The sequence below is a fragment of the Pelecanus crispus genome, chromosome 1, assembly GCF_030463565.1.
Source record: "Pelecanus crispus isolate bPelCri1 chromosome 1, bPelCri1.pri, whole genome shotgun sequence".
Taxonomy (NCBI): Eukaryota; Metazoa; Chordata; class Aves; order Pelecaniformes; family Pelecanidae; genus Pelecanus; species Pelecanus crispus.
In genome coordinates, this window is record NC_134643.1 from 76897377 (window position 1) to 77040751 (window position 143375).

The 143375-nt window shown below is 41.2% G+C and overlaps 4 protein-coding genes across 15 annotated transcripts; 2 read left to right on the forward strand and 2 right to left on the reverse strand.

The window, feature by feature from the left end:
- Positions 1 to 4451: 4451 nt before the first annotated feature.
- On the forward strand, positions 4452 to 43423 carry IRAG2 (inositol 1,4,5-triphosphate receptor associated 2). 4 transcript variants are annotated; one of them, XM_075706088.1, is made up of 39 exons: positions 4452 to 5046; positions 5849 to 5959; positions 6707 to 6887; positions 7108 to 7184; positions 7264 to 7342; positions 8314 to 8472; positions 9656 to 9773; positions 11203 to 11253; positions 12270 to 12347; positions 12896 to 12952; positions 15025 to 15084; positions 15194 to 15258; positions 15348 to 15447; positions 17079 to 17210; positions 17471 to 17572; positions 21006 to 21169; positions 22792 to 22906; positions 23325 to 23487; positions 25789 to 25850; positions 26781 to 26846; positions 27815 to 27920; positions 29070 to 29217; positions 30032 to 30113; positions 33601 to 33647; positions 33731 to 33795; positions 33917 to 34033; positions 36195 to 36277; positions 36417 to 36489; positions 37291 to 37345; positions 37432 to 37459; positions 38028 to 38168; positions 38612 to 38746; positions 39584 to 39731; positions 40616 to 40659; positions 41322 to 41399; positions 41504 to 41568; positions 42071 to 42172; positions 42347 to 42451; positions 43134 to 43423. In XM_075706088.1, the coding sequence occupies exons 1-39, from the start codon at positions 4452 to 4454 to the stop codon at positions 43375 to 43377; spliced, it is 4401 nt and encodes a 1466-aa protein (XP_075562203.1). In that variant the 3' UTR covers positions 43378 to 43423. The 4 variants fall into 4 exon arrangements, with proteins under 4 accessions (XP_075562203.1, XP_075562213.1, XP_075562217.1 ...); XM_075706098.1 differs by lacking the exons at positions 4452 to 5046; positions 5849 to 5959; positions 6707 to 6887; ... (13 more) ...; positions 22792 to 22906; positions 25789 to 25850 and having other exon boundaries at positions 23458 to 23487; positions 29070 to 29202; XM_075706102.1 differs by lacking the exons at positions 4452 to 5046; positions 5849 to 5959; positions 6707 to 6887; ... (13 more) ...; positions 22792 to 22906; positions 25789 to 25850 and having other exon boundaries at positions 23458 to 23487; positions 27818 to 27920; positions 29070 to 29202.
- Positions 43424 to 43554: 131 nt separating this feature from the next.
- On the reverse strand, positions 43555 to 69482 carry DNAI7 (dynein axonemal intermediate chain 7). The gene is made up of 16 exons (XM_075706118.1): positions 69461 to 69482; positions 67185 to 67205; positions 63681 to 63762; positions 62071 to 62162; positions 60723 to 60824; positions 57678 to 57815; positions 55617 to 55763; positions 54339 to 54442; positions 52595 to 52874; positions 50611 to 50713; positions 48148 to 48314; positions 47052 to 47196; positions 46056 to 46270; positions 45207 to 45374; positions 44858 to 44971; positions 43555 to 44128 (listed from the first exon to the last, which is right to left on the reverse strand). Exons 1-16 carry the CDS (start codon positions 69461 to 69463, stop codon positions 43847 to 43849), a joined length of 2163 nt encoding a protein of 720 aa, XP_075562233.1. The 5' UTR covers positions 69464 to 69482; the 3' UTR covers positions 43555 to 43846.
- Positions 69483 to 70524: 1042 nt separating this feature from the next.
- Positions 70525 to 88423, forward strand: ETFRF1 (electron transfer flavoprotein regulatory factor 1). Of its 8 annotated transcripts, XR_012832007.1 has the most exons (6): positions 70525 to 70609; positions 70709 to 71038; positions 71410 to 71777; positions 74460 to 74524; positions 76114 to 76201; positions 88275 to 88423. XR_012832007.1 is itself a non-coding variant. In XM_009493291.2 (2 exons), exons 1-2 carry the CDS (start codon positions 70565 to 70567, stop codon positions 70922 to 70924), a joined length of 261 nt encoding a protein of 86 aa, XP_009491566.1. In that variant the 5' UTR covers positions 70525 to 70564; the 3' UTR covers positions 70925 to 71086. The 8 variants fall into 8 exon arrangements, 1 of the variants encoding a protein (XP_009491566.1); XR_012832006.1 differs by lacking the exon at positions 88275 to 88423 and having other exon boundaries at positions 76114 to 76312; XR_012832009.1 differs by lacking the exon at positions 88275 to 88423 and having other exon boundaries at positions 71563 to 71777; positions 76114 to 76312.
- On the reverse strand, positions 76312 to 99768 carry KRAS (KRAS proto-oncogene, GTPase). Of its 2 annotated transcripts, XM_009493292.2 has the most exons (6): positions 99658 to 99768; positions 93302 to 93480; positions 90818 to 90977; positions 83333 to 83448; position 82723; positions 76312 to 76435 (listed from the first exon to the last, which is right to left on the reverse strand). In XM_009493292.2, the coding sequence occupies exons 1-6, from the start codon at positions 99766 to 99768 to the stop codon at positions 76319 to 76321; spliced, it is 684 nt and encodes a 227-aa protein (XP_009491567.1). In that variant the 3' UTR covers positions 76312 to 76318. The 2 variants fall into 2 exon arrangements, with proteins under 2 accessions (XP_009491567.1, XP_009491568.1); XM_009493293.2 differs by lacking the exons at position 82723; positions 83333 to 83448.
- Between the last annotated feature and the right edge of the window lie 43607 nt (positions 99769 to 143375).

Genomic DNA, 143375 nt, shown 5'->3' on the forward strand with positions numbered 1-143375 from the left:
ACTGAGAAACTCAGATAATAGATAGCCAACCCCTTCTTAGGACTCATTGGTAAACTGATCCTGCCCAGTAACATGGTGATGAACCGTATAACCTCTTAACATCTTCTTTTGGGCTTGTTTTTTGTGTTTCTGTGACCTTTCAAAGACTCTGAACTTTAACCCCATACATCCCACTCAAACTAGAGGGAACTTTGTGTCCAAGTTCCTCAGGGCTGCTCTCAATCTATTCTCCACCAAGCCTGTATTTGTGCTTGGGATTGCCCTGACCCCTGTGCAGGACCTTGCATTTGGCCTTGTTGAACTCACAGGCCCACCTCTCAAGCCTGTCAAGGTCCCTCTAGTTGGCATCCCTTCCCTCCAGTGTGTTCACCGCACCACACAGCTTAGTGTTGTCAGCAGACCTGCTGAGGATGCACTCAATCCCACTGTCCGTGTTGCCAACAAAGATGTTAAACAGCACCAGTCCCAATACTGACCCCTGAGGATTGGTCAGGTCTCCACTTGGACATCGAGCTGTTGACCACAACTCTTTGAGTGCAACCATCCAGCCAATTCCTTATCCACCAAGTGGTCCATCCATCAAATCCCTGTCTCTCCAATTTAGGGACAAAGATGTCATGCAGGACAGTGTCAAATGCTTTGCACAAGTCAGCAATGTCAGCTCACTTCCACATTTTGGGTTTTAATCACAAAGCACCTGTGAGAGCACTTCTTACTGTTTTTTCCAGGAGTGCTGAAATTGCCTGTGATAGATAGATTGGGAGGTATCATTTCTCCAAGTGTTTGGAGAAGTCTGATGGGCTGTGCAGTTAGTAGGTACCAGGCAGGCAGTAGTATTCCCTCCACAACATTATTCTATTTCCAGTTATTTGTACAGCATATACCTAAAGAGCCACAGTGTTAAAATGCAAACCTTGTTTGAGAATTTAATGTTAAAAAGAGGACTTGGTTAACAGTCTTGTTCAGTATGCACAGGCAAATACTGAGGAGAAATGTTTTCTAAGTTTAACAAATGTGTCCTAATGACAAAACTCTTTTTTTTTTTTTTGCTCACAGAACCAAGTGCAGAGCAGACAGTAACATAGAGAGTCTTTAATACACCATCAGCCCAAGACATTTCAACTTTTGTCTTCCTTTAAAAAGTGGTAAGACCTATGAAATTTATACAGTTTCTGGATTCTCTGCTCAAACTGTCACAGGAGAAACTAGGAGAGATCTGCTCCTGCCTGAAAGTTTGCAGTAGGTGGGAAAACTAAGAAAGAACTGCTAATAGAAGTGAGAAACAGTCTAAGTACCTGAGTTCAGACAACAGCAGTGAGCTACATCATTATTTTCCTCACTGTTTTAAAAATAAGGGTAGCAGGGAGACTTCAGGATGCCTTGAACTTCTAGGCAATTCGTTTAACAGCTGCAGGAGAGGTGTGAGAAAACAAATAGAAGGGCTAGAAAGCTGGAGACTGATGGTTGATTTGCACCTCATTGCAGCTCATTGCCACTCTCGAGCTGAGAGGCAGGCAGCAACAGGTGTACCTTGTAAAGCTGATTTTCCAGCAAATGAGTGCTCTGCTAATCCGAGTACCAAAGTTCTTTCAGCTACTCCTCCTCAGAGGAACAGCTAAAATAGCTTTTGTCATCCTGTGCTATCTCTACCAGAGAGGAATAGAAGGTATTTTTCCATATGCTATTGTAAGTATGAGGTCTTGGACTGGTTTGGGGTTTTGTTTTTTTTTTTAATGGGGAATTATGAGCCATATTTAAAAACACATTCTAGTTAAAAAAACTAATATTCTTTAATGGAGGGTTACTTATATCTGCTTGAAGGCTTTTGTGCACTTAGAGAACACACCTAAATCTAACTGCAGTGTTTTTAAGTTTTTCTTTTAAAAGCTTCAGCTTTCTGACACTTATTTTTAAAGGGGGAATCTTTTTTATCAGCCACAGTAATAAAAAGCAGTCTCTTCTCAAAGATTATTCTGAGATTCTTACTACTGGTGGTGGTTTTGGGTTTTTTTTTTTTGTTTGGGTTTTTTTTTTTAAGTATTCCTGTGGCTAAGGACATATCCATTAAGGTAAGTATTACTGTTTACAGGAACAAGGGTGGAAAAATAAACTTTGAGATCTTCACTCTGCATATATAAAACCAAGCTGCTGGCATGCAGGAAGCTTGTATTAAACCAATTTAAATAAAACATTGAGTATTTATGTCTATTGCAATCTAGAATAGTAAATACTTGCATGTGATTTTCCTCTTTGCTTCACAAGATTATACAAGTGGCAACTCTTGTGTTAAATGCTAGTGAAGTGTGTTGCTGTTTTTGAGAAAAGAACTATTTTTTCTACCTGTAAGAAAAGCAGGGAGCTAACTTCTTGGGGAGGGGAAGGTTGCTTCATCTTGTTTCTTGATGCACAGTTTAAGTACAAAGACACAGTTCAGTGAAGTCTATATCCTTCTGGGGGCAAGTTGGTGTTTGTACTCTGCAGGGGGAAATCCCTTCAGGGTCAAGAAGTCTGGTGTTCTGCCCCTGCAGGCAACCCTGTCAGTCCCCCTCGCACGCACACACCACCTTGTGAGCTCTAGTTATAAATCTGCTGTTTAATTCTCATTTTCCTCTCCCTCTGCCCCTAACAGAAGTCTGGTCTGTAGCGGTACTATTCTGATAGGCTGGCTACAAGTAAAACCCAGTCTTGGAGGATCTGAGAACTGTTGTTGCTGATCATGTAGGTTATGCAGTTAACATGCACCAGACTCTTGACTGCTTCCCTGCTTCTTACTTTAAAGCAAGTGACGTTTTTTGTGTGTGTTTTGCTTTTTGCTTTTTAATGTTGTATATAATCTTCTGGAGGGAAGGAATACAGTATACTTTCAGAGCTGAGGAGTTGGAAGTGATAGAGTGGTGGAAGGCAGGTATATAGCTGCAATACTGGGCACAAAATATCACTTAAAATGTGACTCTTGGGAGCTTCAGCTAGCTTTATCTGGTGTGTTTTTTGGGTTTTGGGTTTTTTTGGGTTTTTTTTTTTTAAAATAATGTCTCTCTTACAATGATCTAAATGTCATAGCTAACTTCCAATAGTATTACTTGTTTCCCTCTTGTTTCTTTCTAAATGACAAAGATTCAGTCAAGCTGCTGATGGCTGTTACAGAGCTCTGTTCAAGTCTGATCATGTTCATTGGATTACACTGGCTGGTGGATGGTGTTTCTCAGTGCTCATGTTTCAGCAGAAGCTCTTTTTTGGGGTGAGGAACTGTGACTGAAGTCCACAGTGGGGCAGTATCAGATGAAAGCTCCCAACTACTCTGTTCAGAGAAGGTGGCAAATTGCAAGGTAGAGACGGATATCTCACTTGAAACGTGGCTTTATGCCTGCAAAATGCACCTTCCATACCTTGGTCACACACACACACTTATCTTATTGGAAATATCTTTTTAAATATTGTCTGGGAGAATAAATAATAAAAATACAAATAGAACTGAAGTGCCTCTGTAGGGTATGTTTCTTGGGTAATTCCCTGTGTGGTAGCGTGACAGCTGTAGTTGTGGCTAATTAGTATAAGAAACAATTGGATTTTGTTTTTTTGTTCTTGTAGGCTCATTGAAATGCTGAAACTCTTGTTGCACTCACTTTTCCCACATTCCCCAAGCCAGGACCCACAAACAGCAAACCCAGAAAGACAGCCTAATGTTTTCCTGAACGTAACTTCATTTAAATCTTGGCTTCTGAAACCTGTCACAAGATGGGATCGAGAAAGCTGCAGGCTCAGACTACTTCAACTGATTTGCGTAGCTGCAGCTGTATGGTTTGATTGGGAGGCCACTGAAACAGATCAGAAACTGGTAATGTCTATAGCTGTAGGAGATACCTTCAGTAAATATCTGGCCAGTTGTTGCTGTTAGACCTGAGCAAAAAGCCATGGAACCAGAGAAGGACGTACATGCTACAAATGTGAACAGAAGTAACAGTTACAAAAGTTGTGTGATGTTTTTACTTCTTTTTAATGAACACTTTTTATATAAAAAGAAATGCCCATTTTGGGATAAATTGGTCTGAGTGACATTGCTTAGCGCTTCCTTTAATCTAAAAAGATAGTCAACCGCTAGGTTGCAGGAAGTTCTGCACTTCTTATTTTTGTTTTCCCCCCCTCCCTGTCCCCGACATGGTTATTGTATTTAAGAATAAGCAGTGAAATTTCAGAAAGTATTTCTTTCTTTCTTCCCCACCTTTTCCAAATCCACATCACTTCCAGTTCCCTGGAGAACTAAACATAGTGACTGGAGGTTCCTGTCACAGCTGGTATGCGGACCAAGGATTTTCAAATCACTTGATACCAAAGCTCCAAGTTGTCTGCTGAACAGAAAAATCAGTGCAAAGAGTATGTGTATGTTGATCATCCTGACTCTTATGTCTTGTCCATATTCTTTCCAGATACTTTGCAAGAGAGGGGAATTGGTAATGTCTTCAGAATATGGAGCTAATAAACGGCATCATAACCCAGTGGACAGTATATGCAGAAAGATCAAATCTATCCAAATGATGGACGAAGTCTCTAACCCTGCTTTGCAGATACCAAAATTGCAGTCCCGGAACTTTGACAGTCCACAGTGCAATATCAAAAAAAATCTAGAAGAAATACTGAAGAAAAGAACTTTTAGGAGCCATGATAGTACTGGTCCACACTTAATTGGTCCGAGCAGTGACAATGTTTTCTCTGCAGACTTGCATTTGCTGTCGCCTTGTCTCAGGCATATCTCTGACTCCTGTTCTGCGAGTGCTACCTATTCAACGATTAAAAGTGAAGAGAGATCCAGCAACTCATGGATGCCAGTATGCCCCATGGAGAAGCATTCTCCATCCTACTTCAGATCCAGAGAGGCTAATACCCAGAACAAACTGTGTGCTTTATCAAATACTGAATCTAAAGATGTGCCTCGTGAGCAGAAGTATCTTACATCAAGTCCAAACTTATATTTCTTCACACCTGATAAAAAGTCAGAAAGTGCTGTGATCCAATCTCCCATGCCAAAGAGATTACCTTTGAGTGAAAGAGGTAAAAAGCCTGGGAAAAATCCCTCCCAATCCAAAATCCTAGACCTCTGAACATTCAGGCTACACAGATGACATTTATTTACTACTTAAATTAGTAACAATGTTTTAGAATCACTCAAATCTAATAAGACTGCAAAAAGAGCTAAGTAAAATCTTAAATTTTCTCTAAAAAATTTAATGTGAGTGTAAAGAGTAAGGAAGTAATGAGTCAAGTCAAAAACTTTTTCAAATTTGCCAATTCCTTTTTGTTGATAAGAGATTTGGCTATTAATTTAGTCTGCCTTTAATATATAAAAAAAAAAAAGAGTTTGGGTGTGGGTTTTTTGTTTGGGTTTTTTGGGTTTGTTTCTGTTGTTTTTTTGGGTTTTTTTTTAAGGACTGTTTTCTTAAAGAAAACTTAATCTGATCATGATGATCTCTCTACAGTATATCTGGAGGGGGAGGGAAGAAATAGCTGGCCTCTTAAAATGTTTGCTTATATGTTTACTTCATGCGAAAGAATAGCCCGAGTTGCCAAACATGCATGTGTAGAAGTAGACACATAAATCAGCTCCTGACTTGGAGGCTCCAGCTATGAACAGTTCCTTGTGTTATTCAGCAGTAAAAGCTCTGTCTTTATTTGGCAGGAGGAAGGAGAGGTTCAGTTTTTTAAATCACCTTAAAAAAAAAAAAAGTGTGCCATTCAAGCTGTGGTATGGTATGTGGGCTCGTGCTATTACAATCACAATATTGTAGTTAGAACCTGTGGTGCACGAAAGTTACGAGCAAACAAAGATGGACAATAACAAAATTATTCTTTGTAGGATGGAAGCAGTCACTGGGGTACAAAGCTGACAACATGTATGATGTGAGCTTGATCTGTGAAGAAGACTTACTGACTACTATCTTCTGTGCATGTGACATAGAGCATACAGGTTTGCCAGTGGCTTTTCATTGCTCTGTTTTATTCTCCTCTCAGTGCATTTTCAAGGTTGAGATTGTGTTACAGTTCCTGAGACATGGCAATCTGTGATGATGCTTGGACTGACTGACTACCTTGGCTAGGTGGCTGTATGCATGGCGGATGCAGAATAAATGTGCCTCTCTTGCATGGTGCCTGTCTCTTCCCTTTCCATTCCTGTCCCCAGCTGATCTTTGCTGTATTTTAGTGCAGTGGAAGTAGAGGAGCAACACGGTTCTAGCAATCAACCTTGTTGGAAATAACTGTTTATTTCTTTTAAGCTTTTTCCTGTTAGAAAAGAGAACTTTGAGAAACTTCAGAGCAAGAGATAATTCTTCTGAATTCCACCTCAAACATGACTAAAAGTGGTAGAAAAAGGAGTTCAGCAGAGTAAGATAATGTCAGTCACAAGGTTTGCCCAATTTGATGAGAGATCTGAAAGTAATAGCGTAACAAACGAGGCAAGCTTGTTTTTCTTAAACTGAAGTTGACAAAACTAGTAAACTGGACTTTCACGCTTCTGTATTAGAAGAAACAAAAGCTCTAAACTGTTCCTTTCCAGGTCATACTATAACTGCAGGAATCAGTTGCTTGTCTACAGTTCTTGAGGGCAATTGAATACATACTAGTGCAGATCAGTAGCACACCCTTTTACAGCTTTTTTTTACAATGGCCTACTGGACTTCAGAGTCTGGTGCATGGAAACCTGTATCTGTTTTAGGAAAAGTAGCAGTTTCCAAGATAGTTGATTATTTGAGACATACAACTAGTCGGGGATTGGAAGACAGTGGTCTTGAAGAGCTGTGCAACATGCTTGACCCAGATCAGAAAGACATCTCCATGGACCTGGAAACATATCATGCCATCATGAAAGAGTGGATTGAAGACTGTAAGAGAAAATGGTAATAGCTTTTTATCAATCTATCTTGTAAAAGCTTCTGTGAAAACAGGAGAGTAGAAAGTTCTTCCATGGCTTGCGCCTTCTGTACTCTGCAACAAATATGGTATCAGGACACTGTGACCACAGTGTGGGTTTTGGCTGAAGGCTTTTAAATGTTACAAAGTTGGTAAGCAATCCAGTGTCATCCTGATTTTGTGACTCCTGATGCTTCCTGGTTTCAGGGAAGATGGTGCAACTGAGGAATCAACAGCAAGCATGGAAGACCTGGAATTTAAAGTGCATAGAAACACCTCTGAAGGTGCAGACCATTTTATTCTGTTTTTATTCAGGCAAACTTGACTTTCTTACTCTATAACCAAAAACTCCACCTCTTTCAGCAAAAAAGACACATGTCCAGATGAATGTTACAGCAGGAAGCTTGGAGGCCTTTGGGGGTGAAGTATCTAAAGGAGACATGTAAGTCCACTTAAGCAATTCTTTCTCAGAATTTAGTACTCCTAGCTTTGAATTACTTGAAAGCAATTCCTAGAACCACTGTTTCAGAAAACTGTCTTGGCAGACTTTCTAATGCTGACCTCAGTCTGCACTAGCTCTAGATGCTATCATGTTCTTCCTTACAGCTTCTGCTCAGACTCAGAAACACGCTAGTAATTTTTTCTACTGGTATCTTAGTCCTTCTGTGTCCATTTGCCTTATTGATTCCCAGTGGTCAGAGTTTTGCTGTGTTTCTTTCCCTTTTTAAACTGGTTCCTTCTTTCCCCCAAGTTCTTAGGTGTATGACAATAGAAGACATTTTCTCCTGAAAATCTGGTCCTTGGTTTTGTTTGGGTTGTTTTATTTTTTGTAGTCATGACTCTGACTTGGATTCTTTTAATAGCAAAGCACTTAACAAACACCGGAAGTTTCAAAGATAACTTTTGCATTTTATGCATAGTCAAAAATGTTAAAATTTGCTTTCTGATGCTTCCCTATCATTTTTCAGGATCTCAAAATGGTGATCCTTGTTCAAGTTTCAGTTGAAAGCATAAGTGGGGGATGGTTTAGCGGAAAAGAAAGGATCCAGAAATTGTGGAGTTAATACAAAAGTGTTAGTGGTGGCTAAGAGGTGATTAACAAAGGCTTAAGGTACTGTCGTGCAGATATCCAGATGTGGCACTTGTCTGGTGGCATACTTTAACTTCAGGGAGCATAAAAAAAAAGAAGTGCTTAAAACTGAAACAGTTCCTGGTGCCGTAGAACTAGAGAACTGATCCGAAGATGATCTGATATCTCTGTGCAGAGCAAATGCGTGTACACTGTAGCATCACAAGTCCTCTGTGTCCTCTCCTCTCACCTCTCTAATCAGTGCAGCACAGCATCAGGATTTTCAAAAAGTCTAAATTAGATCCACCTTTCTCAATCTTTTCCTGGTTTTGTTACTGGAACAGGGAGACTTCTGACTTGATAACCTGTGTTGCGGACCTGCAGTACAACAACCGGAAGCTTCAGGAAGAGAACAACAAGCTGAAGGTCACACTGGAAGCTGTGGATGAGACCAACAATAAGCTATTGGCAGATAATGAGGATCTACGGCAACAAATAAAAAGGTGGGAGACCCTGATGGCACCAGGTCTCTAGTGTAATGGCCATGGGCAGACCTATCTTCTCCAAAGTGGTCTGCCCTTGCTTTATGCTTTTAGCCTCACCAGTGCTTCATGGCAGCAACTTTCTTGACTTAATGTATTATCTGTAAGGTTTAACCCTCTTGCCTGATTTTTCTGCTCTGTACCTCCTGGTTCTTTATAAAATCAGTCATTCATCTTATAGCCTGGCTCTTGCAGCATGAGGTGCTGTGGGTGCACACAGGCAAAATCTTAGCGTAAAGCAAATTCAAACAAACAAAACAAATTACAACAACAAAAAAAGGCTTAATATTACCAAGAGAACGGCCAAGCACTGGAAGGCTTCCAGTCCTAGACCACACACTTGTGCCAAGCAGAGGGGAAATAAGCATGTAAGAGTTATTTTGCTAGTCCCTTGAGGAACTAAAGTGAGTTGTCTCACTGGCTTAGTATTGCTGCAGCCTGGGGACCCATCAATGCCATGAATATGAGCCTATTTTTACAGTGAGTTCATAATGCTCATCTGACCCAAGTCATTCAAATGTGATATAGTTATGTCAACTGCCAAACCATTCCCAGTATCTTCTGGAGAGATTAAGGCAAGAGTCCTGCAGCGTAGCTGGGATGGGATGTGTGCCCTCTTGTTGGACCACATGCTTTGGGGTGCTCTGCAGCCTATAGCTAACCAGGAAAGGGCCCTGCCCCATTAGTTAAATACACATTGTTTGAGGTATCAGATCAAGATAAGAAAATGATGCAGAGCTTATCCTTGAAAACCAAACTGAAATGGTTTCCATAACTGCTAACAATGAAGTATTGTAAAGATGAGTTTATGTGCTCAGGGAACCCGGTATGTTTGACTGTAGCAAGCTAGATTTTTAGGTGGATGCAAACAAAAGCATGCTATCTTGGATGCTATGTTTGCCTGGAGTTTCACCCCTTACTGTGAGAACGGAAGGGGTTGATAAATAGAGTGTAAGTCCATGAGCCTTTACTTACTGGATAAAAATGATGGGCTTAAACTTGATTGTTATTCTTCTGTTAAGTATCTGTGCCAAAGAATAAGTCTCTGGTGGCTTCTAAAAATACTGTTCTTGGTATTTCAAGCCTATCTAATGACCAACAGTAACTCGCTAAAGTTTCTTTGGATTTAATTCCCCCCACGCAGCATCCAGCATTCTGTGCTGAAAGCCAAATCACTGGAAGAAGATCTAGAAGAAGCAAAAAACAACCTGAACCTGTCAGAAGAGAAGAGACAGCTGATTCTCTGCCAGAAAAAACAGCTAGTAGGTGCTCTTGTTTCTTAGCTTACATTGTACAGCATCTCGTACCTTGCTGTAACAATGGCATGACTGCTCAGACTGTAAAAAATCAGCAGTATGACCTCCTCTGTACCAGTAGGTACTGAGGCTTTTTGAGGATGTTTGAAAGGTGATTTATTAGTGTTATGAAAACATTGTGAAGTTTTTGCATGGAAGTTTCTATAAAGTATTGTCAGTTATAATGAAGAAAACAATTTAAAGGGCCAGTCTCACATACAACTGTGCTTAAAGACAACAGCTCTCATGCTGCCATCATTGAGCCCTGTCTGCTTTGAAGTTGGTGATGTTCTGCCAGCAATTCACATGACTTTTCTAGAACCAGCAGGGACAGGAGACTTAGTTCAGATGTCCACACAAAAGAGTCGTTTTCCAAAACACCCCTGGGTTATTGTCAGTGTCCATATGGGCTGAAAGATATGACAAGGACCTATCAGAAACCTGTCCGTTCTGGACTGGCAGCTGGAAGCCAAGGCAGCACACCTTGGCATGTCTCAAAGGGCACAAGCTGCCTACATGGGAGCATCTGAATTGCACCCCAGGTGTCTGAGTAGCAAAACCAGTGTGGCTGTAAGAGGTGTAAAGCAGCCTGGTGACAAGGCTGATGTGGCTGCAGCTTTAGCAGGTGTTGCCAGACACCAGAGCGTAGGCTCTCCGGAGAACATATGTTTGCATCGCTGCCACGTGTGTTGTTCACACTACAGTGGCATCTCTGCATCTTTCAGTGTGGGAGTAGCTGTAAATTGGTGTTCCATAGCTCTGTGCACTGCTGATGGTGGGTACTTAGAATTCAAGAAGTTTTTCACGCCAAGCAAGAACACAAGATTTTTTGGTGCTATCCTGCTGCAGTGTGTGTATATTTTTGTTTTGTTTTAATTTCAGATTGCATGTGTAATTCACCTTGTGAGAAGGAGATGGGGTGGGAAGAAGTATTATTAGAAGTTTTGTAGTTGTGCTTATAAGCCCCTTAATTACCATTCCCTGTGCAGTGGAGGCACCGAGTGGGATACCACTACCTTTCTTCATGTCTGATATGAAAAGTGTGTAGTGTGGCACATAGACTTTCCAGATTTGCCTTAACTCAAGCATGAACACAACTAGACTTGCTCACTCTGACCTTGAATACCTCCTTCCAATCATCTAGTGGTCTGACTTTTAGTCTTATCTGAAATGCCTGTGTCAAACCCTTCATGAGCTGGACTAGCCTTGGCACTCCCCTTTTTGCTGTGCTCTCTGAAGCAAAGGAATGAAAGACCACAGCTTCATATTGGGCCCTGGATGTGTTTGTAGTCTGTTGCTTTTTGGCTTAGTTTGGCTTTGAATGTTGAACTTGACATGCTAAAACCAACTATTTTGTTGTTCTCTCTCTTCCCCTCCCTCCCCCCAACCTGATCAGGAAAAGGAAAATCAGTCTCTCATCATCAAAATTTCTTCTCTCCAGGAAGAGGTAAAATAAATCATGACTTTGCAAGTACATGTTCTTGCCTAGCTAAAAGCTCACCATTAAGAAATGAAATGTTTGTGAGACTTTGAAGCCTGACATGCTAATTAGGTTATCAAAATATCTTACATTTTACAAGGATGACTTATCATAAAACTTCATATCTTGAAGTTGCACTGTGCTTCAGATTTTCTGTTTCCTGGATAAGTAAGGATACAAAGTTGACGAAACATGGGGGACAGGGACAAACAGCTTTTTTCCCCTCTTTTTCAACGTTTTTATAGACAAATTCCAAATATTTCTAGTTAACACAGCTACAAATATACTAACTTTTTATTGAAACAATCTCCATCTAACACTTTTTCATTTCATATTCACTTCTGTTTCCCTCTTTAAAATCCAAAGGAGGTGCCCTGTATAGAGCTGTAACTCCAAAAAAAAAAAAAAAAAGCAGTAGCTGGAGGCTCCACTCGCAGATGGATCCATTGACACTGGCCAAGGACCTACAGGAGGCTCATAGGGAATATAGTTGCTTACAGCCTGTATTTTAGACTGTTTAGGATGAAATGGAGAAACAGGCTAAATCATACGTAGTAATGAAAAGAAACACCTCATGGCAGGAATCTATTATAACAACACGATAGTCATTGTTCTTCGTGTTTTTACCATGCTCAAGATTAGTCTTTCCAAAAAGCTCTTCAGTCCAAATAGTTATTAAACTGCATCTTTCAAAAAATAATTCTCGTGCTGCAGGCCTGAATGCTTTTCTTTAGCTCTCTAGGTCTGGTAGTTCTCATAAATCACATTTTGAAGTTTTGTCTTTTAACAGTGCTCTGAAGAAATGGGGGGAAAAGGAGCAGAAACAGTTTCAGTGGGGCAAGCACATACTATGTATGTGCATAAATGCTGGCAGTGCTTTAGAGTAGGCAGTAGCTTGGGGGTGGAGATGTCATTTTGCCTAGTTTCTTCAAGAGGAAGCTGTCAAACCATTCAGCTGTGCCTAAAAACTCTGTCCTTTTCAGAATATTAGGAATAGCATGGACACCGATGGACTTCAAAAGAAGATTTTGGAGCTGTCTAAAAACACAGCAGAGCTTCAAGTAAGCATTTCAACTCTAGGAGGAACAAAAAGACAGCCTATAGTTTACTCAGGCCTAGTGAGGGAAATGTCTACCTCTGGAAGGTAGACAGCCCTGAACCTGTCTGTAGTAAGGAACTACAGTGCAATTATAGCTTGGACAGTGCGACAGGTTTGACTAAGAAAGTTGCTGCCTGGAGGTTAAAAACTGGGCTAATATAAATGATCCACAGTTTCATTCTTTCCTCTAACTTAAACTTTTAGGAAACCTTGTCCCCACTATTTGAGAAAATATATTAGAAAATCATGCTTTGGCTGATGTTGCTGAAACTATTAGCCTGGACAGACAAGAGGAAATAAAGGTGCTGTGAAAGCTGAGAATGTTTTCACTTTTAACTGGGTGCAAGATTTGAACTTTGAAGCATGCCATGCAAGGTATTCAAAGAAGAATTTGATTTTTTTAAAGCAAGGAATCTTGATGCCCTTTTCGCCTTCCAAATAGGAAATAGGAACAGACTGGTATTACAGTACGTACTGATGACTGGAATTATTTTCAATCTTTTCATTTAGATCCAAGCACATATCTATGAGAGCGCTGTGGTGAGTAAAGAGGCCAGCTTGATCCAGGTTAGTTGTTTTTACTTCATTACGGTCTTGACTGAAAATACTGACTATACAATGATTTGTAAAAAAGCAAGGCAATAGCCCTCACTGTGGCACTCTTTATTTCTACTGTTCTCGCACTACAGAACCTGATCCTATAAATGGCTTCAAAGTAGGCGAGATCTGCTTTAGGACCTGATTATGAGTCAGCATAATTAAAGGTTTCAGGATTTTGCTTTTATTTAAAAAAAGAAAAAAACATCACAGCCTATTAAAACAAAACAAACTTGCATACTTCAGAAAAATGTACAGAAACTTCTAAAGGCTACTTCCTTCAACAGATGGTAAATGAATGTACCTGAAGAAGATCCTTCCCTTCATTTCTTTTACTTAAATTGCTTAATTTTTGTGTCAAACTAGAAATGGTGATTCAGAGCCCAATGAAAAAGCAAATTTGTCCTTTCTCATTATTGAGGTGTAATCACCTAGGCTTTGCTGAAGAGTGAACGTTTCTGATGTTGTTTTAAACTTGTATTTTTGTATTTTAGAAAACAAAGACATAAGACTATATGAGGGTGTTGGCATTCTCTGGATTCCTGGATTATGCAGATAGCCTTCTTGGCTAATGGAGTTTCTGTTCTAAATCAGCTAATGAAGTATTTGACTATTAGACTGTCTGCAAAAATGAGTGCAGCTGAATTCAAACACTGACAAGAGAGAACCTAACTTCAATGTGATCCAGCTGATAATTTTGTAGCTGAGTTTTTTAATAGGTTTTTTTTTGCCAGAAGCAGCTTAAGGGTACAAATGAATTAATTGTTTGTTTGTTTAAAAATAGCTTTCACTTTCTCTTCTTTGAATGATTCAAAGCTTTTGTTGGCCTCTGCAGTATCCTTTTATTTTAAAAAGGCTTTTTTAGTCTATTGACTGAATGGGAATTTTGAAAGCAGATTGCTAGATTGCATGTTCTTGTAGATAAAGCTGACTGGTCTGTATAATCTTGAAGAAACTGGTGTGGAAAACTGACTTTGCTTGTTGATATTAGGATCTGTGGGAAAAGAGTTTACCTGTAAGCTAAAAAACACCTCTCAGCTCTTTATCCAAAGGTAGATTGGATAGGATTTGCTGGTCACTGAAAATTGTTATGGCAACCTTTCTTTTCCAGGCCTGCAGAAGGTATGTGAAGATAGAAAATGCTTTAATTTTTTTTTCCTTTTAAACCTTCAGCATGATACATCAGTTGTCTTTGCCAGGGCTGGAAACCTGGTTCTATAACCTCACTTTTCGTGCTTAGCTTTCTGTGTATTTCATCTCTTTCAAAAACCTCAACTATTTTTAAAGAGGAAGAGTAGGAAGAAGTCATAAAAGGGGTGAGAGGACCAGAACTCCTACTTGAAGTTCCTGTTTTCTCTAAGAAATGCTGTGCTTGTCTGTGCAGTGTCTTCTATTGTAATGGCATAACGTGACTGAAGCCATTGCTAGTTTGTGAGGCTAAGCAAGCAACTACTTCTACTAACTCCTCAGTTGTACCATGAGGGTTGTATGTTCTCCATCAGCCCTTCCATTAGGTGGTGTTTAATCTGCAGAGCCCTACACTCTATGCCTTTAATCATGAAAAATAATGAAAGTAAACTCGGAATGTTGCACCTTGTTTTAAGGGTCAGATGGGATTAAAACTTGTGCCAGGCATAATATAGCCCAGGTTTTCAGCAAAAAATAGAGTGCTTATGTCTAGTTTAATCTGCTACTGCTAGTATGGAAACCAGGTAAGTAATAAATTAGAAAAAACTCTTTCCAGATGCTCTGTTTTGTCTCCTTAATTTCAGGAGTTACATAGGAAAGGTCTTCTGAGTGCTTTCTGTTAGCCAATATGTAAGGTAATTGACTGTATTCTTTTAAGTTTGCAACTATTTTTATGTTATGTAATTAGGTTGCTGCTCAAACCTAAATCATACAGCTTACTGCTGTGATGTAGGATTGAGTATAGTGTTACTTTGGTTACAAAGCATCATAGCCATAAGTATTACAAATGTGCTTCAATGTGATAGTTGTTGGGTTGTGTGCTTAAAAGGTTCTTTTCTCCACAATCTCTGCAGAAGGAGCAGGACATCAAAGAACTGAAGTTAACTGTTGTGGAATGTTCCTCAATAATAGAGGTATGGCACCAAGTTTAGTATTTGACTATGTGAGGGGAAAGCATGCAGATCCTATTCTTATTCTGCATGACAAACTAGCATTCTAACCAGGTCTGATATTATGTTTTAGACTTTGCGAGCAGAAAAAAATAAGCTATTGGAGAACATGCAACACATGCAGCAAGAGCTGATCTCGTGAGTATTGTGAACACGTCCCAGGAAATGCAGTTCATCAAAAGTCAAAAAGGGCTGATACATAGTTTCTTTTTTTCTGCTTCTTTTAGAAATGGGTTGAGTTTCCCATTGTTGTGTAAATTTAACAGTAATATTCCTGAAGGGATGAATTCACTGCACTGTGAGCTGGAACTTGCTCAGTCTTCTGAGGTATGACTCAAATCTTTATTGAATCTCATCCCAGTTGTCTTGCATCAGTAAAGGAAGAACAAAGCTCATTCCCTGTAGATCATTAGATAACTGTGGAATTCGAAGCCATTAATTCTAGCATGCAAGTGTAGAATGTGAAGATTATGATACTGTCCCAAGTACATTGGAGAAAGTCCAAAGAAAAGCAAACAAAACACTCTCAGATCTAAAAAAAAATGAGACCTAGAAAGTAAATCTGGAAGAGCTAGGGTCATGCATTTAGCTGGCAGAAGAACAGACTGATAGGAGAAGATACAAGTTTTCAAATATATAAAGGCTATTATGCTGAAGAAAGTAACAGTCTTTTTCTTCTTGTACTGCCTACGCTGGAGACAAACAAGGGTTTTCAATTGCAGGAGGGGAGACCTCTTTTTCCTTGAGGTCTAACGTAGTGAAAAATAAAATTAAGCATTAGAGTAAGCATCTTGACAAGATTGTAGAGTCTTCCTCTATTTTTTTTTTTCTTTAGAAACTCTGATAAGCATCTGTCTGTAGGTACCATTCCCTTGCCCCTCAGCAGGTACAATGGAGACTAATCTTTAGAAATCCTGTCCAGCTCTTTTATTCTGAGATCTTTGGATAGTGACTCAGAGGAGGACAGGAGAGGCATCCTTCTGACGAGTCTGGGTCTGGCACAGGCTGGCAAAATTTTAGTACTGTAATTAAGCCTGTTGGTTTGGAGTTGTAATGTCCCCTGTGTCCTCTGCAGAACACCCAGCAGGTGGTTTGGTGACTTTTAGGAACTACACTTTTGATCAGACACGCTTCACATAACGTTGGAATTTTGGTCTCTAATTTACTGCTCTCGTAGCTTCCCAGCAGTCCAATAAAGAATGACTGGAAAAAAACAATCTACGTGTATATTATGGTTTTGGTTCAGATTTCTATCTGAGCTATTCTGTGCCTGTTTCCCTAAAGACATTCCATGGAGTCCCATCCTTCCTTACAGTGCTGTCTTCCTTTCAGATGCAAGCTGTGCAGCAGAGCTGGTAACAAATATATGCTATTGTAGTGATTTTTTTCTTGTAAGGCTTCACTGTGCTGCTACTTGCTTTTCTATGGGGCGCATTTGCAAAGAGTTAGCATTTGCAACAGAAAAGAAATCTACTAATGGACTAAAACTACAGGCCCAGAATGAGAGGTGTACTTGGCTAGGTAGCTCTGTTTCAAAAGTAACGTATTGTCCCCTGCTGCAGCTCCCCACAGCCACAGTAAGTCACTGTGTTTACCTCTCAAATTCTGTAATGAGACACAATTCCACCAAATCACCTGTAAAGCAAGGAAGGGCTCTGCTTATGCATCACTTGGTAAAGCCTTTTTTGAATAAAGGTAACTAACTATTGACTTCCTCTTGCCTACTCCTGACATGAAAATTTACATTGGATCACTCAGCAGCTTGGCTGGCCTGCTTTTTTTTAAATCCCCGTGACATGATGGTTTTGAAGAGCTTTTACAAGCTTCAAGTTTCAGTAGCTCTGACCTTCTGGTAAATATGATGCAGAGATACTTCAGAAAAGTCTAAATGTCACTGATGCTGTTTTGTAATAAGGAGATGTCAAAATAAGCTAGCTGGCTCTTCCATGTCTTCAAAGATTACCAAGACTGAATGGACGTCCATGGATGAAACACTGGACCGTGAAGTGCTGTTTTTACTTCAGGGACCTGAATATGCGGGAGAAAAATTTAAGACTATCATGCAAAACCTGGTCAGTGGCAGAGCTTATGTGAATAAGGATGTGGTCTTCTATCAGCCTTTTAATTAACATTTCTCCAAGCATTGATAATCAGATCTTGTTTACTCCTTTTGAAAAAATAAGAATAACTTGTTTGGGGGTAGAGATGGGGGCATACTTACTCTAACAATATCACTTGTCTCCAACTCTAACACTGTAACTTATAACCTGGCTATATTCTGGGCAGCATTGTGTCAGACGAGTACTAGAAATGCCAGGGTTTGATTTCCCCCCCTCCTTCTCCTCCCCAGCAAGATGAAGCCTCTGAAGCAGAGGAGCTTGTCATGACTTCTTTACAATGGGTAAAAGATCCCGATGTGAATATGCAACAGGCTTGGGAAAGAAAACTTGTGGTAAGTGACTGTTCCTCTGAAGCTATTTGGTAAAATAGTGGGGCTGTGCAAAAACTTAAGGTGGGTATCTTACTGCTGCATGCTATGTATATTAATTACTTGAGATCATGGCAGCCCATTTGGGGGTCAGAGATGGCTGTATGGAGAGAAATATCTTTTGTAACTTTTTTCTTTTGAGGAGGAAGGGGATGATTGCTTTTCACTTAAACATTGTGCTTTTCCTGACTTGTCTGGTGTGAGATTTGACTTTGTTAAAAGTATGATTGAAGGAAAGGGTAGGTAAAGCAAGTCGATTTGAAGAGGAAAATGAGGTCGGATGAAAACACTCTATTGTGTGAGCTATGAAGACTTTCTGCCCACTGCATGTTTCTGTGTGCCTCAAGCACCTATTCCCCAGGTGCTCTGAATCTGACTCACCACCAAGAGGAGGGGGGAGGTGGCTTTATAAGCAGATTTCCAAATCAAAACCTTCATAAGGTTTGCTTTCTTTTGAAAGGCAAAGTGTTCTGCTTTTGCTGGACACAATCCACAGGAAAAGTTTCTACCAAAATGTATTTTACAACTTAATCTTGCATAATGTATTTTTACTATTCCTCATACCTCTTGTGAGGCTTGAAAGTAAAGACTTTTGCTCAAGGTAACTGGCAAAAATAACTTCCCCATGTGGTAGCAGCAGTCTGTGGGCACAGCTCAACTCTCTTGCTCTTGTTCCCTCCTCTCTTCCCATGTAACAGCATGGTTTCTGAAATTTTCATCTTGCTGCATGTAGCTTTTTCTCTATCCTGCTCTGTCTTACTAATCTGTTGATAGGAACAGTGCCACAGAAAACTCCACCAAACTGTATACTAATGCTGTCTTTCAGCTCCTTAATAGATACAAAAACCTCAATTCATCCCACTTGGGTAACAGCAAGTGGCACCACAGTACATGCTGCTTTAATCTGTTAACTTCTAAGGAGAAAGCTACACTTCTTTTCCTCTAGTGCTACAAAATGTTGTAGCTGGCCCTCTTCATCTTTCCTGGCCAGGCAGGAGCAATCATTAGAGCCATCCAGTCCTGCAGCCAGCTTTTTTATTTTTTTTTTCTTTTTATGTAAATCCTGAAAGCTTCCCCTTGGAGAAGGTGCAGGCATCTCAGTCCCTTCACCCTGGTGTGACTTTGGGTAGACTCTAGGAAACTGACTTGTGCGTTGCTGTAACTTTTTGATCTTGACTAAAAATTTCTTCCTCCAAAGCTGTCACAGCTGAAAAATGCTTGTTAACTTACCATTCATGTTGGGATCATATTCCTGTTAAACATGTGAAGCTAAAAACTTTCGGTGTGGGTGTTGGAGTTGATCATGGCAAATGAATCCTATTCTGGCTCCTAGAGAGCAATGCATTTGGAAACTAAGCTAACAGAGGATGAAGAAAGAACAAGTTTCTGTAAAAATAAAAGGTCCCGTCCTTCTGGGACCCATGGGGATGGGAAGTGACTTCATGTCAAACGCATTGTCTTCACCTAGCTAAAACAAGCCAGATATGCGGGAAATACGGTAGATGGAGCTGAACAACAGTAAATCCAAAAAAAGAAAGATTCAAAGTAGCTTCTTCCACCCTTAGAGAAAGCTTTTGTAGAAAAATGAATTAAATCTTGGATCATGCACTATCGCTTGAAGCCTAAACACTTCCCCACCATTTTCTGTGAAATATATGTTTTGCTGGGTTTTAGTATCTGTCAGTAAGTTTTAAAGTATAATATACGTAAAGTAAATTTTAAGTGTGCCTGTGTGTTTGTGTGCATATACATATATTTAAGCATATATAGATGGTGACAGTAAAAACTTTTTCACCCTTCTCCTGCTGGAAGATAAGACTGTGAAACACATGCCCTGATAAGCCTATACCGCTTATGTGTCAAAACCATGCTATTTCTAAGAGCAAGTGCTGCCTGTTCCTTGTCTGAGAAGTTGATCTGAAGATCCTGAAGGATGCGTGGGCATTTACACATGGTCACGCCCCGTGTCATCCCAGTAAACCTATCCAGCAAAATTGTTCAGGCTCTCTTTTTTACCTACTTGCAAGTTAGAGTCTAAAGTTGTTCATGAGCTTCAAACAAAAAAGGGTAGCACATCAAGTACCATGCTACCAAAAAAAAAAGGTAATGTGGCTTATATTTGTAGGATTAATGTTTTCCCCTTGGAACTAATATAAAATCCCAGAAATATGAACCTCATTCTTACCTGACCTCTGTTTGACTCTCATTAAGCATTCTTTAAAAGATGAGGACTCTATTCTGTATGTTCAGTTGAACAAGGTCAGAGAAAGAGGACTGGATTCTTCTTTCTCAGTAGTTTATACTGCAAGTCACTGTTCAGAGAAATACAGAGGATGTAATGTTACTTAACACTTCATTTTTACCATCTTCCCCTTTTGCTTCCTACAAATCAGAGGTAAAACTGAAGGCCTTTGCCACAGGGGTCATCCATTGGATTATTTCATCTGCTAGGCATGTGACAAACTGAAATATGGATTTATTGGTGGTGGGTGGTTTGGTGTTGTTTTTTTTTATTTTATTTTGCTGTAATACAAACTCAAATTGGTGCCAGTGGACTTAGTTGTACTTTGAGGAAAGGGTCATAGAAGTCTAAATCGCCAATTTTAGGGCTTCTAGTGAGATGGTCATTATTAAAACTTCCCCTTATGAAATATGTTTTTTGTTGCTGTATCTGGGCATCTTGTGATGGAGGCTTTCTAGGGTAAGTTGTAAAGACTCCGTCATGCACCATATAACCTTCTGCTATACCTACCATAAATACTTGCTAACCATATATGTGTTTTACAAGGGATAAAGAGGAAGAGGACTATCTGTGTACTCTAGATCTGCCCAGAAAGAAAGGCTGAGCAGTGGCTTTTGACTTAGAAGTAACCTTTTGAAAAAAGTGGGAGCCATTTGTCAAATTAAACTACCATATGGAAGGCTTATGTTTTCTTGTGCAAACCGTTATGCATTGCTCCATCTTAAAAAAAGTCTTAAAGTATTAGCATGCGGCAGGAGTCTAGCCTGTCTGTCCCCACATCCTGTCAGATTCAGGAGTTAGAAGGCACAGGTTTGAAGTTTAGATAACTTTGTTAACCTATTAGACTGCACAAAAAGCTGTTTTGTACAAAACAAATACCTATTTCTCCTTTAGAATCTCTTCCTTATTAAACTGTATTTTTCCCCATGTGTGTCTCTCTCTCCCCCCTCTTCCCCAACTAGATGCTGTGTGAGTAGACTACAGCATATTGTCAATCATCCACCTTCTTTATTGCTGATAATGTTGGATGTAGGTGATGATACTAAATGGTGGAGCAGGGAAATCAATTCCCATCATGTAAATTGGGTCTCTGGTTTACTCTCTGGCTCTGCTCCTCATCTAACCACATGGCAACTCAGTTTCAAAACTCCCCAGGTTCTCAAGCAAGAACTAGGAGAAAAAAGACACCTTTGGATCCAGAAACTTCATCTCTTGGAAAAGTACAAAGAATGTCTAGATAAGGATTTTATTCAAATGGCAAGCAACCTGAGGAGAACCAAGACAGAGCAACTTCACCTAAGGAAAGAGCTCTCTGCCAGGTACCCCTTCAGAAAGTGTGTGTCTCTTTTGGGTTTTTTTTTTTGTTGGTTGCTAAGCTGTTTGGTGGGGTTTTTTTTGGTTTTGGGTTGGGTTTTTTGGCTTGTGGAACAAAGTTTACTGAATTCCGAAGACTTTTTTCACAGAAGAAATTATCTGCTGTTTTAGAGAATGGATCTGGTTTTAGCATAACGTTACACTATGTGGGAGTTAAGGTTTGTGTATGAAGTAACATATGATCTTGGAGATGTCTTTGAAAACACCAGGGAGACCACAGACTGAGCAGTTAAAGAAAGAGGGCACTGCCTATCTAGCAGGTGCAACCATTAAATAAACTGCTGGTTTTTTGTGAAGCAGAAGACCTGTAAAACATATGCCTGCAGGTTTTATTGCTTTAGGACACAATTGCTAGTCCCAGATCATATAATGTCTCAGTTTCTCAAGGGTTTAGCTTCAATGAGTTGTCTCATTAAATATGAAAATGTAACTTTTAAATTTAAGTTTACTGGCACATGGTTCCTGCTATGAGTTTTGATGTTACAAATATGGCAGCAAAAGACAGCAGGTGTAAACAACTGCCTGCCTGCCCGCCCTCCCTCCTCTCCTCAGACATTCAGGAAAGGAGCTAGTCAAGTGTTTTTTGCCAGAACAACTAATCTGAATTTGTTGTCTTTGTGGAACCCAGGCTTACTCATAGTGTCAGCCTTCTGCTGTCCTACGCTAAATGTAAATTTTTGCGTGCATGCCTTCACCTGGGTTTGGGGTGTAAGCAGCTTCCTAGGGCTTTGCATCCCTGAGAGCTAATGCAGAGCCGTCATACTGCACTTCTGCTTGACTTATCTTCCACTTAATACTGTTAATGTAGACCTCCCACGTGCTCTCCCTTCACTCAGAAAAGAGCTGATAAAAATACTGATGGCTTGGTTTCTTAAAGCTGCCTCTCTGTATCAAAATTGTTTGTGGTGGTAGCAACAAGAGGAAAAAATTATATATATATATATGAAGGTGAGTTAGAGAAGAAATGGGCAAAGTGTTTCTGCAGTGGAAAAGAAGGGGTTCCTTGAAAGCCATCACCTTCAGCACTGGTTCTGATGGCATCTGCTTGCTGTCAAGTGAAATACACAGCTTCACCAGGTTAATTTCCCAGTGTTTCAGAAGGTATCTACAGTAATAGCTCCAGGGTATCTTTCCTAGAATGATTGACTCTGTAACAGATTACTATTTCTCCCAAACCATGAGACAATGCATTCTTTTGACCAAATTGCAAAAGCTTGCCCCACTAAGCACTTGCTCTTTAAGAGTTCTCTGGATATTCCACAAACTTTCACTACGGTACCCAGGTGGCTGGGGCTGGCACAGCCATTGCACTGTTCAGCTGGGGAGAAACCAGGGAAAACCTCCATCCCCTTCCTAATTCTGGAGCTGCTATAGAAAAGCCTTGTCTGCCTACTGTTTGAGTTGTGCTTTGCAAGAACGATGGTGCTGGATCCTGGGCAGCTGTAAAATGTAAGAGCCGAATGTAGTTCTTGATGCATGTCTCAACAATTAGCATGTGTCATCTCCCAGGCATGCCTGCTCTAAAATGTCAGTAACGGATTGTGGTTTGCGATCTCTCACCCTGCAGGCAACATGAGATAGAAACTGTCAAACAGTTACAAGAAGAAACTGCTGGCCAGGCAGAAGCCCTTGGTTTAGAGCTGCAAAAAGCTACAAAGCAGCTTGAGGATGCCAGCAAACAGGTAAGGGACATTCTAGTTCCTTCTATGCAGAAAACAAACAAGCAGAGGCAAAAGGCTGTGTACAATGCATCGCTGCTCTTGGGAAAGGAAATCGCATGTTCAGAATGGAGTGCCTTATTGCAAAAGTGGAACCAGCAGAGGAAGTAAAATTTGAGGGGGTGGTGACAACAGTTTGCTGATGAAAGAGGCAGCATTGCATATTTGTGGTGGCTTAAAAAAAAAACCCAAAAATAGCTTCCATATACAGTCCACCCCAATGTAAAAATGCAGAAGTTCAGAAGGAGTTTTATCACTTCCTGAGAAAGAACAGATGCAGTTTGGTTTCATTTGCATGAACTGTAGAGGCTCCTTGTGTTAGCCAGGCTGCTTTATTTTTTTTCCTTCCCTTCTTTTTTCTTAAATATTGTTTTGTGCTTAGGCGGAGGATCAAGTTGAAGCCTTTCACTCTGCTTGTGAGGAAGCCGCATCCTTGAAATGCAAGTTAGAGGAAGCCATTTCTGAGCAGCAAAAACTCAAGGATGTGAATGCAGCTTTAACAAGCGTTTGCCAGTCGCTTCAAGAAAAGGTGGAAGACCAGAAAAGTGAGTAAACTACTGGCAGCGTGCCAGCATTCACTTTACGCAGGCAAATCCTTTATGGTTTAGTTTATGGCAAAGGGGAATAAGACTGACCTGCAGGTAATCCAGTAAAATGCTCTGTCGAGTCTTCTTTTTTTTTTTTTTTCTTCTTCCCCTTTCTATTTTTCCTTCTCCTTTAAGAGATCTGCAACCATGGCATCTGGGCTGAGAGTCAGGTGGGATCCTGATGAGTGGGTGTTGGGCTGGACCAAAGCTGCAAAACCTCCTAACAAAATCTCCAGTCCTAGGAGGAAGGGTTAGTAACTCCATGGGTGGCACTGGCACTCCTTTACCGAAGGTGCTGTTCCCACACCTGAATAGCCCACCTTACTCCTAACAAAGTCACCCCTCTTTCTTAAGCTTCCTGTACCAAAAAGACCTGGTTTTTATGTTCTGCCTTCTGCTTGCTGTTTATATTTGCTTTGTGCTTTTGAATAACTGCATGGTACTAGGCTGTTCTCTTTAGTAGAAAGCAATTGTGTCATTGCATTGTACACGTGCAACATTTGCTACGGAACCATGGAAAATTCATACTACCTTTTGCTCACTTGCTAACATCAACACCTCAAAAGCTTGGGCAATTAAAGAATGCAGTGGTTTGCTTCCAGCACATGTTTTTTTTCTTTCCAAATTCTGGAGTGCTTCTCACTTATGTTGATTGACTTAAGCCCACTGAATGTTTGGCCTCAGGCATGTACTTCCCAGGGCAATGTGACTGATGCTCAACATGTATGTGTGTTGTAAACAACTTTATGTGAAACTACAATTTGTCTTGTAGGAAAAAATATACGGGGACCCTATGTCTTAGCTCTAAGGCACAACTGGTATGTGCTGATGTGGCAGAAACAGCTCCAGGCTGTGCTTTCTGACTTCTGAACAGTATTTTGGCATTGTTCATGTGTGTGTGCTCATGTTGCTTTCATGCTTACTACTTCCTTCAGACTGTGAGGTTGATTTTTTAGCAAGAGGCATAACAATGGAAATAGTGTGTCATTTTTCCAGCTCTGAATAGACAAAGCTCTTCTGCAAAGTGAGCTAGAGTAAATGAAAAGAGAGAACCCCAGACATGTGGAAGAGACTGGTGCCACTGTGACTCAAAAAAAACCCCAAACCAAAAACAAAACAAACAAAGAAAACCCACAAAAACAAAACCCAAAACCAAACCAACCCCCCCAAAAACAAACAAACAAACAAAAAACCCCAAACTCTAAAACCAAACCAAAACCCCAGACAAACCCCCAGAAAATAACACCACCCTGGAAATGGCTGAGAGTTTGGCTTTAAATGACTCCAGGTAGTTTGCAGAAATCTCTTTCTGTAGTTAAATAGAAATAAGCTGGTAAATGTGTAGAGAAGTTGCAAGGTTTTATGAAGAACAGGGCTGACAAACAAGGATGGCAGTCGGGCAGGACAATACTTTCTATTGGCTCCTGCAGAAAGCCAGACAGGTCTAGCACCCCTTCTGACTAAAGGGCTGGGTTGTAGTCTCTTCCCCACCCACCTCTCCACTCCATTCCCTGATTTCCCCCCACCCGCATGATAAGAGATGAGAAATGAGGGAACCTGTTGGCCAAGGAAGCTACTTCAACCTAAGTCAGCCTGGCACAGCTCCTTCTATGTTTCAGATGTCTAATCATGCCTTGCAATGATTGGAATTGCTACAGCCTTCATCCAGTGAAAAAGCTGAATGAGCTACTGAGAGCTGCATTCAATTTTTCCTTGGGCACTGTGACAGTGCTAATGAAACCTCCTTTCCCCCCACTCCCCCATTATTAGCTGTGGTACAAAAGCTATGATAGACTTTTATCAAGGTAGAAGTTACCAGAGGCAGGCCCTGGCATTGCCAAACTTGAACAAGGATGTTTCCAAGTAAAATGTAAAGCCCCTTGACTTTAAGACTTCTGTACAGGATGTCGGATTGGAAGGAAAAATGCTTCTCTTCCAGTAAGTTGCAATGGAGTTGTCCATTTCCGCAGGGAACTGTGGCACCTTAAGGCTGATGATGTGGGGAAGCATTCCCCCCCCCTTTATAGCAAGGGGAAATGTAACCTTACGGAAGAAGAAATGCCCAGTGTTTTCTGGAACTTGCAGAACAAAATGCACTTCTAAAATTCTCTTTCCTGTGAAAAACTGTTGTAGGTATAACTAGACTAAAAAAAAGTGCAATGGGTTTGTAACAGGCAGTAGTCAGGTTTAAAGACGCATCCGACTGCTTGTTATCAAATCATAAGGAACCCTGTAAGACTTGTAAATGTCTGTTCGTAGCAACTGTTAATACACTACGATGGGAACTGCTTCAAAGGCGACTCTGTGAATTGCTGTGTCAGGTATGATGCTTTCTGGTGGGAGAAGAAATGGTAGGCTTGCACAGGCGGTGCTCTGGTGGAAGGACTTCTACAGCTGAGATGAACTGCAAGTAATTTGGCAGCATCTGATTTCTTCTTTTCTAACATCTACATAATTATGGAGGCAGTAGAATGCAGGTACTGATCTGCACATTATTATTTTCCTCCTTCAGCCTTCTGGAAAAAATGGGCTAGAACACACAGGTGTGGTGTTGGTCTTCACTGTAAACAGTTGTTGGTGACTGCATCAGATGGGACTGAGGGCACCTTTCCCTGATTTGTCGCCCACAATCAGCCCTCTCTTCTGCAGACAGTCTTGAAAACAAATGTTTAAAATCTTGTAATAAAATTTTTCTCGGTATCCAGGCATTGGAACAGGCAGTGAAACAGTTATTACCTTTGTGCCCCTCTGTGGAAATATGCTGGAAATTATATAACTCTGGAGTACTTTGCTTTGAATAAAAATACTTTATTCAAGTTTGGAAGGGGGTGGAGGGGGAGATGTTGTGGGAGGACTCTTTTTCCCAACCAGCTTGAGTAAAGAACGCTATAGCTCAGGGTCTGAACGGTCTGGATTTAACATAGAATAACAAGGTATTTATAAAGACAAACAGAAGATCTTAAAAAGTATCCTAGGCTGTAACAGGGGCATTAGAGGAGCAGAATCAAAACTGTGGACCAGCTGCACGTGAATAAAACTTGTATTTGTGCATAAAGGTCTGCAGATTTAAAGGCTGAAAGTAGCAAGGGGAAACAACTGCATAGTTTTCCTGATAGCTGAGGATAATTCAATTAGAAAGACAAAATTCCATTTTGTTCATAATTGGTAGTAGTGTTCCTTCTCTTTTTTTACCTTTTTTTTTTTTTTTCTTCTACGTCTGCCTGCCTTAAACTATTTCTCTATTGCAACAGTGCTGTGCAGAGTTAGAATCTGACTACAGTCTGCTGCCCACATCAGCTGAGCCGGTAAAAGGGAAGGTAAGTGTGCTTGCTATGACCATTGCTGAGCCTGTTAAAATGTGACACTACTTTTGGGTTTTGGTTTTTTGGGGGGTTTTTAATGACCTGAAGGAAATAAATAACTTTCACACAAGGAAACTTTGCCAAGTTAAACATTCAATAAGAATTGAGATACAGATTTATGTGTATATATATGCATGCACATGTATACACACATACAAAAGTGTATTCAAAACCTTATTGCAAAACCAGTTTCCTATTGCTTCAGAATAGTTACTGTGACAAATACAGGCATTTGGTAAATTACATTTTGAGAAGGATCAGAGGCTGAAGATGGGGCTACATCTTCCAATTTCTTTTCCGTTTTTCATCACTTAAACAACACTAGGTCAAACACAGTTGCATAACTGTTGCTTCAGAAGTCTCCTCCAGCCATCTTCAGATGACACCTCTTCAGCACTAACAGCAAGCAAGTGGTGTGTGTTTAGGGGCAGGGGGTGGTGGGGGCAGTGCTTTGTCTCTATGCAGCCAAGCTGGAGCTGCCCCCCTGCTCCTGCTGAGGGAAATCTGACCTGGGTAGCAGGCGCTGACACTGGATGAATGTTCCCCTTCTCAGTCCAGCTGGCTTGGCTGAAAGGGTTTTTTTTCCTTTTTTTCTTTTTTTTTCCTTTCTTTTTCACGGGATTTGGATGGGCTTTTTTGGTTCTCCTGCCGTGTTCATCTTGCCTGGTTTTGTAGTATCTAGTTCCAGACCTAGCTTCAACCAACATGACTGTTGTAAATGTAAAGTTGAATTATTTTACCTCTTCCTGTATCTGCCTATTAAGGACGTGAGCTTTTCTAGACAAAAAAGCAACAGATGATATATTTGTATAATTGTTAGTATTACATTATGCAGATGCAACTGCAGGGGTGTGGGGGGAGTTGGTGGTATTAATGTATTCAGCGTGATTGAACAACAGCAGCACTTTCTATTTTTCAATTAGCAGCTCCATAGCACTAAACTGTGGAGTGAAGGACCCACCTTGTTCACTGAAATTCCCAGGACACTGCCCTCAGATATTTCATACTGGCGTAGTACGCCTCTGCTAGGTAAGACCTGGTGGTGTTGGTCATTTTTCTGTCACTGTCCCGAAATACAGGAAGAGTTGATAGAATGGTATCAATGGTGCTAAACATGCCGGTAGAGTGTGGCAAATCTATTGTTGGCTTCAGCTTATTTCTGCATGTAATCCAGGAGGCTGAATGACGTTTATAATGCTTGCAATGAAAGGCCTGAAAAGGTGGCTGTCTGTCAGCCTAACAGGAGTCCCCAAAAGCTTAAGGAACTACTGGTATAAATCGTACATCTAAGTATATTCCTGATGAGATACTTGCCAGTCTCAAGAGGGCTTGAGTTACCTTTCTCCCATGCACTCTTGACTGGCACATGACATAGCAAGTAATGTCCTGCTACTTTGCTACTGAGCTGAGGCCAGTCTTGGTTTAAAAACTTGAACAGGTAATGTAGCTACTCAGAAACATATAACTGTATTTGTTGATTTCTCCTGCATTCATAAGGTGTTCATACTCCCCTGCAACTCTCGAGCCTTACAAGTATTAAAAGTAACTACTGACAGATATGCGTCGCAGGGCCACAGAACTGCAGAGTGCATTTGGGCTTTTATAGACAAAGCATTTCTTCCAGCAGTAAGCTGGAACAACGCAGAGTCTCTTCTCACACAAAACATAAAATGGTCGAAAGTAATTCTGTGCCATGCTGCGGGAAATGGAAGAACATCTTGCTTGACTGCACGTGCTCCTTATAAGAGCACTCTGCTGCTCTGAAAGGGCTGTTTCAGTGGGCCAGCTCAGAGTGTTCTTGCAACTTGCTGTAATGTCACGATCCAGCCACAAATAAGGCAGGTATTCTCGGCTTGCGCCAATCAAGTATCGATATAGAAAAGAAGATCTATTTCCTAGCCCTCTTTGCCACACAAAACAATTCACTACAACAAAGCTGTCCTACGTGGAAGTTTCTGTAACTAGACAACTGGAAAATCCTATCCGTGGGTGCTGCAGACTCTCCATCTACAAAATATTTTAAGGCCATGTAATTTAACCCAGATGGAAGCTGCCTTATAATAATCAAGAAGCAGACCAACCAAATACAGGTTATTTTAGACTTAGTCAAAAATCGACATGTGACTAAATCCAAACTTGCCAATGACTGCCACTCTTCACACTTGTCTCTCTTAACAGATGCTCTGACTTTGGAAACCTCTTGCCCAAATAACTTGCCTGTGCACAGCTGGCATTGGCCTTGTAGACAGAGCTCTGGCAGCTGCACATTTGAAAGCTGCGATCTGGGACACACGTCCACTTCAGATGTAAGGTCAGTGGGGTGCAAGTAAGGTGGCAGAATAACCTCTTTGGGGTGAAGGGTGGAAGAGTCCATGGGGTCTAGCCGGTTCCAAGGGAAAGCTGTATCCCCAGCACATTGAGTTCAACAGCGGGGTATCTCTTATAGGAAATACTGAACACTCAGTGGTCAGTTAATGGTGTTATGGGATAACACTTTGCTTCTATTCACAGAAGTAATATTAAAACTCTTTACTGAAACTGTTGGTATGACCACCAGTGAAATACAGTGATGGTGTTTCCATTTCATGCTGGAGAACTGAGGCATGATGTAGGTGTTCTTGTGTATATTTTCAGTATTTAACTCACAACTGACACTTCCCATTTAGGAGTCAAAATCCAATTGGCTTTGAGGAGTCACATTTTTTTTGTGGAGTTTAGAGCAGGAGTTCTGAGGTCTTTGCTTAGCAGGCTGCCTCTCTAGATCTCTAAAATAGAGATTGAACTGCTTAAGATTATGAAAGCTAGCTAACTCTTGTCAGTGAATATTTTAAAAGACAAGGATGTTCCTGAATATGCAGAAACAGGCAGCCTGCAGCAAAAGACTCAGCAGCTCTTGAAGCTTTTGCTACTGGCTTTCTGCAGAGCTGTGCAGTGTGGAGGAGGCTGGGAGAAGGACTGGTGGTAGTTCTTTCTATTTGGGGGAGGAGGGATTGATGTTAGTGATGAATTTGTCTTTCTCTGAGACACCAGCTGTCTGGCTATACAGATAGTGATGATTTCAGTTGTTATGTGCTTAAGGAAAATGGGCAATATATCTCACTGTTGTTTGGGCAATATGCAAATAAAATGTGTATTGCCAGGTGGAAAATATGCTCTGCTGGTAACTATACTGATGCAGACCTTCCTGTTTCCATTACAATGATGGACTCTTCACTTTCTGAGGTGAGTGCTGTCTCTGATGCCCAAGATGTGGTTTTGAATGGGTTTAAGCATTTAGTGCCTTACACGGACCCAGCTCCAGACTGAGCAGCTAAAAATCAGCACTGCTCCAAGGTGAATGGAGCTGGCATCAGTCAGCGGGGTGCCGTGACATCTTGTTAACTGTAGGGTAGTGCCTTCTATTTGGGCACACTTCTGGAATACTGTAGTTATAGACCCAAATGTCTTGATGTTCACGTGCATCTGGGTCATGCTTTTAGCTGGGGAGTATTTTAAATGTGGTTTCAAGGCTTGAGATGGTGCTTTTTCTGCAGTGGTACTTAGTTCTGCCAGGGAAGTCTGAGTGACTTTGCTGTTCTTATCCACCTGCAAGAAGCCACAGGATGTTTTAGTTGTGAATGCTGGCTTTCTCTGCACTTTCTCCCACAGCTACCAGGTACTAGCTGAAAAATGACATCTTTGCTGTTTGAAAACTTTCCTTTGGCTGATGTGCTCAGATATGCCCTCACTGCTGTATTGAATCCTGCATCTACAGCTTGAGCTGTCAGTTGGCTTTCTCATGGCAACAGCAAGATGAGCTGCAGCTCGGCACACCTCGTGGAGCTCTGTGCTCAGTGCCACAATACTGACTATTGAAATCTAGACCTCAGCCCTGCCACACAGGGCTTCTAATTAGCTTTACAAACTTCAGCATTGGTGTTGGTGGTGATAATGGAAGAATATTGGTCGGTGGTTTCTGTGAATCTGGAAATAACCTTGCAAGACTAATGACGGGCAACCTCAGACCTACCCTAGCTGGTGTGTGGTACCTGCAAGTGCAGCGGTGGTCTGGTTGTAGCAGCAAATCAAGGCAGAAAGTGCAGTGAGGGTAGAAAGTAAGAGTCATGGGGAGTGCCTGTGGCTTCAGCGCATTGCTTGTTTGGGGTAGAGCAGGTAAGAAACTCCTAGCTTGTGCTGCTACTACTTAAGCTACCTTAAAGAGGATAATCTCAAGGGCTCTTGCTTTATCTAGTCCTCCTGGAAAGTCACAGCCTTGCAAAGTTGTTTGAAATGCCTGTGCTTCATTGCTCTGGAGCTTTCTGTAATTGCAGCTGGGCTCAGAAATGTCATTTTCCATTTTTGCTTTTTTTTATATAAACTTTCCATGTGAATATTCTAGAGGGGAAAAATTAAAATGTTAAAGCTTGTCCCAGAGAAAAGGCAAACAGACTGTGTCCAGTATCTGTTCTAAAAACTGTGACGTGCAGCGAAATTTGAATATCCTTGTTTAATAGGAAAAGTTTCCCTAGGTTTTCTTTTTATGACATTGTGGTTGCAGATGTGTTTTGAGCAGATTGCCCCTTCAGCATGTGAGTAACTCAAACTATTTTGTCAAAGCGTCGTCACCATGGGACTTTAGGGGCTATTTAATGAAGGAGCTCTTGTGAGAGCCAGATGAATCTTGGACTTTTTATACTTGTTTTGATTTATAAATGTGAAAGTTGCACCACAGTCTAAAAACCAGATGATAGGCCTTCCAAATGTTAATGCTTGTTTGGGAGAAGTTATACAAGACTGTGGCCAGAACTTGTCAGCTGTGATAGAGGATACTTGGATTATTATGCTAATCAAAGGGATGGAGGGGGGGAAAAAGTAATTAGGATTGTACTGCAGGATATTCTTTGACACAATCCTTTTATTAGGAAGAAGAACCATTCCCTAATGCCCTGTGGAAACAGATCTTACAAAATCTAGAATGTGGGGGTTTTTTGCTATTGTTTTTTTCTCTTTAAGTGTACCCTGTGTAATCCCATGGGAGCTCACAATAGCCAGCATGGGGTTTTACAAACCAAATTGAGGATTTTCCTTCATTGCAAACAGAAACCGCTGACCACATGATTACCTGGGGAGGGATAGGACATGTAGAATAATGTGTTGCTTTAGTCAGTTCCGGGTGACACAAGGTTTTTTGTTTATTTGGGTGGTGTGTGTGTGTTTTGTTTTAAAAGCTCTTTAGATTTCTTTTGTTTTCATTCCAATATGCTTTTCATCTTTACCTTCTCCTTTTCCAATACTTCTGTAGACCTAATGGCCTGAATAAGGCAAATGCAATGCTGTACTTCCTTAAGCTTAATAAAGAATTCAAATAAGAATAAAAATAGCCTGGATTTGCATTAGAGGAAACATCCGGCTGGCTGGGGCAAGGCTCTGTGAGTGCAGTTGAGCTTCGAGGTGTGGAGAGGAGAGGGAAGGCCCTTACTGATGCTGGGAGCAGCCAGTTGCTCTCGGAAGTGACTGGAGGCCTTGGTCACCTCCTTTTCAACTTTGCTGTGTTTCCTGGGTCCTCTGAGGATGTTTGAGGGGGAAGGGAAGATACCACAACATAGAGGATCACTTGCTGATATGTTTTTTCTGTTGTTTCCCCCCGACTTCAATAGTGTTCTTGGACACTTGAAATGTAGGGTGTTACCCAAAGCTGGCTAGCCTCACACCTTCTCTGCTTGGACATAGGTTTGGGGTGTTTTTTTCTATTTAGCACTCCTCTTCAGCAGTGGATAGAGTTCATCACGAGTCATTACTGACTTAACCCTTTAAACTGCTGTTTCACCCTGTATTTTCACTCGTAAAGAGAGACCAATCTACCAATTGAATTAGCAAGCTGGAGTTATCCAGGGTAAAATGAGGAAGAGGGATATTTCCCATTCAGTATCTCCCTTGCCATATTAAAAGACTTAAGAGGACGTTGTTTTTGTCTGTGATGTGATAAGACTCGGGTCCAGAACCGCACTGTAGCAGCTAAAGGAACATGAGCAAAACTACGTACCAGCCTTTAACTGCTGAATTCCTCTCTGCTGTTTGCATACGAAGGAGGAGGCCTGAAGCCTTCTGAATTGGCTAGGTAATTGTTATATATAATATGGAAAACCGGTGTCATTCAAAGACACATGCTAAAATGTACAACACAACATGCAAGTTTTCTGTGTTCTGAATCATCTGCTCAGTTGAACCGTTAACAGTAATGTGGGTTTTTTTTTTTTCTTTTACCTAAATGAGTCTGACATCTGTAGCTGAGTGAAGTTCTGTGCACCTCATTTGTGGCGTTTGAGGGCAAGACCTTGAAAATGGATATATCTTGATGCACAGCTTTAAGATAGAACAGTGGTGTGGCAACACGTACACTGGTCACTTGAAAATGTGCGTTAGAAGCAAAACATGAAGTCAGGAACCAAAATACATCTCTAAGTATGATATTCCTGAGATAAGATTTCTGCAGAAACATAGTTATCACTCCTAATGATGATAACATGTTAAGCTACATACTGTATGTATGGGTGGCTTTAGATTAGCAGATGAATCTGCATGCGCTTACCATCTAGTTCTTCATCTACCATCTTCTTCTGCTGAAATAATTTAGGCACAGCTGGGGGAATTATTAAAACTTTGACATAGAAATTTTCTACTTGTATGGTAACCCTTTCCCTGATACTAACTCTTCTCTCTTTCCATTAAGACTGACGGTGCAGAGCCAACGCTACCAGCCAGTCTGATCCCATCCAGGTCAGGCTTTGTGCAAGCTTTTAAAAGCATTTATCAAGATTGTATAATATGGATGAGTATCTGAAAGACTTTTATTTTGGCAGTGATCACTTAACTTCACCCCACGAAGTTCTTACATCCTCTTTGGAAAGCACTGCACCAGTAACAGGTAAGCCATTTGGGGCACAGACATGTGAACTTTTGCACTGAGAGTCTTGGAAATAGATACGCTCAAGTCTGCACATTTACTGAACAGCAAGAGCTCTGTCTTCTGTTGCCTGAATTTATAGGCTGCCTTGTTATGGAGGAAAAGTCACCCAAGTGCTCACATGAAAAAGAGGAAGATGTGCCAACTTCCGTGGCAATGGAGAAAAACATCGATAAGGATCTCGTTGTTCCTGTATCAGGTACAGTAACTGCTGCAGCTCACTGGCACTCATGCGGTGAGGAAACGGCTTGCTTCCAGCACATCTTTGAAGTGAGGAAGCTGAGTAAGAAAAATAACTTAATGACAACTTGTGATTTTCTGTTGTTGAACATACTTTTGCCTGCAAGTCCTCTCAACCCTCTGAGTACGAATAAGGCTTTACCTACTTGCAGGATGCTGGTAGCCTACAGTCCTACTAGAAGTAAACATGAAATAAGTTAGTGAAATCTTGATGCTTGCTCAGCTGGCAAAATGTTGTGTGGGTACTAAACCCCAGGCAATTTTGGGAGGAGAGAGAATGTTTTCATGGTTTTAAAATGTTTAGTGACATAGCTAGACTAAATTAAATAACACTTTCTTCTCTTTCAAAACTGATGCTCAGCGCACAAGAAGCTGGGATGGGTCAAGAGGAAAGATGAGGATAGAGGCCGTTGTGTATGGTTCTGTCTTTTGCTAGAGCCATAAACACCCAGAAGAATTATTCTTACCAGACCTGCTGGTGCTTCTTCTACTTAAAAACTAAAAGCAAAACAAAACTGGAGTATGTGTACACGGTGTATTTAAGCTATTTAAAAAAAAAGCTGATCTGAATAGGCAGCACAGAATATGTGTGCATGCTTGCTTGTAACCGTTTTTTAACCTTTACCTAAATATAAGACTACTTGTCGTCATTTCTTGTTTGGTTTTGTTTCTTTCTTTAGTACTATCTTCCTGAAATCTAATTCAGTCCCCTCACTTAAACGTATTTTCTTGCTGCTAATTTGCCTCTACTGTTAATTTTCATATGTGGTCTAGGTGCCTTTGGCAAGGAGGAAACAGATATGCAAAACGGATCAGAAAGAGTCCAAAGAGCTTTAAAGTCTGAGAATCCTGCTGCCTGTTGTACATCTCTGAGTAGAAAGTGTTTCTAGTATTAGAACAGACACATTGATGAATCTCCCCTTGTGGTTGTGGCTAGTACCACACAATGTCTTCTAAAGGTGTTTGGGAGCCAGGTCAGATATGTGGGGCTGCTGCAAAAATCAGCAGGGACCAAAGGGAGTGCCAAGCAGAGGTGGTTGTTCATGTGAAGGATGAAAAGAGAAAGCAAGTACTTCAAACCTGAAGGTGGGGGTTTTTTTGTCCTGTGCTATTTCTTTGGCTTGCATCTGTGTGGGTGTGTGTATATGACTACATAAACAGAAAAGGGAAAAAAATTTCTAGATGTTCTGAAAGGTATAAATAGCTACCAGAGTTACTGCTACACAAGAAATTAGTGTGACTCTCAGACTTTCTTCAGTTTCTTAAATATTTTCCTTTTTAAATCTTTTTAGTAGCTCTCTTCCTGGAGGTTATTTTTGCCTGCTTTTAAAGCTTTTCTAAATTGCAGCACTTGAAAGTTTGCGTTGCATTTGATCTGGCATCGTTAGTTCCTGAACTTACCAGTTCATCACCACTCATTCTGGGAAAGAAAGTTGTTTTTTGTTGATTCTAGCAGCACCCTGCTAGTTCAATGTTTAAGTACAAAGGACGGTCCAGGTGTTGGACTACGGTTGAAGCTTATGTACCTGAAATACCACAACTGTATGCGTTTCATGATCTGGTTGTGCTCAAGCTCCTCTATAATGGCAGATGAAGTAGCATCTATTTATTGACTTCATCTGATATTCTGTAATGTGAAAGAAGAGAATTACAAATACTCATCACTTCTCCTGTTAGTTTGTGCATGGGATGTTTTTTTAACATATTCCTGTGCTTATAGAATGCCAAATAAAAATTAATTATGAACTGTCTCTTTAAATAGTAAGCAAACAAACAAACAAAAAAATGCTGGCAGCAAAACAATGAAATTCATTTATCCAAGGGAGTATTACTGTAACTCTTGCAACTTCAACTACAGCAACTACAACCAGGAGTAATAGTCCCACCTGTAGACATGTAACACTTCTTATTGGGATTTTTTCTAAGCCAAACATAATTATCATCACACTTCTTCCTTTATGTCTTTAGTGTTCTTTGCTGCTGCCTCTGCTTCTTAATGCCCTCTCCTGGCATTTGCTGCAATTTCTTTTAGCCCTGTTGGTCCATGGCTAGTACCCTGGATGTCGGAGGCTTGTTCTGGTTTTATCGTTACATTTGGTTTTGGCAATGTTTCTCCCCAGGAGTGGATCTGACCGAGAAGGAATCCTGCACTGTGACGGAAGAACACAAAACCACATTTCAAAATGTTTTAAAGCAAGACCCGGTAAGAGTCCTAGTGACAGTGAAACATAGAACTGGTTTGGCTGAGCAGTGACAAAGAAAAACACTGCAGGAGGGGACAGACCCCTCCAGTGGTGTTGTGGCTGTTCCCTTGCTGTAACTAATCTCTGATATGCCTTTAGGAGGTGGACCAGGAAAAGAAAAATAATAAAGAGCAGAGTGAGGAAGCACCAGTTGTGGTTCCCAGTAGGAAAGGTAAGAGGTTTTTGCTGAACACATTCATGTGACTTGCTGGGGTGCATGCCTTGGTCACTTCTGTCAAGACCTGTGTAAAGAGGTGCAGAGAGCTGTCTGCCCCACACCAGTTAATTGGGGGGGGGGGGTGTTGAGGAATAATAGCTGCATGTAGAGATCAAAATGGATTAGCAGTGGAGAGAAGGAAAATGTTATCGTGCAAAACCTGCTTCTCTGATTTCTACAGATACTGATCTAACCAGCTCCATCTTCCTCTAGACAGGAGGGAAAATTTCTTAGGAGTTGCAAAGGAGTTGGGGTATTTGAAACAGTTCTGGAATGCCGGCTCTTTCCAAAGACTTGTAAAGCAGTGTCCCCTATGCTAGCTAGAGCTTGGGGTAATACAATGTAGATAAGCAGGATAATGTTTCTATTGAACTGTGCTTAAGACATCTCTACTCTTCTAATTACCTCACCTTTTGCCTTTGGAGTTCACTAAAAGTTAGTGATGTAGTAAGTCATGTAACATCCTGAACCTATGGGCTGGGGACTTTAAACCAAAACCTGTAATTAACCATTCCTGTACTAATTAAATGCCAGTTGAAGTCAGCTAAGCAATTAACTTTTGGGGCTTTGTACAAGTGACAGTGCTGTGCTGCCTTACTGACACTAACCCTAATGCTCTCTGAGGTACACAAATTGTTTTTACCAGCAAGAGCTTAATGCTGGAAATCTTTAAGAGTGGCTTCTATTGGAGCTCAAAAGACTTTCACAAGCTGTTGTTTTCACTTCTGTCTGAGAACTTTTTTTCTCTCTTCTCAGGGAGTTCACCCACTGCAGGTGGCATTAAAACAGATAAAACAAAGCAAAATGAGCCGTAAGTGTTTTGACTTTCAATGATCACCTGCAGGTATGAATTTAAAGCTGCAGTCTGTTACATGATTGCTTCTTCTTGTCCTACAGTGACTCTGCTAATGAGAAAGAAGTGGAGGTAAGTCTCAGCTGCTTATATCCTTAAGTATTTATCTCTGATAACAGAAAGATCTTGTTGATAAGCCCTGATTAATATCTTGTCCTATATAAAAGAATGATGCTGACTAGCTTAAACTGGATGTATTTCTATAAGTTGGCTTCTGAAATCTGTTTTGCCAAGCCCAATGGAAATTTTGGAAGGGGTGGGATGGGAAAAGGTGGCAATGTGTAAAACTGAACAAAAGATTTGTCACTACTAAATCACTTGTTTGCAAGCTTGAAGGAGCATAGCTGTGACCTTCTCCCAGGCAGAATGTGCTGATTTAAGACAGTTTTGTCAAAAGACACAGATGGCACACGGCATGCTGCCAGGATGTCACCTATTTTGGCTGCAGATTATTTCTCCCATCACTACAGATGGGAAGACTGGCTTTGTGGAAGTGGGCCATGTTCACTTTCTCTTCTGTATCTCTCCTATAACTTTGCTTGTGGGGTATAGTCCCAAATATCATGTCAGTACCCAAATATACTTTAAAAGCTTCTGCATTACTTGGATTATTCTGAAATCTTTTCCTCTCCCACAACAGGCTGAATTTCTGAGGTTGTCTTTAGGTTTTAAATGTGACTTGTTTACCTTGGACAAGAGAGTGAAGCTTGAAGAAAGGTCCCGAGACTTGGCTGAAGAAAATTTGAAAAAGGAGATCACAAATGCTCTGAAGATGTTAGAGGTTAGTATTGGCCAAGGCTGGTAGGGTAGATGGGATGAATGATTGTGAAAGCGTCTCTCTTAATATGGCTATTTTGTAGATGGGTGTGTGCCTGCAATACATTATAAGCAAATCTGAACAAAGTTCCTAAGTGATGCAGTTGAAATACGAGAGACTTAGCATTTGGGGGGTAACCTTCATCTGAGTATACTGTGCACTCAGGCAGCAGGGAATTTTTCTATTGCACAAACATCTGGCAAGAACCCCTGTCTTCAGCTGATTTTATGCTAGGTAAAGAGAAGTCTCTGCCCACTGGAGGTCTGTATCAAGTTACATTGAGGATGTTGGATGCTGACCTTTTGACTGTGTGGGCATGAACACACCCCCTCAGTGTCATCAGTTGGGTTCACCCTTCTTTCTCTACTAATAGCTCACACTGTTTTTCTTACCCATATGCCTCTTAGGCTTTAGTTCCTTTGTGTGAAGAAGATAACCAAGCGCAGGAGATTATTAAGAAGTTGCAGAAAAGCTTGCAGTTCCTCAGCCAGTATGCAGCCCGAGTCGCCAGTAAAGCAGAGATGTTGGGAGCTATTAATCAGGTAACTTTTTCCATGTAAACATATTCTGTACAAAGTTAAAAGCTTCTAGATGTAAAGGGATAGCAGTGTCTGTTTGCTAGGCTTCTGATTCCAGAATTAGATTTGGGAATCTCGTGCATGTAATGCAGACTGACCAGTACAGCTTAGTCCTGGCTTTCTCTTCTCACATCACTGTTTGTGGGGTTATAAGGAATCCCAGGCGCTGTGAGAGCAGCTATGTTGCACCAGCATTGTGCAAAATCACACAACAGAAATATGGTTCTGATTTAAAACAAACAAACAAAAAACCCAAACAAAAACCCAGAGAAAACTTTGCATCAGAGGAACCTATACAGTAGAGAGCACGAGAATGCAATGTGGTAACAATAGTCTTAATGCTCTAATGGTAATTCTGTGCCTTATGGAAAGGGCAGCTAATAAGTTAAATCTATGGAAAACTACAGAGACCTGCTCAAATGTTATGTGTAATTGTGTATAATGCCAAAGAACAGCATGAAAATATGACTTGGCAATACCAGCAAATGCGTGGTGGCAGCTGAGACTGTAGATCAGAGAAAGAGATGAGGAGGAGTTGTAAGGGCTCAGAAAATGAAGACTAATTTATTTTAGGATAAGAGTAATCACTGGAGAAGCGAGACCTGTGTAACTTGGGCATGTGTTGAGAGACAGGTTGTAGTGAAACTCTGAAAGGGTGGACAAAAATGAGAGGATGTTGCATCATGGTGATACAAGATAAGAGTAGACGGTTACGAGGAAAAAAAGTCTTAAACACTAAACATGAATGCAGTTCCTCAGAGCCACTTCTTTTTCCTACTGCTGTTGCACTTGCTCTGTTAGGAGAGCCGTGTCAGCAAGGCTGTGGAAGTAATGATTCAACATGTGGAAAACCTGAAGCGCATGTACGCAAAAGAACATGCGGAACTTGAGGAGCTGAAACAGGTCCTGCTCCAGAATGAGAGATCCTTTAGTTCTCTTGGAGATCGAGGTAAAGCTGCTTCGTCTTTCCTCTTTCTAGCACCTGCCAGATAGACCCTTATCCAGTTGAAGCTTAACATATTAGGTGGAGGGGTTATATGACTGTTATATCTCCTTTCCTAAAAATAGAGGAAAAAATAGCAATTTACTGACAGTATTAGAAACAACTCTCTGAAATTAGACTTGTATGTAAACTGTCATGAATCTCAGGGTGGGGGGAAAATATTGCAAGTATGCAGTAATGTTCTAGCTTTTAGAAAAGTGCATTGCATGTGGTGGTGATAATCTTATGCCTTGTGAGCAGTAAACTTGTGTGCTTGCTCACACTGGAGTATTCCCAGCAGCTATTTCTAGGTAGCTGAGCTTTGACTGCTCCCTACAGATGCTTCCTGATCTTTTCTAAACACAAATTACAGACTCCTTAAGTGCTCTGAATTTCCCCATCTAAGCAGCCAGTACAGCGGTCAGGTTTTCAGATTGCACTGTGCACTTGTGGCTTTGCCAGAGAAGGATTAAATTCTTCTGAGAAATAGAGCATGTAGTTTTAAAAAACAGAAAGAGCAGTCTTGCACACAGGTAAAATCCTTGCAGGAGCCTTCTGAATCATGGGCTATTCCTTCCTGACTGTGTAAGACCATCTTGTAACAGGACATTGCCTTGATAATAGAATACATTTAATCATAGAAACAGAAATTGATGCTTGTAGATATTGTATAATGTGTGAATATTATGAACTTATATAATGAAATAGAAAGCTTTTTCCTGAAATCTCATTTCTGCTTTCTGAGAGTACTCTGATACACCTAAACAGATACTGCAAAAAGTCAGACCTTTAGTTGCAAATAAAGCTCACTGCATTCCTGTAAGCCTTTCTGGTGTTTGATCTCTTTACAGATGAACCTACGAATAAAAAGCTACCACATTCTTTTAACTTTAAGGTAATGGCTGTTACAGCTTAACATGAAATTTCAAGTGTGTTTTTAAGTGTGCTACGTGTGTTTCTTTGCCTTGTCATGCACCGGTGCTCTGCTACATGCTTGACTTGGTAATTTTCTGGCTCAAATATGGGCTGATGTCATCAAACATGAGGATATATTTTTTCAGTCACCCCCACCAACCTGAGGGAACTCCATGTGGTCCCACTTAGAAGATGAAGTGTTCGCAGAAGCTGAAATGGCTGTGCTCTCATGCAGTGGTTAAGAAATGTTGTTCATGTATGGTTCTCTCATTGGGTTTACAGAAGAAGGGTTTAGCACAGAGATATGAAAAAAATAAGTGGGAGGAATTCAAACTGACTGCAGGAATTCCTGTGAGCACCATTAGGAGAATTTAGATGCCTTCAATTTCGGTATTTTGCTGGAAGCTGTGTAGCCAGTCTCACTTCAGGTGCTTAGGGGGGAAAAAGTTAATGTGGAAAGATGCTGCTTTAAAGAATATGGTTTGGGCTGTGCTTATAATTTGATTTGTGTGTCACTTCAAGCTAAGTATCAACATCTATTTTTATTACGACAGTTTGTATAAAAATAGATGGTATTTTATGTGATCAGTGAGTAATCCAGTCATTACTTGATAGAGTCAGTAATGCCTCTTATTTGTATAGCCATCATCATCCCTACGAAGAGTTAGCATTGCAACATTGCCTAGGAGTGCTGGAAATGCAGGTATTGGGTTGCCGCTGGTAAGTAAGGGTTTCCAGACGGTGAGGCGCTTTACCTTCTCAAAACTGGCTGGGCTGAAGGGCAAAAATGCCGATGCAGCGAGGCTGTCAACCTTCTTTTCTAGGCCCAGTTCCATGAACCTGATGGAGAGGAACGGAGTGACAAGCTCAACAGGAGATCAAGCAGTTGGTAAAGTTACTTGGGCTTGTCTTTGAACGGGGTTAAATAGTTTTCAACTCTAACTGTGCCTGTATTAAGCAGCTTACCTCCGTATATATCTTGAGGTATAATAATGTTTAGGCTACACCTTTCACATTAGTTTTACATGTCTCAATAGGAAATGAGCCTTTGTGACTAAATGTTACAGGTCATCTTTTTAATTATTTTTTTTATGAAGGGTTGAGAGTTTTAAAAAATTACCTTGACTTTCTTGCTTTAGAACTAAAATAGGAGATCTAGGCATCTGGCACTGATGGATCTGGGGTTTTTTTGGTGGTGGGGTTTTTCTTCTGGTGGTTGGGTTTTCTGGGGTTTTTTTCTTTTTTTAAAAAAGAATCCTAACTTAAGGCAACTAATTTTGAAATCTATTTGCCTAAGGCCTACCTAAATGAGTAGGCTGCTGCCGAATTTCTAGCTTTCTGCTATATATCTGGTGGGGGAAATTAAGTCAAATTTCTTTAAAATATGACAGGGGACGACTGGGAGCAAAGCAAAATGAGAAGCGTCCTTCACTACAGCGGTTCATTAGCACGTATTCCTGGGCAGAGTATGAAGACGAACATGCTGAAACAAAGTAAGTTCAACAGCAACCGCCGCCAAGGTGTGTGTGCAGGGTTGGTTGGTTTGGTTTTTGGTGGACAGTTAAGAGTTCACCACCTGCTCAGGGCTATAAAGTGAAGCTATTGTGAGCTCTGTCAAATTCAATGCTTGATGGAAAAACTTTGGAACTGTTGATGCTTGCTTACAGGAACGAGCAGTCAGAATCGCCTGCTGAAGTACAAGAAGAACCATCAAGGAAGGAAAGCGTATCTGAAAAAGGAAAATATTCATCAAAATGGAACCTAGAGTCAGCGTAAGTTGTCTTATGTCATTGTGAGGTAAAGCAATGTTTGGGTGGTAGACATGGGAAGAGGAAGCAAAGCTGTAACATTGGTTTGGTCATTAATGCTGGCTTCTTAAACAAACCAACTGGGAATGAGTAGTCTTGGGTGCCAGAGACTCACCGCAGCAGGGATTCATTACTAATCCTAAATGGTGAGGTAAAGAGGGGCCTCATGCTATGATCCCACCTCTCTTGGTTACTTTCTGGCAGCTGTTATAGCTAGGCTACTAGGTCATGCTAACAGGTACTCCTGTAAAAATGATCAAAGGTTTTGAGGCCTGTGCAAAACTTTTTTTTTTTTTCTTAAAACTTTCTTCATGAGCTGCAAGGCAGCTTTTGTGAATCCATCTTCAGAAAGATGGTGGGGTACAGGGAGCATGGGTGCCTGAACTGGGCACATGGGTCATGTCAGTCACCTAAATAGCTTATTGAGAACTGGCTTACCAAAGGCTGCATTTTAAACCCAGAACATAAGCTACTGTGGTACATGGCTCCCAATACAGCAACAACCTTGTCACTTTTGATAGTTAAGGATCTGTATGTCTGCTGGTGGGGTCTGGTTTGCTTTAGGGTTTTTTGGGGTGGTGTGGGAAGAGGGCTTCCAAGTTTTGAAGAAAAACTGAACCACTCTATGACTTACTCTTCTGTGCAGGTGCAAATTACTGTCATCGTGGGCATCCCATTTCAAGACTTCCTTTTCCAATGCTAACAAAACTCTCTGGGTTTCTGTTTCCATCCTGGTACTGCTTGCTGCTCTTACAAGCTTCCTCACTGGGCTGTCTCTTCAAAGACCAGCAGACGCAGCACCTGTAGGAACCGGGGACTCCTGGACTTCACTACAGCAACTGTTGTGGCCATATACAGGACTTCAACACAATGGACCGCCCCCAGTATAACAAAGGTTCTGACTTTTGTAGTTATATTTCCAGGTTCTGGATGACAGTATGAGAAGCTGAGATAGTATATTTAAGGTTACATGTTTTGGATTGTTTTGTTGGGTTGTGGGTGTTTTTTGGGGACATTTTTTTTTTTTAAAGTGTGACTTGAAATTGAAAAATAATTCCCACCCCCACTCCCCGCCCCCTTCTGACAAAAGTCATCTTTACAAGTACCTAAAAGGGTCTTGGTTCCATTCAAGTTTACAATAAAACAATAATTTTTGAACATAGCTATAACAATAAATATGACTAAGTGGTCTAGCCACAAGACAATAAAGAATTTATTTTTGCTGTAACAGAAATAGAACATTTGCATTTTAGTTATTGAAGGTGTTCCAATGATTTGAATAGAAAAGGATTCAAGACTTGAAGTGTAACTTTATTGAAAGCTTTTGATAATAAAGTTTTAAAGGAAAGCATGCAGTATCTAAGAGTATGTTAAAACTCTTGTAGCAAGCAGTAGCTGATATACAACATCAATAAACAAGAAGCTAGCGGTTTCCACTTTATCAATTGCTTCTTTGCTGGCAGAGTCCTTAAGCATATGGTAGAGTGTGGAGTGAAATTCAGAATTTTCTTCTAGCTCTTCTGAAAAAGCTTCACTGGTTTCAGTGATCTTAAGCTTTTGTGCTTTCTGACCATTAAACATGTAAAGAGACCAGTCTTTGTGAGACCTTCTGACAGAATCTGTTTTAACATGCTCACTTACCTATTGCAGGAAAAAAAAAAATGCTGTAAGATGAAGCCCATGACACTGACAGAGTATAAATTCTAATATGAAATTCTAAATTCTAGTATACTCATGAGTGTAATGCAGAAACAAGAGAGTGGGAGAGTTTCTCAAGATTTCAACAGTGTGGTATGTTCTGTATCTACAGCCACAATGGGGAGTATTTTTCTGTCTCTCTGGGAGAAGTTTTAACCACATGTATTTTAGTTCACAGATAGGAAGCCTTGATTTGTTAAGTTGCTTATTCTCTCCTTTACACTAGGGAACAAATGAAACCCCATATGGACAAGAAGAAATTTCCAGATATTAATTATAAAACTTGCAGCTCAGATTGCTATTCAGAGGACCCCTACAGCAGGATACTTCATGAAAATCAGCGTCCAGCTCTACCATCCCAGCTTTGGCTAAAGCCTCAATAGCTGGTCTATCAGTTTTACGTCCTAGCACATTAGCAAGTTTCTTTGTTACTGACATGTGTGTCCCATTAGAGTCCTCACAAATGCGTGAGCTGAAGTTTTACTGACACACACTGAACACTGCTGAGTAGTCAACCCCAAATCTTAAAATTGCTCCACTAAAAGCATAGGCAGGGGTTGAAGACAGTGTTAGAGATGAGCATAACTTATAGAAGTTAATTGTTTCTGTCTCTTTAACTGTGATAGAGGTCTATGCTAGTTTTCTCTAGAACTTTAGTCTAAATCCACAAACCTTGAACACTACTTGCTCTTGACCTGCTTCTAGATTCCACTTGCTCGAGGCAAAAGCAAAAGCAGATACAACCAGTGCCATCTGTTGATAGGCCCTAACTTCTGCTAGGGGAGCCTGTAATGCAAAAGTACAAGTTGGGGGGGGGGGGAAAAAATCCCATTCAGTTTAATTCCCCGTAATACAAACGGAAGAAAAAGCTTGTGCTAACCAGAATCCACTGGCTAAGCTGGCAGAACACTTGTATACTTGCCACCTGATTCCGCACAACAGGTCTTCATACAAGAAAATGTTACCTAAGGGAAAAATAGATGGAAAAAACCCCAGGAAAACCATCCACTCTTGCACTCACCTTCTTGCTCACAGCGACATACTTGTGAGAATACTCTGCTGGGAAAATATTCACACCGGCTTTTTTCAAAACTGCTCTTAGGTTAAATGGACTTATCCATTTTCCTGTGACATGGGAAAGCACATCCTTCTCTTCCACCACTACTGAAGACAACATACACTGATTACCCTGTTTGTACAAACCAGTGAAAGCAACTTACTGGTCATGAAAGCTATTTTCTGTTTCAGGCATCAAATATTAATATCTTTGCTGTTCTGAATATTGCATACATTATCTACCACTCTAGGCCGTAAACTTTCATTCACGTATCCTGAAGACAGCCACTTTTCTGTAGGATTTCAGAAATGATGCTGGTCTACTGGCCCATGCTCATACTGGCTCTTTGTAAAATCATGTCTGCAACCAAACATTTATATAGCAATGAGCATACGGATAATCATGTGTAACTTGAACCTTTAGAAGGAACAAGTAGCATTAGTAGTAGGTTGCCTGAAATGCTTTTATTTCTCTTGGTATAGTTGGGAGGAGAGAATTTTTAAGTCTCTATCGGGTGAAACAGTCTTGAATTCAGCAAGGCAGTACAAATAGCAAAGCTCTTACTGGAACTTTGCAGAACAATCATACAGATGCTTTCTTCTGACCAGTTCACAGAAAAGAACTGAAATTAAATCACCAGTACTGTTCCTTATAGTGCTTGCAAAGGAAGAGATCCTCCCTCATTTTCACTGGAACAGTGAGGTTCAAATTGCTCTTGTGGAAGCATCCCAAGTTCTTAATAAAGGACACTGTAATAAGTCTACATTTTTTTAAAAAAAATCTGCAAATGTTTTATAAGAAAACGTACAGTACCTTAATTTGTATCTGAATCGTTGCAAAGACTGCAGTAACTGTAAGTAGTGCTTCATCCATACCAGTAGGTCGCAATTCCCATGCCTGATACGGCATGTTGAGATGAGCATCCTGGAGAAGTGCTATTGTATAAAAGGCACCCATCTCAAAGGTGATACTCTTTTCTTGTGTTTCGTACGTTATGTTGCTGATGCCGTCAGTTCTCCACTGTTGGCCTTTACCAAAGGGGTGCAAAAATACAAAGATATATATGTAAAGCTTCTGCTTGTGATATGTGCTGGGGAAGAATTAGTAAAGACATCCTAGGTTAACTAATATTCACAAAATAAAGAGAATTCATTTAAGGCAAAACCTCCCCTCATTTTAATTGTCTTTAAGTACAAGATTGGTCTAATTTTGACAGGAAAGCTTCTCCTTAATGTCAAAAGAAATACAAATACTAATGCAACTGTCATTTCTTACTTGCTATAGAGCAGTCCACAAGCTCATTTTCAAGAGTAACTTCAAACATCAAACTGTTTTAACAGGTTCCACTCTCTTTCATGAATGTAAAGCCAGTGGTGTGTTGTATTTATCTAATAACTAGAATATCACATTTGGTTTTTAACATTTAATTTTCAGATTTTTAACTTAATACTAATACGTGTGGTTAGGAGCTAATTTGGCTCAAAGTGGACTTTACATGGCTTCATCCTAGCAAAACTTGATTTTGGTATACAGTTGTACCACTTCCCATTAAATGGTGTGTATTTTTTTTCCATTCATATTAAAAAGCTACAGTGAAAATCCTCAACAAGCAGTCCATTATTAGATATGATGCAGAAGCAAAATACAATCAAAAAAAAAGAAATCCCAATCAATTAACATTGAAGTCCCCAAATTATTTCTGGGTTCTGAATTGGCTCTTATCTTTACAGCTGGATTCTGGAACCTGCCAAACTCAGGTATAAATTCCATTATTCAAACTGAAAATAAATTTATGTCCTAAGTCCATACCTGCAGGATCCCATCGGGCTATCACAGGATCCTCAAAATACATCACATTGTCAGAAAGCCGAAGGGTTATCTGTATTGGTGGATGTGGGGCATCTTCAGTCTCTTCTGGGGGATATGGGTATGCCTCCAATCCAACATCGAGTATCTGTGGTAAGATGGGAAAAGGCCAGATAACATTTTTATTAGAAAATGCAGTAGCCTACTGTTTTTTTTTTCTTTAAGTCCACCTATTCACCTCTAGAGTTTCCTAATGCACCATTTAAAGTTTATTAGTATTAATGGTTTGCTAATATTGCACATTTCCAACTACAATGTTGAAGACAGTAGACAGGTGACTACCACCAGGCCTTTGAACCCTTCATGTGCTGTCGGTGGCACCCTTAAGGCATTGCCACAAAGTAGGCGTAGTCATTTTTTAGGTCCACAGTCTCCAAAAAACCCAAGAGCACCTGAGAGGCAAAAGCAGATACAATTCCACTTTGTCCACACCATGTCAAAGGGAATGAAAGATGTCACGGGCAACTGGTAATGCAGGTCCATGTGCTCAGCTGGGAACGAAGACCCCCACACCCACAATCCCGCTTTCTTAGTTAGTATGGGAATTTCACTTATTAAAGGTTTTTCAGCTTCACAGTAAAAACTGTGATGTAGGTTAGCACTGCATCAAGCTCCACGAGTGGGAAAACTAGAACACATCGGCTATAGTCCTCAAATATTTTGCAGAGCCTGGAACTGAACTGACAGTAATTTTGTTACCATCCTTCTTTAAGTGTACCTTTCACATATGAAAAACTAAGAACTTCTCTCTTTGCTTTTACTTTGGCCAAGAGCAGTTTCCAGCACAACGATCTGTGCTAGCCATGCTGATGAGCACTGATGGAGCACACACCTCTAAGTGCAGGCTGATCTGTTCCCCCCAGCTGCTCCAAAAATTGGCCAAGTGTCATTGAGAAATGAGTTTAAAACTTGGTCCTTCAGTTTGCTGCTCAAGAAATCATGTACACTGCATATGTACAGTGGTGACACACCTCAGGAACAGCTCTTCAAGGATGACAGGGAAGAGGAGTGCATAGGCGTAATCTCTTTCCTCACTTACCTCCACCATACTCCAGTCCTTGATTTGTTTGACCTGAGGTGGAAGCTGCAGTACATCAATGTGGTACACACCACCCACCGGTACAAACTGTTGCAAATCAACAATGTTTTCATCAGTTATCGCCTCTTCTTTTTCATTCGTCTCTTCCTGCATCAGTGGATCCTGAACTAAAAAAAAAAAAAAAACCAAAAAACATGAGTTAACTTGGTGCTTAAACTAAGGCACTGAAATTTCCCACTTCTCTTATTTTTCACTTTTGCACAAAAAGCCCATGTGCTTGAAGTGCTTTACACTCTGCAGCATTTCAGCACCATCTACTGGCATTTCCCAAATCTTTTAACAATTAATTGAAATGTGGGGAAAGACAGCTGGACAATGAAAAGCACATCCTGTTTTGGTACTGAGCTTTTTAACAGATTAATCTTTGCTCTAACTTTGTAGCCAATTCAAAATGCTTTATATAGGAATAACGTTTTGCTGACAAAATGAGCCATATCATTAATCACAGATGACTTTCACAAGTATACAATACAGTAGATTCTGGACAGGTTTAATAAGACTGTATTGGTATGAAAAGAAATGAGGCAAATAAAAAGATATAAGGCACCTACAGGTCATGTGCTGAAGGTGAAAGACAGATGATATTTATGAAGAGCAAGAGGGATTTAACAAACAAAATTTTCAGATAACAAAGATAATTCTTATTTTTTTTTTAAACACATAATTATGTATATGTAAGAATTCCATTTTTAATTAATTGGAAAATGCTATTAGAAGGGATCAATGCCATGGACAAAAAATGCCTAGAAATATTTTCTTAAAAAAAAAAAAAAAAACACCAACCGAAACCCAAGCCCACATAACACTTTGCACCAGATGTTACAGGACGGAACTTACCATTGACAGGGATCAAGAAAAAGTGTTCAATACTGTAAAAATAGCCACTGTAAGTGTTATGAAATTTGCTTTTAGAGAGTGAGATAATCTCAAAAAAAAAAAAAAAAGGCAAATATCTACATAAACTGTCTTCCAGTTTTTTTAAAAAAAACAATTGAAAATTGTATTAATTTTCTAATGTCAGATTTAGTTGCATTATGCAGAGGGTTTATTCTGCTGTATTCGCATAACAACATAATGTCCTTTTGCAGTTATTACCAGCAAAAAATTTACAGGAAGTAAAAACCATTTTACTACCAGCCACAGTGGTAGCTTGCACTTTAACTTGCTTTTTAAAATAATAATTCAAAAATATGTGCGTCTTCTAAACAAAACTATTCATTCTCCCAAGCTATATTAACTTCTTAACACTGGCACAATGAAGTTAAATCCAGAGAATTGCAGTAGTTATTGCTCTTTTCCCTGTTGTTGCATTCCTGGTTTTTCCCTCTCATCTACCTGGCTGCCTGTTTTCACTGAATATGTGGTAATTGAGTATCCTTTCAAACTTTATTCTGAAAAGTGGTTGAATGGGTTTACCAACCATTAGCATGCCAGCAAAAGTGTAGTTTCATAAGTCTTCTCTCCTTATTAAAGTAGATAAACAAGCTTGAAGACATTCAGGTATAATTAATACACTTCTGTGCACGTACATTTCACCTAATACTATGGTAGGGATTTTCAAAGCCTTACCGAAATAAAACAGCAAACTCCGCCAAAGGAAGTCCAAGTTCTTTATATTCTCTTGAAAAACCACCTTGTTTGCGTGGTCTTTAGGGTCTAGTCTGACAACTGGTTGCTTGGACTGTGCTCAGCAGAAAGTGTTGTCGGGTAGGGTTTGGGTTTTTTCTTACAACATGGAAAAGGCTGTACAGTTCAGCTAAATGATGCTGAATAGTTTGCAGTTGTTTTATTTAAGACAGTACTACAAGAAAACTCAGTCTTATGAAACCAAAGAACACCACAACACTGAAGAAATTCGTGACTTATGTGGGACAGGTAAACAGTTTTAGTTCCTAGAATTAGTTCCTCTTTTAGCAAAGTGTATCAGCATGTATCTCACTTCAAACACACATTTAAGTAACACTCTGTAATACCTACGCTACCTGAGTGCCTACCATTGCACGCATTTAAACCATTTTCTTCTGAGGAAGTCAATCTCACCAGACAGCCTGGCAGATTCATAAAGATTGTGTGTCTCAGCCATAAATATACATAAACATATGCATAATAATACACAAATGTACATAAAAATAATAAACATGTACATGAACATAAATATAAATAATAAATAAATTAAAATACGTGTGGGGTCAAAATCCTTCTTCCTACCTGTCCTATTTTCTCCCTGCATTTAACAATCATTAATAGAAATGTCAACAAAACTCAAGTGTTATCAAAACATCAATATATTTATAAACTTTGTTCCATTCACATAGAGATCTATATCAAGATGTTTCCACATATAAAATAAAATATTTAGAATAAGTACTTTTGTAATGCTGCACATAAAAACTAACCAAATACCTTGTGATGGTAAGTCCAAGATTTCTGATTTCTTCTCAGTTTCCTCCTCTGTCTCATTTATATCAGCTATGCTGTTGCTCTTTTCTTGGAATGAGACAGCACTCTATATAAAAAGCAAAAGACATTTTTTTCATTAGTCAGAGGCAGACACAATAAAGCAGAGGGTATCACCTCCCTCCTTCAGGGAGGCCCAAGGAGAAAGAGTACAGTCCCACTCCTCCAGCAACATTTGCATCAATGTTGCTGCAGGGTCAAGGTTTTAGGAGAAATCATTTCTACCTAGCTAGCAAAATTAGTTTTGATTAAAGGTACTCTCCAACTTTGGAGCTGGATCTATAGAGATAAACATAAAATAATTACTTAATTTTGACAGCAAATTCCATCTCGAGCTCCCCAAGTACCATGCAAGCACTTAACCTTTTTAGCAGTGTGTGCACTCAAAAATTATGTTTATCTGCCCTTACAGCTAGAAGAGTGACACAAAGGAAACTTAAGCCAATGTTGAATCCAAAGCCATACTGAAACTCTGCCAGAACCCCCACTTGCAGTCTTAGCCTGTGCCCATGATATTTATTCCCTTTCTCACACAGTTTTCTATTTTCAAAACATTACCCTAGATATCCAGCCAAATTTCCAACCCAGACACAAATTCATCCCTGTCATAGCAGGCTCCTCTGGAAGCACAGCAGTAGACAAACGGCAGTTCAGTGTACGAGCCATGCATTCGGAGGCACAGGCACCTCCTGCGCCCTGTGCTGTGCCTGCCAGTGCGTGGGAAGAACACACACCTCCCAAAACAGGACAGAAGGTGAGGGGAAAGAAGTGTTTACGCATATAAATGTGGGGGAACTCAAGGCAGAGCCAGACAGGAGGAGACACTGCAGTAGCTGAGAGAAGCAGAGTCTTCAGAGGGAACAGGAAAAGTCACAAAACTGGATTGACAGAAAGAGGGTAAGACCTGGGAAAGAAAAAGAGAAGCAATGGAATGAGGAGCTTGAAGAGAGTCTGAAAAATGTAGGTGAAAACTGCCAAAAGACAAGATTTGTCATACAAACAAGAAAAAAGGAACCAAGAAAAATGGGATTTCAGGCACTGATTCACTACAAAGGTGTCGGGGACTGGAAAGGAAAAAGGCAAAGATCGTTGCGCCAAACATGTTAAGAAGGCATAAAACATGATGTGTTACAACTTACAGTGGTGGACTTGGTAGTGTTAGGTTAATGGTTGGACTTGATGATCTTAAAAGTCTTTTCCAACCTAAACGATTCTATGATTCTGTGATTCTATTTGTGCAGAAATTTTAGATAGAGAACCCAAGTCACTTATCTGCAGGTCGCAGATGATACAGAAAGTGAAAAACCCCAGTAAGAAGAAAACAAAACCAAGCAACCTCTACAACACCTAAAACCAACATACTCCACTGAAAAGTGTTGATGAGGAGAATCCAGCAGCCAGAAACAGTACTGGGAAAGCTCTCTACTGGCAAAGCTTCAGCGTACAGACACAGAGCAACCAAGTAACTGCACAACCATGACCTGCTGAACTCTGAATCCTATTCTGCACACTGCAAATTTTCCTAATACTGGATTCCTGCACTGATTTTATGGGGCTGTCAGTTTCTCAGAAGCAGAGTCCATTCATCTGGGCATACATCACGGATTTATCAAAATATCTTACAACGGCACCTGATGTTCCTCATGGCTCTTAAACTGCCAACCAAATGCCAATTCACGCATGCCAGCTGCCACAGCCTGTCCAAACTTCCCTTTCTACCTTCTGTATGACAATCTTTGGTCATCCATCCTTCCATTCCCTTGAGAAGATCTATGGCACTGTGTTAACCCAAGTTGCCTTTTCCTATAAAACGTTTAGGAACCTGGTGCTCTCAGGTACAGGACACATTAAGAAGCTGTTACGCTGTGAGTGGGCCTCAAGTAACAGCAGCATTGCAGAACATCCTTTTGTGAGATTTTTTTTTACCTACCTTTCTCCCATCAGAACACGTTTCTTCTTCAGCATGCATGCTGGGCTCTTCTCTGGCTTTCTTTTCCTCCTCTTCTGGTTCTTCTACATTGTCTTTTGAATACTGAGTTAACTCTTTGCTATCTAAGACTTCCAATTTTGGCACACTCTGACACTGCAGCCAAAGTGGAGATACGTGGTCATAATGAGTATGCAATATGCGAACAGCAACACTGCTCGCAGCCAGTGACTTCGGAAGATCAAACCCATGCCGTGTATCACAAAACATGTGATTTTTGAACCTGTAAATAACAGTTTAAAAAATAACATTCCCTAGTGAGATTGGCAGCACTTATTTTTATATTTCTTCCTAAGTATTCAAATTGCTGTTTTACACTGAAAATCACCTACATTCTCTTTTGTCGCATGGCACAGTCTAAGAAATAGAGAGGGATGTCATGATACGCTTCCTGTCTTGTACTGACAGCTGTCTGTAAGCCCCTCCAGAAAAACTGTAACTGCATTAAATGGATCAGGAGCTGCAAAAATAGCTGTCCTGACAGGATGACAATGAGGCAGAATCGAATGGCAGCTCTTCTACACAGTACATTCCTGGCAAAACAGACTAATTTAATGGGCAAATTCCTACATAGGTGAAGTCACCAGCTGTCTGTGTTACATCAGTCTGAGCGTCTTCCACATAAAATCCAAAGAGATACACAGACCTAAAGGTAATTTTGATAATCAACAGTATTACACAGCCACCAATTCTCATGACAGTGTAGGAAACAGGCTAAGAGCAGGCACAGGAGGCCAGCTTGCATCAAATCAAGTATCTGACTTGTGAACTGGGGTTCTTTCATCAGATATGGAAGTTTCTTGCTCATTGCAATTCCTACCCAACCAAAACCAGAACAATTCAAATACTACTTATTTTCTGATAAGATCAGCTAGTCACACATTCTAAAAATCTTCTAGTAAAGCATCATTTAATTCTTCATTGCAAATTTTAAGTGCATCTCTAAGCTGACCAAAAGGCTTTAACACTAACCCAAATGGGCTCTTCCTGCAGGTCAGTCTGACATTGCTTAGGACCCAGCCTTCTAGTTATCTTAGCAAAGCTTACAGCAACAGGTCCTTAGTCAAGGCAAAGTCCTTTTACCAACTTATTCCTCATATTTGCAGAGTGGGAGTAGGAAGTCTGCTCAAAAATCTTGTTTTTAAACATATATCAGTTAATGGTAATGTAATAAATAAATAAAAAAAACCCCAACCTTAGATTCAGAACCCACTATTGAGGATACTTGCATTCCAGGCTCTAGAATCTTTTATGTAACAAAGAACTAAGCACAAAGCATCATTCACCGCTTTGCAAGAAACTGTAACAGCTTAGAAACTATCTTAATGCATCAGCAAGAAATATTACTTCCAGAGGAATTTCAATTCTCTGCATGAGTTTCATTGTTTTCCTTTAAAAATTGTTCTGGCAGTAACAGGGTTCTACTGTAGCATTTTAAGAAACAAAAACTATATATATTTTTACATACATCTACACATATAAAACAGTCCTGTTTCTTTAATAAAACCCTGATGTAACCAGTACCTTCCTTAGCAACAGGGTGGTATGAAATCCATCAGTTGGGAGTCTGTAGAATAAAAGCTATTCAACATGAAAAAGATTATGAGAAACTGGTTCATGATGTTTACTTGACTTGGGTAGACAAGGCCAGGCCTCATTTCAAATTAAGAATTTCAGTATGCTGTACCTTGCTTTCTTCTTCAGATTGGCCCAAATACAAAAAGTAACATTTTTATCTTTTATGACTGCCTGCATATTTCCAGTGTCAGAATCTTCATACATATTAGTTGTCTACAAAGAAAAAGCAGATTAAATTATGTTTTCTTCTTATTTATATCACTTTGATTTACTTACATTTACACTTGAATAAATAAGAAAAGACATGTAGGAATAAAAATACAACAGACCAAGCTCAGGTATGTTGTATTTATGTATTAAAATATGACAGTTATAAACTCAAACCTCTTTGTTAAATTTTGAGCTATGTTCTTTTTCTTCCTCTGACTTCAATTCTGTCAGTCAAAATTCTGCCAAATATGGGATCTTACATTATCCCCTTCAATGGTAGTCCCTATCTCCCTTAATCATTTGCCCTCAAAAATACTTCTCAGGGCAAGTGGGGGACAAAAAAAAAAAAAAAAAAAAAAAGACTTACTGAGCAATAAAGCACAGCCCACCACCTATCCCACATCCACTGCACAGATTATTTTATATTTCTGTCAATACACAACTTGTGAAATGGTAAGTACATTAGGAGTTCAATCCTAAGCTCAATAAAGACATTTCTTAATTTGCAGAGGGTTTTGACTGTGAACAAACATACAACTGGTTCACTATTTCCTTTACTTCTTTTCCTTTTTTTGTTTCCTCTAGCAGTGTTCTTTTGCTAAACATATTACATATATGATTAATATACTTAAAACAGCAAGCAAGATCACTACCTATACATGCAAGCCAGAAAACTGATTCGCAAGTACATTTTCATTTTCTTGTTTAAATACTCTTTACTCTTCCCAAGATCTCCGTTTAAAAAATGTCATATTAACTTGTATTAAAAAATGTGTACAAGCTAACCTTATGACCTGCTTTTCACATTTGCATTTTTTGTACAGTCAATTAACTTTAATTTAAATCATTGAGACAAAATAGGAAACAAATTTCATACAGTGCCCCTTGTTTTCAACATCTCCAAATCTCACAAAATGTCACAATAATTTAATATTTAATGTCTTCATGGTAAGAATTTCCACTCTAATGCTAAGATCTGCAGGGGTTTTGAAGAAATACAAGTCTGGTATCTGCTATACACATGATCTGGAAACTCAAATACTAAATTTGGAAAATGAAATACTAATCTCTGTGACAATTTAAGAACAAACAAAACCAACCATCACAGGAAGACACTTGTAGCTAACCTTAGGTGCATTGGGCATATTACACCTTCAAAGTAGTAAATCTTACTTACCTTAAGCAGGTGTTCTGTTGCTCCATTGTACTTCTGATGAAGCAGATTCTGCAATTCCAGAATAGATTCCTGGTACTGGACTGTTTCTTTTTCTGTTATCTCATTTGGTGGTGCATCCAATAATATAAACTGCAACTTCTCAATTAACTAGAAGACATTATATGTGGGAAAAGTATCTCTGTTTTGACACCACCCTTCATATACTGTGTGTTCTGTCATAAAAAATGAAGCAAACTTGCTTCCTTTGTACCTAAACATAACTTGGTCACAGAAGTAATCTTTTTTCTATTATATCTCTAGAAATTGTGCTAAGCCAGCATTATCAGACAGTCAACAATGCAAAGTGCTGGAAATTCCAGGGTCAAGTCTGCCTGCCTTCATTCCTCTAGTCCAATTCCTTCATTCCTTAACCTGTGGGCTGTGAAATCTTAGTTTATGAAAGAGATCGTTTATTGAACCAGTTGGTCATATGAAGAAACTTCTGGTCAAAAATTAGTTTTAATGAAAAGCTTACAGCTTTATTTTGGAACCGTATTTTCTATAGTAATAATCTCAACTACAAAATCTTAAAAAAAAAAAAAAAAACGAAGACATACAGCAATTACATTTTAATTCTCAGAACAGCCCTTCGTGTGAAGTTTGGAACTTGTCATTACATTGTTGTCTTCCACTACATGCTAATATCTTACCATTTAAATGCTCATATAGAACTAAAAAATTCCTAGCTGGCCAAAGCGACCTGCAGCACTGAGATGAAAGGAGGATCAGATGACATTTTATGCCTCCCTTCAGACTTGCCGGACTTTTCTTCCTCTTAGCCTGTGGAATCACAGTGCCAGTGCTCATTAAAGGCGCGGCAAAGCAGCAGCAGAATTGTAACTCCTACTGTCTTTTTCGTATTGCACCTTTAACGTGGTCTACCTCAATAGTGAGGTGGCCCCTGTCAACTCTGAACTGCTGATCTACCTGATCTCACAGTTTGGAGTGTTCAACGGTTTCCTCTAAAAACATGTAGAACAGGAAGGAAACACTGAGGTGTTTTAGACCAAGAGAAGACAGGCAACCTTTTTGACATCACCTTGCATTTCCAGTAGGGGTGAAACAAAAATGCCATCTTCTAGTATCACATAATACTCTACTGAGCATACAGTGCAAGGTAGCATACGTTTACAGGGCCTGAAGTAGCTGTAACTGCTTCAGTGTCGGATGGGAAACATAACAGTGGAGAGAGGAAGTGTGTTTGTGGGAAAGACATGACAGCAGGGAGAAGAGTGGCGAGGAGGAACAGAAGTGGGCAACTGCCAGGCTGTTTGCTTGGGTTGCAGTGTGGAAGAGAAAGGGAACAGTTATCTGTTGAAAGGACCAGCACATTCCCTGCTGGGTCAGAAGAAGGCGGTATGCGGAAAGTGAAAACTGCAGCACCCAGCGAGCATTGCAAGATAGGAAATCTAACACTCGGAACCAAACCAGCCCAATGAAAGTTGTATTGCATGTGTGACTTTCACCCCCAATTTCTGGAAGACCCCATTTAACTTTCTGAAAAACACTATAAAGTTAGCATAAATGAAAACAAAATCCTACACTTACAGAGCAGCCACAAATTGCTTAAAATGGCCTCACAAACCGTCAATGGTTGGTGGCTTGCATTTTGGGAACCCCTGCTCTTACATGACACTTTACTGGCTGTAAGTGTTACATGGTAAGGCTGCTGTCCGCTGAAGCATCTACATACAACATGAGCTACGTTCTGGCTCAAGACTCTTTAAAGTGTACATAGCCGGGAAGATGGATGTTGGAATACTAGAGCTCAGTGTAGAAACATTACACACAAATTCCTTAAATGCACTGCATATTTAAAGTCAATAGTCATCTTCTTTAGAGTTAACAATAAATCTGTAATTAAAAAAAAATGTAAAAACTGAAGAAAAACTTCTTGGTTTTGAAGGTTATAGCCAATTTCAGTCATTGGGCTGAAAAAAAAAAGAAAAAAGGAAGGGGGAGGGGGCTGTTGAGGATATGTTCTGGTAAGCTTACACTGAAAAATACCATTTTAACACTTACATTTAGCACCTGTTCTCCCTTCTCCATCACAAGTTGAATGTCCTCATTTTGATCTTCACGCCATAAGCTCATGAAAGTATTTATTTCCTGCAGTACAGTTGGGTCAGGACTTCCATCACAACTGAGGTAATGCTCCCACTACAGAAAACGTTAAAATAAAAGTAGATACGGGCATGTGGTGCAAATGACTATCATTATTACAAGAAAAAGGAGGATTCTGAAAGATAAATATATTGTGATACATTCACACCTGCATCTAAACAGGACTGTAACACCACCTGGCTTATCACTGTGCCAGAAAAAAATGGTTTACTTTGATACTAATGTGTTAGTACTACTACTACTTCTGCCCACCTAACATTTGCTGTTTATACTTACTCATTTATCAGTGACTTCTGTTCCACTAGGTAGAGCTTGCTTGTCTACAAAAGCAATGAATTCAGTACCTGCCACAAATGAGGGGCTGAAAGAATAAATGAGGAACCAGTGCAGGTGGAAGAGGCAGATGGTTCTCAAACCAGATACTGCCAACAAAACTGAAAATTCCTATACTGGCAACAAAGCTGCTTAAAAGCCTTCTACTCCAACATGTTTATTCCTCCTTTCTCTGCCTCTGAAAGAGATTTCCACCTCCTCACCAGCACCAATTCAGCTGTCACAGAAACCTCTGGTGGAAATGTGAAAAGGATTGAATGATCTTTTTTTTCTTTAATAATTTTATTTTCAAATCAATTATTGGTCATTCTTGGGGGCGGGAAGTAAAAATAATAACCAACAATGACAGGCTAAACCCACTTAACTCTACACATGAGCCTGACATTGTCTCATGGGACCAATTTGCAACGTTTAATGTAATTTTTTTCATCCATATAGTAAGATATTAAGGAAACCTTGCCTCCCTGTATACTGTGAAGATTAGTAATGCAGTATTACTGAAGATTGCATTACAATGTAAAATGCATCTTTTAAAGCAAAAGTGCTTGTATAATTGCATTCCCAACCACTTCCATAACCATTTCCACTGTCTTCAAAAAAAGCAATAACAGGTGGGCACTCAGTGCACTGGAAACTCCTGTATAAAAGACTGATCAGTCTTCAGTAATTAAAACATCTGATTTCTTTCTTTTACATCTTTGCACTTAAAATACAGCTTCAGTTTCATCATCAGGAAAGCACACCCTTAAGAACAACAGCACTTGTGCTTTGAGAAAAAGGATAAATTTCATGAAAATTTGTAAGCCTATCTGTTAATCTGAATTGAAATTGTTCAGAAACGGATGTGGAAACTCAGCATTTGGTATTAGATATTTCTTTTGCCCTAAATATTCTTAACAACAGATTAATACAAACTCTAGTATTTCCCATAATCTACCAGTACTTTATTTGAAGGTTTCTTTTTAAAATAATAGTTCTATTTTGCCATTACTTTTCAAAACAAAAAAATTCTTATGTTTCTCCTTCCAAGAAATACTCTTCAGAAACATCCATAAACAACTGTCCCCTTTCAAAATGACTGACAGATTCTCTTGTTCACAAGGATAATAAAGTCAGAGCTCGTCATCAACTCAAAAAAGGTAATAAACATCATCCAAAGGTGTCAAGACGTAACTGTGAAGTTATCATGCTGCACCCTTGTGGCAACGAATGCTAAGGACACACTGGAAGAGCGCAATCAGCGCTCCTAGGACTGACTTGTTCCCTCTGCAGGGCTCCTGAGGCCACACCTGGAGTGCTGTATCCAGTTTTGGGTCCCTCAATACCAGAGAAAGAGCAGTAAATTGAAGAGTCCAGAGGAGGGACATTAAGATGGTTAGGGTACTGGAGAAAATGACACACGAGGAAAGGCTGAGCTTTGTTAGTCTAGAGAGGACTAACAAAGCTAAGGCAGGAGCTAATTGCAATCTACCGGTACCTAGAAAGGGGTTATAGAGAAGACAGAGGCAAACTTTCCTCAGAGGTGCATAGGGATGACGTGTCATGACAATTAGGTGATGATCACAAGCTGTAACAAGGGAAATGCCAACTGGCTTTAAAGAAGGGTTGTTACAATGAGAGTGGTAGAGCTGTCAAACAGGTTACTCAGAGATACTGTGGTATCCCCATACTTTGAAATTTTCAAAACCCCAAGTGAGCACCTTGATCTAACTTCAGAGTTTGCCCTGCTTTGTGCAGGAGGTTGAACTATATGAATTTCAGACGTCCCTTCCAACATGATTTATCCTATGATTCTAAATTTTTCCTGCAGAGGCTTTATAAAGGATTAAGCAACATACAAGACAAAGAGAAAATCCTTGTGTCCATAAGTCTATTTAACCTTACCTGGAACCAAACTGACCAAATCTCATATCAGACTGTTACTAAATGATGTTTCTGCAAGATGGATTCACAGAGTGAAATGTTCTACTAGTGTATTTCCATACCTTACTATTTAACTTTACAGGCATATAGTACCATTGGGTGGTGATTCAACCACCATGTACGTCACCCTAAACCAGAGACATTAACCCTTAGCTGCATTTTGACATATTTCCAGCCCTGATATCTGACCCACATTTGCGCCATGTCCTTCAAAGTTTTGTCCAACCTCTCTCCGAATGACAACCTGTGATATCCAGGAACCACTGGAACAAATGTTGTCAGTTGTCTCAAATTCTACAAAAACATTTCTAAGCCCTGGTAGAGCTTTTTTTATGGAATGTTTAAAACTAGAATGAATTGAACAAATAGAAAAAGGAAGGACAAATACCAGAACATGTGAAACTACAATTCCTCTTGACTGCTGGGGTAAGCTGTGGGGCCCTAATACTTAGATCAGCCAGACAGGCTTCTCTTTGCCCATGTTTCTTTTCTGTGTGAAGTACAAAAGACAGAGGAGAGTGAGGATGGCCAGTTACTACCTTGAGATGGAACTTGAAACGCAGTCATAGCACACGCCTAAGTTCAAGAAATGGAAGCATTCCCGGATCTTGTAATGGAGGCATAGCCTAAAGTCTCTTCGCTGTCAAACCTCTACAACACTGGGCAGATCTTGGAAAGAAAGCTTACCTTTGCATGTGCTCTATAATCTGTTTTCCACTGCTGTGCAGACAAAAACTTCTTTTCCAATGAATGAAGTTCTGCTAGTTCAGATTCCCTTCGTTCTTGATCCTGTTTTTATATATAAATATATTTACACACACACACATCAAACAGAGGAGTTAAGTATTTGGTTTACAACTTACAATTGTTTTATATCAAAGAATAAAATTTAGGATATTTTAATAAATTACCACTAAAACAAATCCAAATACCAATAACTTGCTTTTTTTATGAAACATTTAATTAGGAAGACTGCAGCAGTTCACAATATGTTATTGTCATCACAGCAGTTGCTAAGCCATATGATTAACATAATGTGTCATATGAGTAACATAATGTGTCATATGATTGTTAGCCTCTCACTTGAACAGTTTCCATATCATCATCCTGGAACTACTTCTAATGAGAGCTGATGAAAAATGTAAGCCAATGTCGGAAAAATGTGTGCGAGATGATTTTTTTTTTTTCCTTATAATTTCTATTATTTTAAATGTATCTTCTCTCTACAGGGAAAAATATTCTGTGAAGGACAAGAGGCACAGGCAAGAGTGACTTTTTTCTGGGGGAAAAAAATAACTTGTGGTGATCTTTTTTTTTTTAAACACAAATATATTTAGATATTACCAAACAGTTTTTGTTCTGAATTCCAGTCGTCTTAGAAAAATAAACATACAAATTCAAATACACACACACATATAAATATACATGCACACACACAAATCAATGCATCTGTCCTAATATGTAACCACTTCTAGAATTTACACCAAAATTTCCTTGCCACAACTGTACCAAATGTAATTATGGGGAACACAAAAAATATATCTAATTGAAAGTATAGAGGAAATGGAAAAAAAGAAGTATTTGTTCAAACTGGAGTATCACATATCCCAAAAGTTAATGTAACCACAGCATCTTTATGTATCAAAACCAGGCAAGACTATCTTGTCTCAGAGAATTTTGCTCAATCAAAGCAACACAAAGCCAAATATTGGCTTAGTGAAAGAATACTGTAGAAAAAAATTCAGCACCATTTCTCTTGACTTTACATTATTGTGTTTTATTTAATTACTAATCCAGCTCACTACCTTCTCAACTTGTGGAATCTTATACAAGAGTATGTTTCGGTGATCTGGCTAGATTTTTCATTAGTAATTTTAATCTAGTGATGCTAGAAAATTTCCTCTATATTGTTCCCAACACTAAAGACATAAGGAAACTCCTTCCCATTCTCACACTACATTAATGTTTTACAGACCTTGTCACAAGTTTAGAAATAAGATTAGAATTTTTCAGTAACTATTGTGTACGAACTAACTTTTGCTGCAAGCTTTTCCATCTGCTCTTGTTCAATTCTCTCCTTTTCAAGTCTTGCTGCTTCTTCTTGTTGAGCTTGCAATCGGGCTTCCTCTGAAGATTGGAAAATATGTCAAAAGCATAATTATATTTTGCTTAATAAAACCAAATTATTTTGTTATTAGCCGTAATGACAAAACAACCATACACAATGAGCAACACAAAGGTGTATCTTATATTGTGCAGAAATCTTCCAAATGAGCCAAAGTACTTCGAATCATAGTACTAAAACACAATATGGTGCTACTCCTATCAGCCTGTGACAATCCAAGTGGAGAAAAGGATCAGCAAGCCCTCTTTTTCCTCCAGAAACAGCAGCAGGCGTGCCCTCTCCCTTTATCTACAGCTGGAACAGGCCCAGGTTCTTAATCCAGTGTCTATGGTGAAACTGCCTGAGTGGTTCAGTCCCTAATTAGTGTTCTCCTTTCCTACAACCTTTGGTGGGTACCTCAATCTTACAGCTACTTCTTCATTGAAATCCTCTTCAGGATCAGTTACTCCTGATCACAGTTTTAGCTTTTCTTTGCTGCCGCAGGGACTAGAAAATCAGAGAGGATGTGAAAACTAAAATTGGTTTCAACTTCTAAGCCTTCAGCTTAAGCTAGCGCAGCCTATGCATCAATCCACGTGTCCCCAAACAGTGGCTTGAATGTCACTACCTACACGCAAATCACTTCAAATATATCTGTGTTGCACAGAGGCAAGAGCAACGGCAGTTCCCAAATCTGCCTGTACTCACCTCAGCTGTTACCCTCGTCCACAGAGGTTACTAGTGATTAGAAGTCACTTACTATTACTAGCAGTCATAGCGTGCCCAAACCCCCACCAGGATGGATTAATGGCACAAAGGGAAGTAGAAGAGATGGATCTGGTGTTCAGACAGGAGTATCGAGCTGTGATACCAAACTGCAGAAGCAGACACGTTCAGATGGCGAGGACAGGTAAGTCATGCAACTGGGATTTCACTTTAAGGGATACTGTGATATACAATAGAAAGATCTCGAAGAAGTGGGTGGAGAATCAGTAGAGACAGAAGTGAGCCCAAGCAAACTACACTTTAATCTATCTTTGTAGTCACTTTATCTGCTACCCCTTCAGAACACCAGCTAGACCCCTGCCAACAGAAGTATTCTGTTCACCGCCTTTGGGAAAAGTCCTTTTCAGAGAATTTCTCTTGTCTGCTGAGAACCAGGCTTAAAAGGGAGGCGGGGGGGGGGCAGGGGGAAGAGAACCACAAAACAGTGCATTCCTAACTTGCTGAGAATATTTCAAAAAGTAATGGTAAGAGGCAGAAAAAAACCCCAAACCCTTAATTCTTCCAGCCATCCTCCTTCCCAAGTTCCTAACTGCAGTAGAAGTAACTAGCGAAAAGAGTATGGCTCTAATAGGAAAGTGAGATGTGGGAGGCAGTAACAAGTAACACAGGATTTGGCCCGTACAAGAAACGAGGGATGAATCACCTGTGTTTGTGAAATATTGGTGCACATATAGTTTGGGAGATTACTTTCTGTCCATTTATTTAAAATAACTGATTCGTGCCATCACATTCCCTGTAAACAAAGTGCACAGTACCTTCCTCTTTCAGCCTCCTTTCTTCTTCTTCTTTCTGTAATCTCAGTTGTTCAGCTTTGTTAACTTTCTTTTTGCCACCGGACTTAATGTTTGCAATAAATTAAAAGAAAACAAATGTCAATATTACTTAAATACGTTTTGGGAGGTATTCACCCTCTATAACTTTGTCCTCCTAATCTGATCCCTGAGTTAAGATTTTAGACTCCCTACACAGTCAACAAAGCCTCCAGAACAGCAATCCACATCCTGAACTCAATTTTCTTCTCATTTTCATGATGCAATATATGTTTTTATAATTAATGTATTATTCTATGCTAGACACTCCTGAACATGTCCACAGGAGGAGTATATTAAAATCTCTTGTTTTAACGTAAAAATTGAGTAACATGTAGATCTGCTAAGAAAGTAGATGTTACAACTTCAGACGTTTTAGGAAATACAGGGAAATGTATTTTGGGACATGGACAAGGCTGGTGTTTGCAAGCATCTAATTCACAAGACAACTAACAAAGAGTTCTCTCTTCTGTCGTAAAATCCCCACTGCAACTCAAGAGAGTTAACTGTTCAACCTGTAGGCTAATGCTAGAATAACTATATTTTACATTTGGGTTTCTCAGAAATTATATTCCTTATCAATTCTTTGCAGTCTGGGTATACATTTTAAAAAAATAAAATATATGATAAGTAACATGCAAAATCTACTGTCATGTAACAGATTAACCAAGATAGAACACTTATGTTTGTCCTGTAATTCATAGATTTCTCAGTGATGATACATACAAAAATTTGATAACTGGAGCTGTGCACGAGGCCACGTTGCCTTCAAGAGACTTGAACAGCTAGGACATGGAAAGCATAATTCTCTCTGGATTTGAAGATGTTTGCTAATGGCCCCTCACTTTTTACCTCACCAGCAAAAAGAAAGATTCTTGGAGAGGTTTTTATTATCATTTTGTTTGGGTTTTGCATTCATTTAGTTTTTGTGTTGACACAGTCTTTGGATGTTTAAACAAATGTGTAGGATTAGCACTGTCACTAGAAAACAGCACTTAAAGACACACAAGAGGAAAACACCAATTTCCTGTTAATGCAGCAGCAAAAGCAGCCTAAGGTTGCAATCCTCACCAAGCGCGTAGTTACTAAGGACTAAACTATCTTTATTCAGTTTTACTGTGTTTACGCAGGTAACACTGCCATTGTATTGCACGCACAATAAACTTGCAGTGAGTGTGCCTTGACTCCATCTGGGGTTGACAGAATGACACCAGGGAGGAGTGCTGCTCCTGAAGGCAGATGCTGCAAAGACAAGGCCTGAATAGAACAGATTTAAAAAAAAAAAAAAGAAAAAAAAAGGGGGGGGCAGTGTCGGGGGAGAAAAATGAAGTAAATCAAAACAAGTTTGTGGAGCTTGTAAAGACAAGGAGGCTGATTTTGTACTGAATTGCAAAATTAATTCACAGCCAACATTATTGTTTATGAGTGGGACAGATAAGGCTATTTTTTTCATATACATGAGAAAATAAACCATGATATTCTGCATAGGCTCCAGCATATGGAGAAAACACAGAGTGACAGCAGCCTAAACTATGGTTGAAAGCAAAGGTATGGATGACAAAAGAAAAAGGTGTCAAGGAAAACAAGTGACTTGCATTTGGTGGTGTATCCATGTACAGGCTGAACAAGGGTATTCTGCTACTGACACACACAAACGAGAAAGAATCAAATATTTACTTTTTTAAAACAGAGAAAATACGGAATGCAAATGGGTTCAGAGTGCGAGGCAATGTGAAAAGAGGAGGAGACACATCCTCTACCTAGGCAGCTAACCTGGATGTTGCACATCAGAGACCTGAATCCCAAGTCCCCATGCCATCATTGGTGAAAGACAAGGGCTTACAAGGATTCAGTCAGGTAAGGTCAAATGACTAAAATAGTATGAGTTTCATCCACAGTGTCAGCAAGAGAATATAATTGGATGGTATCACAATGGAAAAAAGTGCTAAAAATCAAAGGCATCTGTTAGGAATCCAATCCTCCTCTTCCGCAGAGAAACGGGTACAGAATGGTACCAAACCAGCACAGTAGCACAGTGCCCATCTTGCAGAGGTGTAAATAAGGCAATAAAGAAAGAGGTCCAACAAAGCTGACAGGGAGAGACAACAAGAGAGGACTTAAGTCCAGACAGTTGCAAATGAACACAATGGTATTATGAAGTCTTCCCACCCACTCCACCTGAGTATTCCTAATAATTTGGTAAATATTGTTACAAGTAATCCAATGGATAGGGAACTTGGAAATAATCAAGGAGAACCTTGGTCATTCATCACACAAAAAGTGTGTTACAAATACTGCTATGTCAGATTTTGATTCTGAATAGTATATTTTCAGCTGTAAATAACTACTTGGAAAGCTATTAACTTTACACTACTTTGCATGGCAATAAATATATACATAAAGGCAACTTTGAATACAAAGGTTATCACGAAGCTTGAACAAAAACAATGGTGAAAATGTAGTGCCAACAACAAACGTACACCCACCAGAGTTAGCGTGCATCTTATCACTTTTGTTACCAAAGCATTTATTTGAAAAATTCTCCTAGAACAGAGCCAGTAAAAACCACAATTCTACCCATTCCGATTTCAGGGAGGAATCAGTTCCTTCCAGTTCAACCAAAAAAAAAAAAAAAAAAAAAAAAAAATCAAACCAACAAAAAACCCCACTTTGATTACTTTTCTTCCAGTGAAAATGGAAAATCTGCTTGTTTCAATTACTTACAATCACTTTTTAGTCAACTTATTTTCACATTCTTATGCCTTAACATAGTACTGACAAATCTGAGATGCACAGTTCTCCAAGGAATACACTTGATTGTGTTCTTTTTTGAGGGAGGGGTGGATAATTTCACTATCACTCCATTAAGAATAATCCACAGGCATGAATTTGTGCAATCCAGTTTCCTGTGGACTTCTGTCTGTTGTCCTCCCTGTTCATGATGTTCTGTGCCCAGCTTGCAGCTCGAAGCCGGGACACTGGCTCTCTGACCAGACATCCACTGCCAAGGAAAACACACAGCGGCTGCGCTCGCCACCTTCTCTCTAGTAATTCTGCAGGAACACGACTCAGCCGCCTTGCGAAAGGCACATAAGCTTAGTGTCCTGGAGATGCCTGTTCCTCTTTCAAATTTGATTGAGCCTGACAAACTGGCTGAGAAGAAATACAGATTAAAACCAAAAAACCCCCACCTTCTTCTTTTTAAAAAGCACATTTGCATACAATTACATGTCACAGCACCTTTATTATGATAAAACTTCTTAAAAATAATGTTTTGTAGACATTAAGTCCAGAAGTAACTGATGCTTACTTTAATTTCAGTATGAAGTGCTTTATCATTTTACTCATATCATTTCCAAAGTAACAGAATTGTCCTGGCACACTACCTAAATGAACACTGCAGGGATCAAAATGCTGTATGTGAACTAGAGCATATTTCTGGCTACCTACCTTTTTTTTCTTTTTTGGACCCTAGAAGATCAGGGAAAAAAAAATAGGAAAGTGAGCATCAGAGAACAGGGTATTGACGATAAAGGAATAATTAAAAATACAACTATTCTGTAAAATTAGATGAGATTAACTATTGAAAAACTATAATGACAATAATTTCAATATTGCAGAAAATTAGCCACTAACACATGACTCCAGCCCATCTTAATTTATCAGGCTAGATTACACTTACGATTATAGAAGTATATCTACTTATTCCCACTGTTAAAAAGTTAACGTACATCAAATATGTAATTTAGTCTGAGACATAATTGAGCCAAAAAATGTTTTCAGTGTTTTCTGAACTCATCAACTGATACTGTATGCTATTCCTAATAACACTAAATTACATCATGCGATGACCTAGAAGAACACAGAAACACCACCGAGTCTTTTGTCATTCATGGGGAAACTGCACATGAAGTGAAGATATGTAATTAGGGGACTTCTCCAAACGACTACAGGAGATAAGAACAGGTTCTAGAAAGCCAAACGTCTAACAGCAAATCCCTTACTTGATTGTGTAAACAATTACCTTTTCTATGCAACATCTAAATATTGCCATGTGACTTCACATAACTTCAGTGTGATTAGTTACCCACATGAGCATATTCCCAGTGGGGTGGAGAAGGGGGAAGGCAGTGAAGAAGACAGGCTGTGCACGGGAAGGCAGAGAAGTTTGTTACGGTAGAGCAATTCTGACAACAAAGTGTTAGTTACCTCCAAGCTGGGTTTCACGCTAAGCAGCCACAGTAGAATCACAGAATCGTTTAGGTTGGAAAAGACCTTTAAGATCGAGTCCAACCATTAAGCTAACACTGCCAAGTCCACCATTAAACCATGTCCCTTAGCACCACATCTACATGTCTTTTAAATACCTCCAGGGATGGTGACTCCACCACTTCCCTGGGCAGCCTGTTCCAATGCTTGACAACCCTTTCCGTGAAGAAATTTTTCCTAATATCCAATCTCAACCTCCCCTGCTGCAATTTGAATCATAGAATCGTTTAGGTTGGAAAAGACCTTTAAGATCATCCAGTCCAACCATTGAGGCCATTTCCTCTCGTCCTATCGCTTGTTACTTGGGAGAAGAGACCAACACCCACCTCGCTGCAACCTGCTTTGAGGTGGTTGTAGGGAGTGGTAAGGTCTCCCATCAGCCTCCTTTTCTCCAGGCTAAACAACCCCAGTTCCAACAAACCATTGCACAAGAAATGAGATCGGGGGATTGCAGAAAAGCTAACATGTCCTTCAGGTGATTTGTCAAAGCCTTAAACCTTTTTTCTATACACCGGTACCTCAGCACGTACCTCAGTACTGACTACTTCAGTCCAACCCTTACCCATTTCACCACCTGGTCAGCGTCCCAAGGCTCCTGCTCCCGTTGCTCTTGCCTCCCCTCTTTCCCTGCAGGAGCTCAAGGCCCTGCGGCTACACCGGCCCTAGCAAAGCGCCCGGGCCCGCCGCCCAGTGTGCCCCAAACAGGGCTCGTTCGCACGCTGTGCAATGAGCCAACCTGCACACACTGAGGCGAGGTATTGTTTTATCCTCAGAGTTGCGCCAAGTTCGGGTGCCAAGTGGTAATTCCACAGAGCCAGCACGCTTACCGAAGTTTTCTCTAACGTTTAGACATTACAATTAACACACCACACCCATCTAACACACCACACCTATCTACTACATAATCATTAAATTAGCTAAGCTTATTTGTCTCGTACTGGTTTATATCTTCTGCGCTTAAAGGTACAGCACGATTTTAACTTAAGCATGCCCAAGGTGTGGGGGGGTAGTCTCTCTAGTTTGTCATTGAGTCGGTGGTCGCAATCTCCCCCTTGCCGAAATTACCTTTCCCCTACTTTCCTTCTTGGCAGATCCTTAGTAGCTCTTCACGGTTTACTAGTCAAGACAATAATACATCACCTGGTGCCCTGATCCTGGACAATTTGCCATTAGCAGCCTATTAACCAAGCAAAAGCATAGATAGGGTAGGGCTTTACAATTCTACAGCAGCGTCAGTTTTGGGTAACACGGGCACAGGCCGCTGCCGCCCGCAGCAGCAGCAGCTGAGGGCGCCGGTGCAGCTCCGCGGCCGTCCCCAGCAGGCCGCGCTCTCACCGCCGGCACCGGCAGCTCGGTCACCCGGGCCGGGCAGCGGCTGCCCCGGTGCGGGCCCGCGGCACGAACCGCCGTGACGGGGCGACGCCCCGACCCCCCGCCCGCCCCCGGCCCGCTCTCACCATGGCGCCGCCGCGTTGCCTAGGCGACCAGCCCTTCCTCCCGCGTGCTGCCCGCCGCCAATCGCGTCCTCCCGCCCGCCGCCCCGCCCCTTGGCGCAGCCGTGCTGCCGCCCGCCCGCGGCTGGGCCGGCAGAAGGGCGGTGCCTCCCGTTACGGCTTTGCCGTAAAGCGACGCCAGCGGGGTTTACGGCGCGGAGCTGGTGAGGCGCTGACCTTCCCCTTCTCCCCGCGGGGCCCGGCCGGGGAGGGTCGGGGACGTGGGGGTCGTGTGTGGGTGAGCGCCGGGGGCACAGGGCAGGGCGACAGGCACCGGTCCCCCGTGGGCAAAGCGGGGGGGGCGGCAGCCCGAGGGGACGGCCCTCGGGCCGGCAGGAGGCCACCCGGAGGCCAGCCGGTTCCCGCTGCGCCAGGAGCGGACCCTGGACTCGATTCCAGCTGCTTTTAGTTTAAAAAAAAAAAAAAAAAAAGTTTATGTCATTACTACCTTTTTTTTTTTTTTTACGTTACGTTTTGGCAGTGTGCGCTGGCCCCAATTCGTAACGCACTTAAACGATTTTTAAAAAGCAGAATTGAAGAATGCAAAAGTTGCAGGAATTCCTACAGCTTTGGTTTTATATATATAAAAGAATTTACCACTGTGTGTATATATACACGTATGTGTATAGGTATGAATGTTTCCGTAGCAGACCACAGGCAGAGCAGGTGCCAGGCTAGCAGCCAGGGTGGAAACTGCAAGCCCGTAAGAAAGGAGCCGATGAACAAACAGCGCAAAGATAAACAAGTGTTGCAGTAGTTGAAAGGTTCTGGAGGTTTCTTGTTTCGTGTTTGAGGTGAGGGCAGATGGAAGGGGAGGGGAGAAAGAGAAGCTATGTGGAAACAAAAATTAAAAGAAGCCAAAAGCAGGAGATAGAGAGCAGAACCAGAAGATAACAGAGCAAACGGGGCTCAGTAAGATAAAGGAGTCTGGTTAGAAACTGTGTAATTCCTATGGAGGATCAGGCTGGGATTTACTGACTCCCATGGAAGGCTAATGTCAAACTGATTATTCTTCAGGTAAAAAAAAAAAAAAAAAAATACAAGAATAAAGTTCGCTGAAATGTGAGAATGGCCAATTCTCTAAGAAGTGAAGTGTTGAATCTATACAAAAATGTAAGTGTCAGAAATGCCACAAGCACTTTTCCTTAACTAGACAAAATCCTTTCACTGCGCACTTGATCTATTAAAAAAATATTTTTTTTTTTTTCCAAGCTGCTGCACCTTGGAAGGGAGTATCCCAAAGGAGCAGACTACTTTAGAAGCCGTTTGAAAGCAGCTTTCCTAAAAAATAAAGATGTGAAAGATCCTGAAAAAATTAAGCAACTAATTGCACGAGGAGAATTTGTTATAAAAGAGTTGGAGGCTTTGTACTTTCTCCGAAAATACAGAGCTCTGAAACAGCGCTACTACAGCGACGACAATCAGTAACTGGTGCTAATGACTTCGCATGTAACGATACAAATCCGTGAAAATAAACAATAAAAGAGCTGTAACCTTAGAAGAAATGAAACATAAATCCTTCCAACCCATCTGAAGTATAAGGTATGACTTTGCTTCCCCTGAAGTAGTCACTTGAAGGATTTGGGTTTTGTATTATATGGATAGTAGGTTTTTCCCAACCACTTTTGACCTCCTTGAGCTAAAACTTCACTTATGAAAACAATTTTGCAGGAAGCAGTGGTAGTACGATTGTTCTGTTTCACTTCGATGCGCACGTTGAACAGATAGCTGCTCTTATATTTACCCCATACCTGTGTGTTTGAATGCCGATTCAAGGCACTACACTTCTCTTGCTACCTAACGAGGTTAATCTGGTTTTGAAAGTCTATGTTTAATGATTCATTTCCACCATAAATGAGCAATTTCTTAAAGTAAATTCTTAAAGACTTTAACTACATCTACTTAACATGCAGGAGTCACATTGGCAGGCTGGTGGAGGCTTACTGCTTTAGAAAGAAGACTGCAGGGTCAGGAAGGGGGCAAATTTGACCAACAGTGGTTTAAGCACTTAAACCCTGAAGCCAATTCCTGCTACTACTGATTTCCAGTGTTGTGTAACTGTGTAGCAGGAATGTGGAACTTGATCCTTTCCCCTGGAAGAGAAGTTTAACTATGGATGTTTGCTCCATGGCTAACTCTGTAGGCCTTGGCTCGACTAGCACACACTTGTGCCAGAACTGATACTGGGCACGTACCAGGCTTGGCTGGTGTTTCCACCCCCCTCCCCGCCTAAGAACTAAATGACCCTGGAGATAGAACAGAAATAATCTGCACGATATAGGTAAGTAAGTAATCACTGCAGTAGTACTGTTGGCAATAGCAAGCCTTCACACATGTTAATTCCAGAACAGGGTTTAAAAAAAAAAAAAAGATGGCAAATTAGACAGTACGCTACCTTATCATAGAATCGTTTAGGGTTGTAAAAGACCTGTAAGATCATCAAGTCCAACCATTAAACCTAACACTACCAACTCCACCACTAAAGCAAGTAAGGGTAGAGTAATAATTAATTTCATGTTTCCTGGCTTGGTGGCTGGATTGTTTTTTGATGAAATGTTTGTGCTTCGGTTTCTAGCACCACATTGATGTGAACAACAGTCCTTCCACATCAACTCAACTCCTCTACAGCATGTTGCAGTTAAACCTATTCTGAATGAATACCTCTATATACAAAATTTAACCTACCCTTCTCAATAACTGGTAAAAGATTATCCAGGTGTGGTAACAAAGGGCCAAAGTGTAAGTTTATAGGACAGTAGCAGTTTCACACTTCTTTCCCCATAGGACACAATCGGTACTAAAGAACATCTTTCATATTTTCTCTAAGTTTATGGAAGGCATTTGATAGAAGAAAACAAACATGCACCTGGGAATGAACACAGAATAGCTATTCAGAGTATTTTAAACTTGTCGGCTAATTAAAATCAAGTCTCCTGGTTAGACTAATGAACGCAAGGTCTCTGGGGCATGACTGTAGATGGTCCCGCCCAAGCAGCACGCAGCAGTGAAGGAGAAGCGCCGCCTCACCTGAAGCACGGCTCTGCTCCTGGCAGAGCGCAGAATGCAAGAGCAGCACGCACCAGAGGAGGTGGATCCCTATGATAGAGCATTTCGCCAAAGCGCAGCAGCACCCCTCTCGGGGGAAGGGAACACCGGTGGGCAAAGACAACAGCAGCTTTGTGACAGGCAATGAGAAGTACCAGAAATAAACTGAGAACCACTGCCAAACCCGTGCAATCCGTGGGATACTCCGTTACAGAGATGAGGCACTGAAATTCTTGGAGAGAAAAAGCAAACAGGGACAGAAACTCACAATAACTATTTTTTATTACATTACAATAAATAGGAGCAGTACAGTTTGACAAAAAAATGACAAATTCCAGATCACCTCACAGCACATACTCCTAAAAACATTAAAAATTTTAAAACAAACGGTCTTTTTTATTACTATTTTTTTAACTTAATGTCTGGTATGACCAACATTCCTAGGTCACGCAACCAAATGATGGAAAAACTGGATCACACTGCATATGTTCCACATCAAATAAAGCACAATGTACAAAATGTGCATGTTTCAGTTTACACTATACAAAAATAGTTAAAATACATTCCAGGTAAACATATTACATTAAGAAGTCATTCTAGTAAGAAGTTGGCACTCAAGAGGAAAAAGCAGAAGTATTTTCAACATGAAAACACAAGACAGTGGAATAAAGAAATGTTAGGAAAGATTTACCATCTATGTAGCTTTATGTAAACTTGAGACAAAATGATTTCTTTACAGTTTGATGGTCTTTGAAGGTAATAATTGTATTGCTTCGTAGTATAGACAAGAGCAGAAGATTGTGTGTCAGTATTTACCCATTGCAGAGATCCTGTTATTCTAACAAAATCTATACAGTGAAACTTTTAAGTTAGCAAAAATTTTAGGGCATTGGGATTGGTCAAAGAATTAAAATTCAGTTTTGAGAAAACCAAATGATAAAGTTGTTTACCAGAGTTACATAAAGCTACTGTAAGAAGGTGTTACTCCCTGACACATGGCAATTTGATGTATTAACATGGTAAGTGATTCACATGTTCATTTAGTAGTTGCTATCAGACCAGACAGTATCCAGGTGTGTTCTTTGAAAGCATTTCAAATAGGGAAAGACAGAGTAATTGTAAGATCAACTTGTGCAAGCTGCAATCCAACATGCTTCACCAAATCTCAACAAATACCAAGACAAAACTGCACAACAGTGGCAAGGATGTGTAATTTTTTTTTTTTAAAGTAAATAAGGGCTAATCTAAATAGATTTTATACTAATTTAATCAGATTGGTAGCTACAGATCACATTTACTGGAAAAAACCCAAACTATTTTATATATAGCTTTATATTAGAGCTATATAAATCCACATTTGATGATTAAGACATTTCAGCTAAAATTTCTCCTAACAGTTTAGTTAATTTAACATAAGAATTTTAGACCAGCCCTAATTTTTACATGCAGTGTGACTCAGTTACCAAAAATCTTCAAGTAATCTTAAGATTACTTCCATTTGCTCAAGGTATGCTATCCGCTTTTTCTACGTTCTTCATATATAATCAAGAGCATCTAAAATGTGCAAATAACTGTCTCCAAAATGTTTTGACCTTGGAAGCTATAAAATGTTTTGCAACGTTAAAAATTTGTTCTTTACTCCTTATTGGTCCTTATGATACAATGTTAGGTTCTCCTATTACTGTTTTTCAGAATATTTCATAATCTAAAGTATATTTCACATTGAAGCTGAAAGGAGGGGAAGGGATCTGGGTTTTTGGTGGAGGGTGGGGAATGGGGGGCGCAGGCAGGGAAAGGTATTTCTGTCAGCCACATTGAAATTAAAGAACAGGCAGCAATCCAGACAGTACACATCCCCTGCCGGCTTTGCAGCTCTCCACCTATGAAAGTCACTGTGGGCTTTTTGTTCTTTGTACAGGCAAAAGAATACTTCTCTCATGCAGCTGCACCTTTGACATCGTATAAATGGTCCAAGTTACCCAGGTATATGAAAAATCATACTGTGTAAAATTTCCACATGATTGTTTAGGTATACCTTAGGTTAGGGCAATGGCGCTATTCCCCATTCCAAACTTCCCAGTGTCCTGAACTATCCTACTTCAATGTCTTGTGTTTTATTTTTTTGGGTACACCAGAGTCAAATTTTCAAATTTTACTCTGCAGCTGAGTTAGGTACTATGAAGAAGTGTACCTTCACGAACCCAGGCCCTAATAAAACAAACAATGCGACATTTACAGGAAGACAACAGGAACTGGCAACACTGAAATTACTGGCTCTTACTTTAGTGCAGAATAACTAGACTACTGCAGTACCAAAAATGAAAGCTTCTGCAAAAATTCTGCATTAATTCCAATCAGAGAAAAAAAAAGGGGGGGGGGGGGGGGGGAGAATCACAAGAGAACTTAATCACAGAGAAAGACAACATTAAAATCTTGGTCTAGCTTCATGACAATCTAGACACTGGAATGCCACTCACCAACCATTTAATCTGTGCAACAAAACTAGTACTTCACGAACATCACATAAACAACATTGACTCTGGAAACCATGTTCTATGCTGACAGTTTGTGCAAATTCTACGCCATTTTTATGGCATAGTGGATTTCCAAATTATTTGCATGAAGCAGCTAAATTCAACTCATTCATTCACTCATTTGATGTTACTAGGATTTAAAATTCCTCCCCTATTTTGCACAAAATGGGCATCTGGAAATATTTAATGCCACTCTTTGGGGGCGGGGGGGGGGGGGGGGGGGGGTTGAAAAAAAAGAACTGTTTACTTTGCTATACAATTTAGGATTCATTCTGATCTAATTCTTATGGTAATTTCTGGATCCATGTATGAATTAACCTAAGAATTTGAATCAACTTATCTGTTAAGGCTTTCTAGTATTTCCTAGAGACACTAAGGGTGAAATCCTGTACCTATGGAACAAAGCTACTTAAAGATTTGCCACTGAGGGTCAGGAAAGCTAGGATTTCACCTTGGTCTTCAGACACAAAAAGTTAGTGAAAGTCTTAAAGCAATGCATTAACAATAGCAAATCAACCTAATTAGAACTTTTACTTTTTCCATTGCCAGATGTGCATTGTTGTCTTTTTTTAATTTTTCTTTTTTTTATAGAAAAAATAGAGTATTTAAGGAGTGACCGTGACAAATTGTGGTGAAAATTTTTTTTTGTGAAAGTTTTATCTTTACATTCATTAAAGTTGATCTGAAATGCTACAAGACTAGATGCCTAGAAGCAAAATCTACAGGAAGACTATAAAGGCTTCTGGTCTCTCTATATTGCAGTCAGTCTAAAATAAAAGAAAGGCTGAAATGAAAGTCTCTTTCGCTAACTAGTCCTTTTTCCCAACCAGATTTAAAAAACAAAAAATTAAAGGGGGTGTTAGAATGTGTAGAGCATCATTTCATTGTTTGGTTTGCACACAGAATAGAAGTTCACAATCAGTAAGAAAAATAGGAAGTTAGCAATTGTGCATGCACCAAAGAGTCCTAAGACAGTTCTCAGGTTTGTGTGTGTGGTTTTTTTTGTTTGTTTTTTTTTTTTGTTTTTGTTTTTCACAGGCATTGCTAGTTCAAGAACCAACAGTCAAAGAATACTGGCACTTTAAGAGGAATGAAGTTTCCACTGTCATTTAAAACAAGCATTCAGGTAAAGCTAACAGGATCATGAAGCAGAAAGTAAAGTAATGCTAAAACAAATGCTAATAATTTAGTGTAATGTACAAAAATTACTTAAGTACTTCTTAAGAATAAGGATAAATTGTATTTACATAATTATACACTTTGTCTTTGTCTTCTTTTTCTTCTTTTTACCGTCTTTGCTCATCTTCTCTTTGTGTTTTCTGATTTCTCGAACTAATGTATAGAAGGCATCATCAACACCCTGAAAAGATACATACATGCACACATTAAGATCGCATTAACAGACTTACACACCTGCTTAGGTACAGCCTGTTTTCATCTGACCCATCAGGTGAAGTGCGTTCAATCAGCAGTCTGTTTTGCTGCCTGCCAGGAGAGGCTACACTGTCTCCTCCTTGCTGAGGCTTTTATAGTGTCCCCTTGAGTAGACTGTGGGTTGGAGGAATTGCCAGGGCAACAGTCCTCTGAAGCACTTCTGTTTCTTGGGAAGGGGCGTGCTGGGAAAAACATACTCAGATGGAAGGGGAAATACAGTTGTCTCCTGTCATATAAGAGGAACATGTCTGACTGCGTTACTGTGCATGGGCAAAGGGGCCTGCAGGAGAGCAGCTTTGCTGAGTGGGCTGCCATCATTTGAACAATTAGTCCTGGATACAGGCTGTTCCTCTCCTGATTTCTGAGGAGCACTGAGACAACAACCGGAATGAACTGTTTTGACACCAGCAACGGCTAGCACCTCCCTGCCCTCCTTCTCAGCTATTCTCCAAGCTGGGCTTACAGCAGCCTCAGGGGTTGGCCACAGATACCCTATAGTTCCAATTCCATTACTAATGTGGTAAGGAAAGTAATTTAGTGCACTGCCCTCTTCTCCATCTTGAAGAGGGCACATGTTGTCCCACCTCAAACTAGAGAAGTATAGGTACCACACATTTAGATTGTAAGTACATATATTATTAGCACAAAGTTCTGAAGCATTAGCTAGCTTCGTTTATGCCTTAATAATCTATATGCAGCTTTAAAAAGTAAATACAAATATTTGTAGCAAGAATTCAGTACCAAAGAGATAGTTATGATTATTCTACATATTCATGTCATTATTCAGGCACACCGATACAGTAATCACACCACAGTTTTATAAATCTTTACATATGCAAATCAATCAAATCAACCCCATAGAATCATAGAATCGTCTAGGTTGGAAAAGACCTTTAAGATCATCCAGTCCAACCATTAACCTACACTACCAAGCCCACCTAAACCAATCAAGGGCAAACTAGACTAAACCATATCCCGAAGTGCCACATCTACCTGTTTTTTGAACACTTCCAGGGATAGTGACTCCACCACCTCTCTGGGCAGCCTGGTCCAATTCTTGACCACCCTTTCCGTAAAGAAATTTTTCCTAATTTCCAGTCTAAACCTCCCCTGGCACAGCTTGAGCCCATTTCCTCTCGTCCTATCGCTAGCTACTTGGGAGAAGAGACCAACACCCACCTCACTACTACCTCCTTTCAGGCAGTTGTAGAGAGCGATAAGGTCTCCCCTCAGCCTCCTCTTCTCTAAGCTAAACAACCCCAGTTCCCTCAGCTGCTCCTCATAAGACTTGTTCTCCATACCCTTCACCAGCCTTGTTGCCCTTCTCTGAACACGCCCCAGCACCTCAATGTCTTTCTTGTATTGAGGGGCCCAAAACTGGACACAGTATTTGAGGTGCGGCCTCACCAGCGCCGAGTACGGGGGACAATCACCTCCCTGCTCCTGCTGGCCACAGTATTCCTGATACAAGCTGGGATGCTGTTGGCCTTCTTGGCCACCTGGGCACACTATCATGTTCCAATGATAAATTATTATTTGAGAAATCATTCTATTTGAATTATATAAAGACACACAGAACACATTATCTATGGTGCTGTATCATGTACAGTCACTTAAAATCTCCACGGCTCCAACAGTTAAGCTACAGACACAAAAGCTAATGTTTCTTCACGTTGAGTAGTTTTTCATTTTGGGGGGGGGGGGGAGCAATTATAGCCGACAAAAACTAACTCTGGTCAAAAAGAGACCAGCACATCTAAAAGCCTGCTATGAACCGTTACCAAGTACAATGTTACACGGTATACTTTGCAACAACCTGTTTACCTAAAACAGTTTATTCTATTGCCTAGCTTGCAGGTCGCTCCAAATTTCGATCAGGCACCCATGTTCTCAGTCAGCCTTTACGTTTAACAGTTTGAGTACTGACAGTTATAAAATCATTAAGATAAAAAATGATCTTGATTCTTCACTGCTTCACTCCTTATATTATCTTTTAGATACATCAGAAATAGTTGTATAATGTTAATATATCACAGCAGCCAGCTGCACCACTATAGAACTGGGTCTAGAAATTCAGCCCTACAGCTGCCAGGCAGCGTCCCACCTCTGGTCAGCTACAGTTTGCCTTCAAGCTGCCAATAAAAAATAATAGTCTCCGTTCACTCCTGTATGCCTACTTCAGTAAAAGAACTGAAAGTGAACTCTGAAAAAAGCACAACAACAAAAAGCCAAAAATCACCTAATTCATTACTGTTTAGTCAAACACCAAATGGTGATGAAGCTTAATAAGGAAAGTCCAAACAACAGTGAGGTGTTAAATAGCTTCACTTATAAAGCAATGCTCCCAGTATAACCTAAATTTATTTAAAACCTTCACATTCAAGTTCATAAAACATTTATAAATAACTGATGTTCGACCAAAGTCCTTGGCAGCCTGTCTCCCAATAGTAACATCACACTTTTGCAAGGTCTTATAATATATAAAATATACTTGCAAATAACTTTTCTACATTTTTAAATACTATTGATCAATATAAAATTTATGTAGCATGCCTAATGGAAGACTAGCCTTAGTTCTGGAAGAAGTCATATGCCCCATGAATCTTTTGAGAATTAGAAATGCTTAGTATTATTTTACAGAGAGCTAGTGTATTTTCCTTATAACTTCAGCATTAATGCACGAAGTGAACATTTAGCAATGTTCACGTAGGGAAATGATCTAGAAGTAGTGATGGTTCAAAGTGTATCTACTGCAGTTCTCATCTCAGGCAGCCAGCTAGGAGGAAAGCATTAAGAATCAATTATGACAGACAGAAGAATGGTTTCTTTCTTAGAACACAAGAATGGTACAAGAAAAACCTCTGCACAATATTCTTCTACAAGACTGTTCACATTTCCTTACAAAACTACCTTTCAGTATTTCACACTCATCATTAATGCGTTAGAAAAATAATCAGTACGAGGACAGTCACTGGCTTTCAGTGGTGTCTTCAAATGAGACACGCTAAACAAAAATTGCAATTTAAGTCTTCAAGCAAGCAACCCTCCCTCATTAAACTGGTTTTGAAATAAATACAGAGAAAATGACTTGTACAAAGTAATATCGAGAGACTATTATGGGCCTTTAAACACATGACTTCACAATTAAGGCTGAAATCTTTATTCTACCTAGAAAGGTGTCGATCTTTTTAAAACAGCGCATGCTGCAAAATACTAGGGAATTGACTTAACTTTCGTCCTTGCATTTACACCTTTGTAGAACAAGCCTTTAAAATGATTAATTACGTATTTAGTAGTTTGGTCCTGCTGCAATTCCTCTTAAATTCAGGTAACTAATATGACACACAAACTTATGTTTAGAATATTTGTGAATTGGAACTGTAGAACTCAAGATAAACTGAGGTCTTTCACTTTTCAGTCTGTGGATTAAGTAGTGGGTACTCTTGTTTACAGAAGGTCCCTAAGGGCACCAATACCGTAAGATGAAAGGCGGTCAACCTTTCTAGTTACTTCTTTCAGTAGGAAGGGACTGCATGCAGCTGACCTTCCTCCCTCTACAATGGAGTTACTGCGTGCATGCTTTTTGGGAAGTGAAAGACGTACTGAATGAGTGGTTTAAATCCAGTCTCAGGATTAAAAACTCAAAATTCACTGTGCATGCTCAGCACTATACCACACTGCCTCAACAAAGGTGCACTGATGGAGCTTGCTCCTGGCACTTGTTTTTCCACAGGGCATCTACAAAATGCAAAGGGAACAGAAAAATCAGAACTGTTCCCACAGAGACAGCCTGCTCCTGGCTATAACTTTGCTTTGGAGCACCACATGGTCCCACGACCATATAGAAGTCTGGGTATGTGGTGGCATGGTTACAAGCATGCATGAGACTTGGCAAGTAACCTGGCTATCAATAAGAAACCCTAAATTCATAAGGAACTGGGAATTCCTTAATAGCCCAGCCCCAAAAATAGACCCTTAATCAAGTTTTAAATAGTAGGAAAAAAGTTGTTTTTTATATTTTTTTAGATATATAATACATATATACATACATACATGTATCAGTCACAAGGAAATTATTTGTACACCTCTGTAGTACTATGGGAAAAATCATTAAATTACAGTTTTCATCAAGAATCTAGAAATTTTTTTAATTCAAATCGAGAACGTTTGTAATTCAAACTTTTTACTATTAACCCAGCTTAATCTGAATTACATTATCTAGATGTCTAATTGATGCCCTAAAGAAACTTTTTTATAGTATGCTATTTATGTAAAAACTTAAATGCTTTCAAGAAAGAGATCTTTTGAGGATTTTACACTGAGTTTTAGAGAAATTTCTTCTTGCTACTTGGAAATTACAAATGCAGCAAGAGATGTTACGTACTTTCTGCCTTACTATGTAACAGCCAAAGGAATGAACCTCTTGGAATGCATCAGCTTTACCAATGGTAATCTGGGTAGTCAAAGTTTTCAGTTACTTTGTACAAGATTAATATAACTAAGAAGGCATCCCACAAGCAGTAAGAAGATCAAGTGAATATTCCAAGAGGTAGCAAAACACTCTGAACTATCAAATTTGATTATCCACAGACAAAAAAGGAAAATAAATACTATCACTGCAAACTGTGTTATAATGAGTATTTCTGAAGTCTCAAATCCCAGCTGAAAGACTCGCATCATTAGGTGCTGCTCTCCTTAGCTGTCTACTATGCATCAGACTGAAATAATACCCATCTTCTTCCTGAATGGGAAGTAATACAAGCCAGACTGTTTTAAATACCAGATTACTTATTCCACTAGAATCACTACTGAACTACAGCTATACCACCATAAATTTGGAATACGTTTTCTCCAGCTTAACCTCCTAAATACAAAGTTGCTGAAATGACCATCAATACTATACTCAAGTGAATTCTCCTTAAAGACAAACGTTTCCTCCCTTGAGCAGACACTCTAATTTCTAGAGTCTTACATCCAAGACTATTTTCTAAGAGGGGGGGGAGGAAACCAAAAACCACCACACACAACCCCAAAAAAATACTTCTGCTGGACACAGGCAGAAGGAAAGTAGGAAGCTGGTAGGAAAAAAGCATATGTTCACTGAGCTACCAAGAAGAATCTTAGTATCTGAAAAGATGCTTCTACTGAAAAAAGTAATGAAAACCACAATTCCTACCATCCTGTTCTCCTTCTCCCAAGGAAATCCACAGAAAGGAGAAGCAGAAAGAATTCAGGATCTTTAAAGTCCCAGTATACAAAAATAAATTCTACTTTGAGGTATGGCTACGTTAGTAAGATAGCAAGAAATGGCAAAGTTGGTTTTCAGAAGGCTACAGGAAGGATGCTTAAGCAATTTCATTCATATTGTTCTCATCAAAAGTAACCTTGCCATGCTGCTGTTAGTTGGGTTTGATAACGAGGAAAGAATAAAACAAGGTATGTTGATGGCATCAATTTTATTAAGATATTTGGATGCAAGACTAGGGAGCTTCGTAACTGAAGTTTCCAGTTTCCCGCAAAGGAAACCTTTGATACAAACAGTATCACAAAAGTGCATCTTTTTTTAAGCAAACACCTACAGAATTATCTCAGAGCAGTCATTCATCACTTAAAAGCTGAGAATATAAAAAGCCTGAGCAGATCTAGTAAAAACTGATATGAAATAAAATTTCTCCTCCCTCCTCCTGGAAAGAAGGATAAAACTCCCTTATTGAAGGGAATATTCCTACGGTTGTGACAGCCTCTTTAGCATACAAGTCAAATTCCACTACCCCTCTGCAAGATGTCCTGAAGTGTGAAAAAACACCTTGAAAAGCAAACAGTTTTTCTTTTGCACAATGGGAAATTCCAGGTCATCCTCCTGTTGAGGAAGCATATAAGGAGTAACAACCCACCCTCTGCAGTGGTGCAGTAAGAGGTAAAGAATTAATGGGATAGTAATATATGCAAGGAGCTATTCTGATGGTTTATTCAAAAAGCAGTGGAAGTGGTTTAGACTAGCACTTCCTCCATATCACAGTTGCTCTTTCCCTCTCCTCCTCCCTTTTTTTCCTTACAGTGGAGTATACAGGTAAAAGCCAATTTTGAGAGAGTTTGGGTATTGGGGTTTTTGGCAGGTTTTTTTGTTTTGGTTGTGTGTGTCCCTGCCTCCAGTTTTACTTCACTGTTGCTTCCCCCCACTGCCCCTTGTAAAGGCTCTCAAAAAAGCGAAACCCTACCATTTTGTCCAAGTCTGGATCACTCATGGCATTATAGTTGACAAAAAAACAAAACTAACGTATTCCTGCAAACTATAATTTTTTTTAAGCTGGGGGAAAAGAAGGGAAAAATGGCATGGCATAAGGAAGGGCCTGAGAATTAAGAAATCCTGTATGCCAGCTGCTAGCCAGATACTGTTTCTGCATCTGAGAAGGACTATAAATATCATGATCCTCTCCCCTCAGTTCATCAACCTGAGGAGCCAATCAATATTCAGTTCAACAGTATCTGCAATATATCTGTAATAAATCTTTTTCCTCTTAACTTCACACACAAAAACCGGTCTCCGTTTCACAGATGGAAAACTTGGTAAGTTCTCTGCAGTAAAGACTTCTTGTTAATCTATTTATCAAAAACCCATGAAACAAAGCAAATCCATAGTACTTGGCTGTTTGCTAGGAATATTATTCAAGACTACTATACTGAAATCTGATTGGGTTTGTATCTTAAATTATGTCATCAGTTAACCATAAAATACCTGATTTGCAAGACACTGTCAATCATTTTCATTTGGCAAGTGATTTGTAAAACTTACCCTGTTACATTACAAAACTTACCCTGTTACATTACAAGGCAATTTTTAATTTTCACGCACCCTGGAGTCTTTTCTTCTTTGCTGATTTTTTTCACTCTGTACTGTCGAATCTCTCGCACCAATGTATAAAAAGCATCCTCCACTCTCTGCATTGTAAAACACAACTCCTTAAAAACTGCTTCATTAGCAATTGTGACATATTGGGACACCCATGGCAGGGGAAAAAACCACAGCAAAACCACTGAAATTATGAGCTTTACTTGAGAGAAGTATATAGATCTCCATTTATATATTTAAAGTGCTGGGCTTGCACATTTGCCACTTGATAAACACTTTTTAATGCAAGTAAGAGAGACACACTCAAATAATTTATTGATTACCAATTATTGTGAATATCTACACTTCAAGACCTCCTTTTTTTCTGTGCAAGGTAACACTTGGACAAAAAAGAGTAAGAATTATTTTCTTCCATTGCATACCATGTTGAAAATAATACCGCTTGTGTTACTGAATCTTTTCACACATTTTTGTGGGCATGGATGTATATGACAGGCACAAAACCTTATTAGATTGGGGGGGGGAGTTTACTTATAAGCACACACAGTTAACTGCCTATTTTCATTTCTTAACCGAAGTGAGAACCTGTTACTGTTTGGGTAGGGAACAAAAAATAAGCTTGTTTATGTTCTGTTCTTTATATAAGAAGGTATAGTTTCTCTGCAAAAATCTGCGGAACAAACTAACAAAGTATAGAAAAAGTCTAAACAGGTAATTTCCTAAAAGGTTACAAAGAAATAAAATCTTCTAAGGATACTAAATTTTGGGCAGGTTTTTTTTTTTTTAAAGCTACTTACTTTACAGAACAAGCATTATGCTATTAGATTTAGGAAAAGGGATATTTACGTCATGGCAAAGTGCTTTTAAGAAGCACCTTAAGTATATTATATTTCAGAGTAACTTTCAAAAGTAATTACTTATTATAATTATAGAAGTTATTCTTCCATGCAGAAGAAGCAACAAGTTCATTATTATCATGTTTAAGAGCTTGGTTCACATCAATGTACAAGGCATATTTAATCTGTTCTCTCTGGGCCAGACTCGGGCAACCGCTAGGGTCCCATAACAACTAAATGCAAACAGCCTGTGAAGTTCTGCTGCTCACATTTTTCTCTGGTTAAAAGAGCTCTTCAAGTATTCCAGGGATGACACAGAGCTACGTGTTTTACTTCTCTGGTGTCACACCCTACCCTTCTGTAGCTTTGTGTTTGGGCCACTTGGAGATGAGGATACCATAAGCATTAAAAAAAAAAAAAAAAGTATGAGGGCTGAAGATATCTTTAAGCAAATACAAGATAAAGAGGTACAGCACCAGCTTTAAGTTATATCTGTTGCTTTAAACTGATTCTATCTGTGCATAAACTTAAAAATTTAGGTAAACCTCTGAGGATGTTGTTATAGCAAGATGCAAAATGTTTAGCTGCAGCTTTTAAAGGGGAGAGCAAATCTCTCCTCTGCCTTACTGACAATCTCATTACTTGTCTCCTCAGTCAGATCAACAGTGGTGTTAATTTAATACAAACTCATTATTTGAAAATAAAAACAGAGCAGACTGATGATTGTGGAAAACAGTACAACCATTTAAGCCCCAAAACTTTATTACTACCCAAATGCACAATCTGGGCTTTTACTTGGCAGATTTTCCATAAATTATCTCTCCAACCCATCTCGATATTATGCATCTAATAACAAAAATAGGTTAACATTTACTGCCACAGTTACTGGGTCATTTGGCATGAACCATGCATGTGCCATAGGTTATCACAGTTGAGACTCATTCTTAACACAGTGCTGCTTATCTGAGGGTTCTTCTGAACTACAGCCACTTGAGTTTAAAGATTAAATAAATTACATTTATTTATTGGTTTGTATTTCTCTGGTATACACAATATGCCCTGTTAGGATGTAGTGAAGTACTGACGAGGTGACAAGTCTTCTTACATTCCAGGTCTGAGAGTTTGCAAAACGTAAAGGAAACCATTAAAAACCAGCGAAAAACAAGTAAAGCTCATACTTTCATGTTTTCCTGGAAGGAATGGAAGTTTACTCCTGAAGAGGAAACAGTAAACATTGATCAGCTGCTAGGTACCAAAGCACAGGCTGTACAAGAATCAACATTTTTGCAAATCTACTGTTTTGCAGTAGAAATACATAATTTGATTATGGAGCTTTCACGTGAATAATTAGGTAACTATTCTTCAGTCAATGTTTTTTGCCAACTTTCCCATCACCAATAGGAGCTGTAATTTGCTTTAGCAATGCAGAGAGAGGGAGAGACACAAGAGTGAGAAAAGAAATTGCTACTACTGCCATCACCAAGAACAGTCTTATGAATCCTGTTGAAAGGAATTATTCTGCAAGAAAATCTGTAGAGACACATTTGCTAATTTCATTAGCACAAGGTGACATTTTAAAGAGCCAGGTGCCAGTCTTATAAGCTTAAGAAGTCATTTTAATACCCATTTCTTTTAAGATTCTTCAGTATTTTTTTTCCTTAAATAAGCATGGACCACATATCTAAAATATGATTAACCAGTTCGTTTAGCTGTCAGAACTGGAAGCAAAAATATCCTTTGGCAGATACTAAAAACTTCAAAATCTAAACTGCTATTTACTTTAACAGCCCAAAGAACCCATGACCTCGAGGCAATGTTTTCAAGATGCTTTTGATTCCTAGGAGACAGCCAAACATTCAATTTAAAATACAACTATGCACAAAGAAGGACTATTTCAAATACAGACCAAAGTACAAATGGGAGTTTTCACATATTCTGCTTCTGTAAATAGCACTTAAAGGAAACTAATGAAAATTAGCCTTGACATCTCTAAAGTGTTCTGTGCCTACCTTTATACACTTTATCAGAGTTGGTCTCTTAAAAATCAACTGTTAGACAAATAAAATCAAAATTATTCATGAGGACACAAGCCAGAAGAATGCTACTCGCTTGCATAAAGCACTCCCAACATAAAACTTTGTAGTGGTAAAGGTCAGCTTAGCCAATACTGGAGAATACCCAACCTGCAGAAGTCTACCAGCTCGTGTAACATTTAGCTTATAGGTTAAGGCTAATTTTTTGCAGTCTCTAAAAACAGACATAATACTTCAAAGGGCTGTTTGGAAACAGTTACTACAACTCAGCCACATGCAGAACCTCCACTAGTTTGGGGAGGGAGGGGGCATTAAGCTGCTCATGTTATCTTGTGATGGTTAAATACCAGACATACATCAGTAAATTCATATTAAATGCTGCACATTATCATGATTAAAGTTACAAAGTTAATTGTTCCAAAGTTAAGAAGTGCCAGAATTACAGCTGTCTGTTCTACTTGAATTTTACCCATTGTACACTTTTTTTTTTTTTGCTGCACCTATTTATCTTTACATAAGGTAAGTAACAAACCTGTTTCCTCAGCATCCTGGAGTCATTCAGCACACAAGTTGGATACCAGAATTTGTTTCAACATTACCAAAACTTCCCCCCCCCCCTCTTTTGGGCCTTGTTCTTGGGAAGGAGTAAACTTTTTTGGAAAAGTTTTACCTTACAACAAACAAGTGACATGAAAAAACTCAACCCACATTGTGAAGTCTGACAAAGTTATAAGCAATTGAAAACAAAAAGTTTTAAAATGGAACCTGTACATATGAGCTACATTAAAAATGGCTTGGCATGAAACACATACAGTATCATTAAACAGATATGACAAATCTCTAAAAAAAAATGGCAAGTTGGTTCAAGCAAGCTGTCTAGATTATCGGTTATTCATGAATCTTAATTGAGATGCAGGAATGAAATTGTGTAAATACTGCACTGATTACTTCATCGGACCAGGCACAGGTTCTCAACTTATTTTCATCACAAGTTTGGGGCCTAACCTATTGTACATCAGACAGCTGAAATAACTATAACACTTTTTTAACAGCATCCTTGTGATTTAGGTCAACTTCTTCATTAAACACTTCAAAAGTCTGTTTAAGTGTATATTCTCAACACCACCACCTAATGCTTTGGTGAATCCCTTACTATTCTTACAATAATGCCCATATATCTGCTTTTCCTTTGAATTCCATACTAGCAGGACAGTTGAAATGTTCCAAGGAAAACAAAATCCTACAGTCAAACCACATTTGGGGTACAGCCTTACAGGTCTTCCTTGGGTAACTCACAGGCAAAAGGAAGCCCAATAAAAAATACAGGATGCAGCCTTGGTGGGAATAAATCCAGTTGGCCTCTCATCTCTCATTGCTACTACTGATAATATTGGGAGCTATATGCTCATGTGGACAGGGAAGAATTTGAATTTAAAGCTTATGTCAATCAGAGAAAACCAAAAACAGCTACCAAAATAAACCTAAGAAATTCACACCCTTCTGCATAAGGATGGTGAAAGGATGAGTACAAGTGATGCAACGTGCATTACAAAAACACCAGTATTGACACGTTTACATTTAGAAATAGGATTATTTTCATAAATTAAATCATATTCATTTCAGTCAGTGGTCTAATTAAAATTAATAATCTATAGCCTTATATCCAAGTCATAGGGTCCACTAAGCTAATGTTTCACTGATGAACTCAATGATTTGTATGAAAACTCACACAGGGATTTGGCTTAAACCACCACCTTTTTGCAGTAAGTTAAAGTTTACACCTTTATTGCCAGCAAGAACCAAATAAAAACAAATACACTAACTTTTAGAACAACTTATTTCTGCACTTCATTTCAGTGTTTTTCATCTTACCTATTTTTGACGTCGTCTATGAATTTTTGAAAATCTTAAACTGAATTATCCAGAACTGAGATACCGTTTTGCATGAGCGTACAATGCCATCATTTAAAAAGAGTGTCTTGGCAATCCAAACAGACTACATGACCAACTCCTCTCCATTTTCATATCCCCTGTTTTCTTCCCCAGAAACATTTCTGATTCTCTCTGGACTCCAGCAGAAGTGGGGCACAGGGAAGGAAAGACGATGATGGTGAGGGCCCCTTCAACAGGGCATTAGTGGTGACATTTCAGCATGGTGACAGGTGCGTCCAGGAAAGGAAAAGAAGGTTCCTACTTCTAAGTATTCATGTCAGACTTTCTACAAATTCCAGAAGTTATCAGACCACCAGCTACATCGGTTCATACTTGGAAGTTCTGCATGTAACCAGAGAGGACCAGATATTTATTTATTTATTTTTAGCCAAGGACTGAATTCTGCCCCATAAAAATATAGTCCATGGGCCACATAAAGCTCGCAAAATGGTTTGAATCCCCTAATTTAAAAAGTTACTTTAGAAGACAGGGTGTGCGTGTACATATATATGCATGTATTTTTTATATATGCCAGTGCGACTGAAGGATCATAATACATAAATGCATATGTACACTCATATATATACAAAACCACAAATATTTAGATGATCTTGGTGTAATTAAGGATCAGGTTCTTCCTCCAATTCCCTTCTGCCTTCTCAAAAGTGTTTTATTAGCACAGCACCTTATGAAGCAGTTTCATAACACAACATGTGATGAACAGCACTGCAAAAGAATCAGCAACCATACCTAGTGGTTTCAACTTCTAGAAGCCAACATTCTCTAAAGAGTCTACTGGGTATCTTTATTTTAAAATCCACGAGACACCTTTAGGGACTCCTTATCTGTAGAAGGTGTAAAGTTCAGCTTTGAAAAACAAAAGCCAACAGTCCCTTCTGTAACATTTCAGTTGGCACCTCCAGAAATATAAAATCACAGATAAAAAGTCAAATCATAGAATGACAGTTCCTAGATGACTGATCTATTGTCCTCTGAAACAAGTACAAACCTCTGGCAGACCTCTTGAAAGTCTGGAAGATAAAAAAAGCAGATACTACTTTGTGTAAACAAAGATTATAAAACTGAACGGGAGTGATGATTTTTGAGCATGCAATTTTCCATTGGCTAGGCATGGTGGGGCTGCTTGTAGGAGCAAACTGCAGGTGGGGTAGGGAGAAGAAATCTTTGAAAATACAGCATCGTATCGACATACTCCTTTTGTGTAGTCACTTTTACTGAAAGTATTTCCTAAACAAAGCTTAACAACAGGCTGAACAAAAGTAAAGTCTAGATATTAGTACAGAACTTCTATTATTTCAAACCTCAAACATAATTTCGGAGTTCTTCCTTTTTCATCCTAACATCTCAATGACAGCCACTAATACAGGACCTTCCAAACAAGAACACTGTAATTATTCAATCCATTTATATGCCACATTCTTCAGAACACACTTCTGGCCTAATTTATTCTCAGCCATTAAAGTTAGGTAGGATTAAAAAACCAGAACTACACAACAGAGATTTTCTCTATTGCCAGAAGTTAGCATTCCTTTGATTCCTCTGTAAAGTTTTACTAATTAGTCCAGGTTTCAACTTGTCAGGAACTTGGGTGGGTGTAGCAAATTTGCAGTAGTAAAATATTCATTTCTTATATCCAAAAATAACTTGCATACTGTCTATGAGGAAATTCTGCCAAGTGATGCAGCTGAATCTATTTTGCAGTTACAGTGAGCAGTTACTCAAATTGCAGTATTCTACTCCTATTTGCCTCCTTCTGCTACACCTCATTCCCCGATTCATAACTTGCACATAACACTTCTGATTATGCAGAGAGCATGAGTTATTTGGCCACTCTGGCCTGATCTAATTTGGACTGATAGTAAGTCTTTACTCTTAAAAGAAAAACCACAAATCAGCATTTTTCAAAAAGAATGCTTTCTTCTGGAAGTAAAGAACCAGTTCCATCTGCATCTGTATAGCTCATCTTCTCCTGAATACAGAGATGTACCACTACGTACACCTTTGTCCCAGCAAACCCTGAGAGAAGCACTGAAAGGACCCTAATGGCTGCCTCTTTCACCTATACCAGTGGGGTACGATAAACCAACAGTGAGCTCCAAAGTCTTAGAAGAGTATCAGTTTACACAAGCAATTAATCCAGTAATTTCAAAAGAGACTTACGGTCAATTGCTTTGCTATAAAAAGGTATATCAAGCATGTCGCACTAATGCTGAATCAATGCCTTAAAGAAAAATTCCTTTTGTTATTAATGAAAAGACTTAAAACAGAATAAACTAATTAGCTGTTTGTCTACTTAATCCTCTTGCTGAGGAAAAAAGCATTTCACAACTAAGTGTAAGTGCTTTTTATTCTATTAAAACCTATCACAATGTTAAGAATGCTGCAACCATCTGACAGTGGAGAGTAATAGCAGCCCAGGCCTCACTCTTTGAGTTTGCACAACTGAAGCAAATCACTCATTAATAAACAATTACCAGCTGTCAGTGAGTTGACAGAAAGAGACACCACAGGAATTTCTACTCTGGAGAAACATGTCTATTGATATGACCAAGCAATTGTCAATGCCTAGAATAATTAACATTATGATAATACAGATGAGAGTTCTACATTTGTATCGGGTAAGTTTTGAGCTTTACCTGTCTTGTCTTTGCTGATGTTTCAATGAAAGGAATTCCATAACTTCTTGCTAAATCCTGAGCTTGTTTTGTATCTACTGTTCTGGAAGGCAAATCACATTTGTTTCCTACTAGCACCATTGGGACATCTTCAGAGTCTTTAACTCTCTTTATTTGTTCCCTAAAAAGAAGGGGGGGGAAAAGACATTTTATTGAACAGGTATTAATAGCTTATATGGTAGATTTTAAAACAATGAAACAAAATTAAATTAACAGATTCCAACATCATTCTTTATGTTAATTTATTGCACATACACTATTAGAAGCCACCAAAAACTAAACTGACCAATCCTGTCACCATCAAGATTCTCATCTTATTTAAAAAAAAAAAAAAAAATTAGGTTGACATTTTGCAAACTTTTTTTTTTTTTTTAAACAGCTAGTGCCAGAACAAGCCTAAGCAGTTCTGGTATAAAACTTTCTACTTACTGCTCACACTCAGCACTCATAATACTCAATTCATTTGCTAAGATAAAACACTGTCAAAAGCCCTATGCCTGTTGTCTCGATTTTGGTTTGGTTTGTGGGGGGGAAGTTGGGGGTTTTTTTTGTTTTTTAATTAAAGACAGCATTACAAACTCTGCATTTAGACAGGGTTTTTTTAAACTTTGAAGACCACTGGTCTGGTTCTCTACAAAGAGAAATTTGGTACTAGTTAGAAAGCATCTTGAAATACTGGTTAAATGTACTTGTCAAAAATCTCAAATAACAATGTTTCATTACTTTTGTCTTCCTAAATAATCTAGCAGTATGTTCCTTAGTCACTGCTTTCAGTTATTTATTTATAAGCCTTCAGCTTCAGTCTGCAAGGTCATCCCCAGGTGTGTGAATGCACAGTAGATACTCCAGCATTCAACTCACAACATTTGTTGAAATAAACTGGGAAGGACTTCTTACGCAATGCTGCACTCCCTCTTCAACAACAGAAATGCCACATAAAAACCTCCATGCTCCTTCTTCCCCTTATATCAACATCTATCTTACCTTTGTCCCTTCTTCCTCTACAACCAGAGGAAACCCTTTTGTAATAATCTGGTTAGATAATGGAGTTCATGTTTTTTCTGAGAGCAATAGATGCGGTTTTTTAACTTGCCATCCCTGCTGTGCTCTTAACTGTTTCTTTTTTTTTTTTTTTAAAGTCACCAGGACCAATACATTCAATTAGGACAGTTTATATATAATGAAATTTATACAAAGGCTGGCTAGCTCAATTTAACTAAAGAAAATAAACAGTCTTGAAAGAAAGTGCCCACATTCTCAGTATTGATCTCTGCCTGGGTTAGTATGCAGCAGTTTTGCCCCTCATCTGCAGAAGTACTCCCCTGATCCCACAACTGACCCAGGGACATAAGCCAGCAGTAAACTATTTCTGTAGGTAGGCATCTACCTGTTTTGCTACTCACATCAGCACACTACACAATCAAATGAGCTGATTTGCTGGCATACAGGAGAAAATGAAACTATGTGATCAGGGCAGTTGCACTTCCTGACTTCGATTACCTTGAACTCTCATGGCATCCCACCTTAAATGAAGAACTGTAACTTCTATTCATAACAAAAACGTGCAACTTCAGCGTATGAGTAGATGGTACGTTTGTGGGCCATAGTGATAGCAAAACACTCTCCACCATACAGCAACATAGATCCGACAGCATTACAAATGCCTAACTATAAATAGCTTAACATTATGTGTTTGGGCCTAATCTTAAACTGATGCTGCTCAACTCAGTGATCTTTGGTGGAATTTGCATTGCCTTCTAACAGAATACCCAAGGAGAATTCAGAATAATAGTAAGCTACTATTGTAAATGTTATAAATGATCTGGTATCGTAATCACCACAGACTGCTTCTATTTCTAAATTAGTGTAGTGACAAAGAAAGCATGAGTTGAAATTTTTAACTAATTATTAAAAAAAGGGAATATGAAGAATAACAGGTTGGTTTTTAACAGTCATCCTGGAGCTCTGGTCCTGTGTGTGTCTGCCCTTCTTAGGCATCAGGGCTCACCCATGTTACTTTTCTAGTAACACTCCACAGGTGTTTCCCCTCCATCCCCAAAACAAAAGCTAACAATTGACATTATTGTCTCTACAATTTCAATTGCATAAGTCTTTCCATCCTAGCACACAATTTTATCTATGGAATGGGCAGCATTTACCTTTAGATAAGTCTTCACTATGAACAGGCAGAAATACCAAGTCACATTAGTTTATACCAGAAGAGCTTTCAGATATTTTGTCTGCCTAACTTGCGAACGAGGCGGCAGATTTTGAGATTACCCAAAATTCCAGACCTACAAATGCACAAATAAGTTGCAATATTGCTAATTTGAAAATTTCCTCTCAGATGCTATTTCATAAGAGATTATTCTATTACCTAGTGGAAGAGCAAGCAACATATACACCTAATGCAAGAGTCACTCAATTATCTTTCAATATACACACCTATAATGGTGAATATCTTCAAAAGATTTTGTATTGTTTATAGCAAATACACACAGGAAGCCTTCCCCTGTTCTCATATATTGGTCCCTCATTGCACTGTATTCTTCTTGACCTGCAGTATCAAGAATATCCAAGAGACAGGTTTCTCCATCGATTACTACTTGCTTCCTGTAGGAATCCTAAGAAAAGAAAAAAACCATAAACCTTGGTTAAACACAAACAAGTAAGATTTTGAACACCTATAATTCAGGAGATATTAAAGTTGTTTACTAGTAATCAAGCATGACTGAAAACACTTAAGAGTTAAAATCCAACTTTACAAATGGGCAAATGACAGTAGGAAAAGTGTCCCATATTTACATGTATATAGTGATCCAGAAGTGGAAAGAGCACTGAAAGGACATGTTTTTATCTGTATTCTGAATCTTCAGTAACAGTACATCTACATGCGCGCACACACACACACACACAGAAAAAGAACAGTGTTCTTATTTTGCACAAAAAGACAAAAAGTACAAACTGGATCCAGATCAAAAGCATCTCCCCTTTGTTAACAGAAGAACTGAAGAAACTCGTAATCCTGATTTTAAGAGGTTTGACTTTGTTTAAGCTCAATTTACCAGTTTTTTTTTTTTTAAAGTAAGATTTGACCTTCATTCTATGGATGTTTACAAAAGTGTTGCTGCAACAACAATGTACAAAGTAACATAGAAAGAGTTCACAAGTAAGACAACTCAAAAAAATCTATGCCACTGAAAAGGAAATGAAGTATAAAAAGCCTTCAGTGTTTGGGACAGGAAATCTCTTTTGTATGCCTAAGCAGGTGCATATAATTACATTTGTCATTAAGTTATCAAAGTTCAAGCTTTTTAGCCAGGACAGACCAACAGAGAGTCATATAAAAGCCCTGATGAGTTAGTTCACAGAGATGTTGGAACAAATTATTTCAATGCTATCAATTTAAAGTTTTCAGGTCACTGATTCAAGTGGCTAAAATCTGTACAAAGTCCCAAGCAACTAGATATTAATGTCTATTTACAGCTCTTTTTGGTGCTAGGCTTCCAGGAATACATAGTTTTACCAATAAAAACATAAGCATTACTTTCCCAATAACTTTATTTTCTACAAATATCTATATATTTGAAACAAACCCATGTCAATAAGCTTTAAAAACAGGTCATTGAGCAGTGTCATGAATTATTCTCAGTAAAAAGTACTTGTAACAAATAAAAGGTATAAACACAAAATCTCAGTATTACCTTTCAGATCCTTTAGCTAGAGATTAACACAATATTGCCACTGTTCTTTTTAACACTATACGTAAGTGAACATAAGCTACTGAGAAGGGAATTAAAGAATTAAAGCTGCACTTCTAGCCAACTTCAAGATGAATTCAGAATGACCTTCCTTCCTTTGTACCCATTTTAAGCACAGTACACCTACTCCTGCGCACTTTCTATCTATTTGCATTTTTACAAAAGGCTCTCTTCTTTCCTGTTGCTCACACTAAAAAAACAAGCAGGAGATAACTGTATAGAATCAGTATCCTAACCTAAACACACACAGTAATCTCATATTTATCTTGAGCCTGGATGACATTTAACAGTATCAGGAAAAACAATATTGACTGTTCACCTTAAAGATACAAGTTTACCTCCAACATGATTTTGGACATAGTTATTTCACAGAAGTGCAAATTCAGTGTTCAAGTAAGAAGTACATAACTTATTTAGAAACTTATACACCACGTTTAAATATTGATACAGCTGAGACAGATACACAAGCTCAAACGTGTTTTAAGATAAGGTTAATATTCCATCTCATTGCTTAGAGAAAAAGAAAAAAAACCCACACCAAAAAAATCCAGCCCCAAAAGACACATCATTATTCCAATTCACTTAAATTCAATAGCAGATCCCCCATGTCCTAAGACATCTTTATCACAGTTCATAGTGAAGTACTAGTAAAACTTCTATCATTATACTAGGCATATTTACAAAGCTTTCATTTTTTCTCTTCTTGCAATTTGACTGCTCATTTAAAAATATGAAAAACAGTTCTTGAAAAGCCTATATTACTCCTTCACACCTTAGCACTTCAAAGGAAAAGAAATTCCCCTCAACTGAGCTCTAAACAAAAGCTTTAAGTAATTTTCATCAAAGAAAATCATTGTTAGGAGAAAAGAAAATCACTTTTAAGAACTGTTGGCTTTAGCTAGCAAAGATGCACCAGCATAAAGCACAACACAGGTACAAAAAGAAGGAACGCTTTGAAGTGATATCTGTTTTGCCCACTTCCGGAGAGAAAATTTTGTCACAAACTAGAAAGGGGATTTGAGGCGGAAGGAAAAGAAAGACGTGGGAGAGAAAATTCAAGCTTACGATTTCCTTCCAAGCTACTGAAATAATAAACACCTTGCTTTTTTGCGTGCCCCGCCCCTTCCCCCCCCAAACATCAAACCTGAAATCACATTTGTCACTGTAGGAAAGAAACTGAAGCACTGCATTAAAAGCCCAGGCTACTGGGACCCCCATCCCCCATCATGGTGAATACCAATGTAAACATACCCCAGATAAAATTTGCTTAAGTGTTACCATACTGTAAAAATTATCAAGTCCTGCAAAACAGAATGTAGGATGTACAAAAATAAAAGTTATGCCACTACAGTACTTGTGGCGCTTCTGCTTCAAAATGCAGTTGTGGAACCCAAATGGCCACACTGCCCTTCAACAACAAACCCCCCCCCCCAACCTTCTAATCTATAAATGTCATCATTTATAAAAATCCAGTAGCTTTACTGCACATTGGAAGATTTGCAGTAATAAATGTAATGAAGAAACAACGAAGAAACATCCAGTATAAGGCTATTAAGTAGAAACAAAATGCAAACTAGAAGTTAAATTCAAAGTAGTACCTGACTCTAAATATGAATTTGCAATGTTTCCCCAGTATACAGACTCAGCATATCTATATCAAAAAGTTTTAATTTCATTAATCACTTAACCTGCTTTTATTGGCCTTTCACAAGCCATAAAAATCAGCATGAATTATGCTAAAGGAGTAATAATTCCATCTGTTCCCAAGCACCGATAAGAAAACATGATAGGAAGTCTCAGATCTAAACTACATACGGAATTCATCTTAAAAAAGAAAAAGACACACCACTTAATAAATTCCATCTAATCTAGTAACTATTATTTTGTAAAAGCCCATTACACCAGTGATTTAATATTAAAATATCACAGCTACTAAGACTAAGCTATTACTAAATATTGGTGGAAGTTTCACAGGTGCATAGGTCATTTAAGAACACAGACTTAAATATCAGTATTCCTAAATCAGCTGACGGATTTTGCTAATCCAATTGAAAAAGCTCTGACAGGCAACTAGGAAAGCTGTTCTTCCTCTAGGACATTTAAAAGATGGCATATATTTACCACTAAACCATGCCGAAGCTGTAAAAAAAAAAAATAAAATAAATTAAAATTATATTACCACACAAGATACAGCAAATAAAGATTTAACAAACTTCGACCAGTAGAGGGCACTAGTCCAACTGTTCAGTGTATTAGGCCAGATTTACAAGGGTTAGTGTACATACAGTTAAAGAAACACTTAAAATTGCTTGGCTATAAATCTGTGTTTGGACATCTACTGTAAATAAGATATGAAATTATGAAACATATATAAAGCATGTATATTTGAATAACAGTAGCCACCCAAACGTGCACTCATTTTAATTCCTCCCCCTGCCCGCCGTCGGTAGCTATGCTCAGATGTAAGTAAAAAAAATACTCAAGCAGCCCATGAAACTTGACATTTTCCAAACAAGTTATTTGTTGAATCATTAAGTCTATTCCACTGAAGACAGCAACAACATTAACATTGTAAATGCACCTGTGATTAAGTAACTAGCATATGTTTTCCTCTCTTGAACTGCATCACGTCTTCCCAACATGAGAATTCTAGAAGTGTTGAGTTTCTAGAAGTGTTGAGTTTCATTTTGTTAATCACAGGAAAGACTTAAAATTATTCAGTAACTGTGCAGTTATGGAACCCACTGTAGATAACAAACACTGAACTCCTTTCTCTGTCTGCCCCAAAATATTTAGCTTGATTATTTATCTGCAAGGGAAATAAGTATTTTGGCAACTGCCTTACAGCAATGAAAGAAACAGCAGTAAGTGAGAAACGATAGTAGTGACACTACTGAACCGTCTTCACTGTTATTATTTACCAGCCAAAGCAACTTTAGCTTTATTTCCTCATACTGCATAAAAAACACTCTACAGCTATTGTTCGTTGATCAGCCCCTACCACCGCAACTGCATCTATACAGGAAGCGCAGTCAAGCAACCCTTCTCAACTGAATGGGATTCTGCCCAGGCAAGGACTGAAGCATGTAAACCCAATTACAAGCCCATTCTCTGCAACCTGTTTGCCACTCCAAATCACAGACCACTCTTCTTCTAACTGCGTGATTTCTTTCCTACAAGCTTACCTACATGACTATAGCCCTGTGAGCGCATACAAAGTGATTTACCACATCAGTAGGAAGATAGAGTCTCCATCGTTAAGGTCTCAGAATTTAGAAGACAAAAATGGTAACTAGTATTCAGACAAGAACTGGTAGGAGTTGCAGAAGATTAATACTGTTGCATGTGACAAGCTGTGGATCCTGGTAAAACCCATTAGCTTAAAGGTTCCTTTCTTTCAGAAGAACAGATTCTGGATCACACCACAGTGTTATAGTCATCCTGCACACTATCAGATAAAAGCCACCGTTCTGGAATTTTAGATTCTTTCTATAAAGAACCATATTTTCATTTTATTATTTTACATTAAAATGTATTCGGTATTCCTCAAAATACTCAGCTTGGAGATTAACAAAACCCCTCAAGTGATTTAGGAATACTGGCATTTACGTTTTTGTGTTCCTAAACTGTTTACACAGTTCTGGCTTTACATGACAACTTAAAACCTAAAACCTCCACAGTACTTTTTATAATGCACAAACACTCCTCTAACCTAAGAGAAACCCAGATGATTATGAACAAGTATCACAGAGACCAACATCCTCCAAAGTTCCTTTTGCAGGAAAAAAAATCCCACTTTGTTTGCTCCTCTCAATGAGTTGTGTGTGTTTTCTGTTTTTCAGCATGTTTTGGGTTGTTGTGTTTTAAGATTTCACATCTTAGTAACTGAAAGAGCTGCTCTCCTAGTGCAAGCCAAACACTGCTCCTCTCTCCGTAGGTCTATTCACAAAATCTTCTAGAAGCATACATGAGGTTACTTGGCCATGCAACAGAGAGACAAGATGACACACAGGCACATTAAGGTAAACTCAAACTCAAGCCAACACATTTCTATTTGGGGCACATTAACTCAGGCCTGTACTTCACTGAAGCAAGACTGCTTCCTACCATCTCAGGGCACTGGCTCCTTTCGCTTATGTCTACCTGAAAACAACTGCATAGCCATTTTCCAATTCACCATTTTAAGCCTAGGTTTAAATCTTTGTGATCCCTTCAAGTGAGCTTGGAAGTGCCCCCCTGTATAAACATATAAATGAAGTCATAAGCTATAGACTTTCAGTGCTGGGAAACATAAAAATCTTGGGTAAATTACAGCGTCATTTCTCCTTTTATATGGTCTGAGGTTATTAAATCCAACGATCCACAGGAGATTTCAGACAACACTGATATTTTTCTTATATTTAAAAGGCAGAGCTTGCCTACTCATTAAAAACCTTTAAAATATTGCAACTTTTAAAGCTTAAATACAATTTCAGATTTTGAGGAACTGTGCCAAAGAATCCACTACCGCAGCTATCTTACAACATTTTTTCTAGATACGGAAACACAGACTGGTGTGTGTAAAAAAAAAAACAGGCTCTAAATTTTTGCTTCGTTCACCATAACATTTCTTACCGTGTGAAACTGTTCCTAATGACAGGCGCTGACAAAACTTGACACATACATTTCATAACTACAAGTTTTCCTTCTTAGTATCAAAAAGGAAAGTCATGTTTAAGAGGTTGCATGCAAAGCCATGAAGATACACTTTGTCACCGAGATCCTACAAACATGCATCCAAACCGTCCAATGAAACATGGCAATTAACAGCATACGTTAATTGATTAAAATCGTTAATTTTTTTTACTGCAGCTGTTGTTCCACAGCCAGATCAAGGAAGCACAGTGATTTCCTCTCCAACGCTGGTCCGATGCTGACCATTATCTCTGAGCTCTTTTTATTTTAAAGCTTTGTTCTATGTTTTTGTTGTAACTGTCCAAAAGTAAACAGCTACCATTATTACTGATAGCCTCTCTTCACAAAAAGTATGAGAGCGTTTACCTCTATTGTAGGGTCATATTCATCCACAAAGTGATTCTGAATTAGCTGTATTGTCAAGGCACTCTTGCCTACACCACCAGCTCCAACGACAACAAGTTTATATTCTGTCATTTTTTAGCAGACCTGATGACAAAGAAACCAACGTTAAGCAGAAATAGTCAGAGCCCGAGCAACGAGGATGCTGTTGGTGCGTTTTCATTCAGTATCAGGTTCCTTTACTATTACCGGAAAGCAACTCCCTCCCGCAAAGACAAGACAAAAAGCTAAGAGGGAACAATTTTATGGGAAACGCAGCGCGGGCACTAAGCCGAAAGGCACAGGTTACAGGGCGAGGGGGGGGGGGGGGGGGCGGAAAAAAGCAAGGATACGCTAAATTCTGAAAAAGGTCAACGAGTATTTCTTGCGGGGCAGAGATTTTGTTCTCCGCTGCTTTCTCCCAAAGCCCCCCGGCGACTCTGCGAGACCTCTGGGATTTTTACGAAAGCCGGGCCGAACCGAGCGCCCCTCAGGTCGAGCCACAAACCCGGGGACCCGCCTCCCGCAAAGGGCTGTGACCGGACAGGCTCGGGTGCGAGCACTGCTTCGCCTCCCCAGTCGTTTTTTTTTAAGCCCGGGCGAGCCCCGCCGCGGGAGCCCCCCGCCTCCCCCGGGGCTCGGGGTGCCGCTGCCCGCCCCGCCCCGGCTCCCCTCCGCCAGCAGTCAGCGACGCGGCCGGGCCGCCGAAACTTTCCGGCCCGGCGCCTCGGCCCCGCGCACGGGGGTTTTAAAGATTTGGGAGGAGGAGGAGGAGGAGAAAAAAAGATTAAGGGGAAAAAAAAAAAAAAAAAAAAAAAGAGGGAAAGGGGAGGGGTGGGGGGGTTGACTCGGCATAAGCCGCCGGGTGCCGGGCTCCCGGAGGGCGTTGGCCACCTGTCCCGCCGCCCCCTCCCGCCGAGCCACCGCCCGCGCCGCGGGGAAGGACGGCGGAGGGGCAGGCGAAGGCTGCTCCGGGGGATGCCGGCGGAGGGGGAGCGGGGCAGGGCGCAGCCCCGCGGGCGGCAGCGGGACAGGCGCCGGGAGGCGGCCCCCGCCCCGTTGCCGGCGTTTCTGCCCCTCCGCGGGGCGACGCCGAGAGGAGGAAGGGGGACGGGGCGGGGGGGGAGGGGGGGGGTGCCGGGCTCCGGGAAGCCGCACCGCTTCCCGCTGCCCCACCTCGAAGGGAAAGAGGGGTAAGCAAGCAAGCGCGGCGGCTCGTCCCGGTTCAGCGCCGTAGGGATAGGCGGATACCTGCCTGGCGCTGCAGCGGGCCGCGGGAGCACGCCGGCGCCTCCCTTCGCCCGCCCCGCCGCGGCGGTGGCTCCGCGTCCCTTTCCGTCCCGGTCTGAAATGGCGGGGGACGGGGAGGGCTGGGGTTGGAGCTGCCGAGGGAGCCGAGCGCCGAGAGGGTGGATGGGTGGATGGATGGATGGACGGCCGCGATCGATGCGCTCCGCGCTCCCCCGCCCCTTGCGGCAGCGCCGGCCCCTCCCTCCTCTTCCTCCTCCTCCTCCTCCTCCCCCTCCTCCCGCCGCGCCGCCTCAACCGCCCGCGGCCGCGGGCGGTTGAGGCGGCGCGGCGGGAGGAGGGGTGGGGGCCGGCCGTTGCGGGCACCGAGGCCTCGGAGGCGGCGTTTTGTGAGGGGAAAGCCCGGCCGGGAAGTGTGGCGCTGGAGGGTGGCGAAGGGAAATAAGTACAATTCCAGCGTTTCTTCCTCGCCATTTCCCCCTCCCTCATCGCCGACGGGGACGCGGGGCGCACGGCTCCCGGGAGCGGGGGATTGAGGGCAAGAGGCCGAAGTGCCGCCCTCGGGCTTCCCGCCGGTTCGTCCTGAGGGGAGCGCGTTGGCTGCCCGGCCCCGGGCGGGCGTAAGACGGTGTCCGGCTAAACATAAAAAGCGTTTTTATCCGTAGCCGATCACGAAAATGTCAGCAGAGGCCTTGCGGGACTGCTGCGAAACTTAGGCACCCCTTAAAGTTGGTCGGCTTTCGCTCCTTTCGAAATAAAATGCAAGGCTGTATTATAGCTACCGGGATGTCCTGTATAAAAGTTAATCAACGCAAGGGGTTTTTTTAGCAGCAAGTTAACAATTGCACAGTGAAGCCTGTTTACTTATTAAAAGGCCAAAACCATAATTCCCTGTAATTGAAAGGCTCTAATGCGTAGATGAATATACTATAATGTCATTTACAGGCCTGCGTTACATCCCAAGCGGTAAGATTTTTTTGAAATGCGTCACCAGGTCTCAGACAAAGGTAGTGAACCTTATTCCCAATGAAGCTTATTCCGAGGGCAACTCCAGCGATGTCGACTGGCTCACACAAGGGATTAATTTGCCCAGTTTTGCTTTCCCTCTTTAAATTGCAAGGTCAAAAATAAATACCTTGTGTCTACACATCTGGTGTTCAAGCGCTTTAATTTAAGAGGCTGGAGCTTTGTTCTCTGCGACCGCGTGTGACAACTTCCAGCTCCTTTCATTCTTGGTGTGCATCTAAGAGGCTCTGCTGTTGGGCCATACCCAGCTGAGCATCGAAGGCATTAACCCTCTGGGACTATGCCGTCTACTTTAGAAAGTGTGTTCCTGTGATTAATTCACGTTAAGTAAGCCAAAGCCCCTGTGGTGGTGTTCAGCGCTACTCCCTGATGCTAAGGTGTTAAGACTCGGGTGGAAAACAAACGCACCTTTGAGCTGTTGTGTGAAACGCGGTGTCCCTTCAGGCAGAGACTGCAAAAGATCAACGAGCTTTGTATTCTTGAAACGAGTCTTTTCTGTCACTGAAATAAGTGACAAAAGTCCGACGGACTCTTATGGGAGCTTCTGTAAGGATACTCGTATGCAGTGGGGGGGTACATATTGTCATGAACTGTGGAGAAAATGAAATTGGGAAACTGCATGATCCCCATTTCTCCTCTCCCAGTGATTTAGGTGTTAGTAACCCGGTCATTTTTGTGTTAAATGCTCTTCTTAGATTGTTTCCCAACAGCCTTGATAAAAAAGACTCGCAAAAATACATATGACGGTGTAACATGAAATCATCTCGCAAATTAGAGCGAAAACTGAGTGATTCAGTTTGCTTATTAAGTAGGCTACCTCACATGAGCAGATGTAAAAACCAAAAGACAGACCTGCTTTCAAAGAACAAGTAGCCTGGTGGTAAAACCACAAGCTTGGGATGTGGGAAACCCACATTCCCATCTGTGGTGTGAAAGAGGCGAAGAAAGGATTTGAATGCAGATGTTCAGTAACTGAGGTAAACGCCCTGATCAGCAATTTTAGGATAGCCGGATCTCACGTTTGTATTTTGCCCCCTTAGGAAAACTATTTGAGTGTTGCGGTTCTTCCTAATGCAGTGGGAAAATGCCTGCCTAACAGGAAAACTTGCCCAGTTCTGCACATAATGCTGGTGTTCCACAAACAGCTTGGATGGTTTGTTCTCATCTACAGGGCTTTATATGGGGAGACGCTGCTCATCTGCAAACCCACAGAGTCACAGCTGGGATCAGAAGAGTATCCGGAGAGCAGCTGCCTTTGGTAGAACCTCTGTTGTGGAAACTTCAGGTCCTGATGACAGCTTGAATTGTCATATCTCCATACAATCTCAATGAAATGTGCAATCATTTTGCATATTGTTAGGAGGGAAAATGAATTGTTAGGATTCTGGAAAAAGCAGAATGCAAAGCTTGATTTTTTTTTTTTTTTAGTGCACAGATTTGTTTATAAATGTCTAATATGAAATTGCTGTTTGCTTTAATTAAATTTCATTTAGAAATAGCTTCTCAGGCTTACGTGTGAAGTGGTTTGAAAACAAGCTCAAATAAATGAGCTGATCAAAAATATCAAGTGTCGACCCATACACTGCATTGATACGAAAGCTGGTGAAAAGTCAGCACAGGTGATGCAAAACCTCCCAGACTTTGCAGAAGTGCTGTCTATGAGTTACCGACTTCATTTTGGTGATTGTTTCTTTGGTGCAATTTGCACAGAGAATTCTGAACGCAGGCAAAGAAGATGCACGCTCTCAAATCCCAAAACACTTCGGTGTGCTAGAGCTAAATACTTTTGTTAAGTTAAAGCATATTCATCAATTCAAAGGCTTCTTCACATTTTCATTAAAATTTTCCAGTCCCAGTCTTCTGCATCCTCTGTGGATATGGATCTTAGAGGGCAAATCACCAGTCATGGCTCCTTACTCCAACAAGATGCTTCCCTTATGATATCAAGGACTAGGCCAAGTATAATCCCATCAGCCACATATTTACGCCACTCAGATTTGCCCAATCCTAAACATTATACAATAAACTCAGTGACATTTTAACTTTGAGAATATATGAGCTTTCACTACGCGTCAGCGGTTGCGAGGTGGGGGGGGGGAGGAAATGTAAAATACAGCTCCAGCCTCAAGATAAATAGTAAGCCTTCTCTGTTAACAGAGAGTGTCAGACAAGCTGAGACAAGAGTTAATTTTCCTGTGGCTTTTCCTGGCATTGAACTCTATGCAAAGCAGATGCAAAGCCAATGTAGAGTTACTACAGGAAGATAAGTGGGTTTGTGCAACTTCAAGTTTGCCTGCCGTGAATTAGGAATATTAGTAAAGAGAATTTTTCTGTCACACATAGATAGGCCAAGGATCCCTGGCTGGTACGGCCGGTAGTGATGCATACATTGTCAGATAACCAGCAATATAGATTCAGTCCTGGCCACGCATAAGCACACTTCAGTTATACTTCAGCTGGTTTAGCCAGAGGCCACAATACTGCCGTTGACGGTGGTGTCATGCTTTTAGGCCACCATTATGGCACTTTGTGCAAGGACAGACACTACCTGATCAGCCTGCACAAGTGAAGTGTTTACATGACAAAGTTTTTGAAGACATTTGACCTGCCTGTGTGCGTTCATATGGGCTGTGTGTTTTGTTTTATGCAGGCACGCTACTTTGCTCTCGTGGAAGATTCCATGTGTCACCCGGAAGCAGCGTTTGAGACATTCCTGTCCTTTGGGATATATCAGCCTTCAGTTTTTACCTTTTCCTCTTCTCCTCCCAGGAAAATTAAGACTTCTAGGGAAGTCCTGCCAACTTCATTATGCTGCGCTATCGTCATTAAGACCACCTACAGAAGATTTTTCTTTTTAAGTCCTATCTAGAGCAGTGCAAAGGCCCTTACAAATTTTTGTCTGCTGACGCAGCAGGATACAATTATATTCCCCAAGACTTTTAACTCACTAACTCTGCTCAAGACAGGATCTACAAGACATATATAGGACAGCAAACAGTGAACTTAGATATATAAATATTTACAACCATAGATAAATATCTATATATACACAATTTTAAATATGTGAGTTTATATTAAAATAAAGGCTATAGTTCTCATGGGGTGTTAATTTTTGTGCCCTATCAAATTTCCTGTAGTGGTATGGACCTCCTAGTAATTTTACATGTATAGATGGAAGTTTGACATAGATGAACTCACACGGTATATCATAAGCACAGGACTCACAATGAATGTGAACATGTTTTGCTTTGACACTGCAAATCCTTTTCAAATTATCTGATGGACTCCAAGAAATCTACAAACTCTAAACCAAAATTACCTTTCAAATGCTCAGCTATATAAAGCACAAGTCCAGGTTCTGCCCCTTTGGCTTCAGTGGCAGCTAGGTTGTCCGCTACCCACTTTAAACACAAGAATAGCGCAAGGTCTTGCAACCCTTCCTTCTTTTTTATATGTAGGCGCTAAGGAAATATGGTTAATGTATTTTTCTGCAATAACATTAGACTTGGCTTGAAAGTAACGTGCTAAGATACAGATTACTGGTATTTGCAAATGCTTTGACTTTTGGTTTAATTCAGCTGTCTCTGACTTTTTGAATATAGTTCCCTGTTAAAAATGGGGTGGGGAGAGAGGAACAGTTCAACTGTGAACTATTCTTTAGAAAACTGGATGCTTTTGCCATGCCACTAATGTCATCTGGCATTAATTAACATAGCATCTCTCTAATTATTTTGTCAGCATACAGCCACTAAATTAAAATACAAAGAGAATTGTTAAAATTTCCCAATTTAACTTTGGTATTCCTTTTAAAGCATAATTTTTCAAGTTTTGTGTATATAGGAAATCATCCAAAGCCCACTGAATTTAATGGGCTTCATTCCGATTAGGCCCAGAAATGTTCGGAAAAATCAGTGGGGTATCCAAATTGCCTCTCTAAACCAAGTGATTAGATGCCTCATTTCCATTATTGGCACCCGCAGCTCAGCACCCAAAACTAACTGAGTATGCAACGCTGCAGATCTAACGGGTCTCTCAAGGGACTGAAGACCACCTCATGGGGAGAAAAAGAGCTTTAGACACACTGGAAGATCACCATGCCGCTGCACCCATGCCTTTAGGGCGCCAAAAAGAAACACTAGGAAGAAGGACTCAGGGAAGTGGATCTCTCCTACTTGAGACAGCGTGGAAGAGCAGTGGGGGAGGCTCCACGCCACACACTTGCAGTGTGACTGGGTCGGTCGCAGCAAAACATAGCCCTGAGGCATGCCAGACATCTGCTCCTCAAGTGGAACCTGCAGGAGGTGAACAGGGAATGCCAGCCCTGGCATGACCCACTTCTCACAAGCAGCTCCCACCTCTCTCCTGCCTGTTTTCCCATCCTCGTGAGTCGGTGTGTTCGGCACAGCACAGTGACGGGCTCTGCGTATTGCCCCCCAGCTCTAGCTGGTGGGAGAAATCAGGCAGCTGAGGAAACTTGGCAGTGCTGCATGGCGGCATACCTTGCTACATCCTGTGCTTTTTGTGTCGTGCTGGGGTCAGCTGCTCCCTGACGCTCTCCTGATGAATTTTGTGTCTCTCTTTCTTTGACTGGGGAGAAGCGTGGAGAATAACTAGTGCCTTAGCAAGGCTTGTGCTCTCAGTGCAGAGCTGAGAGGGCTTGAGCAAAAACCTTTGGTTCCAGCTAAGTCCATCCTGCTTAAGAGCACCCTGTGCATGGGTGAGAGAAATCTGTGTGTGCAGCTGAGCCAGGCTGGGAGAGACACGGAGGTAAAACACTGGGTTAACTTTGCCTTTTGGCATGGCCTGGAGTTCAATCCTGCTCTCAGTCAATGGCAGTTCTGCCACTTGCTTATGCCTGGGTTTACACGTTAGCATTGCCTACCCTTCAGCACCACTAGCATCCACTCATATCCCTTGATATTATTAAAATCTTTGAGATGTAGCTGATTTCTAGCTCACCAAGAGTTTTATTTCTCTAGAGTTTGGTAAAACTATACATCTCCCTGAGATGATCAGAAACACATGGAAAAATATTAAAATGGTGCATAAAGAGAAAAAGAATGAAATATTTTCTTTCCAAGACAGCTACTCTTTTGCTGAAGGCTTTTTACTTCAGGGAAAAAAATCAAACTGTTGTCAGCACTTTGGAAACCACGTCCCTTTTTCCACCCCAATAGTCTTTTGCCTATTTTGCCTAGACCTGTAAGCCGAGCATGTTGCTACAGCTCAAGACAACGCATGAAGACCTAACGTTTTTCAAAGCAGTAAAAAGCATTCCAGCAGCAGTAGCAGTTCACATTTTTCTTGGACAGGATGTATTTCCCCAGCTCCCCTGGGAAACTGGAAGCAGAATCCCAGGGCAGCCCTCCTCACAAACTGCTGTGCTTGGGAGTCAGCTATTTCAGGGATATAAACCAGCCTGGGAGACTCAGCCACTGGAGACACTGGACAACTTGCAGATTTAGGGAAGGCTGGAAGCCCCGGATCTCAGTGGTCTGCAGACCTCTCAGACAGCAGAAGAGCTCAGAGCCTGAAAAGCTGAGGCACCCGGGCTTGCACTCCAGGGAACTGCCTGGCGGGTTTGGAGCCCAAGATCCTGGCAAGGCAAAGGACAGGCAAGCAAGAAGTTTGAATTGAAATCACCACTTTCGCACAGGAAGTTCTGTTTGGCAAATCCTTGTTTCTCGATCGGGGCCACGGTCTGGATGCAGTTGTTTGCCAGCTGAAGCTTGGTCAGCACAGGGCTGCGTTAACTCCTGCTGGGACACCCTGAAAGCAGGTGGCAAGGAGCACGCTGGCCTCATCTTACGTAGACTCTCTCATGGAAGATGTGGTGCTGCCCCTTCTATGAAGACGCACGTGTATCTTGCTGCAGTACCTTCATGACCCGTCAATGATTTTCATTCACTGCTCTCCCAAAGGCTAAAATATGGCCTACTGAATGGTATTTTTGGCACACCCAAATGATGCAGGACTGAACTCCCCATGCCCTGTGACTTCCGCATTCAGGCACACCAGTGCCAAAATCTGCGTGGGCAGGGTGCATTTACAATTTACAAGGCTGCTAAATCAAAGTGGTGGCCTTCTACATAGGGAGAGGGGCAAGCTTGCACCCACGTTCCCAGTCATCGGGCACTTAAAACACATCTAGTCTCTGAGCAGATTATTCTGTAAACTGAAAACCAAGCTTGAATATACCAAATTTTGTGCTCACACCTCTTTGTTACATAATGCATTAAGTTAGATGGTGAACTGTCCGGGACAACGCCTGTGGCCAGACCCTCCACCAGCATAAAGGAATATGGTGTGTGTGGAGTGATACCAGTACATCCCATTGCAGCCAGTTTAGGGCTTCCCAAAGCTATAGGTGAAACTGAGTTTTGCAACTCAAACGAAAGAGGCAGAGAGGGCCTTGCCACTTCTCTGGTGGGAGACAAGGATATGTAACTGGGACAAAACCTCTGGTGAGCTGAACTGTCCGTTCCCATTGCTGCCAAGGCACGGGGAAGTGGTTGCTACTGCTGGGTATGGCCAGTCCCAACCATATTAGTCATCTTTATCCCACATAACCAAGCTCTTCCTCGGCACAGCAGCTTCCACACGCTGTCACAGGCGTGGGCAAAAAAGACAGTGGGGCCACACTGTTCCTGCCTCTTCCCTTACTGTCCTGGTCTGCTGTCCTCGCTCTACACCTAGAGCCAGCCCAAATAAATTATGTATGTTAATATATGTATTTTATAGCAACCTACAAAACAATTCTTTGATCTCAGTTTAAGCCTTTGGTTGTTACTACGATACAAGTGATAATAAATAAATAAACACAGGAAGAAGTAATACATATCTGCAGCAGCAGCAGTTTGGTTACCTGCTTCCTCACACACACACACTCTCCAATGCTAGAATTTCATTTTAAGAAAAGGTCACTGTACTCGAGATCACAGGTCCTACTTGCTGCACTGTAATCCAGTTTTCATCCCACTTCATTTCAGGAGATTCCATTGTACATTTACCAGCTTACACACTTAGAATTATTCAGGAATGGCTGCCTTTACTCCAGACTTGAATTAGAACAAGTTATAGCAAAATTTGTGTAATGGTGGTTGGTAAGTCCAATAGCAGTGTACAGCCCTAGGAAATGCACCTAGAAGCACTGCAAGAATGTGAATACAGCGGGAAGTATTGCTGAGGTGTAACATGTACACTCAGAGATGGTTCTAAAAATAAAAGAAACTTCTGTTTAATCACAACGGCAGGATTTTTAGGAACGCTTGCTCTTGCAGAGGCAGTTAAATAGATCCTGACATAGAGTACCAAGGAAGGAAATGTACGTGTTTATTTTGGAGTGTTTGGGTCATTGGATAGAAAGCTTATAGGAAAATGGAAAACACGCAGCAGTAATTTATTTCTAAAGGGAAGGGGGAGAAAAGTCAAGGAAATTCCCTCACAGTCTGCTTGGAGCCAGGTTTTCAGCTGGTGTAAATCTGCAGACTAGGTTAAAATTACTGGAACCCGCTCATGTCCTCTATCAATAGAAAGCAATACAGCAGTGTTGATTTACATTAGCTGGTGATTTGAGGCCCTAAGGAGAGTCAGCATTACCAGACCCCTGCATCAGGATAAGACCAGGGCTTTGTCCCAGGATCAGATCCAGCTCTCATCTTGCAGCAGGGCTCTGCAGCCAGCTAGCGGCCTCTGTCCCCTGTTAAGTGTCCATAAACGTCAGCCTCTTCCTCTCTTTCCATCACCCTGGTAAGTCCCTCCCTGACCACACTAAAATAAAATCTGAGCTTTGCAACAACGATTCCTGTTTGCTTGTCCTTAGATCCCAACACTCAACAGCCTTGCAGACCAAAAGTGTATTCTTTGCGACCTCCTCAATATGTTTGCATTATCAGCTGTTACATTTTTTATTACACATCATTGAATTTGACGCGTGAAGACTTTTCTGCAGCTTGCCCCTGCTCTATAGGAATTTCACAAATAAATCACTGACATGCACTGCAAACTGTCCAAGAGTCACTGACATACTCCACAGTAGAAAGGCATTGGATAACCTTTTGCACTAGAATGCTATTTTTAAGTGCTTTAATAAAGAGCACTATTGTTTTTGAAAATACGTGGCTATGGTGAAAGGAGTTAATGGTTTGCACATGATGTATCACACCCATGATAAAATTCTTCACAGAAACGTTAAAAATCCCAAGCAGTAACCACGCATGCAGAATTGTTAAGGATACTCCGTGGGTTGAAGCTCTTCTCTTTGTCTGAGCATTTAGACTTTTCTGAGCGTCCTTTGTGTAACAGAGCACAGATATAAAAGCCAGGCTTAATGATCCAGCCACTTTTCCACACCACGGGGTCAGAGCCTTGGGCAAAGGTTTCCCCCATTCAAAGGCAGGGAGGGAGGAGAGAAACGGGTGCTGGATGTGTCTAAACAGCTGGCTCTTGGTTTTGTGAGAGCCCTGAAAAGAAAGGATACCAAAGCATCTGTTTCTTGGGACAAGGCCATGGTGTTTCTGCAAAGGGGAATTGACTGCGCTGTTTATAACCACCCTTGTGGTAATCAGCAAGTGTCTATATGTTCTTTAAATAGACACATTACCCTAAGGAAATACCCAAGTCAGCACCTCTGTATCCTGCTCTTAGAGAGGAAACCTGACCTACAAGACATCAAAATTTGCTGCCGCTTGGCGAAGGGGCAGAAGTATTTTAGCTAAGGCCTGACTGCTGCTTGCTTTTCTTGGAGAGGTAGCTCCATCACACTTGGTTCAGCTCTCATGTATGTCAGTTTTACTCTGGGGTGACACCAGTTACTTAGAGGAGTTGCTCCATAATTACACAAGTGGCAATGAGAAAAGAACCAAGCCTCAAGGAACTGCTTCCTAAGTAAAGCAAGAAGGATATGGTCAAGTAATTGATTAGTTTATAGATTCCTCATTTATTCTCACTAATTGCTGTTAAAAATGGAAATATATACTTTCAAATATTTGTCCCAGGAAATTACTGCTCTTTTATCTGATACTCAAGTATTACTGCATGAATCATTTAAAACTAGATAAGACAAACCACCAGAGAGTGTGTTAAGCAAAATGAGGACAGAGTTGCAGTTGATCAGAAGAACAGACAAGATAGTCTTCCTCCTTTCTCAAAGCCTACAGAAGAAAGTTCTATACTATAGTTTTTTAAACTGATGTGGTGCTTGGGACAGTAATTCTAAAAAGAACTTCACTGAAATACTTATCACTAAAGAGGTCTTCATAACCAGGTGACATCTGGAAAAATGTGACTTCCAAAATATTTTATAAGTACACATTTAGAATAGAGAAGAGGGAAAAAAGCCACTGAAAAGGTGTTGCAAACTGTAGCATTACGCACATCCATTAAACTGCATTTTGCTATCTCAGTGCAGTCAGGAACTTTGCAATCATAAACAAGAAACAGGAGACAGAGATCAGCATGCTAGACTTTTTACACAGTATTTTCCATCAGTCTGGTTGTATAAGCTAAAGTGAGGATACTGAAGTCAATGAAGCCACTTGGAAATGACTCTAGCATAAGTGAGATCAGAACTAATTGTAATAATATGTTGTTAAAACTTCATTAACACCTGAGTGAGTGGGGGAAGTGAAATTTTTCTATACATTTCCTTTATTACCTGTCAGATTTTGATCAGCCTTTCCTGAAAAACCTGCCATTTATAGAAATATGTATTTTAGAGGAAATGCAATAAATAAGCCAATTTAGTTTTGTAGGAGATGTACCAAGGACGCAAATACACTTAAAGTTTTCATAAGACTTAGTCTGGGGGAATCAGCCTTATAAACATACACTTCAGCCTGTCAACCGTTAACAATTCCCTACATTGTCCTCCTGCTGTAAGGCCCATCTCTATCCCAAATTTGGCCTTTGAATTGTTGATTCACATTCTCACTTTACAAAGACATCTAAATAACTCCTTGTGAACAAGCTGACATCTCAATTCATGTCAGAGAGAACTTCTGTATCTAGAACAGCTCCTTGTCAGTGGACCTTCCCTGAGCAGGTAGAAGGATGAAGAGTATTGCGGTTAAGGAAGAAACATGAGTCACTGGGTTTGTCGCCCTGTCAACTGTTAAATTGCTGTGTTCATACTCACATTCGGCTTGAGATTGAGCATGACCGAGCTGTGGCCAAGCCCTACTTCTGACCGTGTCTGAAGTCTGTCCAGATGGCAGGCATCCCTGCTCCGCACAGTGGCAAGATCTTAACTTCAGTGACAGGCCAGGGCTTCTGACTCACGCAGCTCCCGATGAGCGCAGCAGCCACGGGGAGGTATAGCCAAGCAGCCACGGGGAGGTATAGCCAAGCAGCCACGGGGGAGGTATAGCCAATTGTGGAGACAACAGCATGTGCCAGGGACAGGAGCAGTGGCATCCAGGGAACAATATCTGATAAAGTAACCTACTTCAGTCTGTACCCTGCCTCTGCGGGAAGGCTGAACTGAGACCTTACAGGGAACAGGGAGCAGCAGGGCACTTCCCTGAGGGGCACTGCCGGTCCTGGAGGAACTTAGCACTGGCAGTGGGGCTGATGGGCGGCTTGAGTCCTGGCTGTGACCAGAGGGGAGGACACAGGCCTGCTGTGTCTCAAATGCGGGGAGGTAAGTCTGGTTCACAGGCGTGCTTAGGGAATGCCACTTACATGCAGTTTGGAGCTTTTTTCCATTCAGATGCAAACAGTGTTAAAACCATCTGGAGAACTGAGAGTCAGGCTAAACTGTCTGTGTAGATGTAGCATATGTGCTTCTGATGTGGGCTTCACTGCGTGAGCTGCTTTTTCACTTGGCCCAACTGGAAGATGTAGTCTCTGGTTACTAATGTTAACTTGGTGTTTAAGGAGCAGAGACTGTACAGTTTTACAGAGGACATAGCCAACAAGTTAATGAAGGCCTCAAATGTTTTCTTTTTCTTACTGGAACCACCTCACTCTTGACGGGGATGAGCTACATGTCATAGGCACTGTGTAAGAGTTTGGAAGCCTTGTTCACATGAGCTGAGACGGCGCATACAGGTGAGTGCTCCTGAGCCCACTGGCAGTACAGGACTCCGAGGCTCTATACAGCCTCCTTTAAGTTTCCACATCTATTTAACAGGGCAAGACCTTTTCTATGGCACTCTACACATGTGAGTATTTGTGGAAAGGGAGCGGCTACACACATTAACAGATCAGCCTGAAAGGGACAATCATGATTCATTTATGCTCTCTGTTCCCAGTAGGTCCTGTGTGTGGGTTAGCAGCCCTCTGTAATCAGTAATCCTGTAAGCTGTTGATAGGCATGAGCAATATGACCACCCTGGTTTGAACTCCCTGCATTTGCAAGTGGTGGCCAGTCTGATCCCTCCAACAGCACAGAACAAAGTTCACCCAGGCATTTCTGCAGCAAGCTCTGAGCTTGTCCGTGAGGTTTTACATGCCTGTAAAGGAGCCACCTACTAGCACTACTAAATCTTTCTTCATGCTGTGGACTGATTTAAGCTTTGCGGTATAAAGGGATAAAACTGCTGAGGCAAATACATCTCTGTAGGAGACATATTTCTTACGTTCTTTCCCCCCGCACGCTTGCCAGGGACGGTTCACCTGCCACCACTGCTGCCAATGCAAGGAACAACTCTTAGAGAGGAGAGCAATTTGCTTCACCAGGGAACATGGATGGGGCAAGGGGAAGAGTGAAAGCCTGTTGATGTGAAAGGCAAGGACAGCAATAGATCAGTGGAAGCACATGAGCTGACAGGTATCTTTTCTATCAAGAACACAAAGAAACACAGAAGCATAGCTCTGCTTTTTGTGAAGAATAATTCTTCATATACAAGGATTGTCACTTACTGACTTTTGAAGAATTCCTCTAAAATTCATATCGAGCATCACTGCTGGTAAAGCTTATAAAACTGTTTGAGACCCAGGAAAGGAGGATGATCTAGGACTGCAAGATGTCATTGTACAAATGGTGTAGTTCACCAAAAATAAGACCCTGAAGACTTACCCCTGTCCTCACCCTACAATTATGGGGAGGGAGTGACCGTGGAACACAGTGTTTAGGACACCATGGAATATATTTGGCCTCCAGGCAGTTCTCAGAGCACCTTGACGTACATAATTAGTGAGGATGCTGGTGTTTATTTAGGGCTTGTGGTTGTGAAAAATAGAACAAAGACATTTTCGGGGGGTGGGCAGTAATCAAGGCAGTAAAATAATTTCTCTCTTCTCTTTCCTTTTTCTCTCAGATTTTCTATCATACAAACAAATCAAACCCCACCCCTATCCAGTTAGTTCACTTAACTCATGCTTTCTTGACAGCTAACACATGCTATGCAAGATTACTTTCCTACATTCCCTTTTGCCTTCTACCCTTCCATTTAATTCTTGCTGTATCATCTTAAAGCTAGATCTCACAATTTCAAACAGTTTTTGAGAGTCAGACTGACAGAAGGCAGAAGGGAATGAGCTTAGCTTGCTATTTTTCTCAATAGCTCTCTTTGAGATGAAAATTCTTCCTTGCCACATACAGTCCTAAATGAAAGAGTAATTTCTGACTTGCTTTCACAAGCCTTTTGATTTTCTCCTTCTTTAGTCTGCACATGTCTCACAGATATTTCTCCAGCCCCTGCTCCTTATGGACCAGCATCATCTTACATCACTCTTACATTTTTATCAAAGCTTTCCTTTTAACAGAGAGATGCTCTTTGGAAAAAGTTCAAATCCAAGTTTCCCTGTGCTTTGTGAGAGCAATCAGCCTGGAATTTCATTTTTCTATGATGCTCAAGTCAATGTTTTTCTGGGATATTCTTTTAAAATTTGAAAGAAAACTTAGTTGGTTAAAATTAACATTATTTTTTGAAAATATAAATTCATATTAGCACCTGAACTTTGTAGCTTATGCCCACCCATTCCTTTAAACGTTCATTAGTAAAATACTCACTTACTGAAGGCAGAGAAAGAATGAGTATCATCTGACATTACAATCAGAAATAAAGGTTGTGTATATATACATGATCAAACAGTACAATTAGAGTGCACTACAGAAATCTAATTCAGCTGACTTTATTTAAGCCTATTCTGCTCTGCAGTTCCTTTGTTTCAAGGAGAAACAAGATAAAGGCTGGCTAGGTGAGTAATAAATTTATATCACATACATTAATATACAGTAAACAGATAGTAAAATCTTAACTCAAAAGGCCTATTGTGCAAGACACTGTACAAACAAAGACCAACGTAGTTCCTGCCTGGCAACTCAGTAAAGGCAAAATGGAGAATGAATCAATTTTAACAGAAGTAGATCTTAACATGAAGCATGGTAAAGTCAGTGCTGGTCTTTCCATTGACTTCCCTTTATTTCAGAGCACATGCGTCCATATGCACACATGTGAGCACACATACGCACAGAAATTTGTTCTGCCCATGTGTATAGATACACACATTTTACTTAGATGCAAGTCATGGAGTGACACTATATACACACAGCAGTGTACATGATCATACCAAAAAAAGAATCCAGGCTTTGCTTGGCAATGAAATCAATACCTACTTTGTTTAATTGCTGCCACTCTGCTGAAATGCATTTGTGTCTTAACTGTTGTACTATGACAGAAGCAGGTAGTGAGTGAAGATCTGTCTTGAACAGAAGTAGAGGATTAGATTGTAGAAATAAGATATTTTTGTTGAGAATAACAAGCATGTATTTTCATTCAAACAAGCTGTTCTATGAAAAGGAGAAGGCATTTTCCTATTTGAATTTTCTGGGTTTTAGTGTCAGCTGAGGTACAAATCCTACACTGAATGCATGAGCTACAAAGGTTAAACGTAGCAAAGCACAGTGTTAGCAATGTGGGGGTAGGGTAAGAATGTATCTTTTCTTTAGCAGCATTTCAAGAACTAGTTCTCAGAAATTTTTGAAATATTTTGTGTGGCATTTAATGAAGTCACATCAAGACTCCCTCCTCAGCCCTTAAGAGATGCTATTGTCTTTTTCAAACATGCTTTTTCGAAGCATACTCCTTCACTGGTAAACTTGTGAAAGACAGAGAAAACTTTGGATAAATGAAACATTCCATTTTTGTGGCAAAGAAGTAGCTCAGCAACTTGAGGAAAGAAGCCAGTGTTACAAAGCCTAATGCACGGAGGACAACTTTCAAACTTATGCTCAACGAAGTTGGGTGCCCTACCCCATACACAAAGATTGACTAAAACCAGCGTGAAGTGCTTGTCTCAATGCAAACTTCCACAGAATTTTATGCTTGGATTTAGCTTTTATTTGTGAATACTTATGCCCTATTTGCCCTTTAGCCCGCGATGTAGGAGGCTGGCTCCTACATAAAAATCACTGTAACTTTTACATAAATCCTACTTAATCCTACTTCCTAGCCTATTCCTAGCCTAGCAGGAGTAATATTAGTCTCAAAATCCTGTCCAAACTTCAGCAAATAAATGCACTCTGCCTACCTAGCTTTCCTACTTAGGTTCAGTTAGAAAAAACTATGCCACAAGTTCTATATTGCTGTGTTTTACAAAGTTTGTACCACATAAATGTATTGAGTCTTTGTCAAAATGTGCTCTACTTCAGACAGAGCCACAAAAGTGGGTGAAAAATTGCTCAATGCATAGTGTGCATAGATGGCTCTGAAATTTCTTTGTGTGGAGGAATTTCTATAAATGATATATAAATCTATTTTTGTTCATTTAAAGGCACTTCTTTTTTGTGGTTTATTGTCTCAGGCTAATGTAAGCAGTTATGCCACTGTTGTGCATTTACAAATTGGGGTATGAATAAATAACAATTAAACTGTTTATACTTTCATTTTCAAATTTTGTATTCTACTGGCACTGAGAATGTATAACTTGAAGGTTGAATCCACAACTGAGGAGTCACTATAAAGGAAGGATGCACATGGCTAAGTACTGGTTTTATAACAGCTTGTTTGCAGATATTTCCTTTTGCAAACTCTAATGAGAGATGAGGGAGGATCCATGTTTCAGTTTATCTGAACCACCAAAGTTTACAGAGAAGGAAAAGAGCACGTGGGAGAAGAGGAAAAGGGAGGGGAGGCTGGGGAAAAAAACATTTCAGCTGTTGTCTATCTATGTTCTAAATACAGGATCCTCTGATCTACTGATATGTAATTCATACCAGCAATGTGATACCTTGAAAATATTTTGCATGGACCTGATGATGTTATGGATATTTTTCCTCTACCTCCTTTAATAAACAGTGCCATCGGATGATTTTCCTCCCTTAGCCTGAGTCATTTCCTCTTCCGTCCCTTCAAGCTGTTTTAGTCTACAGCTGACACTAACCACCCCTCCATCATGGGAGTCCTTCAAGTCTCTGTCCTCAGCTGAAGTTAGCTTGCAAGGATTAGGCATTACTGTTTGGGGAAGCTATTGTGACACTTGCCAGGGTGTGAATTTAGTTACTGTGGTTTAAGTGCCCACGTGGCCACTCTTATTCTGTACTAAAAGTGCCTTTTTTGTGGTTTAACTTGATCCATTTCCAAAGTAGCCTATGCTAAGGCCACATGGACACATCTATGTGGAAAAATAGCTTGTAATACCTTGTAATAGCTTGTATGTCTCACCAGCTTCCATGTAGAGATGGTTATTCCCACCCTAATTACACTCTGGAATTGCTTACTTAAATCTTGGGTAGTTTTACATGAAAAATCTATTTTGTCTCTATTATCTCTTTTATGCTAACAACTGCCAGCAACTTTATTCAGCTGTATAAAATGTGATCAGCCCTGATTTCCCTTTTTCACAAGCATTTAAAAGTGCCTTCAATGAGTGATATTTTATAGACTTTACTGTAATGCCACAGATAAAACACAGCTTTTTAGCAAAATTCATGCTGATGAGATGTTCCTATAGAAATACTTAAAATATAAACAGCTTTAGTCTGCAGCCATTGTGACTGGGGAAAAAAAATGACAAATACTTACAGCTTTTACGACTCTGAAAATCTGCTCCAAACCAACAAACAAGGCTCTTGAAGAGAGCTACCACAGACCCAGTTTTTCCTCTGATGTGCCCTTTTCTTCTACCAGCATCCCATCTGGGCACACTTGTAGGAAGTGCAAGCTGAGCCAATTCTTCTGTAGTTCCCACGAGAGCAAGCCCATGGTTTTGGCATTTATGGCTGAGCCTGGCAGGCAGTAGTATGACAGCAGCAGGTAGCAGGCAAGGAGAGCCAACACGTGAGGCAAAAGCGTTTCAGCAGGCAAAGCTGGAGAAGCCAAGAAGACAGAGGCAGTGCGTTATTAGTGAGAGGCTGGAGCTTCATATTCAGAGGAAGGGGTTCGGGCTTAAGAAGGACTGGAGTGTACTGGTGGGAAAAAGGGCTTTGGAGGAAGGACAATCCTGCAAGGAGGGAGGGGGAAGTGGGGAACTGGAAGGGCTGAAGGGCTCTGCAGTGGTACAGGAGGGGCAGACCTCTTTGTGGCAGGCGGTGTTAGGCAACCCAAACAGAAGTACTTGTGGATGGGAGCTCTGGCTGGGAAGTGCAGGAGGGCTCTGAGACAAGATGGGTGGATAGCTGGGATGCCCCAGGGCTCAGATAAAGTTGGATTTGCTTGGGACATACTCCTTCCCAGGCATTCCCAGTTACACCTGCGGTCTAATGGCGGGAGACTAGGGTTACTTAATGCTACTACCCTATCAATTACCTTTACCTTCCTCATCCTCATTTTTACTGTTAGACATACGGTAGCTAAGTTCAAAACTCTATGCCTACTGCTGGCGGAGCCTCTTTGAACTTTGGGGACCTCAGCCACAGACTTGAAAGGGCTTGCTGCAGCAGGCTCTGGGCAGCAGCTGCAGGGGTGCTGGGCCTCCCCAAGGGCTGTGTGAGCCATGTATCCATGTACAAAGCTACTTGTTAATGACTTTGTTCACTTTTGAATTCAGAGTTGAACATGAGCTATACTGGGACACGGAGCATATGAGGTATTGTAAAGATAGCTTTATGTGCTGGAAAACCACCATAATCCAAGGGGTTTCAGACTGTGGTACACAGCCAGGATGCCCTAAGGAGAACATCAGAAGAGTGATGTAGATGTTCTCACCAGGAGTCCCACAGACCCAGGGAGTGAAATCTTTGTCCCACAGGGCTGGAATTTTTTGCAGAAATGCAACTGAATGGACTCCTGAGCAACAAGTTAAATGCTGCTGCTGTGATTGCTCAGGAGTCCACTTACTCACCACTGTGTTTGGCAACATCATAAGTTAGTTTTCATTATTTTGTTTAGAGCATGGAAGACCTTTGGAGAAAGAATTGAATGATAAGTTGCTTTGAGTTGTTGTTATGTTAGAGAGCTTTATCTTTTAACAACCTGAGTTATGACATGTTTTTAAAAAGCATTAGTCTCTATACTTAGCTTTTATAGACACCCTTTACAAGACTTGGGAGGGAAAAGGGAGAACAACAGACATTTCATCCTGAAACACAAAGGAATCATGTGGATCTTGGCTTAGGGATGTTCAAGTTAATTTCTACTTAGGTGATAAATCTATTTTTCATGGATTTGTAACTTGGCTATAAAAGCATACTTGAAGACTTGAATCTTGGCAGTCAAAGCTTTCAGGTCAGGAGAATATTTTTAGCAATATTTTATTAAAACAAAAAAGAAAAACATAGAAGGTTGTTTTTAAGTTTAGAAAGTTAAAGAGAGAGTTTTAAAAAGCATGGGTTGGGTCACATTTTGACAGCCATGCTTGGTTTTTTTTCTCTTAAAGAAGAGCAACAAAATCCCCATCCAACCTGCTTCCAGCTTGACAGATAATAAAAGGTATTTCAGATTTATCCTTTTAAAACTACCCATAGGCTTGTTTCATATTCAAGAGTAAATAATCCATCTCAGCTAATTATCCTTAGAAACTGAAATCAAGGCACTGTTGTGAATTTTAATGGTTATGTTTAATGAGCAGATCTTCAGCTCATACAAGTCATCGTAACTCCAGGAATGGCAATAGAACTGAATTAACTAGCACTCACTGGAGATATGGATAGTAAACATATACTACACTACCTCCCTCAAAACACGTGACTAATTCAGTAATACTGAGGCAGTAAAGTAATTAAAGTAATTAATACATCAGAAGAAATGAAGAACCAATGAGAGGACACCAAGCAGCTCAGCATGCCACGTACAAAAAGCATTAGGACAATTTTGGTCAAGCACACTGGGGCAAACACTTTGCCACAAAATCTTTGGTTTTACAGTTTCGTTCAACCTCAAAATTACAGAGGGGCTGAGTCAATCCTGCCAGGATTTGAATTAGTGGTTCCAGGGAGACTAGGAGCTAAGCCACTGGTATAGCTAAGCAGGGGGGTAGAAAAGGTGTGGAGCAGGCAGAGCAAACAGGAAGGTCCATTTCTGGTCTTTAACTTACACCCTCTTGTTTGCTTCTGCTGCAAAATCGCCCTTCTGTGATTTAGACTCCCTTTAACATCGTGGGCCAAATTCGCTCTGGCTGCTAGTGGTAACCTCTTTGTGTTGTACCAGCATGGCGAAGGGCTGTCCTAAAAGAGTAGCTGGTGTTTTCTTGACACTAAGAGAAATCCAGATTTGGTATAAAGATGGTTCATGACACCTGTTCCCAACCCAGACCAGGAAACTCTTCAGGACATTGGCTTCAGACCTAAGGCATCCCCTGCAACAGAAACACCTATATGAGACCATTTTAAACAAACTATGGGGTTAAATACCCTGGAGTCAAATTGGTCTCAGCGCTGCAAAGTTTTAAGGGAACAGAATTTTTTCTGTTAAATCTTTGACAGATTTAACTCTCACCACAGGTTCTGCGTTCAGTTCAGCTCATTTGGGCCTGAAGATTTAGGTCTTCTAAGGTGATCACATCAGCATTTAAGAGCAATTCTCACCCCTTAGGCACTCCAAAGGAGGCCTTTATCTTCAGGTGTTTTACATCCAGCAGTGACTTTTGTAGGCCCAATTACTGTCTTAGTCTCTCTCCCTCCACCCCTGCTCCTTCCACCCTTATCCTCCCTTGCTCTCCCCTCCCTGCCTCCCTCCTCCCGTGGCTGGGTTCCCCCTTCTGTGCTGTACACGCCCTGCTAATGACTTCTGCACATCAGCCCTTCCAAGCACACATCCTTCGTGCAGCGTGTCACATAACGCACCTCCCATTCAGAACAACAGGCCTTTTCTTCAAGCTTCTGTCCAACGAAACAGCTTGGTCCGTACACCTAGCCACAGACCAAAATAGAATGGAGTAAGGAGGGGGACAACTGGGCAAGGTTTGGGCTACGTTTTAATGGGCCCAGTTTCATGCACAACAAAGCTGTGGGGCAGCAGTTAGGATATTTGCAGCCTGTTTGCAATTAGCAAGGTAGCTACTCTCAAGGAGGTTGCTATGTGCATTCACTTAAAGCAAGAGGTACGGTTCTGCTAACATCATTTAGATGGTGAATCTCACCACTCAGCTATTTCAGTGAGCCTTTGAGCTGCTGTTGGAGTTCTTTCAGCTTAAGTCTAGGTATTATATAGTCCCCTTAGCTGTAGTATTGGAGCACCTCCCAAGTATTTAAAAATAGAAGTCACAGTAACAATCTCCCTTTCTTACTTGGCAGCTAGAAGGAGAAATACTTGGCATTACGTATACATTTGTTTGCATATTCGTGGGTGGGATCAAGTTGTTTGTTGATGTGTATATGGGAAGAATTAAATTTCAGTAAGTTGAAAAGATTTTTGCACAAAAAATGATTACTTCAGTGGCAGTTTTCCAGGTACGCATAGTGCAGCTCAATGAGCTGCCTTGTGTCCCTTTGGATTCCCTAGGTTTGCCCAGAGGGCGAAGGTGTGGTCAAGGCCACAATCTGGAGCACATCGTTCTTGTTAATTAGCTACTGGGATCTCCCCAACATGAAGAACTTTCTGTCTTCTCATTTCTGCTTCTGGGCAAAGCACAGCACTGCTTCTGAAACACTTCTATGCTCTGGAAAGCCTTTTAAAACATCCGAGCAGCCACCCATGTGGCACAAACACACATTGTTTATTTGTAGAGGTCTCTCTCTAATAGAATGTTCTTCATGCCACACCCTTTGTCAACCAGAGTGCCTGACTGCCATGGGCTGTAGTTTCTATCAAGAGCTCGGTGTGTGGATCCCAGATATGAGTGTGCATGAAGTATGGTCATCAGTTCACACACCTATACATTTAGGGAGGACACACCTCAGACTGAGGTCAGCACATTGCTGAGAAAGGCAGAGGGCATGTCAAGTCTTCATGGGTTGCAGGGATCAAGCCCAGAAGGTGGGCTTGAGCCTGGCTAATCAATGGGAAATGACAAAATTGCTCTCTGATCAATGTTTGGAGGGGAGGGAAAGGGTAGAAATGGAAGAAATCAATCCAGTTGCCTGCCTCAAATATAAATTGGAGGTAAATACAGGGTACATAAATAAATGTGGGGAGAAATAGGAAAGCTAGAATATCTTCCCAGACTGAGATTTTCCTATCTGAACACAATCTTGTACCCTAGGACTGTATGTCCAAATGTGTTTATTAGGAAGTTTATACAGCTTGTTAGCTAGATGTAGGGAAGGGAGAAAGAGCAAGGTGCTTTTGCTGTCTGGGTGTGTTCTTGAAGAGAGTAGATAACCTTAGATTTCTTTCCTTTCTGTGCCCTGTTTAAGCAAAATGCATTGTTTCTTACTGCTGTCTTGTTATTAACTGATTTGTTAGCATAGATATGAAATTTAACATATATTCCCATGATACTTGCATCCTTTTGCTTCTTGAAGCTTCAGATTTTCTGGTGAAGTGTCCCTGGAACAATGCAAGACTTCGGCAAAAGGAGCTTCTGTAACTAATACTCATTATGGACTTAGAGGCCCAAAAACAGCCAAACCTGCTCCTTCTCACTGTGAGAGTTAATGCAGGTAACATGGACCCATCACCCAGCCTTTTCAAAGATGCGAGACATCACCCCAGTTCCTTATAACGCAGTCCCCTACAGACAGATGATGCAACAGGTTTGCTGCTCTTGAGATGCTGGATGCTAATTTGCCTCTGTTGCAACGTGTCCTACTCGGCCTGTCTGGCTCCTCGTCCCTGTTCCCACAGTTCCACTCACCTCCCCAAACCTCGCTTCTGAGGCTTCCTGGGGGGTGTCTGCTTTTCCCACACCTGACTTAGAATAGCTCAAGCCTCCTGTGTTGCCTGCTTTGATTCCAGTCCCTTTTGCCACACAACCAGACAGGTAAGCTAACAATGCTTTTGTCTATCCCAAATCATGGCTGACCAACCAGGGGTAAACCTGACCCAACAGCCTCTGTATGCTCACATGCAATTAGCAACACTGAGTTCATTATGGCTTTTCCTCACACCATCAATGCCTCTCTGCCTGAAGAGCTTTCTGAATTTTTCAGTCTGGTTTATTGACTCCACACATGTTCCAACATGGTACATCATGATCCGTCTAGCTGGCCTTACAGGAAGCTAATCACTTCTCCAGGCAGCCCTGGAGATCATCCAGTCCAACCCTCTGCTCAAAGCAGGGTCACTTAGAGCAGGTTGCTCAGGACCATGCCCAGCTGGGTTTTTAATGTCTCCAAGGACAGAGACTCCACAACCTCTCTGGACAACCTGTTCCAGTGTTTGATCATCCTTAAAGTAAAAAAGTTTTTTCTTATGTTTAATGTGGATTTCCCTGCATTTCAGTTTGTGCCCATTGCCTCTTGTCCTGTCACTGGCCACTACTGGGAAAAGCCTGGCTCCATTTTCTTCATATCCTCTTGTCAGTTATCTATACACATTGATAAAATCCACCAAGCCTCCTCAGCCCAACACTCTCAGCCTCTCCTTGTATGACAGATACTCCAATCCCTTAATCATCTTAGTGGCCCTTTGCTGGACTTGCTCTTGTATTTCCATGTCTCGCTTATGCTGGGGATCCCACAACTGGACTCAGCACTCCAGATGTGTCTCACCAGTGCTGAACAGAGAGGAAGGATCACCTCCTTCAACCTCCTGGTAACGCTCTTCCTAATGCATTCAGGGAGGCTCCTGCCTTCTTTGTCCCTAGGACATATTGCTGGCTAATAGTAAACTTGTCCACTAACCCCAAGTCCTTTTTTGCAAAGCTACTTTCCAGCTGGTTGGCGCCCAACCTGTACTGGTGCATAGGGTTATTCCTTCCCAGTTACAATACTCTGTACACATGGGAGGTGCAAGATGGTATCTTCCGTTCCCTGAGAAACCAAAACAAGCACCTCTTAGGATAAGTAGAAGCATACCTTTCTCTCCCAAAGGTTTCCTCTGTGACTGTGCCCCACCTCCCTGGAAGAATGCTTCTTCTTGAAACTGTATTTTCTACTAGCAAAGGTGTACACTCAAAATAAACAGGAAAAAAGAAAACTACTGTAATTTTCCCTTTCTGTCACTGAAACGCTACTGGACTTATCAGGAGTAGACTGTGATTCATGCTAACTGGCAAACAAGCACAGGTCCCACGCAATTCTACCACAATGATAAAATCCCTTCCATAGCTGTGGGCTTCTGCCATTGTTCTGACTATCATGATTAGGCCAGCCACCAGAAAACACTTGTACATGGACTCCTGAATTATGAGACATAAACAGGCCCATGTGGATCACTGGACATATACTGGAGAGCTTTTGGATATCCTGCAGAAAGCTTTTGAGCTGTTGGACACAGTGACAGTATTCTAGTATCCTGATTTTAAGACTGCCACTCGTGCAGGCAGGGTATATCTTGATGGTAGACCCTTACCCTGCAATTGCCTTTAACATAAGGCATAGTAAGGTAGAAGTAAATAAGAGCATTTAGGTACAAAATCCAAAATCCATAACACATTGTAAATATTTATAAAGGCAGAGGTGACAAAGACGACAGAAAAAAAAATGTTTACCACATGATCAAATCCTTAAACCATCTTCCTGCCCCCTTTCCTCCATAAGCTGATAGGCTGTAGAACTGCTCTTAACCTGCATGGTCAGGACTCATCCTCATGCACACTCCTGCCCTCAGGCAGCATTTGCTGTCGGTGGGACCACACCAGCTCTGTAGTTTTACCTTTGTTTGGGGTTTGTCTGGGGACTTGCTCAGATTCACATCTCGCACCTCTTCCCATCTTGGCCCTGCTTCCACTCATTGTAGAACTCTTCTTAAAGAACTAGTTTCAAACTTCACCTCCTAAAACGGTACCTTTTTTGGAAATACTAATCCCTTTGCCAGGCTTGATGTGTCATAACCGTCCCTGAGGAGGTGTCAAATGCCTCTTCTCACCTGGTGGGATGAAGTGCAATACTCAGCAAGAAGCATTTCCCTACACTTGAACTTATTTTTCACATGAACATGCACGTCAGCAAACACACTTCAGGCAGATACCCATGCCTATTTCGTGCAGCGCTGGCTCCTGACTGAGACTTCACACAACAGTAATTAATTACTTGAGGCAATAATATACATGGGAAAGCTGAGCAACCAATTCTGGGTTTGGGGGTATTATTTGCAGGCGTACATTGACAATTTGCCAGGGTAAATTAAAACCAGCATTATGCACCTAAATTTAACACTTGGTACCTCCTTGTTTACAACCATAAAGTGGTGCCTTGATTTTCCTCCCCTTCACATGTCTGCAGTTGTGTGACTGGGCAAGATGCAGAACAGTTTCCTCTCTTGAGTAATTTTTTTCCCTCGATAATAATAATATGGAACACTTAAATAGCACTTTTCATCCACAAGGTGCCTCGCTAGTGTTAATACAATTAGCTAACTTAATTCTCCCTCCTCCTTCCCTCTGAATGGGTAGAGAACAGGCAAAATGAGACACCAAAGGAAGTGTTGGAGTCACTGGCTTCCAGTACTAAGGCTGCTCCCTCTATGAAGCAAGTGATATAAGACACCCCCTACAAAGCCCCACTATTACAGCTGCAATTTTGTAAGCACCTTTTTATAGCAGCTTTTGTTCTTTATCATCCAACACATTGAGCAAATAGCTTCTGGGAAGGAACACGCTCATGTTTACCTTTGCTCTGTGTGCCACCATCAGTGCTATCCGAAACCCAGACAGACACGAAACAGGTGCTGGAGTTGCATATTTGAGTCACCATCAGTAAAGGCTGACTCATAATTACAGTGAACATATAATCTGTTTTCAGATCTTTGGGTAAAGATGTAAAAACCGAATGTCACATTAAAGAGAGGCTGTCAGCCCTCTAGGTCTCTAAGGAAACAAGGTTTGACAGTAAAAATGGGTAATGATATTATTTCTGGAACATTTTTTAGAGTTTATGACTCCTAGACTTTACACAAATCAATTAAGCTTCTCTCTGCACCCCCTACAGAAATAGATCTGAAAAAAATACAGATTTATGGAAGAAGTCTCTGTTAACCCCAGGAAAAAAACCTTCCATTTAAGTGAATGGAAGTTAAACTGGGACAAAGACCATCCATTTTAGCTCAGACTGAAGTCAGAGCCAATCCAAGGCTATGTCAGGCATAGGTGAGTCTTCAAGATGGGAAAGTCAGTTCATATTCAGGCACTTCTTCTGCACAGTCTGTGCTTTGTTTGCTCTCATTACAGAGGAGGGTCTCTATCTTTTCCAGGATACCTTCGAGTTTAGAAAGGGCTCTTCCTTCCCTAGAGAGGAAGGTGGAAAATGAAGTACAATGAACTTCTCAGGAGGCAAATGAGCATAGAGACCTTTAATTTCTGCAACAGGGAGCCTTTTGTACCTTTGCACTGGCAGCACTTCTCTACACCCCTTCCCTTCTTTGCAGCTGGCAGCTGGGACCAGCAGCTGGAGCCCAGCTGCAAAGGTCATCACTACGTTAACCCCTGCTGGACTGGCTTCCTACCCTTCCGGCCAAGAGGACTGGGGACTTCTGACTGTACCTTGGTGCAGGAGTACCAGATGACTTTGTCTATCCAAAATACACTGAAGAGTATATGTCCTATCACAAGGGAGCTATACAGGTCAATATGCATGCACAACATTTTTAACTGCAAGAGCACATTGTCAAACGTGCTACAGATCACTATTTTTAAATAAAGGAAATACTATTATCCCCATTGTATAAAAATATAAGGCACAGGAAGTTGTATGTAAACTTCTTAAATGGACATAAAAAATCAGTATCTGAGCTGCAAACAGAAAACCCAGGTCACCTGCTCTAACCTCCCACTGCCTCCCATACTCCCTGTTTATCTCTGCTGGGTGTATTACTTCAGATATTTCAGAGGCAAACCATTTCAGAGGTTAGATTTTCTAAAAGTTGCAGGAGAACGCCATGATTACTCAAAAACAGACTCACATTTCATCTTCATTTCTTCATTCCCTCATGAAAAATGTGCTAGAGAGTGTAATGTCTACTCAACACCTGGTTACACACCAGCTAACTTCCATTAGCGTAACCCTTGAACACTGATCAAAGAGTCCCGCCAGTGAGCAGATCTGCAGCAGAACAATCCTGTTTCAGTGAAGCAAGAGCCACTTCCATTCACTATGATTATTACACCAAATCAGTTCCCTGGGAGACAATCTAATCAAGTGATCAGTTTGATCTAAGAGGTTTCTATTAAAGTTTTATATGCTCCTGTCCAGCAAGAGTAGTATATTGCCAGCCAAGTTCTGGCATGTTCGAAATATTGAGAAATAACAGATTCCAGGAGCAGCAATTCAGAAGGATTTTTGCCAGCTAAGGCCCAGATCCTGCAATCAAAAGTAGGCAAGCAACCTCCTACAGCTACAAGCCATCAGCGACTTAAGTGAAATTTTGTACTGACTACAGTTCATGTCCGTGTGTTCCCAGTTATTACGCTGGAGCCAAAGACTGCACCTCCTAGCCAGAGGCAGATTCACAGGGAAACAGAAAGGCTACAGGGGCAGCATTCACACCATGCACATGTATTCCAGCTGTTGTGCAGCCCCACCTAAATTGTGTTTGCTCTTGGCAGAACAGAAGGCAGCTTTCTTGTATCTCCTAATGAGGTCTTCCTCAAGAATGACTCTTCCCTTTTCCTTTTCTTTATGTTCCCAAGTTTTGTACATTCATCTAATTATCTCACGGAAACCCCTCATTGCTAGCTTTCATACAGTCCCCTCCTGCATCTACTTCTGTTTCACAGTACTGCTAAATATTTGGAGACTATCTGAAGACCACATCAGTCTCCTGCCCTACAGCATCACCCTCACCTTCATTAGTACCATCTTTCATACCAAACAACAGTATTTCTCCCATCACAGAATATCACACAGACAAAGAATCAAGTATTTCATGTCCTATATTTAAAAATATTGTCCCATTTTGTTCTCTACTCTTCCACCCATTGTGGTGATGGGCTGAACAATGCACTTTGAACTAAACAAAAATAGGGAAGTTGAAATCTAGAACTGCAGCTGAGATCAACTCTGTAAAGCAACAACAGCAGCAAGAACTAAAAAACAATTAGACTTAACAGACTTAAACAGACCAACATTGCCGACATCCAAAGAACTGAGATGAGTTTGCCTCATGTCAAGGTTACAGAGCTCACCTAGTTCACCATCAACGTGATGGCATAACCTCCACGGTTTTAGCAATTCCTTTCTATGACAGGGGAGTCAACAAAGACCAGAGCATCCCTGAGCTTTATAACCATCCACTCCAACTGCATCAGTCTATCTGGGAAACATGAGCAGCTTTGGTGCTAACCTCTGAGGGCTCAGGCACATCCTGTTGAAGTCCCAGTGAAGAGGCTCAGATTCTCATTCCAAAGGAAGAGGGGGAAGAAAATTTACCTTATGGAATGGGTTTTAAAAAGTGCATGCTCATTTACTTTCTCAGCCTGTACATGCAATTACACAGGCAATTACACATGTAAATTAGGCATAAAACAGAACTTTGCGTGAGTAAAAGTTAATCCGTACATCACGTCTACTTACAACTGCTAATTGTGAAAGTGCTAATTCTTTGTCCTGGTCTGCAATTAAAAATGAAGCCAGTATAGCTACAGAAGAGCAGGAGTTTCTGTGTGGATATGTGGGAACGAACCACTTCTTTCCAGCACAGCTCTCCCTGGAAAAAAAACATGTTCTGCCACATCACCAAAGGAGAGCCCATCAGGTATATCTTACTGCTTCCAAGTTACATAATATAAGCTGTCAAAAATATGTGTGTGACAACAAACCGGCTCTGCATTAACTGGGAGATTTAGGTCTATAATGCATCTATCTGGACAATTCTCTTTGGATAGGCAGTCTCTTTATGTCCTGTGAGGGACTGAAAACACATGCACTTAGTACTCAGCTCTAATAGTCCTACGATGATTTCAGTGGAGTAACGCAGTGTGGTTCAAGGTCAATGCTTCCTGAATCAATTTTCCATGGTCTATAATCTTTGCTGTAAACAGCCTTCTCTGCAACTAAGAAAGCAGGAAGGGTTTTAATGCCATCAGTTTCACCCTTAATACCTTCACGTTAAGCTCAAAGAGCTGAAAATACTTCATATGATTTGTTCCAGGCTTGTATCAGACTCTACATCAAGGCACCTCCCTTATTCTAGACCACCGCAGTGGCCTCTAATGTTTGGCTCGTTGCAGGACCAGCCCTGTGTTCAGCATAAATTAAAACAGCTGGAGGATTGTATCTACAGGAGTAGGCAAACACTCTCAGTGTAACCTTTGCCCCGTTCACCCTCTCCATGCTTGGCATGCACCCATGTTGGGAGCAAGACTGAAGGACCACAGGCAGCCGATGACTCTTTTACTTTCTCTTGCAGCAAGCTCCAAAGAAAGCCAGTGCTACCGTGTGATGTCCCCTTTGAACAGCTTCGCAGGCATTAAAGGGTCACAGTGTTGGGGAGGGGTGAACTGGTCTCTTTGTTTCTCATTTCCACCCTGGAGTCAAACATCCATTCTCTTTTTAGCAATCAAAACTTTAACAAAGTCTCCAAAGGCATTTTCCCAATGTTCACCCCCAAATAAACCACACGAGAGAATGCCACAGGGTGCTAGAAAGGCTTTGAAGTCCCCGTGAGAGAACTTTTCTGTGATGTTCTCTCCCTTATCATGCCTAAATTATGCTTTTAAAAAGACAACAACAAAAGAAAGATAGGCCATACCCTCCATTTGCTACTGTCTCCATTTAAAATTGAAACACATGAAAAGCTGTAGATAAGGTCTGGCATAAATTAAAGTAGGGACTAGGCTATCTATAAAATCACAAGATAATATGATAAGTAAAAGAGCATTTAATAAAAGAGAAATCATCCCTGCAATTCTCCAAAACCTCAGCAATACAGCAGGTTTTCCACAACTTAAAGTAGTCGGGTGTTTTCAGTAGGATAGTAGAATACTCTGAAATAATGACTGCCTAAATAATAGCAATTAAACAAAACCTCCTTCCATTGATATTTCCCAAAGCCAGGGTAGTAATACATCCTGGTGCAGGGCACGTCAAAGCCTATCGTATTGCCCTCTGATACACCCACTCCAAGCAGACGGACCACCCGTGATGCAGCAGAAGACAGTATTGCTGAGTGGAGTAGCACTGTCACCATGTGACAGAGATTCAGAGGAAATTTTCTACTGACAGAACAGCCCCCCTGTTTTTTTTTTTACTTCTGTAGCATCTCTTTGGAAGGAAGAGACTGCCCAAGTGTACACTATAGCTACTGAAAACAAATTAAGAGAAAAAAAGAACAAAAGGTTGAAGAACAGAGAGCCAAATGTCAAAAAACAGTATCATTTTTTGACATTTCACAAGGTTCTGCCTTATTTTTTAAAAGTCTGCGGTACCAATGTTTGGATTTCAGAAGTCCTCAAAAGCGTTTAGTGTTTGGATCTCAGGTTCTCGTTTGAATTAGCTCTTATTTTCAGACTCTGTTTTCCCTTACTATCAGCATAAGTACATTTTTACTTTATAATGCCTCACGATGATCGGCATGCCTTTTTGATTTTTTTAATTTGTCTTCTGTACAGATATGGGAAAAAAAACCCCAACACTTTCAATTTAGATCAAAGAAACCTTTTTTTTAAAAAAAAACCCTCAAAAAGGACAAGTTTTTGTTTCCAGAGTCCTAAATCTTGCAATTATTTTATTTTGGTAATTCCCCAAACAAAAAACAGTATTTCAAAATTAACTGAAACATTTAACTTTTCCAACAGTTTTTACATGTGTTGAATGAAAGTATCCAATGAACTCAGAAACAGATCCCTGCCCCCGCCAAAACTACATTAATTGGAGGGATGGATGGACGGAAGGGAGGAAGGAAGGAAGAAAGGAAGGAAGGAAAAGTCAGCTCCACTTATCCTGTGAAACAAAGTGAACCAAGCAGAAGACACAGTAGAAGTACACTGCGTCTGACACTACAGATGTGAGAGCCTTTGTGCTAATGAACCAGCTGTTAGTGGGCACGGCTGTACAGAAAGCGTGGCAGCAGCCATGGTTCCAGCAACACCTCACATGCCACACTGTACATTTTACAGGGACAATGGGTATTGGCTCTTGTCTTGACCTTGGGCTCATGTCTAGACTCAAAGAAACGAGGCCAATTTTTCATTACTGTCTTTTTAGAAACAATCTGTGGAATAACATTTTGCAATCTTACAGGTGGGCTGTTTCAACAAAGACTCTCAAGTTACTTTTGCAAGCTGCTTCCCAAGGTCAAATCACTCCTGTGCAGTAGGCGTTGCCTCCATTTTGCAGCAGGGGAAACCGAGGCACCACAGGCTCAAATCACTTGCCCAAGATGACACAGTAAACCTGCAACAGCCCAGCAATAAAGCCCAAGAGTTATGAGATAATGATAGGAACTGTCGGTGTATCATTTTCTCATTACTTCACAGTTTGATGAGGGATAACACAGTGCAGAACAGCAGCTGTCCATGTGAAATTGTTAGCCTTAAGTTTTTGTATGTGTGAACTGTTTACTGAAGCAGCCAATAACTGCTGTGTTTTTGTTTCTGTATTCTTTGCCTGCGCATTTTTCATGCAAATGCCAGCTACAAGATACTGTTATAGTGGGGGCTGAGGGGAAAATACAAGGGTTGTAATATATTCGGTTTGTTCAGTTAATCTTTTTGTCAGTCTTCACTGCTTTTTTGCAAGCACTTGAGGTGCCTGGGCAAAAACATTCAGTCAGTGTACTTCCTTAGTTGGACACGTAAGCATTTGCAGAAAATTAATTTCAGATTTGACTGTGCAAGAATTCATGTTCCAAGTGCATGCACATGACCCAGCCAGGCAACAGAAGAGTGCTCAAGGTATTCCATCAGTCTCACAAGTTAGCCACTGTTTCAGACATAACACTTCTCTATTCTGTAAAATGTGCTCATCTGTCTCGGTGTGCCACTCCATGCAGGTAGCTTAATGCAGCTTTCGTCTGCTTTGCAGAAGTACCTTTCCCCTGACTATTCACAACAGACAGCTTGCCAGACTAAACTGGGGTTTGTACTGGTGGTGTTTTGCTGTCAGTTGTGAGGTTTAGTGAGAACACTTGGCCAAATTAATTCCTGGCAAAATTCTAACTTGCTTTACAACCAAGCAATCACCCCCCCTAAAATACCTGTTACTAGTAGCGGTTGTGATAGCAGTTTAAAAAAATCCCAGTTTTGATCACTTACAGCCAAACTCAATCCAGTGGTTCCATTCTGGGGCTCTCCTGGAACCATGGGCCACTAGTATATTCAGGGCTGTACCAAGGGTGGGGCAGAAGAAAAGCCAGCTCCAGATGTTTCTGCAACAGATGCACAAAACGGGGGAAAGAACAAAACACAGCAACTCCTCGTGAATTTCGAGATCAGTGGGAGACCCTGCAGGGAGCCTCTGTGGAGCAGGGGGTTAAACAGGGAGTGCTGAATTACTATCCTGACCCAGACAGCAGCACGCCTTGCTGCAGTCCTGAATATCCTGTACCCTGAACACAGCAGACTGAAAGTTCTTGCTTAGCTGATCAATAGGAAAATAAGGTTAGCCTTATCTGACGAACCAGGAACCCGACTGCGTAACCCCACAAGCAAGCCATCAGGTTCAGGCTTCAGAGCACCAGGTTTCCCCTGAGCAACAGTGATTCAGCTTCAAGGCATCAAATGAAAATGCACAGAGCCGGGTGCAATGAAAGTCTCACATACCTCATCTTCGGGGGCTCGTTCCCTGGAATGGGATAAGAAATGCCGAGCCCAACAGCTAAGCTACTTACCTGTCCACAAAAGGAACAGTAGGAGACTTGGGGTAAAATATCAAACTCACAGGGCCTCCAGAAGAGGAGAAAAAGAGGGCCCTTATTCAGAATACCTGATATTACAGTGGAGAGAACACGTTCCGGGGAAGGGGAGATACGGTTTTGAACCTCCTTTGCCTGAGAGGGCTTAACACCTCCCTGTGTCTCATCTCTGTGCAGGTGCTCTAACCGCTGGGTATTAGTTGATGGAGGTGACTAAAACACCCTGACCCTCTCAACAAGTGCTTGGGCATGAGCTGAGGCTGCCTCCCGAGCAGCCCCAGCGCGAGCCAGGTGAAGGGCTGGCTCGCGTGGACACCCTGCTCGGCCGTGCCCCGCCGGCGGTGGGTGCAGGACGGCTCAGACTGGGACAGCCGTGCAAGTGCCTGAGGCAGAACCCCAGGTGCCAGAAACCGCACAGTCGAACAGGGCAGTGCGACGTGAGTGCAGACACCTCTGGCGTTCAGTGGCAGCTGAACAAGGTGTCACTTTTAGGTGAGAAGTCTTAGATTGGTGCCCCTTCAGTTCCACTCAAACACTAATTTGGCACCTAAACCACGTATCGGATATAACCCTCAGTCTCACCCAGTGAATGAACTCAATGGTTCTTGCTTTCTGCGCCTTGCAGAGCTCCAAGTCACCAACACAAAAGGCCTGCCAGGGTAAGGCAGCACCGCTCCGTTCGTGCAATGGGTATAACCAGGTGCCACTTGACACTGCAGAAAACACGCTTGACCCAGAAATCTGAAAATGCATTTTTGTACTAACCAAGGAGGTTCCTTGTCCTGGAGAAATCCAAAACTTCTGCTCTTTTACAGATAACACGCATGAAGATAAATGCTGAGGTCACTGGCAAAGGAGTGTAAATTACTGTAGGTTGAAGTGTGGCAACCTACACCCTAACCTACCCAACAGGTTTTATTTAACTGTAAAATAAGTGAGCCCTAGCTTTAAAAATGCATTAACCAAAACCACTGCTGCTTATTTACTTGAGAGAGCTTTTGTTTACTGTTATTGAAAGCATATATGGAAAACTTACTACAACTGCCTATTCTTAGCTGAGTAAACGTCACAACATTGTCACAGCAAAAAGTGATCTCTAAATGCCATCACTAATGCTCGTTGCCTGAGATTCAGATCCTGCTGTGGTGGTGCACGCCGAGAGATCCTTCAGCCCTTGAAGACAATCAGTCAGCTTTTCAAAGAGTCAGGTTAACAACATCGGATACCAAGCAAGCTACCTAGTCTCAGAAGAAACACGAAAGAAGGGCAATACAAAGCTGTCTGTAAATAGCACAGGTCAGTGGGCCTGAACATATTTGCAAATTTCCCACTAGATTTCACACAAATTTCATACAGAAAAGTATTATCAACTTTGTCAATGTGGGATCTCTCACTAAGGGTCTATAAATTGGGCTGTATTCCTAATGGAGGAGAGGACCCAGAAGGAATATATACTTGGCCTTTGAACTATACGCTCAGGTTTGCTGCAGATTAATTGGGTAACTTTGGGACAGCTTTCAAAAGCTATCTGTAACTCCGAGGGCTGCGATTTGAGGGAAACCCATGTGTTAAAACAGCTGCCTTCCTTGCTAAGTACTGAAAAATGTGAACCACTAGCTTGAAGCCACTTCCAGCCAAACTTCTGTTTTCCCATCCATAAAACAGGCACTGAATTAGCCTGCATTGGGTTTTATCCTACAGTCCCTTATTTAGGGGGGAAAAAAAGAAATTATGCCAGGAGGACTATTTTGAGTAAACAAAAAAAACTCTCCTATAGACAGAGACGTAATGTTGGAGGAAACTAAATATGAGATCTTTAATCCCAAGACGTGTTTACACAAATGTGTTCTATTTCAAAACCGCCTCTAAATTATTTCAAGCAAGCCGAGAACATTCACTCCCCAAAGTGTTAAATTATGCACAGAAATTGCAATTCAGTTCCAGTAAAATACTCATTCTGATGCTAGATTTATTTTTCCCTCCTGATTAATTGCATGTGCTGAAAAGACCGCAAAGTCCACAACAACCTGAGGCCATTTTACTGAATGCTGCAGAGGTCATTTAAGAAAGCAGCATAATGGATAAGCAAGGCAGTTCTTGTAACATGCCACAAGGCCTGGATGACACACCTTCTGTACACTCCGCCGCCTGGGTTTCTTTCCAGAGTACAATATTTTATGAAGGAGCAATTTTAGTCCACAGACTAATAATGCAAGACAAGTTGCCCAGGTTGGAAACATGGGAGGAGTCGCTCAGAAGAATGTAGCTCTCATAACACTGGATTAATAATTAACAAGACAGAGAGAAGGACAGAAAAAAGAAGAAGAGAAAAGAAAGACCATATTGAGAGCCACATTTAGGGCTACCTCCAGAAGGCCAAAATCCATTCTCGCAATGTTCCTTTGGAGTATACTTCATTCAGCTAAAAAAACCCACCACACCTGTTCGGGTTTCTAGCATAAAGAAAAATGCAGCCACCTTCCTCAACAACTTCACTGGGTTTGCATTTCCTGGGGGATCCTACTCAGCATGCCCTCACTCCTGCATTTCCTTGACGCTGTCAGGCAGATGGCAAGCCGAACTCCACAACTCAAAGTCCAGTTTTTGTACTCTGACTCCTTTTCACATGCTCAAATGCCCTCAGAATAGATAGATACTGATAGATACGGCTCAAGTTGGTATAAGGATCTGAGGATGAATGCAACTTACAGGCAGAGAAATTCAACAAAAAGTACATTAGTCTGAGTGCTACTCTAAAAAAGGCCTGAATACTGCTTTCTGTAAGGGTACGATGTATTTTGGATCTAGAGGTGACTTTTTTTTTGGCTGTGAACTTATGTCATCTGAATCTGGCTGTGCCGGTAAAATCTGTTGCCACCCCGAGCCCCTCTGCTGGATGTTGGCCTCATCCAACTGCCTATGGAGCAGTTCCAGCGAGCACTCCTCCTTTCACGTCAGATGAGCTCAGACCAACTACTGCAACTATTCAAACCAGCCTGCCTGATTTTTGCCTGAGAAGAATTAGGATGTGCTCCCACAGACCGGCAGCTCAATGGGAACAGCAGTCTTCAGCCAGGAGACAATTACAAACAGCCAAAAAGCTGTATGTGAAAAATGACATCTTCCTACAGCCTCACTGGGAAAGCAAATGTGGCAATTCTGGTACAAAAATGTCTTAGCTGTGCTGCCCAGCCTCATCCTGCACCTAGCTAGTGGCTTGCGGCCTCCAAAACAGGTAGTGTGTCCCCTTCTCCGTCTCCAGGCTGCCCTGTCTGGCCCCTTGCACTTCCTTTATTGCTCATCAAAACAAGCGGGAATAATTCAGCTCATTAATCGAGCACAGAACTAGTGACTTTTGTCTGTGATTAGCCTCAGGACTAGTAGTCTTCTGCTGCATGGGAGAATTCAGCCAGCTTTACCTGGGGGCAGAGAAGCAATGGGGACAGTGAGCGTATGGGACAGGCCAGCGTCACCCACCCTGAAGCCTCATCAGGAAGGGTGGGAGCGGGTCACCTCCCTTCTGGTGCCATTAGATCAGCAGAGTCCCCACCACATAGCTACAAACTCCAAAGAGTCACATTTGCTTTGTTTTGATCTAAGAGAATAAATATTAATAGGAAACACTGGTGTAACAGCATCCCTGTCACAGGCCCCATAGTGCTTTAATCCTACCAATGCAGTTCAAACCAGACAACTTCCACGTTTAGAGAATCCCAAACTTACACCTTTGTGAAACATTTGCAAAGAAGCAAAACCAGATTTTTCCCTTTATATACATAGATACCCCCCCATATATTTACATATACACACACCTCTATATACACCTGTATATAGATATAACTACATTGATTAATATTCAGTATCTTTTACTAAAGACCTTTATTGGCACAAGTCTCAGCGTGGACATGATTATAGCAAGTGAGTGCATGCTGTTCCCAAAGCTATCAGGGGCTTTGTACCAGCGGAGCTGCATGCCTGCTGACAAGACACTGACAGCCTGAGGCATCCCCTACGCTATTCCATTTTCAGGGGCAACAATTAAAAAAAAAAAAAAAAAAAAAAAACCACAACTGTATCACAGCTTGTAACTAGAATGAGTCTTTAGTATAACAACAGGTAGGCAAACATGCACAGGTGAGTACCTGGGAGAGGGACAGAGGGATTTCAGCATTACTCCCCGATTCAGGCGGCTTGCCAACAAGTATGAGTCCCTGCCAGAACACACCAGGGGCTGCTAAATTACAGCACAAGCCTTTCAGAAAGCCAGTTACCCTCGCAGGCTGTGCTGTCACAGATGGAGCTCGCTTTCCTCTCCTCTGCCAGCACAGGCCCTGCCTCTCCACCTGATCTTGCCCTGCAGAACAAAAGCCTTCTGCTCAGCAGCCAGGGGCGACTGGTATGCGTAGCTGTTCCTTGCTGCCCAGCTCCATCACATTTAAACTGGGATGTGCAAAAGCCTCCATCCTTCCTTCCTGCCCCCTGGTATTGGGTCATTTTAAATTTGAAAGCAGTTAATTTCTTGGTACATACCGAGTAGAGGGGTGGGGAATTGGGAATCCTTTATATTGCTGACCACTATGACTTATGCAGATGGTATTTGCCGGTGATGCTTCACAACCAGTTTAACTCCACTCTTTTCGGATCTGGTTGGTTTGTGCTTTCGTTTATTATGAAATATAATTCAGAGCATGAAGAAGGCGCAGAATTACTGGCCTAGTCAACTTCATACACTAAAGTGGTCAAGCAGTTCGCTATGTAAATTTCCCTATATTCACTTGATTAAACTGCAGAGGTTATTAAAACCTACAGCTTTAAAACAGAATGCAAACATTGCAGTCATTTTTCAAGTAGATGCCAACAAAAGCGCAGTTAGAAAAAACAGCGAAAAACACAACCAAACAAAAACAGCTCACTTGAAGCACATTCCAGCTATGAAACATGTTTCTTCCACTCTTCTACTGTGGCAGTGATGATATCCTTAACAAGAAAGAAAATTGAGCAGCTTGAGCATTTCAAAAAGCCCTTGTAAATACCCATCACAATATTTTAGCACACAGGTTCTTCAAGGGCCTGACCCAAATCCTACTAAAATCAGTAAGTCTCTGCACTCATTGATTGGGCATTGGTTATAGTTTTAAATGCACAAGAATGGGTAATCGGCTCTCCTTTTTACCGACTTACTCACAATGTCTCTCCCTTTCCCAGACCCATTTAGGTTTTTTCCTGGAAACTACTGCCATGCTCTAATAAAACAGGGGTCAAGTCAACCTGTGCATTTACCGTACCATCTGAGTAAACCGCTTGCTAGAAACTAGCAGCATGCATTTCATGCTACGCAAAGCCCTGTCGTCAGTCAACTCTCAACACGGGGGTAGGCTTTGGGGTTGTTGTGGGGGTTTCTAAGCTTTTGGGGTGTTGGGGTTTTTTTCTTCTTTTCCTGATTCAAGGCAAATCCTAATAAAAGCCAGAGGAAAAACGATCAGTCTGCCTCTGGTGTGCCAAACAGCGAGAGCTGGAGCGGTTCCTGCCCCCATCCCCACCCTTCTCGCAGTTGCGCATTAGCGGAGTCACCAACAGTGTGTTGTGGAGGTTTTCTTTAAAAGAGGAGTAAAGATACTAGCAATTCTTATTACAGAGTCAGTGCTCAACAGTGCTGTGGGAAGGAGAGAGGAGCACGGATATCAACCGGATGAGAGGATTTGTATGAATACACATACACCTAGAAATAGCAGGCTTAGTCTGCAAGTGAAGGGGAAAATGCTATTGATTTCAGCACGACTGCAAGCTACGCATCAAATGCTGCGTAACTGGGGAAAAAAGCAGCATTTCTTATGGAGATACACGTCACAAAACTGCTGCTCTTCTCATGGCTAAGTTCTGGCAGAAGATTCCTCGGGTCCCGATCCCTCAGAGATGACTTGCGTAAGAGCGAGCTTGCAAGATCGGGTTCGCATCACCACTGCCGCTCGCTCACCTTAGTCATTTATTTCAGTGCAGAATGATTACAAAATCCTGCCACTCCGTTAACGCCTTACAGCCCGGAACAGACACGGGTGCCGGGAAACCTCAATCAGCCCTACAGCGTTATGTCTCCCTTCCAGCTCTTAGCGCACAAAAAGCTCCCATGAAGTGTCTTTTTTTTTTTTTTTGAAACTGGGTAGAAAAGGGAGCAGCAAGAGGGATTTTCACCTCAGTTCTTGGCTGAACAGGATGATCTGAAAGCAAAACCACCACCGGCCCGAAAATCGGTAGCTTGCGACTGAAACAGAGGTAGCTCTGGCAAGCCCTGGATTTTAACTTTAGGTCCGTACTATACGGCGAGGGCACATCCCCCCAGACGCCCAGGCCGGGCTAACAAGGAGGGACCTTCCCCGGCGCACAGCGGCCGTGCGAGCGGGCGGAGGAGGAGGAGGAGGTGGTGGTGGCGGCGGCGGGAGAGGCTGCAGCGGAGAGCCGAGCAGAGCGGAGCCGAGCCCCGGTCCCCGCCACCGCAGCCTCCGAGCGGTCCCTCCCGCAGAGCCGACCCCCAGGCTGAGGCGGCGGTTGGCTGAGGCGGCGGTTGGCCGCGCGCGCCGCCCCCTCCCCCGCGCCCCTCCGCGCGCACGTGCCCTGGCCCCGGCGCGCGCACCCCGCCGCCACCGCCGCCGCCCAGCGCAGCGCAGAGACTCCCAGGGGCTCTTTAAATAGGGTCTATAAATACAACGGCGGAGGGCGCCTCCCCATTGGCCGCCACCGCCCGGCTGATTTGCATGCAGGGGCGGGGCCCTCGGGTCACGTGGGCGGCGGGGCGGGGCGGGTTGTGCAAGCGCGCGGTGACCCATTTCCCGGCGGGGCGGCAGCGGGGGGCGAGGGCCAGCCCCGGCCCGGAGCCCCCCTCCTCCCGCCCTGAGGAGGGTGCATGCGGGCGGGTTGGCACCCCGGGGCCTTACCCTGCCCTGCGGAGATCTGCACTGCTTTGCATTGCGTTGCATTGCATTGCATTGCTTTGCATTGCATTGCATTGCTGTGCACTGCATTACATTGCATTGCATTGCTGTGCTCTGCGCTGCGCTGCATTGCTTTTTCGCGCTGCCGGCAGACCCTCGGGCGGTGTCCGTGTCCCTGAGGCCGCTGAAGGCACCGGCTCAACAAGGGGCCTGCCCTGTGGCTGCGGGAGGAGGGCAGAAGCCATCCCCCCTGCCTTGTAGAGTGTTCAGATCCGGGCCGACGGCAGCACGTTTCGCGCTCCTACTGATGTATTTCTGGAATTAGGTGGGGTGGGAAAGACAAATAAGGCCCTTGAAACTGTGGACGTCAGTGGCGTGTCATACCAGGGTCAATAGATGACAATGCAAACCACAGCCGGGCGCTAAGGGGGGGGGAGGGCAAAGGGAGCTGCAAGTCGTTGCCTGCTTGAGGCTGGACCAGCAGCTGGGCAAGGGAGGGAAGCCCGGAATATAAATGCAGGATGCCTTGAGCACCCGCTTCCTGCAGCACTGCTCTTTGCAGAATCAAGTGTTATGTGTTTACTGGAATTGTCCAAAAATTTCTGAGAATGCAGTTCCCCTTTGAAATAGTTGCCAAGCAAAAAAAACCCAGGGTGCTTTGTGGAAGCAAAATTTTGCTTTTTTTGTATCCCAAGAGTCTATTCAAGTAGCTTTTTTAGGTCTGTTATAATTCCTGTAAGTCAAGTGTTTTATTTCAAATGAGGCCAAATTAAGAATGAGGACTGCTGTTGACTTTTTGCTGATTCACTCTGAAATAATATTAGAAAATGTTGAGATTCCTTGGCATGAAAATCTGGAATTTCGACAACTCCAGGAATTTACACTGTTGCCCTGATTCCTTAGCAAAGCACAAACCCTCTCTCCTTCGCCAGCAGAAGGAGGGATCTCTTGGGCCCACAGGAGAGAGATCTCCCGTGCCCTGCAGCAGCCACCAGGCCTTACCTCAAGGCCAGCTGATCCCAAAGCCCATCCAAGCAAAATACTTGACCTTCCCCGGCCCTTTGATCTGTGGTGCCTCCAAATTCCCGCCGTGCTGCCAGACTTGTGCGATGCCCGCTGCTGTTGGTCCCGACCTCGCCAAAACAAGGCGATCCACGTAAATAGTGATTGAGGGGGAAGCGGCTTGGTTTCCTTAGGCAGAGTCCAGACCTGCAGACTGGCGCGTGGAAGGCAGGAGGCATAATCCAAAGCCTGAGTATTTCTTAGGAGTCATAACACCTTTTTTTTTTTTTTTTTCCACTTTTTAGTATGTAACTAGTATGTTGCTTAGCACTGCAACTTGAGTTGCCAATCTATGGGGATTTATCTAAAGGCTCAGGTATCGGGTGTTTTTCTTAGACCTGTGACACTCTGAGTCATACGATTATAACAGAATCTCAACTTTAATTAAAGAAAAGGAAAATGGATCTCATGACTATGCAGGAATATGAATTGCAGTAGCTATAAAGGAGACAGGCAGGGAGAGAGAAAGAAACCAAAATGCAAAACAAGCCAGAAGTTGTATGAACAACAATTCAAGATTTCTGAATTCTTGGCATCGGCTGTGCAGCATCGCGATACCGAAGGCCAGTGTTGGGGGTGTGGGTGTTGCAGCACTTGTAAGAGTTAACCCGCTCACATTGAACAGGCAAAACTGAATACTTTCCCACACGCTGCGTTTCCCAGTAATTTTACTTGAGCTGTGCTGACCTAGATCTGCCTGAGGATCTAATACATTTTTGAGTGCAAACATAAGTATGCTCTGTTTTTGCATTTAATTTTTGAACAGCTCTAATTAAACCTAGCTTTATTTAAACACATCCAGAGCTCCCTTGCTATTTGGTCTTCAGTGTGAAGACGCTTTGCCGTCCACAAGAAGAGCTGTGCCATAAACGAACCGAGTAAGAGCGGATGCTGCTCTCTCTTTTGCTGTTCTCCACTCTTTTAGGGGGAGTGGCTCTTGGAAAACAAGTTTCAATCTGGAAGAAGATCTAATCGCGCATCCAGCATCTCTCAGGGCAGAGGAGTCCTACTTCTGTGACAAACACGGGTTTGATCTGCACAGGGGTTGCTGCATCAGGAGCTACTTTTATTACCATTAACAGCAGCGGCAACAATAATAAATTTCATTTTTTAGATCACAAAAAGTGCCAAGAGCCTAAAAACTGCCCGTGTTCAGTATTTTGTCTATTTAGCCTGAAAATATGCCTACCAGCTTTCCCGTGACCCTTCTCCAGCGACACATTCAGACAAGGCGTCCCTGGGCTCCGGCAGGTCAACCAAAAAAGCAGCTGCGTGGGCCACCTCCGAACAGGGCAGGATGGACCCTCGACCCGCAGCAAGCAAAGGTGCTGCGGAGCGGGTCCCGTGCAGGCACCGTTGGGCGAAAGCGGGGACGTGCGGTACCAAATTGGGGGCCGGGGGGGTCGGACAAGCAGGGTTTCAGTGCGTCGCTTGCCGTGATATTGTGTAACAGCTGCATGGTTGCCGCTGTCGTAACCTGGAAGTAACTGCTTTCGCTGCAGCCCCACTGACTTGTCTGCGCCTGAGGGGCCGTCGGAGGGCTTGTACGATGAGGGTGAGAGAAGGAAATGCCGAGTACGGGCTAAAAGGAAACAAAAAAAAGCTGAGAACCACAGGCCGCAGGTTTCAGTTGTCATGTTAACTGACGTTTCGCAGCTCCCTTGCGTTTGCGTGCCGGAGAAAAGCAGAAAACGTGTTCGCCACCCAGTGTACAACTGGGTTCTTGTGTTAAGACGATAACAGTTCACATCTGCAATTTACGCTCCTTCCCCTCTCCCGGTTTCACCCTTTCAGCTGGCAGGGAGCCTGCAAGAATGAGCCATTCGCGTCTCTGCAGCCCCAGGAAACGCTATCGATTCGCCAAGAGGCTCGGACAGACAGACCTGTAGGCCGGACTTTGTAAAGGGCCGCAGGTCAGACCTTGCCCCCGTTTTGGCAATGCTCGATAACCTCTGCCCGGCCCGGCCTCGCACCCCGCAGGGCGGCGGCGGGGCGGCGCGGGATGGCGGCGGCCTAGCGCCCTCCGCTCGCCAGCCGCCTCCCTGCCGCGGGATCACCGGCCTCCCCGCCGTACCCCCCCCCCCCCCCAAAACCCTGCCCACCCGGCCGCTTCCGAAACCGCGAAAGCTGCCGGAGGCACGGCTCCGAGGGGTGGCTGTCGAAGCCCTCCCTCTCATGGTGGACCTTCCCATCCCGCTGCCCCGCGAGGGCCCACGGCGGGCTGGCCGGC

Excerpts from the sequence above, each read along its gene's own strand:
- IRAG2 (XM_075706088.1), top strand. The coding sequence starts at position 4,452 with ATGTCTTCAGAATATGGAGCTAATAAACGGCATCATAACCCAGTGGAC. Across the intron at positions 17,573-21,005 it reads CTTGGGAAAGAAAACTTGTG|GTTCTCAAGCAAGAACTAGG; the intron begins GTAAGTGACTGT and ends AAAACTCCCCAG. Across the intron at positions 27,921-29,069 it reads GCGTAGTACGCCTCTGCTAG|ATGCTCTGACTTTGGAAACC; the intron begins GTAAGACCTGGT and ends CTCTCTTAACAG.
- KRAS (XM_009493292.2), bottom strand. The coding sequence starts at position 99,768 with ATGACAGAATATAAACTTGTTGTCGTTGGAGCTGGTGGTGTAGGCAAG. Across the intron at positions 90,978-93,301 it reads GAAGATATTCACCATTATAG|GGAACAAATAAAGAGAGTTA; the intron begins GTGTGTATATTG and ends CCTTCTTTTTAG. Across the intron at positions 83,449-90,817 it reads CATCAGCAAAGACAAGACAG|AGAGTGGAGGATGCTTTTTA; the intron begins GTAAAGCTCAAA and ends TTTACAATGCAG.
- DNAI7 (XM_075706118.1), bottom strand. Across the intron at positions 47,197-48,147 it reads AGGACTGGAGTATGGTGGAG|ATACTCGATGTTGGATTGGA; the intron begins GTAAGTGAGGAA and ends ATCTTACCACAG. Across the intron at positions 46,271-47,051 it reads AGCCCGATGGGATCCTGCAG|GCCAACAGTGGAGAACTGAC; the intron begins GTATGGACTTAG and ends CCTTTGGTAAAG.
- ETFRF1 (XM_009493291.2), top strand. The coding sequence starts at position 70,565 with ATGGCCAATTCTCTAAGAAGTGAAGTGTTGAATCTATACAAAAAT. Across the intron at positions 70,610-70,708 it reads TGTTGAATCTATACAAAAAT|CTGCTGCACCTTGGAAGGGA; the intron begins GTAAGTGTCAGA and ends TTTTTTTCCAAG.